The sequence below is a fragment of the Amia ocellicauda genome, chromosome 8, assembly GCF_036373705.1.
Source record: "Amia ocellicauda isolate fAmiCal2 chromosome 8, fAmiCal2.hap1, whole genome shotgun sequence".
Classification (NCBI taxonomy): domain Eukaryota; kingdom Metazoa; phylum Chordata; class Actinopteri; order Amiiformes; family Amiidae; genus Amia; species Amia ocellicauda.
In genome coordinates this window covers 37,416,421-37,560,599 of record NC_089857.1, presented here as the reverse complement: position 1 = coordinate 37,560,599, position 144,179 = coordinate 37,416,421, and the positions used below count along the sequence as shown (strand labels likewise).

General features: G+C 37.0%; 4 protein-coding genes and 1 long non-coding RNA gene across 7 annotated transcripts in view; 1 reads left to right on the top strand and 4 right to left on the bottom strand.

Annotated features, from left to right (window-relative positions):
* Positions 1-48,983, top strand: part of sema6a (sema domain, transmembrane domain (TM), and cytoplasmic domain, (semaphorin) 6A) — a 71,785-nt gene extending 22,802 nt beyond the window's left edge. Inside the window, exons 2-20 of one of the 3 annotated variants that reach the window (XM_066711303.1) lie at positions 9,205-9,348; positions 10,166-10,283; positions 16,459-16,519; positions 17,077-17,139; positions 17,947-18,048; positions 20,612-20,702; positions 22,983-23,102; positions 23,842-23,930; positions 25,376-25,593; positions 27,164-27,295; positions 28,164-28,319; positions 28,794-28,967; positions 29,798-29,938; positions 30,148-30,225; positions 31,807-31,865; positions 32,385-32,405; positions 32,568-32,618; positions 35,756-35,914; positions 45,359-48,983. In XM_066711303.1, coding sequence (XP_066567400.1) covers positions 9,249-9,348; positions 10,166-10,283; positions 16,459-16,519; positions 17,077-17,139; positions 17,947-18,048; positions 20,612-20,702; positions 22,983-23,102; positions 23,842-23,930; positions 25,376-25,593; positions 27,164-27,295; positions 28,164-28,319; positions 28,794-28,967; positions 29,798-29,938; positions 30,148-30,225; positions 31,807-31,865; positions 32,385-32,405; positions 32,568-32,618; positions 35,756-35,914; positions 45,359-46,530 — 3,105 coding nt within the window. In that variant the 5' untranslated portion in view covers positions 9,205-9,248 and the 3' untranslated portion in view covers positions 46,531-48,983. The remainder of the gene's footprint in view (positions 1-9,204; positions 9,349-10,165; positions 10,284-16,458; positions 16,520-17,076; positions 17,140-17,946; positions 18,049-20,611; positions 20,703-22,982; positions 23,103-23,841; positions 23,931-25,375; positions 25,594-27,163; positions 27,296-28,163; positions 28,320-28,793; positions 28,968-29,797; positions 29,939-30,147; positions 30,226-31,806; positions 31,866-32,384; positions 32,406-32,567; positions 32,619-35,755; positions 35,915-45,358) is intronic. The other 2 variants (XM_066711304.1, XM_066711305.1) reach the window with 2 other exon arrangements.
* Positions 48,984-61,485: 12,502 nt separating this feature from the next.
* Positions 61,486-110,493, bottom strand: commd10 (COMM domain containing 10). Its single transcript, XM_066711302.1, has 7 exons — positions 110,369-110,493; positions 109,674-109,764; positions 108,778-108,888; positions 108,199-108,354; positions 105,979-106,089; positions 61,688-61,747; positions 61,486-61,552 (listed from the first exon to the last, which is right to left on the bottom strand). The coding sequence occupies exons 1-7, from the start codon at positions 110,395-110,397 to the stop codon at positions 61,514-61,516; spliced, it is 597 nt and encodes a 198-aa protein (XP_066567399.1). The 5' UTR covers positions 110,398-110,493; the 3' UTR covers positions 61,486-61,513.
* A 10,349-nt stretch (positions 110,494-120,842) lies between these two features.
* LOC136754976 (aminopeptidase N-like) lies at positions 120,843-125,928 on the bottom strand. Its single transcript, XM_066711300.1, has 4 exons — positions 125,776-125,928; positions 123,930-124,067; positions 123,481-123,562; positions 120,843-123,003 (listed from the first exon to the last, which is right to left on the bottom strand). The coding sequence occupies exons 1-4, from the start codon at positions 125,853-125,855 to the stop codon at positions 122,842-122,844; spliced, it is 462 nt and encodes a 153-aa protein (XP_066567397.1). The 5' UTR covers positions 125,856-125,928; the 3' UTR covers positions 120,843-122,841.
* A 617-nt stretch (positions 125,929-126,545) lies between these two features.
* Positions 126,546-129,564, bottom strand: LOC136755285 (aminopeptidase Q). Its single transcript, XM_066711754.1, has 5 exons — positions 129,494-129,564; positions 129,212-129,348; positions 128,930-128,985; positions 126,840-126,987; positions 126,546-126,641 (listed from the first exon to the last, which is right to left on the bottom strand). The coding sequence occupies exons 1-5, from the start codon at positions 129,540-129,542 to the stop codon at positions 126,546-126,548; spliced, it is 486 nt and encodes a 161-aa protein (XP_066567851.1). The 5' UTR covers positions 129,543-129,564.
* A 309-nt stretch (positions 129,565-129,873) lies between these two features.
* On the bottom strand, positions 129,874-131,287 carry LOC136754977 (uncharacterized). Its single transcript, XR_010817611.1, has 4 exons — positions 131,156-131,287; positions 130,734-130,799; positions 130,200-130,265; positions 129,874-130,037 (listed from the first exon to the last, which is right to left on the bottom strand). It is a non-coding gene; the product is annotated as an uncharacterized LOC136754977 (long non-coding RNA).
* Between the last annotated feature and the right edge of the window lie 12,892 nt (positions 131,288-144,179).

Below are 144,179 nucleotides of genomic sequence, written 5' to 3'. Positions count from 1 at the left end.
TTTCATTTTCACCATTGGTCTTGTATATGATAGTGGAAATGTTCCTAAAGGACCTTTTCCAGATCTATATACATCTGAGGAAAATTGACTGAAGGTCCTGCAACAAAAGATGAATGTACCCACAAAATGAAGAGGTTTATGCAAATATCAGCAAATCCCTTTGCTGTCATCTGATATCACTGCCTAACTGTAGGAAGTCTGAGCTTGTCAGCTCACTTACAATACCCAGTTTTCCAAAGATGTATTTTTCTTACTGTTTAAACAGATAGGAAGAATATTTATGGAAAGTTGGCTTCTGCCCATTGACTCCAGCTTAGCGTTAAGGTTATGTCAGTGCACCCACTGTAGAACCACATCCATGAAGATGAGTGATTCTCTGGATGCTCTTTAGCTGCCTCACCAGTCTGTTGATTGTGGGGGGATTCAAGCTGTGTGCATATTTTGATGCTAATTTTCTGCTGATCTGTATGTATACACATTCTGCCCCATAGCTGCTGCTGCCCAATGAATATTGTGCATGCTGGTTCTTTTGAGATCAATGATCAAGGACTTTTGTAAAATCACTAAATATATCTGATATATGTATGTATGTATGTATGTATGTATGTATGTATGTATGTATGTGTGTGTATATATATATATATATATATATATATATATATAATAAACCTATTTAACCGTTTTATTTATTTATTTTTGGAATAACTTGTTTTCCATCAAAACCGTTCAGAAACTAGTTTAATGTTTATTCATATGTATTTATGCATGTATTTTAAATGGGATAATCCAACTGAATATAAAGTTTGGTATGTCAGATATATGTGTTGTTTGATCACAAACATTCAACAGTGTGCAATAAAAAATAAATGCAAAACTATATAAGAAAATGTGGTAGAAGGTATTGAGACGTGTCACGTATATGATCTATACTAGGAATATGCACGGAGAGGTGAAAAAGAGGGGCAACAGCTTACATCTGCTTTATAATGCTATAAAACATCTAAAATAGCACTGGCTGAAGTGTAATAGTTAGGAGCTATTGCTGCTTAGAGGATTGTTCTTCTCTGTAAGATGAGTAGACTTGTACCTTGATAAAACTGATATATTGTTTAAACATATAATTACTAAAAACATATAATTACTAAAATAATTAAATATGCCACTTCCTTAAGACATATATGGAGATTTAATGTTAAAGTTGCATTTTAAATGTCAAAATTGGTTATTCAGAGATTATGGTATCAGTTCACCATCAGAACATGCCTGTGCGGTAGTCTGGGGTCACAAGGTTAATGCTGACCCTTCAAATCCAATCCCCTTTGTGTCTGTCTGTTTGTGTGTTTTTGAGTATTGCCCATTATTGTCAGCTGCAGCAGACATACTTCTCAAAGGAACCTTAAACCATTATGGCTCATTTGCAATCTTTGACTGGTCACAGCTAGTCAGACTGATTTATATCTGTGTGTGTCTGAGCATGTGTGTGTGTATGTTTGTTAATTACTACATCTTTGGACGTTACGGAAAAATAAAAAAATGTATAGCTTTTTTATGGCATAATTACATGCAAGATGGAAAAAAGCTTTAATTTAAACCGGAAATGTATATTTTGTAATACTGTGGATGCGAAAATTTGACTTAAAAGTGCATGACCAACACAACAGTATCGAAAGGAATTTCAAGCTGAAATTAAATTGTAAACCTACTCAACTAAACAGTTTTTTGTATGCATTTATTATGAAGATTGTCATCCAGCTTTCCAATAGGCCTACTGCTCTGTGCCAAGCTAGGGCAGTGTAAACACTACAGTCAGACCATAGCCCTGTGAACTGTGCGTCACTGCAGGCAGCTCATCAAAGAAGTAAACAAAATTTGCAAATCTATGACATTTTCGAAAAAAAAAATCTTAAATCATCAACTGTTGTTATTATTTTTCTTTTCACATGTAATATAGCATATAGCAAACGCCTTGTGTAAATATATTTTTTTATGTTGTCTAACCACCTTGTTAACAATGCTTTCGAGTTAATTTGATCAATTTTGTATTAAATATGTATTTTATGTATTGGTTTTAAGGGACTGCAATCCTAGTAATGAATGTAAATTGGTCGATTAGTTTTGAAACACATTTGCGATTTATAAACAAGGAAAGTAATTTTATTTGTGTCCACATGTTATGTTCTCGGCGTGTATTGATTATAATCCTTAGTTTTCATTGTGTACAAGAAATGTACTGTCATCTTAACAAGCCAAGTTTATGCCACAGTGCCGACCTGAGTTGGTTTTGGTCTCACTCTCTCTTTTCTTGATGCTTTTGGTGGTTGATGGTGTTTACAATCACTGAATACAAAATAACCTCTACAGAACAGCTGTGAACTACCAAGGTGTTTGTTGTTTTCTGGTCTACTTCTGTCATTGGTGGAGGAGAAAACCTGTTTTTCATTAGTGGTGATTCTGGCAGAATCCAGCACGTATTGTAATGAGGAGGTATACGCGCAGGTCGGACCTATGACGGCCTAGGTCTGTCTACAGGTTAAACACGGCACAGAATGTTGATGAGAATCATGCTGGCAGTCGGATTCAACCACTGTAGGTCTGTCCTTGCAGTGTAAACGCAGTACAAGATAGAGTCAGTGTGTCAATCAGAAATATAAAGCTGAATGAATAACACAGGAAGCTATTCGAGATCATCTCCCTATTATATCATTTATTTTAATGAAATCATCTGATTTATATGAAATACAAAGGCAGCCCCAAGTGGTGATGTAATGGACTAACCAGCATTTAATACATGGCACGAAGCAATATATGTGAGTCTGTCTCTTTTACTGTCACATTCAATGTCTTCAATGCAAGATTTCTTAAAAGGTGCTCCCATCAACAGGGAAACAGATCCCTATTAGTTGAATGGTGTAGTTTCTGTCTCATTTTTCTAAATATTCTCATGTTCACCAGCCAATACATTTAACCTCCCCTTTTACACAATAAAGGAGAGAGAGGGAAATAAATTGCATTTTGTTCAGTCAGTAAAGCCCTTTTTAAATTTAAATTTAAATTATAAGAAGAAGGACAGGGATAGAGATTGACAAGTGAGAGAGAGAAACTTAAATGCAAGGAGAAAAAAGATTCTGATTTTCCAAATGGAAACTTGCGTAGATGGTCCTGGAACGTACAGGGATCAGACAGATTCATCTCAAACCACGTTCACTGCTGTCAGTATAAAGATAAGAGTGGTAAAGCACCAATCCACAGTTATCCTCCCCAAATGCTCAGGGAAAATCATATTTCTTGCATATATATTTTCTGAATACAGGCCAGTGTTGACTGAAAGTAAGTTAATAAAGAGAAATTCAACAGGTTTAATTAGATTGACCATACTCAATTTATACAAAGATGTTGACTGCTAAGAGAAGACAGAGCTGTGCCTGGTTTCAGTATCTTAGCAGCTAATTACTAATTAGTAGCTATGGGCTTGGATAAGAGGATATTGAAAATAATTGATTGGAAGAATAAAATAAAGATATGAATAGACTTCACGGGACTATGATCTGTATTCAGTCGACCAAATTACATTAGTAGGATTAAATTTGAAATTTAAAAACATGAAGTATGAAAATAAAAAAGACAGGTACAAAGTATTGCATGCCACATAATAGTAAGGTCAGTTGACTTTTTTAAATTTGTCTCTTCATGAGGTGAAGTGCTGGACAGGTGGTCCCTGGCCTCCCTGCTGACTGTTTACAGGAAAGGTTGTGCACAAAATTGATTGGCCTTCAGAGGCATGGATATTAAGGGATAGTTCCTCAGCAATCTAGCTTCCTGGACCATAAGGGACAATATCCTATTAAAGGGATAGTTATTAAATGCACGTTGTAGGTCAGCAGAGGGTTTCTTCAATTTAAGGCGTTCATTTATTCTGTAAGGTTCCGGAAGCCCCCGGGGGAAGTGCTAGCCACTCTCCACTTTCAGAGATATGAGATGGTGTGGCACTGTTGAATCTCATGTATATTCTCGTTTAGATTTGACATTCGCCTCTACCCGCTCGTCATTTCTTGTGAGGAGCTGTCTGCGTCTTTTGGTCTTGTATCTGTCTCAACCAGGCTGCATGATTACCAAAGATCACCTTTGACATTTGTGTTTTCCTTGATTTATGGCTTGCATTATACTCCCAATGAACAGGAATGGCTGTTTTAAGCACCTTCTTTTTTTGTTTACCCTCTTAAACCCATTAAAAGCTTAGCATACTTGTTCCTCCGTCATGTTGAGCAGATTGTTTATGCCTTCGCCTGCCCCTACCATTTATCAATGTTTGTGTATTTACATTCTGAGGCAGATTAGTCTGGAAACAAAAGTCTTTTCTGTTTTTCCCTCTGAGATACACAGCCAGAAAATCCCTTACCTTATTAATCAGGTGTGAGATTGTGGATTGTTCTGTATTTGTTATATTGTTTTATATTTGTATCTTTGGAGGGGAAAAGACCACATACTGTAAATTATTATTTACAACAAAGCTACTTTGTGCCTCTGAAAACTGAAGACAGTAGAGGTTACCAAACCCTGGTAATAAAATGAAGCTTGTTAATATGAAGGTTAAGAAGAGATGCCTAAAGATCTTGCAATTTGCTTCCAAACTCTATAATGAGTCACTGTCTGATCTCTGGGACCCCTTATGCCACTTGCTTGCATCACCCCAGCTGTACAGCTCCAGTCTAAAAAAGACTCCACTGTGTATTAAATGTGGCCTCCCAGCTGTGTGATGTAAAAGCTTTATTTTTTTTCTTTTGCTTGCGTCAGTTGAAGTCTCAAACAATTTTAGTTCCACACAAACCATAGAGATTTGCATGTAAGTCTCCAATCAAGCATATCATTACCAAAAAGTATGAACATAACTAAATAAGAGAATGTCTCAGATCCTCTGTACCTACAGTAGATTTCTTTCATTCATTACACCTTAATGTAAGGCTTTCAGAACTGCTGAATAAACACATATATTCAATAATATTTTACCCAAGTGTAGAGGAAGTAAAATGTCATGTCATATCTGATATTGTGGATTAAGTCTTTTTTAAGAGAAGTTCAAGGTTGTGCAATACCTGAAAACACACGACTTCATAAACAGTACAGAACATTGTTCTCTTTGCAACCAAAGTCTAAAGTCACGTGGGCAGTAAAAACCTTGCTGTTAAAATGCTTTTTTACCCTTTACGATTGACAATGGTGTTGAGGATTTCTAATTTGAGTTAGATACCTCATTTTCCAAGGGGTAAGTGCACGGCAAGATAGCTGTTGGGGGCTTTCATAAGGAGATTTTGATTGACAAGCTTATAAGAAAGCCCAAATAATAGTTGGAGGGAAAAAAAAAATAATAATAAGATTTCGAATTGTACAGAGGCTAGTGTTACAGTAATTGTCTTTGTAGTTTTCTATATCGTGCTTCTGTTTACATTGTTCCCGGGTTTGATTGATGGTCTACAGGGAATAGTTTTGAGCTTTACATTAATGTAATACTTAGCATCCTGCAGCACAGGGTGAAATCCTAGTAAAATCACAGCTTTGAACGCTGGTCATTGTTTAATAAACACCTTGTTCGCCACAGCTCCTGTGTCGTTAAATCTGCAGTAATTGAACTCTCTCCAGGATACTTCATCCAAATCCTTTCCGAACCAGAAATTTGTAAATCACAGGTTCACTCTAAGCTTCAGATAATTAAACACGTTAAAGGAAGGAGAAATCCCTAGTTCTATGGGTCCCTTATAAGTTAGGTACTGGAGAGGCGATTATTGAAGAATGGAGGTTTTGTGCTGGAACATGCCATTCGTGGTCGCATATTTTCACACCACTTTGAGAGGTTCATATTCCTCACTGCAGTTTTGAAGTGAAGTAATTCTACAGTTGCCTGGACAGATAGTCAGTGCTAATTGCTTGACTGTCACCCATCACGTACCTAGTGTATGTTTAGCTCAAAAGCCCCTAATCAGGGCAAAGTTACTATGTGGTTAATTCTATAAGGTACAGGCATCTATCATACTGCCATGATGTAGATGGATGGGATGGAATGTAAAAGGAAATGCATTAAATAAATAAACCCGTCAGTTTTGATGATAAAGAGTAATACATTAGTAAAATACTCTCTGTATTATGGATTGCTTCTCCTAGTAATCATTTCTAAAGCCTGCTGCAATGTAACCTCAAATAACATTTTTCAATACATTTAGTTTACCTAAAAAACCTTAAAATATATTCTTACATGAATGCTTTGTATTCAGCCAACACTTTATTATCTGCAGTTCGGCTGTTGCTTAGCATTAAGAAGTGTTGCATTTGCACTTTTTTTATTCAGCATCGATTAAGTTCTTTCACTGCTATATTTCTTCCCCATATTACTTATTGATGGAATAGAAGTGTGCTTTATATTAATTGGAACAAAATTACGTATATTGCATTTGAGGAAACACTTCCAAGAAATATGCTCATTCGCCATGTTCTTTCTCTTTTGAATTTCCTATACAAAGTGTTCGGAAAATGTCACTTTTGTTTATTCCTCAAAGGGTATTGCTAAGCTGCTTCAATTTTCACTCCCAACACAAAAAACACTTACGGTAGTGTTTAGTAATTGCTTAAATTACTGTTTTACCTGAGAAATTTCAAGGAAAGCTTGAAATTGAAATGGTTACATACTGTCACTCCACTTGTTACTTGTTACTCCACAATGTAACGTAATGTTTATTGTATGTAATTATCTCGACAGGAATACTAAAGACGGAAGAGGGAGAAACGTGACACATTCTATCACAATTAGAATATTTTATTTGCACATGTAATGTAAGGCCTTTCTGTTGATTTATTATCTTTCATTCTGCATTTTCGTATTTTGCATTCACGTATTCTGTGACTGAGTAGCATTTTACAATAAAAATGTTTTGCTCCTTCTAGTTCTGCATAACTATAAGGTCATAATTCCACATCATCTACAAATTGCAAAATAGGAGTATTTATCCATGTATACACAATTATTTTCAGTGGTAAAAGCTGTTTTCACAAACAGTATCATGATCTGACTTTTAGGACATTACACTGATGTTTACATTGTTACCAATTACCCAAAAGAGCATTCCAGTTCGCTGCCATAAATTTGTCAATAAGTCTATGTAGTATTCTCTGTTGCACTCAATTAAAAGCAACTGCCGCAATAAAAGAGACCTTTATGTGTCTTCAATTCTTGCAGATTTGCTCATTTGTGTGGTGGATTATTGATAACATTCGCCCTGGCTGAATTTTCAGCTGAGAGATTTATTTGTTTTCCTCTGCTGAGCATATTATACTGAAAGCACTTGCATCTTCTGTATAAACCTCAGATGGTATAGACATGTGTAAAAGGCAAATATGTTTTTGGTATATAGTGTGATGTTATTCTCCGTGAGCTGATGGGTTCCACTAAACCAGCCTATTTAATATCTGGTGTCTGTTTTTCTCACTGCAGGGTCCTCTGATGTAACATTTGTTATGATCATCTTTTATGTTCCTGTATTGATTTATTTTTTATTTTTAAGTAGTGAAACATAACATCCAGTTTTTTTTTGTATTCAACTTGTAAAATTATATTTATATTGATTAATGTGGGCATTTACAGTGAAAATGAACCCAAATTCCCTCTTTGCTGTTTTAAGTTTTGATTTGATTACATTTCAAAGTCATTTCTTAAGTCATTATTGGAATAACATTCTCATTAATAAACCCATTTACTGGAGTTTTGTTGTTATTTGTTTCTTTTATAATGCTGATACATTCGTTTTATAGTACTTTCACTGAAGAAAACTAACAGTTCGGGAATAGTAAATAAGATGCCAACAAAATGAAAAATATTTTTTATACATACTATTTTCTCTGTTTCTAATATGGTTGGTTATATACTAGTGATCTGGAGTTCGTTTTTGTCGGTCGCAGTTAAGTATAAGAGCCTGTATGTAGCATGTTTAATGTTTAACTGCGCTAAACTTAAGCACAAATTTAAAGATCAGAAGGTTGATTATGGGTGTTGTTATGGTCTTAGTAACAATATAGTAGCTTGGTGATAACATTGTTGCTATTTTATTCTCATTTATTCTTATTTATTCATTTATTATGAACTCAGATCTTACAGCAGTGTTGATTCGTTACTGCACTTGATTTTTAACCCGGAGTGACCTAATCCAAACTCCTACAAGAAGCACGTCTGGGGACTTCACAATAATAGACATCTTAATCTTGCCTTTATCAATGGGTTATGATGGCAAACCTTTGCTTTAGGGTAAAGAAACATCAAGGCTTAAGTTAATAATTTCCTGTTATTTGGAATTCAATATCATTCATGTAAGCTGACATTCTTCACTGCCTGAAGATAGTTTTCTAACCCTGCAGTTTAATAGAGCAGGGCTTCTGTATTAGACATGTAGCCTTATCCGTAGCAGCATATCTCAATTAAAATAATTTGAAGACTGTATTGCCTATTACACACCTTTAATGGTACAAATAAACAATCATAATGAGGCTGATTAATGTAAAATGAGCCTAATATGAACGTTTAAGTTAATTTGCTGTATTTATTAATTTACTTAGAATTCAGTGTACTGGGTTGAAATGTATTTCAATTTGTATAAAGTCGTCTTCCAACAGTCCTGTTTCTGCACAGCATCAGGCTATTCCTATTATCCTATAAGCATTTGTTTTTTAAAGCAATATTTTCACATTTCAATTTTCAAACCACAGAAATTGACTACCACTGTGGCTTTGCAATATTTGATTTAATTAAAAAAAAGAATCATGAAATAACTATTTGTATCTGATTAAATGACAAATCAAACAATCACCTTGAGTGAGGAATTGAGGGTTTTGTTGCCCTCTCGAATATACGTTTGTGGAAACATTGATGTGATTGCATATTGTAATGTAAATATTCTGACATTAGTAGTAGTATAGTATTAGCAGTAGTAGAAATAATAGTAGTATTTTAATGTATATACACATACTTTATAGTTTAACTTCCAGTTTACAATTCAAAGTCTGTAAATTGAGTTCCAAAAGCATATTGTCATGCTATTCCATTTACTTGTTCTTGACTTCCATGCAATATGCATTTTACATCACAGAAGGAACATTCTGATAAGTGGGCTTGATATTGAAACAGAGAATTCTCTATTAATGTTGTTTGTTTGTTTGTTTGTTTTTCAGGCTAAAGTAAAGAAGTAATCAAGTAAGGAACTAGCTGCGCTACTATGAGGTCTGAGGCCTTGCTGCTATATTTCACACTACTACATATTGCTGGGGCTGGATTCCCAGAAGACTCTGAGCCAATCAGTATTGCACATGGCAACTGTAAGTATAGCAGGCAGTTCAAAGCATGTGCCTGTATGTGTGTCTGTACAGGGTTGTGTGAGCTTGAAATGCATTATATTAAACCTTATTTGTGTTTTTTTTTTCCACCAGTAAGCATGTTTTGCTCAAGGTGTATGATTTAAAATACAGTGTTACTTTATTTTTAATACATAAAATAAATTGTATTCAAAACATTGTGTAGATGGATGCCTTATTTCCATGCACGTTAAATGTATTGCAGATTACACAATTATCTCAAAGCTGAAGGGATATGCAAATGTATACAGTGAAATTTGTGTAATTGAGGCACATTGAGTACCACACAGAAAGTGTCCTAGATTATAGGGATTGTATACGACATACATGCACACAATATACCTGGTTAATTGCAGAGTCTGTGTTTTTATGTTATCATATGAAGTAAGAAATCAAAATCAATGGTAGGGAACCTATAACTTTTGATGAAATGAATATGTGCATCGGTTTATGTTTAGATAAATTTGCTGATGGTTGAATAGAAATAAACTTCTACTAAATGTATTACTGCCCCATGTTTATTGTATAAAAATTGTGTGCATATTGTAACACCGATGCACGATACATATACCTCTTTAAAATGGTAATTGTATCATAAACCAAAAGCTAATAAACATTAATGGATCGTGTTTGCAAATAGATTTGACTGCAACCCCAGCCACTCTCCGTGCCTCAGTGCTGAATAGTGGCATACAATGTGAAGCTATTTCTCTCTCTTACATGGACCAGATGATGCTGTGAAATAGATGATAACATGTTAACCTTTGTCTTTCCTTCACAGATACAAAACAATATCCAGCTTTTGTTGGTCACAAACCGGGGAGAAACAACACACAAAGGCATAAACTGGATATCCAGCTGATTCTGATCATGAACAGGACGCTCTACATCGCTGCTAGGTCAGTCCTGTTGCACTAACATCCTCCCAGATGGAGGGGATTGTCTGAAAGGGCTGGGGGGGAGTCTTAACTGTGGTCTCAATACCGATAGGCTTAACCTTCTTGCACGACAAGGTGAGAGCGGAAGGGGAAGGCGACCGCATGTGTGCATTTGAACCTTTGCTCGCTTCGCTAAATTCCAGTTACAAATTGCATTTCTTTCCCCTGTGTCTGCCTAGTCATCAATTTTAACCCTAGCATTGTATGTGGGTGATTTAAGTGTTTAATTTCCTTCTACCTCTAAAATGTCACTGCCATTACAGCCCTAATGGCTTTATGTCTGAAATTGCTTTGAGGCAGGAGTATGAGATGCAACTTTTCATGTTTATTGTTTCTAGTTTGTGCGAAATCCACACAGCACTTCTCCCGTCTTTCCAACGTCAAGCAGGGATAAAGTCGTCATGAGGTTTGAACGTGAGGGCAGGAGATTTTTATGACTATATGACCTTCGAGAGGTCATCTCACGCGCTCACTAGTCATGCCCATCCAACTGCAAGTTTATGTAGAGCCGACACATTGGAAGGAGTGCTTTAAATGAAATGTTTTAATTTACAGCTAAACATATTTATTGACAGCAACATTACCCAAATGACTTTGTGTATCCAGCAACAAGAATGAAGGAAGCCGATACCCCAGTTTTTAAAGAATGCCTTGAAACATGCATAGTGCTGGCAATATATTAGGGAGGATTAATACTTTGTGGCACAGCTGTTTGCCTCATGCAATGTAGGAGTGTGCATACCCAGTATATTGGATGAGTTCAGCTGTGCTTTGCTGTGGGATTGTAGCCTGTTGCTGGCACCAATCTGAACGAGGGACTCCTGAGAAGTGGGTTTACTGGGATGCTTTCCCAGTGGTTGTTCAAGTATAACCCACAATTCATTTCTACTCATTAGGTGCACTACAGCAGAGTTGTCATGACCCTACAAACCAGAATTGCAGATTTGGTTCACATGGTTCATCTGATTTGCATAAGGTCAAAGGCAGCATCGACAAGTATCTGCCCCATCATTCAGTGAAATGTATGGTTTCATAGTAAACAGGTTTCCAATCATTATAATTCAGCTGCCTATGCCTTATTTTCCATAAATGTGAATTTTGTTGTGTTGAATAGAAATAATTATTTGTCTCCTGTATTCAACAATTTACTAGTGTAAAGTTGTGTTATGCAAATTACTATATAATGTCTGCCCTGGAATTTTAAACCTGTTGAATTGTAAATGTAGTATTTTTACCTAGTGTGAAAATGACAACATTAGTAAGACCAGTCATTTTGCTCCTGTATGAGCTGATTCCCTTACCATATTTCTGATTTTACCCCCCAGGGCATAACAGTATTGTACTGTCCATCTGTGTGTAGTTAATATGCAATTTCTAGGTTGTGATTTGATTAAGAAGGGCTTTGAAAATATATAGTTTTGAGAAGAAAAAAATTCTAAACTAAAACAATCTAACTGGGCCTTCTTTTGTTAGTGGTTTCTGGAAAATTATTAGCCAGGCTTTATGTACTATTGGATTCACAAAATCCCTAGATGACCTGGGGTTGCCAGCCTTGAAATTAAACAAATAAGCTTTCTTTTTTTCCCTCGGTAATCCTAATCAGGGACAAATGTGAAAGCTCAACAGATCCCAAAAATGAACAATGTGGGAACGTAAAATTTCCAAGAAACGTTGTACTGTTAATATGCTTATAATCTTTTGGCACTTGCAGTGGCTGTTACCCTGGTACTAAAAAAGAAAATTGCTACTACATATAAGTACATATAAAAACACAAAGCCTTCCAGACCCTGATTATTGGCAGATTTGGCTGACTCATGTCTGTGTCGAGTATTTCTGTCTTTTATTTTATCTGTAGCATCTGCTCTTTACTGATCCTGTTGTGAGGCAGCCTCACCAATGAAAATCAAATACGAGCAAAGCCATTTTACTTTACTGACAGCATTGATCCGTGTTTTTATCTCGCTTTGTTTTCTTTAAATGCCAGTGTCTTGATTTATTTGATTTTTAAAACCATTTTTTATCAGAATTTAATTAGCCTGTGTGTGTTAAAATAATAATATACATTCAGATTTCTCTGTCAACATTGAGTTTCTTACCAATCTTAAGCACTGGATTGAAGTTCTGCCTATGGACTGGGATACAAGCAAGTGTAGATAGGGGTGAAAACTCATATCACATTGAGCCTGTAAAAGCTTAAAAGGCTTCAACAAGTCTTTTCATGTACTCTGTTCAAATGTTTCTTAGTTTTATTTTCAAAATTGAGATTGAATATAAAATGTATTGCTCACATAAAATATACTGTGCTTTATCAGAACATGAAAAGGGATTATTGTAAGATGGCATTTTCAATCTGTTCCAGAAGGCAACACGACGTTCACTCAAATGGCTTTTTAAGAGTAACTTTTAGAAAAACAGTTATTAAAAGAAGCAGCTGAATTTGCTGGACTATCTAGCTGTATATCCTCGAGGTCTTCCTCTCTGAAGCATTGCATTGCATCTACACCTTTTGAAATGGGTTAGCCATTGCATGGTTGTCACAGTCAACGTATCTGTGCACATTTAAGCATCGACAAAAGTGACTGCCAGATTAAATATATCCCTACTATTATTTTACTTCCTGTGCAATTTAATGAATAATTAGGCTATTTGTTTAACGTAATCGAACATGAATGTGAATTTAGACTATTTTGTTTTTCACCACAGATCAGTCTTCCAGGATCAGCATTTGGTAAAATAGATAACATGTGCAATTCTGTTCTGTAGTACCAATGGCAAAATTAGATCTCTGAAGAACAATTTAAACATGCTATTTAACATTCCTTTCTTGCAGCTTATTAACACTGAGAAGTAATACATTCTCATTTTCTTTTTACAATAGAATTGAAATAAAGCAATAACGTAGACGCCGGGGAGGTATGGTACAAGCTCTTCTTTCCTAGAATTAGCAGTTTCTCTCAATGGCGTGTTGTGCACAAAACCAGCGTTTAAGCTAATTAAACTTATGCTCAGCCTGTCCCTATTCTGAGGTTCAGCTGTCACCTGCCAGCACACCAGCAGGATTCGAAAGGATGATTTTGTACCAGCACATTGTCAGACTTCTTCTCCTGCATAATGTTACACCAAGGCAACCAAAGCCCGGGCTTCCCAAAAGAAGAAGAGAAACGGAAACGCTGGGATTAAGAGAGCAGCCCCGGATTTCACTGTGTAAAAACTGGACTGTGTAAGGCTGTGCTGGAAGCTCATCAGTGTAAACGATTGTGTCAAAATAAAAATCCAGTTAAAGCCCAATAATGAAAAGGATTACACTTTCTCAGGCTCTCTGTGCCAGATGTCAGTGTTGGCAGTCTCATAATTGCAGTGATTTGAAAAATGCACACAAAATTAGACAATACAAAAGGGGCAGCCAAAACAAATTAAATATATTTTATTAATGCGTCCTTTATAAAGTTTATCATGTAGTGTTCCCCTTTTTCTGCAGTCTACCAGCGGAAAACACAGGATTTAAATGACATCCACTAGCATCAGGCAATGCATATCAGAATCAGCTTTGTTTTTCTTTCTCTTTATTAGAATGCACAGTGCTTCCCTGCCATACATTCTCAATACATGCACAGTGAAGAAAGTAGTGGGGGTGGAGTAGTCCTGTTGCAAGTTAATAGGTGCTCAGTGCATACTGATTAGAGTTCCCTGCTTTAGATCCACAGAGCAGTACACTGCTTTGCAGAAAGCTGTGAGATAGACTGCCTAGGCCATTAGTAGCACTTAAGAATTCAGGTGCTTTAAAAATAGAATAGTTCACACGGTTTACACTATAGCAACACCTTATTATTTTAGTTTATACCTCTGGGACTAATACTCAGAACTCTACATGGATACTGCAGAAATTGTGCACTGTTGATGCTAGGGGAAAAAAAAACTATTTTAATTCTCAAAATTTCATTATTATTTTTTTAAGATGTAAAATATACTTCTGCTGCATGACAGAATCTTGTGTGCAGCATCCATTTTTCCTTTTTTGGATGGCTTAATAGTTTATCCTTTTTACAAGCATTTTACTTCATAGCTTTTTTCACTAGAGCTCTCTACTTTCTTTGTGGAAAGAGTCAGGATTGTAAACTGTTTTAATCTGAGACCAAACTTAACTAACTCACAGGCTACATTCCCAGAGGAACCCTATTTCAAATGATCCATGTAACAGTTTGTCTTTTTCGATGATTTATGAAGTCTGAAAACAGTGGCAGTCAGGATCATTTAGAAATCCCTAGCCCCTTTAAACTGTGGACTATATAACAAATGTCTACTTTATATATATATATATATGTGTGTGTGTGTGTGTATATAATATATATATATATATATATATATATATATATATATATATGTGTGCGTATACTTAACAATGGGGACACCAGTAATTGTACATTGTCAAAATATAAATATATTGTTGTTGCATATACAGCTCTGGAAAACATTAAGAGACTTAACATTGATTTCTGAACTTGGAGTGGTCCAAGAGCTGTAAATGATTTTCAACGTGATAGAAAAATTGAAATGTTACCTCTGTCCAAAAATATATCGATTGATCATAACAATAGTTGTTATAGCCTTTTTGTTATAGTATGTGTGGCAGATGGGAATGAAAACTGAATAGCAGGAAGCAGTATCAACATGCATGGACATGACTGAAGGTGCAGACATTGTTGGTCTTACCTTGTTTATATACTGACAGATTTACTATTGCTTTCCCAGGCTGCTTCTAACAATGACATTATTGTATCTGTAACTTATGTTCTTATAATTTCTGTAGAGACAGTCTTAGGGGCCAAAGACTAATCATCTACAGATATAAGTTGTGTTTGGGGTTACAACTGCAACAAGTGTTGAATCATCTACTTTTCACGTATGATAGTCTTAATCAAAACATGCTTAAATCTACATTTTTAGAATACATTTTAAGATATATGTTATATGTATAGTTTCCTATATTTTTAGTTTTTCGATGGGGGATGAATTACATTTACATTCTAAATTATTTTGCTACACTTATTGAACAAAATGGGCAGTAAAATAGATTACAGACTATATCTGAGCAGTTACACAGGATCTCTTAAAATAACCTGACAACATACAACAGTAAACATTAAACATTACTCTAATAATACACATTACACAGGGCAGATGTCGGCTGCATGTATCCATTAATTCCGACCTTTTGCACCAAAATAGCCAATCCTGCAATATTGAGAATCCTCAGCCTTTTATTTTATTTTTTACAAGAAGACATCTTATAGTAAAGTTATCAGATTGTCTGAGGACAGACATCACTGTCAACATAATTTTTCTCCTATATATACCATTGTAGTCTTTTAACCTCATCAAGATACATTTTATGATTTCCGGAGCCTCTGGAGCCTCAGAAAATCAGAGGTTGAAATAGGAAATTAATGTTTCTCTAAGTCTTTATTAATTTTGGTTAATGAGAACTAAAGCCTCTGTGCAGGTTGTAAGGCATAATTAAACCAAGCCTCACAAAGCATAAGGAAAATGGTGTCCGATTAAAAACACATTTGCAAATAATTATAAACCAATGCAACCATTTAGACGTTTTGGCTCAAAGCCGTTTTTTCTTCTCCAGAAGAGAGGTTTCCATTTTCACCTTTCAGCTCATGTTCAGAAATGCGTCTGGTCAGCGAGAGTGAAAAAAAAGTAATGCTTTACTTTTACCTTCTTCTTCCTGTGGCTTTGTTTCCTTTATGATAAGAAACTGGAATATCAGCAAAACCTTAAAGCATGGTGTTTAAGGACTAGTAATGCAAACTTCCTGGGGGTGAAGACCATGCTTAATTGACCAGAACAGCATACAGTGAGAACTTAACAGTAAATTGCTCTTTTTGCTCCACCTGTGTATCAGGAAACAGGAAACAAAGAAGCCTTTATTCCAAATTGCAGTGCTGTGAACCACAGTTTGTGCTCCTGCCTGTGGGAGTCTATTACAGATTGCTGCATTTTTAAATGTGCATAAGGAATAAACGATACCAGTTAAAAACATGTTTTTCTTCCAGGACTATACTAAAATGCATCATGGTTTTTTCATGCAAGTTATCTTACCATATTATTTTTTCATTATCATTGCAGGGATCATATTTATACAGTTGACATGGACACATCACACACAGAAGAAATATATTTTAACAAAGTAAGTATATGGATATTTTCTCACTTCTACTAACAGCCTCACAGACCTGGGATGCCTTGTCTTCTGATCACCTGAATGCACTGAAATATGAGAAGGATCAGATTGCTTCAGACAGGGGGCGAAAAAAAAAGAAAAACGAGGTTGGCAGGTTAAGCACATGATCCTATCAGGAGTCAAATGGCATATTCAGTATGCATCATCTTAGAAGAGAAGTAAATAACACATTTATATATCTGGATGAACCTCAGTCATTTGTTTTAGCATTTATTCTATTTAATAGAGAGGCTTTGTCTGTCAAATGTCTTTAAGTTGTTTGTTTTAGTCTCCATTTGTCAGAAAACATACTGTAAAATCATTATACAGAATGCGTCCATAAATAGTGTGGCTCAGAAATTGCTTTGAGCTAACAGGCGAATTGACTGTGCAGCAGGGATTGCTATAATCTTGTAAAAGTATTGTGTTCATTATGCTGTCATCTCCAGAGGGTACTTACCTTGAAAATCAACTGCTGCAACATTTTTGTCTCAATCGATTTGCCTTTTCTTTGCTCTTTACAGAAATTGACGTGGAAATCAAAACAAGCTGACGTTGACACTTGTAGAATGAAGGGAAAGCATAAGGTATGGTGAATCATTTTGGGCCTTTCAATGCAGTATTAAAACTTCCCATATAGTAGGTAGTATTGCCATGTGTTTACTGTTTACATACACTGAAAGACAAATGCACATGTTCTCAAAAGAGCACATTTTTCTATCCCCTGAACTGTACTGTACTGTGCTGGGAAGTATTTAAATAACAGATATGGAACCTATTGCTCATATAATTCAATATAATATCACTTATTGTCTCATAAAACTGTGGTGTGGAATTATAACCCTTGGAAACTAACATTACAGACAACAGTAGATGTCTTTTTAGAAGCAAATCCGGTCCTAAACTAAACCTGTTAAATTGTTTGGATGGAGAAGTGCTCTCCATACTTCAAAGTTGTCAATAATTAGACCATGACCTTTAAACTCCGCTGGTTGCCCTTGTTCTGCTTCAGCTGAAATGTCAGCACTCAAGTAAATATAATTAGTCATTGCAGTGGTAGTAAGGAAAAGAAACAAAATGGAATGCCAGCATTAAAATAAAATATTTAAAAGTTACTGACATTAAAAGCTTTCTATAAAAATAATGTTATATAAAAATGCATTAAGTATATTATTTGGCAGCCATAGATCTTAACCCAATAATAAATGCTTCTGATATTGATTAGAATTAGTATACATAGTAAAGTATATCATCAAAATATTGCCTGCAAATCCAGTGATTTAAAAATGATGTCTATGAATTCTAACATTGGTTAAAAAAGTGAAAAAGATCCCTTTCACTGTACCATTGATGCATCTTATTGCTAATTACATTTCTCCTTTGTTCTCTCCCAGGATGAATGTCACAATTTCATAAAGGTCCTCCTCCAACAAAATAATGATTCCTTGTTTGTGTGTGGAACGAACGCCTTCAACCCATCCTGCAAAACATACAAGGTGTGTTCTTGTCTTTGTTTTTCCATTTGTTTTGGTCTGTGTGTGTGTGTGTGTCTGTCAAGATAATATTTAAACCTGATAAGAAACTGTGGTGTTTATAATAACGGCAACAAATATCAGGGTTTGATATTAATGGAAATATTCATGGAACAGACTCATGACACAAATTGGTGTGTAATAAACACTGAACGAAAATCCCTTTCCACCACATATTCATTTGAGCATTCAGATTTTATTTATCCTTTGCAGAATGAGTGTATATATTGATATGTGCCTACATATACATTAAAATGTAGACTTTTAAAAGTGGGTATAGCATTACTGTGCTACTACACTACAGTTGTTATCCATATTAGTAATTGAAAACCTCACTGTGGATCAGACACCATTGTTAAGGACTGAGGTTACATTTGTCCTGTGGCTCATTATTTCCATGTAACCCAAGAGTCCTCTCTGGCTGTCTTCAAATTCGAACATATGGAATTTTAGTTATTGACCGTATTGTGCTATTTCCAGCTGCTATAAAGATATTTTCTTTGTGGAATGTACATTTTACTTTAGTACACAAAGCTGCAAAAAAAGAAACTTTAAGCAAGTACAAATAAGATAGGTAAAAAGAATGTCAAATGCATTTCTGGGATATAGACACCTTAATTTTGTTTCATTACCTGATATCACTGTTGGCTCCACACACTGCACTGCAGTCATACTGCACTGCTTTTTCTGTTGCTTGTTTAACTACCTGGATGTTAGACTGGTAATGTTTGATCAATAAGGACACACTTTGTTTGTGCGTATTTGTTTGTTTGTTTGTCCTAAGGCTATTGAGGTTCTAGCATTTAAATAGATTCAATTAATGACATACAAAAATCTTTAAAGGCAGGCTGGACTGTAATGAGGCGAGGCTCACGGCCATTGACAGTTTTGTTGGCAGCAGCCTCTTCAGCAGAAGATAACCCTTTTAAGCTCATTGGCTTACCAGCTGCTTAGCTCTAGCGTCTGAGAGGAGGTGCCGCACGTGTGCTCATCCACCTTGGCCGCAATTTTATTTTCCATCTCCCCTGTGTTATTGGCCTGAATGGAGCTTCTGTTTCAGAGAGAGGCTCATTTCCCATTAATCAGAGGTACTTGATAGGGGAAGCAAAAATCAGTACAAATGTTCTTGTCAGCAGCACGCATCCACCCTTCATCCCCAGTCGCATCTGCAGCCGACTCCTCCAGTTTCAGCCCAAACATTTGCCTTCCCCTCTCTGCTTGGCATAGACTCACATGCTTATAACCGTGAATGTGCCTAACAAAAACACCTTTCCAGTATCCTGCTTCAAATAGTCTTTCCTTCCCATCCACACCCACGCATTTCCCCTTTATTTCATTCCTCATATTATAAGAAGATGAGGTAACGACAACGTGATGTTAATGGCTACCGCAGCTGTGTTGCTGCCTTGATATATTGCCGGTATTGATTACATCACCTGTTGCCACATTATGCTAAAAAAATGTGCTGAGCTTTACAGGTCCCACGCATACCTGCAATGACTTTAGATGCCTTTTTTCCCTTCACCCTGAATGGCTGGGAGATCAGACTCCCACAAGCTAGACCCCTTGGGTAGTGATATGATGTCATACCTGATTCAATGCAAAAGCTCTTAACATTCAGTTTTGGGGAATTTAATGCTTAATCTTGTATATGTACTATGAAATCAGGCAGTACTTTAAAGCAGTGAACCTGGTAGAGATGTGCTTCATTTATTTCTTTAGTTTTTTTTTTTATCTTGTTCCATTATTGAATACAATCGGTTTACCATTCGTTTTTTCCCCCTGCTACATGATCTGTGGACCTCGCACATCTCCCAGTTGTCTGTGTGCCTGTGCTTCCCATTTCACTTGACAAAGACAGATTAATGAATGCCTGCCAAAAACCACAAGCCACAAAGTTTCTTGCTCTGGTCTAACTGGAGATGGCCAGGTTTTAGTGAAACACATTTTAACCCTAGGAACTGATGCTGGGGAAATTGTTAAGAAGTGGAGATGTATTGCTGTCTGAGGTTGTGCTGCATGCTAAAATATTTGAACAAATCAGGAGGGTGTGAAAATAACATAAGTATTTCAGTTGCCTAGTCATGTCTTTTTTGACTTAATTGTAAATTCACTTCTCACAAATGTTATTTTTGACTATTGTACTCCTCCTACTGGAAAAGGCATTCCTTGGCTTGATTCGTATCCAAATATTTAAAAAATTGATTAAAAAGGGCTGAGGAGGTAGCACACACATTTTTAATTCTTGGCATGTTTGCTTTTAATCCAGAAAAGTCTTGGAAAATACCCTGTACCCCTACAATGAAACGCCAGTGTGATTTAGGGAGTCATGCAGAGAATCTATACAAAGACCACTACCAACTTGGCAGTGGAAACCCTGCAGATTTACTTGTGTTGTGGCCAGTTTTCAAAGTCATCTTTTTAGATGTTTATATTAAAATATGTTTAACAGGAAAATAAGCAAAAAAAATGAATAGAAGTTACCCCTCCCGAGGTGGTTTAAAATGCCTGTCGCTCTTATTTCCAGATGGATTCCTTGGAACCAATTGGAGAGGAGATCAGTGGAATGGCCCGTTGCCCCTATGATGCAAAACATGCAAATGTCGCCCTGTTTGCAGGTATTTTCATAGGCCTGAATATATATATATATATATATATATATTATTTCCAAGTACAATTTTAGCTATAATTTATTTGCAGTTGTTATTTTTTAAATTGTTTGTGGTGTGTTGTAACAAGTATGTGGTTTACAAATAGGAAATATGCAGTGTGTTAAAAATACGTGGTATCGGTAGAGCTGTACTTCTCACATATATGCGTATATTTAGAATTATCTAGACAATGGGGAGTTGTACAGAAAAGAGGGGAGTTTTTAAAATCATAGACTGTATGTTTTTCACTTACCCTCTGCATGGAATTCAGCCGAGCTCTCGAGGACTTTTCGTCTTGCTCCACTGGCCATACAATTAACACAGCTTATATCGCACAACCACTGATGTGCACCTACCTCCTTAAGGCTTTCTTCTGCCTGTCAAATCAGATCATGAGATCAAAGTTCTGAGATGTATCTCATGTTTATTCTTCACCATGCTTATTTATGTTGTCTGTTTTTGGAGAAGTGCAGCCTTTAGTGACCTCTGCCCTCCCTCACACCCTGACCTATCCTCACTTATGTCCTTAAGTGATCTCGTAGATCGCCAGTGTCACTTAAGACACCTCATCTATCATTTTATAAAACAAGGCACACTTTCATAGACCATCCTCCTGTAAGATCATAGAGGAAGGAATGGGACTTTTGGTATTCACAGTGCAGCAAAGACAAGAGTAACTAAAGTCACTTGTGCCTGGAAGTCACATGTGAAGTCAGTGTGTGATCTGTAGTTGTAAGTGAAAATCAGCGGATTCATTAGTTACATGTTCCACTAATGGCTTGACTGTTGGATTCTAAATCATTGTCTGCCATAGAAATAACAAACAAAGGAACTGATAGCTGCAGGGATCACTTGTATCTTCCATTCTGCTGAGCACAGGATTGACTTTGTGACATTTGTTTCTAAAGCAGCTGTGTCCTGCTAAGGTAGTTTACATAAAAAAAGAAAAGAAAAGTTCAGATGACATGATAACGGCGCATCCTGAATTTTACAGCCTATTGCAAAATAATACTTTTGCCCTTGGTGTTACATCAGCACTCTTGTAGATCAAGTCTTTGGCTAACTAATAATTATTTATTATGAGACTGAGGTTATTAATATTATCTTTTTATCTATATGGAAAATGGTCACGTTTATCTCCGGTTCTAGGCAGTATAATTAAGCAAGGAATGTGGAGAATGTAGTGCAACAATAGGAGCTCAGTTTTGCTTCTCATCTGAAGCATGAAGAAAAGGTGGTTAAGTAATTACTCAGGCTAACACACAATGGGGTTGGTGGACCACCTCCTCTACTTTCAAATCTACCACCTGCAGAAAATGGGGACTATTAAATAGTTTTCATTTTCATAATTAGCTGCAATAATTTGACTTGACCACAGAACTGCTCTAGCAACACGAGATCACTGAATGCTTAACAATTACAGCAAGCAGTATCAGCCATGTGTAACATTACATACAATACACACTTTCCATTTTGTTTATATGATAAAAGCATGATATCCTTACCAATAATCTTAAAAGACACATGCACATTTCATTCCACATACAGGGATTACCTGGATGGTAATAGGAGTTTTAATAAAATGTATAACAAATTACACCAGTAAATAATGTAAGTTATTATTGAAGGTCTGTAAATTAATTTGGAAATTATCCCTTGAAAGTCATGCTGTACCTTTTATTCCAGGCATAGTGAAGAATCAATGAACAGTGCTAGATCTCCACAATATTCAAACAATTACTGCGTGCCACAGTTATGTCAATGAGCGGCCTATATATAAGCAGTTACTCTTCCACTACTCCTACTTTTATATAAGGACGTTTTAGCACATCAAAATTAAAATAAATACAATTAAAACTCCCAGGGAGAATTAGCCTTGCGTGGATGGTGTGAAGCGATTAATTTGAGAGCTGCAACATCTTGTGATTCATCCCCATTGATCTGTATTGCTAACTTAATTATGAACTGATTTTTTTTCTTTTAGCAAGGGAGGATATACATTCCAGGTCTACTCCCTTCATTTCTGACAGAGTTGTAAATCTCTGTGTAATTTACTAATCAAAACCATTTATTCTTTCACTGCCCCTCCAATTATGCATTTAAATTTTCCAGTCCAGTGTTCCAGCATACATTGAAGTGAATCCATTCATCCAGCTTAGTTTTTTCTGTCCATGTGTGTGTGTGAGTCTGTGTCTGTTTGACTGATGTGGGGAAAATTCAGTGTTGGTCTCTTTTGTTTCTCGCCAGATGGGAAGCTTTATTCCGCCACGGTAACAGATTTCCTAGCGATCGATGCTGTCATTTATCGAAGCCTTGGAGACAGTCCAACCCTTCGGACAGTCAAGCATGACTCAAAATGGCTGAAAGGTGAGTAAATGTGGAATGCTTGAAGGAGATACAATTAGTTGATTCAGGTCAGGTCACAGCGAGAGTTGTGAAGGCAGGTGTCTGCTTCTGGGGACTTGTGTGAGTTCCACATGGGAACACTGTTGTGTTGGTGGGCACATCAGTTAGGAGCTCCCTAATCCTTTCGTAGCCACAGATTTTCCATGTAACACTCAAGACATCTCAGCTCTTGCTGCGCCTGAGTCAGCTCTTCAAACAGCCAGCTGTTAAGCACTGAGCAAATTTTCAGGAAACTCTTGAGTGTTAAGATCTAAATCAGATGTGTTTACAACGTTGACTGCTGGGCTTTAGACTTCTGCCTTCATCATCTGGAAAGAGGGTCAAATTCCTGATGTTTTGACAGCTCATGCGATACATTTTTTTGGTGTATTGTTTAAGAAATGTACTCAAAGTATGTAATTTTGCATCTTTTTTTCTGTGCCAAACCATGCGTTTGGCATTTAAATTTATTTGGAATACTGCTGCCAATATTTTAAAGCCAAATATAATTTATTTCACTTACATTTAAATCAAAGCTTCTTTAATTAAAAAAATATGCTAGCTGCCCTAGTATATATTCAGTAATTTAAAAGGCTCTCACCAATACCAATAAACAGCAAATAGATTTTGAGCTATTAATTTCTTAAAATTCATTTTACTTCTTAGTTTTGCAGCAGCTGCTCTGTAGTAATATTTTTTAAATCTACTTGTTTTTTTCCAGAGCCATACTTTGTACAGGCTGTTAATTATGATGACTACATCTACTTTTTCTTTCGTGAGATTGCTGTGGAGTACAACAGTATGGGAAAGGTAAGGGTGAGCTGGAGACAACATAAGGTTTCTCACACTGGTGTTGAGTATTAGCGTATTACAGTTCCTGAAAACAGTCTGGCTTCCTTGATAAGACCAGAAGCCGGATAAAATGTTGGCTGAGCCACAGAAATGGAGTGGTTGTGTTGCGTGCTTAGTAGGACTCTCAGGAAGAAGGAAAGTGTCAGCCCATTGAAGGCTCTATGGTAAACAGTGTAGTAATGATACAGTTTCTAAAACAGCTGAAAGGCTGGCTGTAATTATATATACTTCCTCACATGCAGCCGTGCATTTCAGGAGCACCTCTTAGTGTCTCTTGTATTTGATAGGTCGTAGTTGTGTGTTTGAAAGTTTAAATCCATGTTAGAAGATGTAGTTTTGTTTACTAGCAATTTTATCTTCAACCCAAATGAAAGAACTTCAAATATTAAAAAAAATCTGATTTTCTATGTAGAATGTAAAGGTCCAGTAACCCAAACACACGAGCTGTACCCTGTTCTAATTGTAAGACCTGTACATATTGTATTACCTCCAGGTTAGTTGGACGATAATGATTATTGTATCTAAATGAATAAGATAATCAGTAAGGTCAGGACAGGAAGGGGGAAAGGCAAAGCTAAGTAATTTTTTATGGAAATGAGTTTCTGAATGCTTACTGTCATAAAAACTCCAAAAGGATTTATGACTTTATTATAAATGTCAGAACCAAAAGGTCTGAGAATCATCTGCTTTTGAATGCTGCACACAAAAGATAAGAAAAGTCCCTTCCAGCTACTCAATTCTTTATGTTTTCAAACACCTTGGGATGTCCTTTTGGTAAACTGACTGATATTGGTCCTGGCAATGCCATATTTTACACTCCAAACATTTGATATGAATACTCATTTCAGCAGCTTTTGAATTGTAAGATAATCACATTTCACTGGGGAAGAAATTGACAATGTGGAGGTGAAATGACTGGATATCAGCTGGATAAATTATATATTGTTGGAAAAAAACAACATACCAGCAGTGTTAAATTAGGCTGGATGTGTTCGATTTTTAGTCACAGAATCATTCAAGTGCACGAGAATGTTGTGAAGCTGTAGATATGTCTCAGTGTGTGACTTTAAGGAAGTCGTTCTCTGTACAGTGCTGCTCTGAAACACTCAGACGTTTTGGTTTAAGTTACATTAGCTACACATAATATCTTTCTCATATGGTCCAGTTTCCCAAGGTGATGTGGTAGGGTGTTCTGTTTACATGTGAATAATCTTAGCATCAAAGAAAGGTGGTGACAGTGTAGTCAACATAAAAGAGACGTTGACTAAAATACAACACATGTTGTCAAAATTAACAGATGCTTACTGAAGAACTGAAAGTTTTCCACAACCAAGACATGTCACAGGGTCAGATAAAAAGGCACACAAAAGACAACCTCCCTGACAGAGATACGTTTTCCTCAGGTTGTTTTCCCCAGAGTGGCCAGGGTGTGTAAGAATGACAGGGGAGGGTCTCAGAGAGTCCTGGAGAAACAATGGACTTCCTTCCTCAAAGCGCGTCTCAACTGCTCGGTCCCGGGGGATTCCCATTTCTACTTTAACATCCTCCAGGCTGTGACCGACGTTATCCAGATTAACGGCCGCGATGTCGTCATGGCAACATTCTCAACACCTTATAACAGGTATTCACATGCATTTTGTTTGCTATCTCTTAGTTTTCGTTTTGCAATCAGAGTCATACTTATTCCCACTCCTGTGTTAAAATGTGGAATGGGCAGGGCAATAAAGTTCAAAATCACCTTCTGATATTAAAATGGAAAGAATGCAATGCTCTATATACAATAGTACTTGAGATAGTACTAAGTGTGTCCTTTTCTGGCTCCTGTCATAATGTTCAAATACTATCTGTAGCTCTGAATACATTTGCAGCATCCGCTCTGTTCAATTTTCTCCCACTCTTTGATGCTGGGCTCTTTGAATCCATTCAAATTGGTGGGTTCTCCAACACCTACCACTTCCTTCGGTGGCCACCATAGCATTTCAATATGGTTTTAGTCTCGAGACGTCAATGGCCACTCTAGTATGTTTCCTCTTTAGTGGAGGACAAGGCTCTTGTTCTCTTTGTTGTTGATGTGGCTGTTTGCTTTGGAGCGGCACTGAGCTGAAACATGAAGCTCAATCTAATAAGCCTTGACCACTGGGTATCATTTCAGTCAGTAGCTTGTCTCAGGACACTGCTGCACTGAAGCTAATTTGACTTGTCCTTGAAGAGCCAAAGCTGTTCTGCTTTGTTTGAACCCTTCAATTTATTTGTATTGCTTTCTATCTAGGAATATCTGGAAATATGGAAGAATTCTGCTATTTCTTTTTAATATATATATATGTGTGTAATACTGTAATACGTATTATGCTTTATAATTGCTTTTAAAGTCTTTATGTACATGAAATGTGATTTTAAACGTTTATTGTCCTGCGTATTCTTTATTAAGCCTTTTTACACTGGTGAATCATTTCACGTTGGTATGTTTATTTGTGTATTAAAACTGTCAAATTTAACGTTATGTATTGGTCATTGAGCTGCAGTAAATCACAGACAGAAAGACATCATGTTTCTGTCACCTAGTGGAGTGAATTCTGTCCTTCTTTGTTCTGTGTTGAATTGCTGTAGCAGTCGGATCATGGCATGAGCATAGTTTCCTATAAGAAACTCTTGGGCAATGAAGAGCCTAGCAAACACAATGAGTCTCTGTTTTGCAAATTAAAAACTTTAACCATTTCCATGGTAAATTAAGACATAAAACCATAAGCATAACATCTGCCTAACAACTTAGTCAGTCCTTGGACATAAACCTTTGATTAGGTAATGTTTAAATTAGTGATAGGAAATAAAAAGAGCTGGCCTTCAGTTTGCTTTATGTTTGTTGTCAAGAACAGCCATAAAATTGGAGGAAAACAGTTCTCAACTTGACAACAGTGCCTATACATTTAATGCCTTGTTTTTTGTTCACGACATATCTAATACTTCTTGATTTGTGTTATTTACAACTTGTATTATGAGGTTAATAGAATAAGCTCTCTGTAGCTGCAACAATTCTGTCCTTTGTCTGGGATACCACTTACTGTCTAGAATTCAGTGTTGCTTAAATAAGTAACCTTTAAAAAAAGACTTGAATTTAGAAAATGATTCAGAGAAATGTTATGCATAACTCTCATCTGAGTAAGAAATGTGAATTGTGAAATGTGGCTTTGCAGCATCCCCGGCTCTGCAGTCTGTGCCTATGATATGGCAGATGTTGCCAATGCTTTTACTGGAAGATTCAAAGAACAGAAGTCCCCCGATTCCACTTGGACACCCGTCCCTGATGAGAGAGTGCCCAAACCAAGGTAAACACGGCATTTATCAGGATCTGTGCTCAGACTGCATATCAAAGGAGGCGGGAGAAAACAACCAAAGAAACAAATCTGAACAAATGAAGTATGAAATCTAAAAACTCATAATTTCCCAGATGGCTTACTAATTCTCTCACTGCATTAAGCAGATATACCTTTGTTCTAGCGTCTGCCTAATTAACTCACATTCAGAGACCTTTTTGTCTTAGAAAGGGCTTCAACAAGAATCTTTACAGGATAATTACAATTACACGCATTCCATATGGCTTAAACTGTTTTCCGGAGAGCAATGGGATATAATATAGATGATTAACATAAGACTATATTTTGTTTCTTTTAATGTTAAAAACATAATATATTGGCTGCTGTATTTTATTTGATCAATGTACTATGTAAGACGAGGCAATTCAAAGAATGTCTCCCTGAAATTCACTCTCAGATCTGACCGTGGAAATGGCTGCTGTTGGAATTTCATTCCATGGCCAGAGAAACAATCTCTTTGTCACAAGCATTGTATTCAAGTAATTCGATGTAACGTAAGCAAGGTCCTGAATTGTTCATTCACAGCTTCAGACTTTCTCTAATGCTGACAAGTGTTGTGGATAACTGGTGAATGTCCAAGTAGATTTCCCACTCACATGGAAATGTATTTCTTCCCGAAAAGATAAAAAAAAAAAAACTGCAATCAAAGGATTTCCTGTTAATGTTTCTTTCGCAAGCATTTTCTACTGATTTGCTTTTGTTGTAAAGCCTGTTGACACATGTGTTCATGACCTGCAGTGTTTACCAAGGAAAGCATTTAAAGTGCTGCTTGTATTTGTTTTTGTCTCTCTCACATTCTCTTCCTGTCATCCTTAAACAGGCCTGGATGCTGTGCAGGCTCACCATCACTGGAAAGATACAAAACATCCAACGAATTCCCTGATGACACCTTAAATTTCATTAAAATGCACCCCCTAATGGATGAGGCAGTGTCTTCCATCGCTAACAGACCGTGGTTCCTGAAGACAATGGTTCGGTGAGTAGTAGTCGGGCTGAGGTTGGTAACACCTTAACACCATAATAATTACAATACCACTATCCAGCCAGTTATTATTAGTACAGCTTTTATAATGCTGACCAAGAGTGCTTATTTACTTTGTCAAATACTAGAGGCCTGCTTCTAACAGGCATTGTTGGTCATTTAATTTGCACCTTGTCAGTGTTTGTTGCCTCACATTTACTTTTTACAGTAAGTTTCTTCCCCACTGCTGAAATTTGTTCTCTATATGGAGTCACTGGAGGAAGTTATTAGATTTTACACACCAGAGTGAAAATCTAAGGTTTAGTTATCCAACAGGAAGCAGTACAGATTACACCACTGGTTCTTGTACTAATAGACATATTACAAAGCAGTGATCAGGAGGCCAAAGCCTTACCAGTGTAGTATCCTATTGGACGATCGACAATAAAAGGCATCTGAAATAATAAAACCTCTCTTGTCTTTTGATAGATACCGACTCACCCGCATCGCAGTGGACAGTGCAGCAGGACCTTATCAAAATCACACGGTTGTTTTCCTTGGATCGGAGAAGGGAATCATATTAAAATTCCTGGCCAAGATGAGCAGCGGGTTTTTAAATGACAGCCTTTTCCTGGAAGAGTTGAACGTCTACAACCCAGAGAAGTGTGTATCTCATTAGGCCCCTGGTAAAGGCCATCCACGCAGATGACTTCTCTGTCATTTAAATAGTTTGCTCAAGTTTCATTGCAATATTGTGGTTTTCAAATTAAAGAGCTATTCAGGAACTTTATCTGGCACTAATAATGCTAATAGTTAATGGAGGATTAGAGAGAGAAATCTGTTGGTCTTTCAAGGCAACTTAAGAATTCTCTTTAATGTAATAGTCAAGCTAGATATCCTTTACAAATGAAGAACAGACTTTATTAACATAAAAAAGCAGAAGCTGCCTAAGTAAGCCTTACATTTACAAGCTTTGTAAGGCACCGAAGGAATCTTTCAATTTGGAAAGATCAAGAAGAGTTAAAAGAATAATTTTCTTGTACAGCGAGGGGCTTTTAGTAATAGTACAGCATATCGAAGAGCAAGCCAACTGCTCTTATCTTACAAGAGGGAAAAAAAATGGCTTGGCTGTTAGCCATATGGCTTAGTGGTTAGCATAAGTAACTTTGCACGGGAGGGATCGTTGGATTGAGAGCTGTGTATTACGCACCAGAGATGTAAGCCTTAATTGAGTAGCCTGATGCAGGGTGGCTGCCCCACGTGGAACCTAGATAAATCCCTCTTGCCAAGATAAATAAATTGCCCTGAGATCAAAGTTAGTCTCTCAGCCTTTCAGCTCCTGTGTCCGAGTGTTTACTCTGTGTCCTGACAAAAAAAACAGAATGAATGCTTCCAGCTGCAACATAAGGGCATAATGTTTGTAAGGCCCTGTAACCAAGATCATTCTTCATTGGTGTTGCTTACCATGTGCATGTCTCTCATCTTTCTGTCAGATGCAGCATCGATGGTGTGGAGGACAAGAGGATTGTTGGTATGCAGTTAGACAAAAAGGGCAATTCAATTTATGTGGCTTTCACATCTTGTGTCGTGAAAGTGCCACTGTCCAGATGTGACCGTCATGGCAAATGCAAGAAGTGAGTTATCGTTTCCTCCCACTCGTGACTACAGACATAAGTACATACAAGTCTAACAACACTTTAAAATGAACAGAATTGTGAAGCAGTGCGTCTTTTACATTCAGTAAATGTAATGTTTATATATAAGAATGGTGTTATAGAGAAAAGTTAAGATTAAAATGTAAAGCTCTCAAGCATAGATTACTAAAAGTTCGTATCCCCTCAAGGGCATGTATTGCATCACGTGACCCCTATTGTGGATGGGTGAAGGAAGGAGCGTGCACAGAGGTTTTACCTGACACCAAGTAAGTGATGATATAAAGTACATTTTCTCTTTCTAAGTATAATACTCATTGTTTGTTAGTGCTGCTTTGTCTGGTATATGTCTAAGTAATACTAAAGATCACAATAGTAATAATTATGTACAGTTATTTTCATCACCTTAGTGGAAAAAGTACGCTTCCGGTTCATATTTCGTACAACAAAAGAATAGTTGCCTTACAGCACTGCACACGGCAAAATATTATTTTATATGTAGAATCAATCTTATTAAATAGATTAAACTATCATAGCAAAATATATTTGAGTTTATCAGAATGATCTGGTATGTGTGCACTTTCTATTTCCATTCCCAGTGAATCTCTGATTGTTGTGATTAGGTTTTCATTTGGGCAATTTGTTGGACTATGGCATTTAGAGGTAACATGACCTTAAAGTTACAGTATATCTAAGTGACTGAGTTGGGATTAAATCATTATGATCATGTAGTCCGTGACTGGAAGCATTTGGCCATAAGTACTCCGATGTTTAAAAAAATAAAAAGGAATGGTCCTAATTCAAACAAGCTGTGGAAATGCCACCTTGCCAATATTTTCATTAAGCTTCTTTCAAAATTCTCAATGGAATTGCAGTACCATCTGGAAGTTGCTGATAATTGGCCTATTGCCCTTTTGAAATCCCAGTTAAAATTTCACTAACAGGTTGGCTTCTCATCACCAGAGCAACGCCCACAGCAAACCTTTTTAATAACTTCATGACTGTATACTTCATCTTAGTCATAATGACTAACGTTACAGAGATGTCTTTGGGGCCCCATTAACTACCACTTCCTTTGCCCAAAGACTAGGCTTGTAAAATGATATGTAGCTAAAGATGCTCTTGATTAAAACTGCATAAGGTTTGGTTAGCTTTTTTTTCAGGTGTTGGGTGTCTGCGGTTTGTGTAATCTATTATCCAGTGGCTATAATGGAGTAACCAGATTACTTAATAAGCAGAGTTCTTGGGAGTTTGCTGTGTAATAGGGTAGTAGATTAAAAAAAATCAGTCATGAAAATCACATGTAACAAGAACAGAAGCATAATAAATTCAACAATTACTTGCATTAATGTATGGCACAGTATTCATTTTTTTCTCCCTGTTTCAAGGGCTAATCTAATTGACAGAAAGTGTGTTGTTTATGTTATGCCCATGATGAAATACCAGTTGTAAGGAAAGCAGACTGTAATATCTACTGCTGTCCTCAGTTCTGCTTCGTTTCCCAACTTCTGGTCCTGAGAGGAAATACATTTCCCAGGGACCGCCAATCGATCATCTGAGTTAGCGATGCTAATGCAGGCTGTTCGCATTCTGCGTTATGTAGTGTTTAAACATACTCTGGCCGACTGATGCATAACCTGTTTTGTCAAAAATCATTTCAGGGCCTTCTTCTTATTGGAGGCAACGTGTGATTATTAAAGCAGGCTTGTTGTCTAAACAGTGGATTGTAGGCTTTGGCGCTGTGCAAGAGTAAAGCGTATCCTTTCGGGTCTTGCCATCTTTATCCTATTAGGTATTCCTTTCTGCTGAAAGTTGAGATGCTCACCATGCTGTCTCTATTCATTATGCAGATTGGCATTTGAGCAGGACATCGAGCACGGCAACACAGATGGGCTGGGCGACTGCCAAAGTAAGCAAGTCTCCTTCCCTCTGTTTGTCTTGGGTCAAGGAGTATTTTTTGTGCATTGCAGGAACAATATTACTTTAACAGCTTTGTTGAGAGAAAGGACATAACTAACAATAATAGAAAGCAGAACAGAAATATCTGGACAAGCAATGGGTCTATTTTAAATAGCCCATAATTATATTTTATTTTGTATTTCTTGCCATGGCTATTTTTCTTCCCGGTTCCTTGCCTGCTTGTTTTTAACTGCTAAAGATGGTTTGGGAAAATATGTTCTATATTTGTGAAAAACTGTGGTCTAGTTTTGATATGATTTTTTTATATTAAAGGAAAACCCATGGTATCTGTCTATATGTACACGTACACACACACACACACGTGTATATATATATAGAAACATAACTAAAAAGTTAGCTGTATAAAGCAATGCTTATATGTGTTTATTATGTAAATGCTCGTGAAACCGAAATAGCACAGTATCTACATGACCTGCTACAAATTGACACTGTTTTTTTTAACTTTCAGATTCTTTTGTGGCCCTGAATGGTAAGCTAGCATACTGGTTTTCCTACAAGATAATCCAAACACTATCCTTTACTATCCCTTTTTCACCAGCTGGTTTCCAAATTTGCCTATAAAATAACCCCCTCCCCCCTATCTTTTATTTCAAAAGACACTCTGTTAAATTCCGCCTTGTTTTCTTCTTAGACATTCCAACCAGTCCTCAAGGTCGCGAAAAGTCTCGAAACTCTCTGCATGGTCAGTTTTTTTTTCTCCTCTTTATTCAGTTCTCTTGCCTTTCTAGCTATGAGAAACTACCCCTTAGTGACCCCAGAGTTAGCCCCCTGTACAAGTTCAGATATTGTGTGTTTTCCCAGCTGCTTCTGCCTTTCTCTGTCCTTTTTTTAACATTCTTGTTGGTCTCTGTAGCATTGATTCTGTCTTGGCCTTTAATTGTCTAATTAGGTTGCTATAGTTGTTAATAGGATAGAGCTTGGTGCTGCAGGGCCTCTAGGGTCTTTCTGACTTGTGCATATTAGAGCAACAATCAAGGCTAATTTAAGTGGCTGCCCTTGTAGAAAGCTAAACATAGCCTTGTTTTCTCAGCAGCTTAGAAATAACTGTTCAAAACACAATATATTAATCAAGAAACAAAACAAGAAACCTTGCTTGGCACATTTTTCTCCTTTATACTAATCAAGTGTGTTTATTATGTTATCTTGTGACGGTTGCATGATGTCATTCTCCACTTGGGAAATGATGTTGAAACTCAACACCTCTCATTAGTGTGGTCAAGTTTAATCTGCTCAGAGTGACTGGAATGAAAGATGCGGTGTAGCTTAAGAAAATAAAAATGTATATGTATGTATATATGTATAAATATATATATTTAGTCTTTGTTACATTTTTGGTCTTTATATCAAATATCAAAGAATGTCACGGTGAGCTTACATGTTACAATAATAATAATTACAATATTTGTCATTTAGCAGACGCTCTTATCCAGGGCGACTTACATTTGTACCAATTTATACAGCTGGGCATTTTACTAGAGCAATCTAAGTGAAGCACTGCCCCACCCGGGATTTGAACCCATAACCTTCCTAACCACTACTCCACAGTGCTGCCCTTACACATATTTACACCTAAATGTCATTGTTAGACTATGTAAAAAACAAATAACAAAAAAACAGCCCTACTCCTCAAAATATTCCACCAATTAAAAATAATAAATAATAATGTATGCCCTTTTTAATAATAATCACAGTACTTTCTATTTTCACCCCAGGTTGGCATAGTGATTGATTCCATGTAACCTATAATTCGATCTCAAACTTCCTGCAAATGTGCTAGCATTGTTGGTCAAAGCTGAAACGTGCAATAGAATATGTGGGCTACAGTATTCTTCTCCTTATTATCTAACATTTCCTGCTGTCCTTTGTTTTGTTTAAATCAAGAACACACACCAGACTGGAAGTTATTTAGAACTGTTGTCATTTCCTGGCCCAGAATGCAATGTTTCTTAATCAGTTCTGAAATCTACAAGGACCATTTTGTCACACTCAGAATACAGTGTTGCTGACACAACAGGCAGCCCAACAATCTTCCCCGTTGTGTCTCTTTAATGTCATATATATTCATCCTGTTTTTCAAACATAAAGGTAAAGAGCTTGAGGTTTTTTTTTTGACACGCCCATACAATAAGATGTGTTGTGTTGATGTCTGATGTCATTTTCAACACAATTGTACAAATTAAATTTGGCAGCATTTCTTAGGTAAACACAGAGTTGCAAAATATGTTATGAACACATAATATGACAAGAATTCACAGGAACTCCCCACCATGCTTAAAAGAGCATTGTATACATTTATATATATATATATATATATATATATATATATATATATATATATATTGAACTGCACAATAATACCAAGTAAATCCTTTAATAAAATGTGATTTGCTTAGTAATGAAGCATTTCTTAGGTACACTTTAGAATTGATAATTCTTCATTGAAAAATAATTCTTTCAGGTCTTGTACAATATTTATTACCATGGCTTCACAATTGTTTTATTTATGGTTTACAGTTGATTTTATTTAACCTACATATAAAAATGCCACCCTTATGAATTAATCTTTTTTTTCATTTACCAAAACGCTCTAGAAGCAAATAGTTTGTTCATTGAAATTAGACATCCATTTTTGGTATGACTGTCATGTGCTTGAAATCTGACTTCCTCTCAGGGCAGATAATGAATTATAAAATAGCCCTGTCACACTAATCTTTTAGCCTGCGGTGAATTGTTAAATAAATCATTTTAATGATTACAATTTGCAGTCTGGACAACTGTCGTGCTTGGTGGAACCAATGCTAACAATGCTGGCTTCAAAGAAGCTTTTTTCACATGGATTGGCTTGTTAGAATTGGTTTATTGTGAAAACCTTAAAGTACAAAACGTTGATCAGTTTGTTTGTTCGGAGCTCTGTGTCCTTTTTCCATCAAAGGATTCACTTTATAGCTTTAGATTCTGGTAGAATACGTGTTGGGAGGGGGTAGTGTTTCCTGGTGTCTTCATTTCTATTATAAAGAATAAAATATATTTTTCAGATATGGAAGCATGTTAGAAAATAGGGACATTGAAGTGGGTTATATTAGAAATAAATACTTATAGATTATTAAATCGTAATCATCAGAAGAAAAACATAAATGATCACCACAATTACAAAAATGTTACTTGAGTCAACGAACAGTTAATATCAGTCAGTTATTTTATTTTCATTTATTATTTTTTATTTGCTCTAATATATTTGGAGAGCAAGCAAGCCTTTCTGCTTTGATATTGATTTTCTGAATTTTCTTTCATCTACAGTGTGGATGTTTTTTTATTATTTCATTATGTTCCAGCCACTGACTCTCTGTCACAGCTGCAGCGTCTGTTGCTTTCCATGTTTTCGTCATATTATCAGATACACTTTTCAAATGCTGGACATAGTCCTTATCGTGGATCACTGTACATCAAGATGATACATCATGAATCGAGTGGGAAGAGAGCTGATAAGGAAAAATGCTATCAAATAGTTATGGTCTGCAGGTGGTCACATTGTGCAGGAGCAAGGTTTGAAAACTGATGACCGAAGATTCTAGATTTCCATGTATGGGCGTATTTTCCAGAAATGCAAGGCCAAGGTTATTAGTATTAGATAATTTATGACTGTCAAGTATGTAGGAAAACTGTTTAGAAATAAAAGGCTTCTCTTAAAAGGCAATGGTGAAGATGAAATCCAAGAGGGAGAGATTAATTAGAACGGGAGGACGGGGGAATCTTACTGTTTATGTTCTGTGATCTAGTTTAAACCAACTGTCACCCCTGTTGTGTTTCTGGTGCTAACAGGCCACACAGGCTATCCTTTTCTCACCACTTCCCGTTCTCCAGCCAGAGAGGGACCTGAGGGCCGGGGCCGCATGCTCGATCAGAAAGACACCATGGTCTCCTCTGATAAGAAGGACCCGTACATGGCAGGGCCCTCGCATACCCTCCAGGACACTGATGGTAAGGCCTTGGAAAAAAGAGGATGATATTCCTGTGGTGGGGAAGAGAATAGGATAAACGTGTAACTGCTTCCAGCTGGACCAGGATGGGCTCGTATAGGAACATCTAGCTCAACTTTACACTCACTGTGGTGAAATTGACCAAACAAGGAATTTTACGTCCACGAGGGATTGTAAAACTCCAGTCTAGGTCTGCTTGATTAGAAGGCCTGAAATCATTTTTTATTTATCTAGTAAGGATGGTGCCATTTTGATAGCATTCTTTTTACGTGGCATTGTATGAACCATCAGGCTAGACCCTCATTCGGGCCAGACATTGCGATCATAAATGTTTAAGCCCCTGAAGGTCATACTCAGTGAAGCAGCTGTTCTACGGAGAATAAGGTTACGGTGAAATAGGTTGTTCAATGTCACATAATGGAATGGTTTCACCATGAATAAATCCCATTAGACAAAGCCCAATGTGTCTTTTAGACAGCTGGTAAATGAAAATTCCTAGGAAAGCTGACGTTATTTAGAAGTAAAATTGAAGCCATAAAGGGTATATAATCAATAATAATAACAATAATATTAATTGAAGGGGAAGGCATTATTCTCTTTCTCTCTACAATAATCATTTCCTTGATCTACAATGCAATTAACCCGACTTCCATGGATGAGATCATCATAATTGTTGTCCTGTGTGACCTGAGCGTCATCAGTTTCACTTCAGTAATGTGTTGGGCATCACGAGTGTCTGTTGCAATCTCTCCTGATATAAAGAACCACACAGCGCTCTTATTATCATTTAACGGGGTCAGTTTAATCTCCCGAGCACCACAGGCACAATTATTATTATTGACCAGGCTGGAAGCAGTACACCTACATACAGGAGGCAATGGTGGCAGAAGTGAATGCATGGTTGTACGGCATAAATGTGTGTTGTTGCTCTCCCCTTTGCCATTACCAATTCAAATTCATTACTCAGACCTGATTAAGGTAAAGGGAAGGGGGTGTCATATTTTTATACAGAGCTTATTCTTATTTTATTTTCTTCTGATGTGACTTTTGGTTTCTATTTTTACTCTTGTGTTTGATTTACACGGCTTTCAGCTGCTTTTATAAATATACTTTTGCTGGTTTGCAATTGTGTTGCATGGCTGTGTTTAATTCTGCTGCTTTGAGGTGTCTTCCTTATTATTTAGCTGATTTCAGCTCTTTTTGTATTCATCAGCACAGTATTTTGACTAATCCTGCTTTCTGTGTGAACACTACTGCCCTAGTGATGTCACATCCATGTCTTTAACACAACTACAAGCTCATTCACTGGGAATGATACTTAAGGGTGTTTTTTCTTTTGTTTTTCCAATGGGTTCATGCATGTGGAGGTGACATTTTTTTCACTGCTTCCTTTGAATGCTAAATCTACTCTGAAAACCAACAAACCATGGCAACCTTGGAGTTAAAATGAACTTTATCTAGAGAAAAATAACACCTGATGTGTCAGCTCTGTCGTATCCAACAGAAGGTGTTCTCTGTTCTTTGGCTTGACCAGGTTCTAGTGACCTTGTCCTCATGAGCACAAGAGTTATTTACAGCAATGACTGGCATTGCCTCAGAAATGGAAATGATAAGTTTGCAAACGTTTCATTCACAGCACTGCTAATCAAATGCAGTGGGATTACATATTGGGGCGTGCTATCAGTCTGGTAACAATTATAAATCCAGTCTTATTCTCATATACAATATGGTACAGTTTCGATATGTGGAATTTATTTTATTGTGCTGAAAAATTTGTATTATTCATTTTCAGACACTAGAAAGAATGGTTTATTACAAAGGTGTACATATCTCCAAAGCTGTTCAACTGGTAAAAGCTGTTCAGAGCTCAGATTGAGCCCTATAGTCCTAACATCACTAGGTCAAATCTGGACTATGTTATAGCTAACTATGTCTGACATTCCTCTCAAGGGTGGGCGTGAAGTCAGCCTTGCTAAACAACAGCACCCCCTGTGGCTTACTGGCCACTGCACGCCCTTAGGGTTATCGGTGAGAACTGCGTTAGTCCTACCTATCTGAAAAAAGCAGACTTGCAACATAAATTAAATAGTCATGTGTATGTCTCCTGTTTTTTATGCAAGGGTTGTAGCAAAGAGCCGAGTTAAAAAATTAAGAATAGTGATTGGCAAGTCCAAACAATAGTAATACAAAAATACGTTACTTAATACTAATCATAATAATAACAATAATAATGGTGATAAAAAAAAGCTAAATATTTTTAAATCAATCATTGAGCATCAGCATGGTAATGTTTTCAAAGTACATTTGAGCTGTATGGTGTGCGAGCAAATCTAAATGTGCTTGTGTTGTGCTTCTGTGCAGTGATTTCCAACCACCTTCTGCACCTAAGCTAACCCCCCTCCCATCTGCTGCCATTGTACTTAGTCTCCCTTCCACAGGACATTTCATCTGCCCAGATGGAATGTTCCAAGGCTTTACCTGACGTACTGCCAGTGTATTACTAACCATAGAGCTAGAGTATCCGTCCTGACTTAACCAAGTCGTATCTCTTCCTTGTTCAGGGAATTAAATCTGTCCTCCTCCTCTTCTCCTTTCCCCTGTCCTGTGCTCATCCTTGTGTATCTTTCTAATTTATGGAGTCATTAGAAAACCAGCGGCAGACTTCCTTTTCTTTATCTCCCCGATAGCTGTCTGGAGTCTTTGCAGTCTTGGGTTTAATCATAGCTTGGCCATTTTCAAAACATTGATAGAAACCTTGATTGGCAGGTTTGCCATATGTTTTGGATTTCTAAATAATGTTTTAAGTACCAATGCATTTAGGTTTGTTGTGAGTCATTAGAAGCTGACCACATATGTATAGATTATTTTTTTCTTCAAATTAATGACATAGCGAAAGAGAATCCTATATTATTGGAAAATCAAAAGAAAATGAAACAGCCGGCAGATGATCATAGTTGATTGCACCACTTTTAAGATTGAATCAGATGGAACAGTTATCAATTCATATAATTCATGCAATCTATATTTGCAGAGGTTTGCAGCTCATATTAAAAATAATTATCTGGTCTGCGAGAAATGGGAAGTAATTGCTTTCTGATGTATACTTATATTGCAGATTTCTGCCACTTCTCCTAGTAACAGTGTAAATAAAACATGGTTGGATAAAATCCAAGAATGAATTTAGCCCAAGCTATGTTTTTCATTGCTGGTCAGAGTAATATAATTCTGTTACAATCTTTGTACCGGCTTTCTCCTGCTCAAATGAAACTATAAATTAGCTCTCCTTAGTCAGAAACAGAAGTGTCTACCCCCTCTGTTTATTGCCCCATATCTTAGGAGCAATAAAGGTCTTCAGAATTGTACATTATATTTCTTGATAGATTCTTATGTTCGGCCATTACCAGTTCAAAATGAGAAATACTGTCAACAGGATCAGACATTCAGGTGATTTATAACTGTGGGAGAGAAAGTGTGAAATAAACCTACCATTCCAGGACTCTGAATCCCAGCGGATGAGGCCCTGATCAGGGAAGTCAAAGGATGACAGAGAGAATTTCAGCCAACTGAACGGATTAGACAGTCTTAAGAAAACTGGGCTGAGAAAAATTGTGATGCCGATTGATCAGGGAACAAGAAACTCCTGAACTATCCTGAAATATTTCTAAAGATAAGGAGAATTCCTAGAAAGTGATATTGAAGACCAGGGTGCTTTCACAGGACAAATCTCACTGAGTAAAACAAAACTCAACAATCTTGGAATTTGAAACCGTTTAATGAAGCAACTCACTGTTTTAATCTCTAATAACTTGCAAAAAAATTTTCTTGTCGTTGGTCAATTTTACAAATATAGTATTGAGCAAGGCTGTTTCACAGGAACTGGCCCAGTTATATAAACCCCATGAAATCAGGTACTCATAGCAACATATCAGTCCCAAGTCCAAGGGACAAATGTAATATCTCATGAAAATGTAATCTCTAGCAGGGGAAAATAAGGGAAAGTGGATACTGATGAGGCCAAAGTTCTTATTTAATAATATTTATGTAATCACAAATGACATTTGATGATGTGGAAAATGCTCAAGGTACATTTTCATAAATTATAGAGACTTGATATGATTTGTATTATTGTTATTGATGTCATTCATAGCTTTGAAACTAAAAGCTAGTGCTCCCTTTGTGCATCTTCGTCTTCCAATGAAAAAGGCTCAAACGTTATAAAATGCATGCAAATGGAATATTGTGAATATAGAGATTTAAATCCTCTTTATTTCAATTTAGTACCCCCTTAGTGTAACAGTTTTTCTCAACTATATTTCATATATGAATTCCCGATTAATATGCATATTTAATATAATATATAAAATCATAATCATTATCAACCTATACCAATCGACTGCTGGATGAAGTGACGGCCTCCCCAAGGAATAGAATATATTTTTAAAATCAAATAAAAATATCCAGATATCTTTTGTGTAGATATGTTAATAATGTATTTGAGTGTCTTGTCTATTTCACATCGTATGATGTCACTAATAAGCAAAGAAGCGTTCTAAAAGTAAGATCCACTATTTACAAAGAAAAAGCTCCACAGGACAGATTAATCAGATTGGGTGTTATTTTGGAGAATCTAATGCTATTTCAACTTCTTCAGTCAATATGGATATAAAGGTAATCCGATTATAACCAACAAAATCTGCTCTGTGTGACACACCTGGTCTGATCTCCGCAGGACTGTAAGTACTGGGCCGGACAGAACTGTAAACCTACAACCAATCTGAATGAAATTACAGACATATACAGACAAATAACAAGTGCCTTCTAGGTTCATATTTTGATATAGCTTATAGCATTTATCAAATATATATAATCTATATATCCTTTATATATATATATATATATATATATATATATTTATGAAACTGTAGTTCCAGGCAAAAGTATATTTCCTGGCAAACACAATTAATTACTGAAAAATACACTTAATTTGTAGACTTCTGACTATAAACTTTAACTTAGCACGTGCTAGATTGGGCCAAATGTGCTACAAATCACACCAGCGTGAGTCCTTGGGTTGGTAAACAGCTCTGAACTTTCTTGGGGATGTGAGGCCTTAGTGCTTCAATGACTTTTCTCATTAAACGGCTTTATAGAAGCAGTTTATTTTACAATATTGTCTCTGTCTCGGGATTCAAACGAATGGTCAGAAAAGGCTGTTAGGTGGGTCTTCAGGAAATCTTAAATGAACCCTTTAAGTTCTGTTTTATGTTTTTCTCCTTTAGCGCTGAATCATTGCTGTATCTATCCATTGATCTTTTATCTGGCCATGGTGACGCATGGCACACAAAATGCGTTTGTTGCGATCACAAGATTATATTGGAGCACTGATTTCTTTCTTTTCTTCTCAAACAATGCCTTCCAATTCAGTGGTTTTAAAGTGGCAGATCAAAGTTAGCAGCCCTTGATGAAACCTTTGCCATTATATAATGTCTGCTTTGAAGTTCCCACAGACAAAGTGAACAGTATTTTGCGGAGATGTGTAAGGGGCTAAATCAAGAGACTTGAGAATATAGAAAGGTCTCTGTATGTTCTGTACTTCTGCATGAAGGATTGACCAAGCAGTTCATGTAGTGGTAAGCGTGGGTGCCCATGTCTTGAAGGGAGCTGGGTATGGTCTTCTGTAAGATGTTTGGTCAAAGCTGACTCAGGTCAAGTGTGAAGAATTGGTTTCTTCTATATGAGGGGAGAAAAAAAGTTTCACAGTGAGTGGAAAATGCCTTTGAGGCGTTATTTGATCAAAACTAATGTACCAGGAGAACTAATGTTGTCAGAATGCGAAGATGGGTCTGTAGGAATGCTAAATATACATTAGGATATATTCAGAAAGCCATTTTCTTCTGCTTAGAATTCAGATAGATTTTTATGTGAGATCAGATGGAACTAACATGGAGGTCACAAAACTATGGTTCCATGAACAGCAGTTTTAAATTCCACTGTAGTGTTTGCTTTTAACAAGAAAACTGAAACTTTTTATATACAGTATATATTGTTGTTAAACAAAGGACCAACAATATGCTGTTGCTGTGCTCAGTGTTTACGTGTTATGTTCTCTCTGATATAAACCATTCTTTTCAGCTTTCGTATGTCTATTTAACAGAACACTGTTTGTCTTCACCCCGTGAAAGCTACCCGTCTGTGTTCTGATTTTTTATTTTTCTATGAAACGCTTTATGGAACTCAGGTTTTTAATTGTTGATTGCTATGTGCCAGGTATGTTGAAGTTATCATCTGTGATTATGCATGCTCACGCGTGCCAAAAACAGAAGAGACAGAATTTCCGCAACATTTTAAAACTCTGTGAGAGCTCTTATGTTTTTGTAGAACAGCTGTTAGGAGGATAGCAAATTAATATTTTAAATGAAGTATTTGAAAACTAGTGAATACATTCACTGCATAGTAAAAGAAAACCTGCAGAGAATTAAAGTAGGACATGATGTACATATACTCACTTTAATTTAATTATAAGTAACCTGGTTATTTCTTATAGATTATAATTATATTAACTGGATCTTAAATTAAAATTAGAAAGCCAGTTAATTTCACAAATGGAAGACATCTGCTTTTCTTGAACATTTAGGGTTTCGCAGGATATTAGTTTAATCATCTCAGCAGCATGGCCTCATCCCATACCCGACAACTTGGACTGAATAGAACCTGAATGAATCACAAGTCAAATTAACATCGTATTTAAATAAGCAACACCTTTGTAGAACTTTAAAGACTCGTACCCTGGAAAAGTTAATTGCAGCTTTAAGTTCGGCTATAGGAGTGGATGGCTTATTAAATCTGACTGCTGTATCTTCATTTACAGTCCAGATCAGAAATAATTTACTTAGAAGATGAAAGATTTAAATTCTTCAAGGATCTTCGACGTCCTTCTAGGTGTACTTCATGTATCTTTCCCTTTTTCATAATGAGAACTTTGTTTGACCTTACCCCCAAGCACTGATCTTTAACGCACTGTTTTGCTCATTCTTCCCGGCAAGGATGAGTGTTGCTGTGAGCACCAGAGGACTCTTATTTCTTCAGTATAAACTTTGGCCTTGACTGGCTTAAAACTTTATCTTCATATTAAGTGGTATATCTTGTCAAAATCTGTAAGTTCACCCTTAAAGATAATCGGGACAGAAGTTATAAATTAGTCGATGCTGTGGCTTACAAGATAAAGCTGGTATGTAATTTGAATGTTACCGTGTTTACATTTCACATTATGAAGTCCTGAATAAGAAATCCATCTTTCCTCAGGAAATAAAACACACAAAGATTAAACAGATCCACAGCATTCACTAATTTCACATTTAAACTATAAATCTCTAACATAGAGACTGTGTCCGTATATTATTCAGAAGCAGTATCACTGTGTGTACATTACAGGCATTTCAACAATAGGAGCAAATATGCATGAAATGTAAATATTTCCAGTATATAAAAGAAAGATTCATGACCAGCAGGATTTTAAATGCATACACAACATTGATAAATTAGCAGTGATATGATTAATCATTTGATTAATCACATAAGATCACATAGTCATACAACACAGTTAAACACACTTTAGAACACTGTATTTCACTAATATACACATACACCAAGGCAAAAATATGTGCAGCCACTTAACATGAACTTATATTAGTTTAGCTGATAGAAAGATGGACACATGGACTTTTACTATCAATGGCCAAGAACCACAGAAAGATGTGACTGCTTTTGTGATGTGTCCATTCAGTGACAGTGACATTCTGATGCAAAATATGTTTAATTTCCCTTCCACATGTTCAGTTTATGTCAGGGTCTAAATTACTGAAACAGAAGTACAACAAGCCAGTCATTGATTACTATGCTTACATTAGTGGAATCACTTAGGTTAAAGAAGCACAATGAGGAGAGCATCAGTTAACTCCTGGTGTAAGTATATATGTCCATATATTGCAGCCAGATAGTGTTACATCCTCACCTTACAGTACATGTCAGGAACATTTTGTATCTTGCTTTGAACTAAACACAAGAAACAGCTGCTCTCTCTCCATAGGAGTCATTTTCATCACTTGAGGGTCCTGAAAGAAAAAAATAGCAAAGATGTAGACCATTAGTTAGTTGCAATTTCTAGATGTTCATGCTGTAAAATTAAAGGGTCTTTAAATGGACTCCTGCTTTGTGCCAGACAAACCATAGCCCCTATCAACATTACATTGCATAAGCATGTCATATTTCATGTTAAGACAACTTCTTATCTCACTGAAAACTGCAAGAAAGAAAGCTTTCCAAAATTCCATGTTTGAGGTAGATTAGGCTGGAAGAAATCGCTTTACCTAAAAGGTTAAAACATTCTTAAACATGTTTTTTCTTCCCCCGACTTAAATAAAATAAAAAATCCCAGTATCCCTTTTTTAAATGGAAATATATATATATATATATATATATATATATATATATATATATATATAAATATATCAGAAAATATTTAACAGAAACAGAGTTAAACATATCAAACTGGAATACTCTGCACTACTTGCTTCTTATAAATGAAATGCCAACATTATCTTTGTCTTTTACTCTGTACTGCACAATAGGTCAGGCTATAATGTGCCTTTTTGTTTCCTTCAAATATCAAGATGCTGTAAAAGAACGTGTGGGGAACAAAAGGCAGGCAACCTCTATTTGCCACAAATAAATGTATTTCTTTCCTATATTTGAAAGGAAAACAAACTTGTGCAGCGATTGTTGAACTGTTGAACTATGAATGGTTCTAGAGATTTTATAACAGCCCAGTTAATCAGAAAGAGCACACCTTGAAATAGATGATTAAATCCCACCAATATTCCTGGAAATAAACTGATGCTATTTATCAAGGGGTCTTCTTGTACTTGGGTTTGATTTAACGAACATTGAAAACAAGATGTTATTCACAGTGAACTCCCCAGCTCGACTTATTCCTCCCTAGTACAGGATACCAGCTGCTACGCCTAACCTCCTCCTCAGTTAACCTTGATGCCCATCAAATTCAGAGCAGCAAAAGGAGACCACCCTTTGAATTCACAGCTGCTTAAAGCCCATAGCATTAATGAGAAGTTCTTTGTTAACTTTTTTTAGAATCATTATGTAGGAATCAAGGCATGTAGGTAGATTCTCAAGTCTTAATTATAGCTCACTGTAAAGGTAAAACTGCAATAATGGTTCTACATACTTGTGTAAGCTAACACTTATTACTGCTGTGTGGAATATGCCTTTTAACACAGTATTAAGGTCTTCCGTGAGGAATAATGTGATTTTCACAGTCTGTGATGCTATGTGTTCAATATATTCTAATGATCAGTCTGGCTTTTCTCTTTGACTAACAAGAAAGTTGTTCATTTAAAAAGCGTCATTAAAGATATGAACTGTCTTTCAGGCGTGATACGGGAGAGTTACCAGAAGGGACGCGATCAGCTCGTTCCCGTCACCCTGTTGGCAATAGCCGTCATCCTGGCCTTTGTGATGGGAGCCATATTCTCTGGCATCATCGTCTACTGTGTGTGCGACCACCGGAGGAGGGATGTGGAGATGGTCCGGCGCAAGGACAAGGACACGGTGCATTCCAGGAGAGGCTCGATGAACAGTGTCACCAAACTAACTGGCCTGTTCGAGACCCAGTCAAAGGAGCCCAAGCCCGAGGCCATCCTCACCCCGCTGATGCATAACGGCAAGATGGGCACGCCCAACGGCACGGCAAAGATGCTCATTAAGGCCGATCAACACCACCTGGACCTTACTGCCCTGCCGACTCCCGAGTCCACGCCCACCTTGCAGCAGAAGCGCAAGCCAAGCCGTGGCAGCCGCGAGTGGGAGAGGAACCAGAACTTGATTAACGCCTGCACGAAAGACCTGCCACCGATGGCTTCTCCAGTGATCCCAACCGATCTCCCTCTCCGGGCATCTCCAGGCCACATTCCCAGTGTTGTGGTCCTCCCCATCACCCAGCAGTCCTATCAGCATGAGTATGTGGACCAGCCCCACCGGGTTGAGATGAACCAGCTTGCAATGGAAGACCAGGGCGCCACATTGGAATATAAGGCTATTAAAGAACACCTAGGCAGTAAGAGTCCCTGCCACGGCCTCAACCTAGTGGAAAACGAATCCATCCCTCCCAGAGTCCCCCAGAGGGAGGCTTCACTGGGGCCCCCCACTGGAGTCCCTCAGATGGGCAAGCGGTTAGAAGTGCACTCCTCGGCATATGGCCATGATTACAAGAGGGGTTACCCCCTGAGCTCTCAGCAGAAAAGCCATCAAGGATCTGCTCTGAAAAAGCACAACACTAACTCCTCAAATTCTTCACACTTGTCAAGAAACCACAGTTTTAACAGGGTGGAAAACCCACCCCCTGCACCTCAGAGAGTTGACTCCATACATATGAATGCTCAAGCGCAGGCCGTGACTGTGTCCAGACAGCCAAGCATGAGCTCCTACAGCTCTCTGCCCAGGACGGGGGTGAAGCGCACAGCTTCCTTAAAGCCTGATGTACCGCCCAAACCCTCGTTAGTTCCCCTCTCCGCAAACATCAAGCCAAATGATGCATGTACATAATTATCATGCGGGAGACAGGGAACACAACTGCATTGACTTTACTGTCTCTTGTCAGTGTACAGCAAATGCAACACAATATTTGTTTTTTTTATGAGGAAAAAAAAGTTGTTGAGCTCAGGATGTTTGCTCTCATTCCCTGGGAAAAGTGGAATATTTTCTGTTGAAACACACAAGCTACAACTGAACAACATGACACCACCACAATAAAGATACACAGCATGTCATCCTTTAATGTTCTAAGAGGTGGCGGCAAAGAATAATACAGCAACCCAATGGATATTTTGTAACAACAGGCCAAAAGCACAATGTTGCATTGAATGTGTAATCACTCTTGTACTGTACAGCGCACTCTCCGCTCAGAGAGACGAGGGGAGGACAGTGCATTGACAAAGCTGGCTCAGGCTAAACAATGGCTGGAGTTGACTGTGTGCAGATAACTGTGAAATGCCTCTCAGTGTTACACCAATTGGTCATCGCAATTTAGTGCTGCTTTGGTCAAGGCTTTGGCCTGAAAACCTGCTACTGGTTACCGAATAACATATGACTGTTAATACTAATAGCTCCTTGTATTTATTATTTAAGTGCTTTTGAAAAGAAGAAAAGACTGACTTTTAAGGCTATGAAAAACTCTTGAGACAATTAATCAAGTGTGAAATTATTTAAAGTCAATTAACTGGAGCCAGTCAATGTTTATTTTTTAGCACATGGGTCCACTAACCGTGTGGAGCTGGGGTCTTGAACTTTGTTTGGACTTTCCGATACACATGAATTTTCAGAAAAGGGGGAATATTTATTTAACTGTGCCAGGTGGCTGCTGACTGGATCTGGGATCTACAGCATGCAGAAACTCCAAGGTTGAAACTTAAGGAACTACAAAAGGAACTCCTAACCTGCACATCGGTCACACCATTGCTTTCCAACATTCAGTAATATGGCTTTTGTCCGTAGTTGATACTTTCTTAAAAGGCATTGGCTTGTGACGTGCCATCTCATTTCACTTTGCATGTAAAAATGCAAAAAAAAAGAACAGAATACCACAAAAAAAACAAATAAAGGTGTGATAATCATTTATATGATCCAGCTATGGAAATGCATAATTTATAGTCTTATCACACAGGTTCTTAGTTGGAATACATCTGTGAATAGCCTGTTTTCTTCCACATGTAAATTTGTGCCTTACACCCTGAGTTGTGCATAGTTCTCTAGCTGTTTAATAGGTTTCCTTTTTAGTTTGGTTTTATTCGATTTTATTTATTTTTAATTTCCCTTGTCTGATTAAAGCAAATAAAGAATGTAGATATTATTGTTGTAACTCTGGTCCCTAGACATATTTGGGGGTAGCACCACATCCCCCCTGTTGTGGTTCATTTTTAATTGTGCCAACTATGCGCTTGAACCAACCCCTTGTTGTGCTGGCATTGTAGACAGTGCTGTGGGTGGCATTGTTTTTTTTTTAATCATGAAGTCCTTTTTTTCATCCTCTTCTTCTTCCTCACTGTTTGATAACGACTGACAGATGCGAGTTCTTGCTACGGCCTCTGTCGTGTCTGCGTGATGCACTGCTAAATGAAACACTATCTGATTGGCTGCGCTGAAGATAAAAGGCACCGTGACATTTATCATGTAAATTATGAAAATCCCTACCTAGGCAGCAGAGTCAGGCTGGTTCCTGCATTTATGAAAAGCTGCAAAAATAAGGGCAATTTTATTGGTTTCTTTTATGGTTTGTTTGTTTTGTTTAAAAAAAAAAAGAAAAAAAGAAAAAAAAAGTGGGGCGACCTATTTTAATATTTGGTAATTTCTTTTTTATTCCAACAGATTAGTATGTTTTTAATCTATTAAATATCTATATCAACATGCTGTAATAATGAGGTTTTTATCTACTGATCTCTCTAAAAAAAAAAACACCCTAAATTACTTTTTCCCATCCCCCAAAAACGGACTGAAAGACTGCTCATCAGGTAGTGTTTAGTATTTAGATAGAGAAGTATAGATTGACTAGATTAAAGTGTGTAACAAGGGTGCATGCATCTACTTGATCTTCCCCGATACGATTCTCAAAATACAACCGGTTTCCAATGGCAGATGGAGGGGGGGTGCCTCATTTTCATCATATGACCTGGGTGAAGTAAATCAATAAGCAGACTTACTGAAGGTCTATTTCTTCACCTTCACTGACTATGTTCTGAACCGTGTTATCACCTGGGTTGGGTTGTTTGGGTGGTGTTCGTAGACAGCCTTAAAACAGCAGTCGACAGATGGTACAGGGACACTCATTTTAACCCTTCGAAAGCTTACATCTTAACATATTTCCCACAGATTAGCACAGATACTGCTGCCCACAATGGTGCTGGCATCTCTACAGGCCCTGAGTCCCTTAGTGTGCCTTTGTCTCTCACCCTTGCTATACACTGCTAGATGCAAATTCAGACTTTCTTTTTTTTTTTTTTTTTTGTAACCTTGTAAAATATTGTGATGTCACAAAGTTTTCCCCTTCTCCACATTCTTAACATCTGATTCACGGCTAAATGTATGTTGTAAAAAAAAAAAAAAAATCTCTTTAATAATTGCAAAATGTAATAAAAACAAAAGGAAAAAAAAATCCCTCTTGTCCAGCTTCTTTGGATTCAATTATAATAGAAACATATACATACATATGCGCAGGCATGCGTGCACACAACTCTCAAAGCAGGTATATCAGAAATACATTAAATGTGACTGCTATCAGAGCTTATTTCAAAATTATATTAAAACAGATTTGATTTGAGAATTTTCACTTCACAGATGGTTGTATGTTCCCAAATTGCAGTATTATATAAAAGGTTGCATATGGATATATTATCTTGCTCAAACTATGAATAAGTGCAGGTACGGTGAAATAAAACAGACGCTGCTGATCTGAAGTCATTGTGCAATCCCCTTATTGTTCAGTCTTTCTAACTATATATATCTGATAAGAATCAGTCTGGAGCCTGTCTTGTCAGTTTATGCTTGGAGCTTTATTTACCATCATTTTGATAAAGAGGTGATATGGAGGAGAGTCATACGCATACAAGATTAGTCCACTGCTTAAGAACCTGGTTTTTATTTACAACTGAATGTACCGGGATTTCCTTTACACCTGAATGCTTTAAGTGGCACCACACACTGATGCCATGTGTTATTTGAGCTTGTTTTTTCTCAGTCTACCTTCCATTCTAGTATAGCATTCGGAGGGGGCAAGGTAGCAGTGTTGCACGATGTGGATTTTTAAATATTTTGAATGCAACACTGTTTTGGAAGCCTGTGCAGAATGGGAATAGATTTGAGATTCCACCTCATCGCAATACCTCCTCACATTAAGGCTGTAGATCTTGCAGAAGAGGCTTTAGGCAATAGGAGTGTTTGAGCAGAAATCTGATAATATAATCACAGGCTTCAGAGACAGTACTGAGTCTCTTTTTCCTGCTAATTTATTTATTGTAATTTGAAAGCAAAATTTCATACACAAATGGTTAATGTCTCGTATAACTTAATCATATTCTAAATGCTTAATTAAAAGATACTTATGGGTAACAGTTTCGGTAGGTATTTTTTGTTCTATTTCCTAAGATCGGTTTGGAAATTAAATGATTGTCACTCAGATTTCAGGCTCAGAATCAAGGCTCCAATAATCAAGGCTCAAATGTCATTTCTAGTCATTATTCTGCAATACATATTATATGTAGGATATTCCGAAGATGCAGTCTAATTAAGGCAAAATGTTAATCCTATTTTCTTCAGACAGAAAAAAGCACATGCAAACAGATAAACCATCTGACGATATTTACTGTGACATTTTAGCTTCATAATAAAGGTCAAAAGTTTAACTCCATGTAAATGCCCTTTGTGAAGCATGCTCATAGCATTCGTTTAGTTCAGTCATACAATTCATGCATAGTTTGAAAATGCATTGCAAATTCTAATTTATCCACAAGGAAATGTATTGAACAAGTAGAATAAGTTGCATATAAAATAGCCTTAAATATGTGTTACAATTATCTGAGACATACGGTTCAAAAACAATCTTAATTTTTAAATAATTCCTTCTAATTCACTTGCACTAAATCATTAAAAATAACAGATTGTGTATTGTCAGTTTAAAAGAGAAACCCAAGATCACATTTCCTGATCAAATATCTACAAGTCACATACAAAGTTAACAGACTTCAACCTAGTATTGAGTCTTGGGGCGGACCAGGATATAAAGTACCAAATGTATTCATTATTGAGACATCGATGGAGTTCAGATATTCACCCAAGAGTGTTCTTTGACATCAAAGTTATTAGCAGCACAACTTAATTCTTCTGCATGTGCAAGAAGAGGCAACAGATTGCTGAGGACGTGTGAAGACAGAAGGAACGCTAATGAAAGCGATGCACCCAGGACCCGGAGGTCTTGAGAAACTGTGAGATACCAGCACCTGCATCGTGATCTGGCTCAGCGTTAACGTAATCCTTCATTTCAAGCAATTTTGAGTCGGTAGGTTGACAGTGATTTGTCATGGTCTTTGATTACAAGGCAGGGGTTATTATTACAGTGTAGATATGTGGGCTGCATTACCTTTAAAGACAATTTGAGTGGTTCATGTTTAAACACCAAAGTTTATTAAAATCTGCTTCTAAAGTTGGATAAAGTTTCAGTGGTACTATTAATAAAGGGGCAGAATGAATGGACGTGTCCAATAAATTGTTAAACCACACATGCTGACTCTACGTTGACACATTTCTTGAAAGTTTCGCTTTGAAGTGAAAAAATGTTTATGAATGTTTTTTTGTAGTTTTTTTTTCCCAAGAATGAAATCAATCACATAATTATTAATTATTATGTATTTTATGAGATTTTTTTAAATCATTAAGAAACTGAACAGGAGAAAAGTTGGGGCAGACAGTTGCCAGAAACACAGAGGAAGTTAAATCAGTGGTTGGATTCCCTTCAGCCCATTAAAGCCTCTGGTTACAGGAGTTGATGGTCATGAGGGCAACATTATGGGCTTTGCTTCTGGTGCCTTAATTTGTGTCCTAATCAGTGCCGTCTCCCCTTGTTTAAAAATAGTCCGGCTACATTACAGATTGCTAAAGGTTAAAACCCCACTTCTGGTAAATGACAATTCCCCGAGATTTAGAAGGTCATACACACAAACCCTGCCACAATTATGTAGCGCAGGTGCCCCCAAGGGGAACTATTTAATTGAGTTTCTGTCAGAAGAACTGAGAATTAATGGAGGAGATCAAATGATTTTTAAACTGAGAAATGATTTTCGTGTAGTAAGGTTACCCACTGATGTATCAATTATGCTTTTGAATAATGTGAGCTTACATTATCAAGCAGCGAAGGTATAAGAGAACGGACTGCTTAGCAATGGGAAAGCTCACTGTCCTCAAGGTTTCAGTAGCCGTTCAGTCTAATTAAATACACAGCTTGTTCTTTATATATTTGAATACTACTGAGTTAGATTTTAAAACCACTCCAAAGCTCCTGAAAGAAGTGTGAATTCATCGAATTAAAAAACAAAAGAAGATAGATTGTTGGGAAAAATCCTCAGTAAATATATTTTTTTAAATTAAACGTAAAAAAAATATGGTTTTATTCACCCGATTAACAATTTTCATGAATCTCTAATATAACTCTTAAGGAACGTTTAAAAAATGAAATAGAAAAGGTAAATAATTCAGTTAAGGATAACCTATGACATGTAACAAATTTGATGATATTAACCTTAATTGGTCTAAACATAGTCAAAAGTGGCTGCATTTCCTTACTCTTGTAAATATAATATGCAGTGCATGCTGTTGCTGGGAAAGTCGGTTTTTCAGATCATTGTACATTGTTAATGTAATTGCATGCTTGGATGAATCACTCAAATTAAATATAAAATAAATAAATATGCAAACGTTAACAATAAATAAATAAATTGTATCCAAATTTATTGCAAAATGAAACTGACTGTAGTCCTGTTCAGGTCACCATAGGCCTATCTAAGGAAGTAAGTCTATTATAATCATGTTAACTGCCTTTATTTTATTTTAAATGATTGAAGGGTCTGTCCAGCATCCACAAATCATTGTCAACACAGAATGCAGTTTTCTAACTGAGCTGGACTGCTGAAGGTACCCAGGACGGCACTGGAGACGGTACGCGACGACACAAGAAAAAGCTGCGGGATGGCAAAGACTGACCTGAAACGCTTTGGGATTCCCAGCATTGCAATTCTTATTTTCATCTGCCAGCCGATTTGATTTATTCATTTCTTTATTACTGTCAAGCAATTCTTTTAAAAATGCTACTCTGTGAAGAAGCTTATTCAAATCATGAGCCTTTAAGGCACAACAAGGTAAATCGAATTCCCCTGTAGCGCAATTTCCACCTCCTTTAAATGTTCCTCATATTTTCTGGATTTTTAATATTGTTTAATACGTCTGCTGTTATCAGAAATAACGTCTGAATGCAACTAACTCTACCTATTTAGCATCACAGCTGAATTGCTCTGAGGCCCTGGTAGTTTTTCCATGATAGATGAGGCTAAGTAAGGAGTCCCAGAAGGTTTTCTCCCATGTTCCCATCTGTTAAAGTCCTATATTTCATTTGCATGCCTGCTCCAGACGTTCATTTGTTACGCTGACGACACAGTGTTGCGGTTCTTCGGGCCCCCCTCCCCAGTAATGCCTTTGAACAGCTGATCTAACATCTTACCAGTTTACATCACACAAAGCATGGATTGAGCCGAGCCCGGTAACTGAGTCAGCTCCCAGGCCTCGCACTCGGGGGAATAGAGTTGCTGCACCATCATATGAAGATTGTTTTCACGACTGTCTTTTTGTGTGCAAATGCTTAATGAATATAGTGCCAGGAGAAGGAGCAGAAGAAAATAATCAAAAATAACAACAACAACAAACAGAACTGACAGCATTCATAGACATATATACTGTATATATGTATGCATCTCTTGCCAGCACTGTCCGTAATTCTAACTTCGAGAGATATGTGTCTATCTCGTTGAGAAATGTGGTAAACCACAAATAAAAACTCTTCAACCTTAGACTGACCGTGATAATCCCTGTTTCCATTAGAGCAGCGGCATTGCTTGTCTCGGATCAGTGGCACACAATGCGGCGTCTGGAGAAACCTTCAAGGAGTACTGCTCACTGGAACAGATCAATGTTCCCCAGAGGATATCTCCTCTTCTGCAGATGGAGACACAAGGAAGCTGGGCTGCAAATAAATGAATAAATAAAACAAGTGTGAGACGTTTAAAAGAAGATGCAATCAGTCGACTTTTATTTGACTCAACATGAAGAGAGAACAACGACAACAAAGTTTTTTTCGGCGGGTTCCTTGTGCTTCTCAAATGATGTAACAGTAGCTTGGAAAATCAATATTGTGCTGCCGATGTCAAAGTCATTCAGGGGTTTGTGCTTCAAAGGAATTGTTACTAGATGTTTCAGCATCTGAGAATTGTTTTACCGTATTACAAAAAAAATCATAATACAAAAATACAGAATTTGTCTCATAAAAAAACACCCTGGAGGCTGATAAAATGAAAGTTTGCCCTGTAGCTGTACACAGTTTAGTTCTGCTGCTATACCTTTTGATTTTAGTTTTTTACTTACATCGAACACTTACATTTAAAAGGAAACACTTAAATACCAAATTTCATTCATTTTATTTGTACATATCTGATGAATTAGGAACAAAAAGTTAAAAATAACAGTAGTATTTTTTTCCTAACACACCAACATCAAACTCCCCTCCTAAGATATATTACTTCAGTCACATGCTGTCTGCTGTTTTCCTATTAAAGTGAGAGCCTGATGCTAGCCTACAAACATATCCTTTAACAACTTACAGTGGAAAGGAGTTTATGACTTCCCTTCAGTTAATAAACTGCATAATAATGAAAGCCCCTAATCAACCCAGCAGTACTTTTATAATTGCATGGTAAGGAACACCACAGTTTAACAACATTACAATGGGTAAACCTTTATATGTAGCATAAGAATAACCCATGCTTTAAAAAAAGCATAAACCGGGTAAAGAGCACAAACACTGGAAGATTGGGATGATAATGATAATAATAATAATAATAATAGGTAAAAATTATAACAAAATAATACTTAACCCTGAAGTAGAGGTTACAAAATAACAGAATGAGATATAATTAGCATTGCTTGAAGCAGAATGATCCTCAACAAACCCAGGTATGGCAGCCAGTGATGATAATGAGATGCAACTCTAAGAAATTTGAGATTCACAAGCGTTCAAAATCCTGTTCTCTGATCTTTTTTTTTAGGACAAAAGAATAAATAATTCCAACTGGGTTTTCAGCTCCAAACAGATGGAGCCGAGATGGTGGCGGTGGCATTTTCTCCTGGGAAACCAAGGTGGGGAGATTTGTAAAACAGGATTAACTAATGCTTATGCAGGGGTTGCAGAGATGATTTAAATCATCTAAAAAGGCTAATATGCACTCAATGTTTTTTTTTAATCCAATGCATGTCTGGGCAGAAATAACAAGGGATACAAATGAGAGGATGGGACTCCTAAAAAGTGTGAACGTATCATTAGAAGTGCATTATAACTGCTCAGGTTTGTGGAGTATCTATTTGACAAGTGGAAAGCAGGTCAAGGACTGGATAAACGCTGTGCTTTTGCTCTTTAGGTGTCCAATGCTCTCATTTCGTCCCTAGTGCAGAAATAAATCACAGGTGGGGGGCGGTGGCTGTTATTAATAACTGTATGTCTTCACGTCAGATTTATGAGCTAAAACGTTATAGTAAACTGTTTAACATAATGCAATCTTGCTTCCAACCTATATCAAAAATTTACAAAAGCAAATGAATGCATGAGTTTATCATTAATTCTCTGCAAATGTAATTAACTGCTTATTACATTGCACTAAAATAAAAAAAGTAGCCCAATAAACTGGTTACCTGTTGACATGCTCACTTACTGTTAGAAGACTGCGACAGTGCGGAAGGAAATGCTACGAAATACTCTTGAAGAAATGGAAATCTGTTCACATGTCTAGGTTTTTTTTGCTGCTACATATTTCTGTAATGGGAGAAAACTAAAAAAAAAAAGGACAGCAATACAGGTATATAAATAGGGATTCAAGGTCACCCTGTAGCACTGTGTATTGTGACATTTTGTTTTGATGTTCAAGTCCCAGACACATTGACTTGCAGACCTCCGCTGGGAAAGGAAAGAGTGCAATAAATTGCCCTTGTTATGCCACGGGATCAGCAGGGGCTGTTTCTTTTCACCACAACAAGCCCTACTGGGGCAGGTGAGGCTAAGAGGAGACCGTCCCACAGAGTGCTGTCCTCCTGAGCCACGCCGGTAGTGTCTGCAACTCAGGATCACCAGGTACAAAGCATCTGGATGGACAATAAAATGACACACATTGAGCTCTGGTCCTATCATGGCATGTTGTTTTCAATATCGTAGAGAGAGAAAAACACAGACTAGAAACTGAAGAATTTCAGGGGTATGATACATCCCCAATATCCCTTTAAATTAAATTATGTTGGGGCATTGTAAAGTCCCATTGACTACATCAAGTTTGTTTATCCTATGTTATTGTTCAGTTCTTTAATTGAGCATTACTGTAAACTGGAATATCTCTATGAGGTTCTGCAGATGCTTAAAAGAGTACTACAGTGCTTACACAACATTTAGGTAATATACAAAACACATTTTTAAACATTCTTGGTTTAAATATTTGTATTCATTTTTGGGAATAGTGGAGTGTGGAGGCTGCCATTTCACAGTCATACGGTCTGGGATAATCAATAGGAGACATTGTTATTAACCCAGTTTCTAGAAAGTGATTCTCCAGCTACACTGTGTTCACCATAGAGGCGTGTCGGGGTAATTTTAAGCCTTTATCGCATGATTGATACCCACAGCTGTGTATCTGTTGAAAGACATTTGTTTTTCCGGGTATTTTATTCTGTTTTCAAATACTTAGCCTTATTTTTTTAAAGAGTGTTGTCTGTCCACTTCATTGTGCTCGATTGAAAGAAAAGTAGAGAATCCAGCTTTGATGATTGAAATAATAAACTATGTTCTGTAGACGAGCTCAAAGACAACACTTCTCATCCATCCTCACACTTATGCCCCTGTGACACAGGCATGACACACAGCAGACACCTTGGGGAAACCCAATCACTAGATCCACAATAAGAGTTCCACAAAATCTGAACACTCACCTTTGACTTAAGATATAGTTTGGGCCTTTGGTTTAGGTGACTAGATCTTCACTCTGTGGCAACTCATCACCCATGGAGGAATTTCACCAGCAGATACTCAGATTTTGTAAGTCACGAACACAAACTCACACACTTGGGTTCGCACACGACTGGAAACAGTTCAGTGTCTGTTGCTGTTGCTGTTAATCACTGGTCTGAGCCAGCAGCAGTTGTGAAACTGCGTTACACAGTGTTGAGTCAGGATTGTTTTATAACGCAATGTGATCGTGTACCACACTCGCAGGAGACTTGGCAGCATTAGGGAAGAATAAATCTTTTGGCACACTTAACATTATGCGCCAGGGCATTCATTATTTACCAACTTTACATTTTTCAAAGGGTCCAGTGTTTTATTTGTCTGCAGTGCGCCTGCATTGCTTATCAGACTGACTTGTAATTTACTTATTTTGTGTGGCAAGCAAATCAGGGGTTGTTGGGTCGGATTAGATATGGGCCGCACATCAAAGAATTAAATGCATTGCACTCACCGGGGTCAAAGGGGAACAATCCAGAGAGGTAAATAATGTTTTCCGATTCTTTGATGCATTGTGGCATACTGGGGTGTGAAGCGCTGGATTACACTCAAACATCCAAGGAAAGCTTTTAGAGTTGTCTGGGCTATGAGCCTGAAGTATATATTTCTGCCATTCTGGGAATTTATATTGCCATAGTAACACCATTTTAGTTTCCCTTCTAAAGGATCTGTTCTGTATAAGCTGCACAAAGGGGGGAAAACCTTGACATGACAATATGACTTCACTGCTAAAATGTGATGACAATTTCCACATTCATATCCCGCTATTCAGAAGGTGTCTGTTGCTTAACTGGTGAACCCTTTCTTCGGAGACATTTAAAATATAGCAGGTAAACGCAAGCTGTGCGTGTGTGTGCGTGTGTGTGTGTGTTTGTTGTTTCCACGAAGTTAAAAAATATGAATAGGTTTAATCATTTTTAACAAGAATCATTATCTCAAGTATTGAATGTGAATTGATAGATTTGATTACAAATACACACAAAGTAACAAAATAAAAATACTAAGAACAGTAAATCCCAAATACTGCCTTGTACTGTATGTTGCCTTGTTGTCTGGCGTTTTTTTTTTTTTTTTTTCAGTACCATTAGGTAAAATCTAATTAAATGGAAATGGGGGAAAAAAACTAACAGATTTAAATGCAATTCCATCTCTCTGTGGCTTTCTTATGTAGGTATATACATGTATTTGATGCATTTTGACAGCTAGATTTCCCCCAATGTATACTTTTCCTTTAAAAGGTGTTCAGATACCAGCTCCACATTAATTTAAAGTAGCACCTGAAATTAAAGGATGCGAGGTATATTCATTATAAATAAATCGTAATCCTTGCATGAGATTAGACTGAAACGTATTGCACAGGCTGAAAAGTACGCTAGCAGCTCAAGGCTGGTGATCTCAGACTACGCTGTATGGATCGTTAGAGAAGGAGGACTTCCTGTGAACTCTAAAGATGACTCCCACAGACGACCATCTGTGTTATCAGCTGTGTTCCCTCTGAGCTGAAGGAACACAGACATTACAAGGATGTCAATACAGACAAACTTTCATTCCAGCAGAGAAAGAAAAAAAAAACTATGGGAAAGTGGGACACACATACAAAAAAAAAAATCTTTTGATGAAGTTTGTTGACATGACAGAAGGCTAGCTGACGTTTTCCTACAGAACAGTCTTTTCTCAATACTAGTCCCTGGTGGCCCTCTTCCATTTAAAAAGAAAACTGAAGCAGAAGGTCTGAAACTTTTGTGGAATATGTAATGCCTAGTGTATCTCAACCTAGATGGAATAACTACAGCAGAAAACGGCAGAATAATTGACACATTTTAGTCAAAACTGTACCCAAGAATCGCTGTTCTTCTGGCGATTATGGATATTAAAGAATTCCAATAAATGTGCACCTAAAACAGTAGACATTTAAACAGGATCCGAGGAATGGAAAGCTGATCCATTCTACTTTTTCCATTACAAAATCCAACTTTTACTTAAAAGGTAATTGTGGATATTATTAATGTCCTTCAGGAAACATTCTTGATAAGCATTCAACTGCATCATATTGTAGACCTGCAGAATATCAGAAATTGGCTTAATAGCACTGAGAGGAACAGCACTGTAGATAAAGTACACAGCCGACACTGCTAGGACACTTAACAGTTACGGCATTCGATAGACTGATACAGACATGGAGTGTCTCTATTCACAACAACTACAATATCCAGATATTTAAAAAATGATGTGAACTATTTTGGGCAGTTCAGCCATGAGTACACATTTGAACCCAGGAAACTCAGCTATACAGAGGCATTGTCTACATTGCTCGGGGCTAAACTGGAAACCCAAACCAAATGTAGGTTGATGGAACGGGACCTATCAAAGTCCATGTGGCCTAAAGCGACAGTATTGTCCATATCACGGCTGGCTGATTTAGACTGTACTGTGTCACTATATCACATGACCATCAGCAGTAGGCTTACTAAGGGCAAATAGATTTCAGCAGCTCAACCCACTTGTGTGGTGAAAGAAAACGACAACAAAAAACTCATACAAAGCAGAAACTCCGAAAGCTAAGCAACTGTCATCCTTGAAATACTTATATTGTGGTATATAAAATAAGAACAACTTAGTTCCCAACTCGAACACAGTAGTTTTTAAGTACCAATCATGATACCCCTGGGAGGTGATTGTGGAATTGGAGGGATGAAAAGAAATCCCCATGGCCATGGAGAGACTGTACTCCATGTCTATTCATGGGTCTGGACCACTGACCAGGTGTTAACCGTTTCCAAGAAGAAATGGCGTGTCCAATATCTCAGTAAAAGCTGCGTCAAAACAAGCAAAACAAAAACAGTAGCTCTTACAGTTACAGCATTGCTTGTGGTTCATCCTGCTCTCAAGTGTAAAAAGAAAACAAAGCAGAAAAACATAAAAGCCAAGATCAAATGTACCGATTTCTTCTCTTCTTCTTAAGAAGTTGTCTAAACTGGGTGTAAACTGCATGCCACTCTCAGACTTTCCCAAGTCAGTAAAAAGTCGTTTAAATTATAATTTCCAACCATGTTAGATGAAATTGGCACATTATAACGAGATTCATATAGTTCAGAATGAATAAATGATGACTGAATGAATGATGTTATTTTTTATATATCTGAATTCAATCCCACTGACAGGTCTTTTGTGATATGACTCCTTTGCTTCCGTGTACTGATTTTTTCCCCTCTCCGAGCTTGTTTGCTGACACTCCTCTGTAATAACCAAGATTAATTTTCCACAAACAAGAATGTTGCTTTTTATAGATAAACTGTTACCTTGACCTCTTTTATTTCCCTGACACATTTGTCTCATTGTTATTTCGTGTGTGTCGTTGATGCTCTGCAGGAAGCTATCAGCATAACACCTTTTCTGTTCTGCAGTTTTACAAACTACCATCTGTTTGGCATGATGCTTAACAGCGCATTTTCTACATGTTATGACTTCTGAGATTCCTCACACGACGCAAAGTCAGGTATACTAATTATAAGAGACAGTCATAGACATGCACATTATGCTGAAACCATTATATTGGCAATTAACCTCTCATTGTCCTACCAAAATTCATTCCATCTCCAAGATTTATTATTTCAAAGGAAAGGTTATAGAAAAAAATAAGTATATACAGATATGATTTTGAATTAACACTGATAACTTTGTATTACAATGAAACATGAACATATTGAATATTTCATGCCTGTCTGCCTAAAATAATCTTGGTAGTTTCCCAGTTTCATTTTAATGAAAAATTATAAAACACGAAGAAGAATCATTCAAGTAAAAAATGTTTCTACTTCTGAATTATTAGGAGTTGCTTTGATCTCAATCTGCGAAGATTGTAACTCTCCTTACATTGCCCATATAGCAATCTATGACAGAATAGTTTAAAAATACCACGGTACAGCTGAACACGCTAATTCATCAACTGACACGTACTGTGGGATTTTGGATCTGTGAGTGATTAGTGATTAATTTACGGATCCTAAAGTTCTCCTCTTCCTAAGTGAGAAATATCTGTACTAAAACTAATGTGAAATAAGGAAAGGAGATAAATATAAACTGTAAAGAGCTGAAAATAGATGCTGCTTGTTTTTTTTCAGCTTTTGGAATCAAATGATCAGTAATATTTCCTTAAATAAAACTGGCTTCACAGCTAACATCAGAGGTTTTCTAACAACTTAACAATAAATGAAAAGCAAAACTGAATCCATACCAATCCATTCATCCATACACACTATAATTCTACATTTGTGTTTTGGTAATACATTACTGTAATTGTGTATAGTGTTTTCTATACTTAACTGTTCATTTTTGTAATTATTAATTATTTATTATATATATTTATTACATTTATAATCAGATGTGATAATGTCCACACATGACATGGAAAATACTCAAAACAAAAATAAAAAACAACAGTTAATTGATCGATTATAATGAGTTATTTGTTTGCCCATTAACTTAAATATGAACACTCTGTATGACAAGGACAGATTTAGTATAAAAACATGATGAAATATTTTAACATCTTATGACAACAGTTATTGCAGTTAACTAAGATAAAGAGTTATACTCCAGGTATGTGTTATTTCTAAGTCTACAATCTTCAGCTAATAACAACACACAGACAGTTATGTAGAAAGGTCATCTTTAATGGCATCATGTGAGGGAATCCAGTTGAGCTTGAATGATTTCCAGCTGCAAGATTAGAAAAACAAAAAATACAATAAACTGTAATCATATAATAATACTGTAATTATAACCAAATCAGACAGAAAAAAATGTAAGCAAGAATTATCATAAAGTAATTGCAGAATGGACCTCTTTACTAACCTTATTGTAAAACTCCAGAAGTTCCTCGTGACTGAACTCCACAAATACTTTCTCTGTATTCTGTAAGAAAAAGTACACAGTGAAAATCTACGTGGACATTTCACATAAAACTGTAATTTGTTTACATTTTTGGATGACAAAAATACATTACTGAATGTTACAAGGAATGAACTTTAACACCCACATCCATTTGTCTGTTTTCAGTTTCCATTTGTAAATTTTTGAGTCAACTCACTGCAACCCATTATAATAATATATTCTGAAGCAGATTACTGAAAAAATATCAGGAAAATATTATACTGGAAAGTGATATCCTATCAAGGTAATTTTTGTTGATATGCTGGTAAATAATTTCCCTGTAAAATTTTAATTATTTCACGTTTTATTGTAGCATAGAAATGACTTACTAAATCTCCTCCAGTTTTTAAATCAGTTATTATACCCTTTAAAATATATTAATTTGACACCATTAAGGCTTCACGTTGTTAACAGAAACAATTCTCATTAAAACAAATGCTTGACCCTTTGGGGCTGAAAAAGAAATGTGAGTGGGATGAGGATGTGTCAGACAACATTAATTAAAGAGATATTAATGGTGCATTAAACTATTATTATTAATTACGGGTTTAGAGGGAAGAATATTATCCCAGACAAAGGACTTTAGCAGCAACTCTATCTAGTTTTCATTAGGTTGACATCTATAAACCTTAAAATGTGGGCAGATAGTCACTTGACTTTGAACTAGGCAAAGAAACATATCCTTGCAATCGTAATTCACAGTCAACTTCTGAGATGAGTCCTGTGTCATGGTGGAACATTTTAAAAAGATGACAATTTAAATGATTTCCTGAATATTTCAATATTTACAGTAGTTTTAAAAGCTTCAAGAATTACAATATTCACATGGGCAGCACAGACAGAATTAGACTGCTTAAAAATATATATATGTATAAACTAAAAAGCACACATTTTTCAGATGGTATATTTCTTAATATATTATCATCATCATTTCCCTTCTGATTGATTCATTTCTGGAATTGAAATGTTTACCGTTACAGAAAGGAAGACTCCCCTCGGAGCACTGGTGGACTTCCTGTTTCCTGTTAGCAGTCTGTCAAACCATTTCTGCCATTAAGCATGCATAAATGAGTGCTCATGACATGTAGTTTATATTATATTCAGTTTTATATATAAAACTGAATATAATATAAACTACAAGTAGATATATATCTACATTATATTTCTGCAGCACCTGTTTGTTCTTGAACCTCCTCCCTGCTAGCCACAACCCACTGGGATTAGACTCTAAAACCCATGAAGACAGGACTCCAAGGAGTAATGGCATAATGGTTTCCTCATATGTGCAACCTGTAATCCCCACATGAAGGAACGGGAGGGAGTCAGGAAGGAGGCAGAAACATAGCTAGCTTTATTCTAGTTCTGGTAATAAAAGAAAGTATATTTTAAAATCTTGCTCAGTGCTCAATTGAATGATTGCTAAATAACTTGGATGCATTCATACTTGTAGCTCTAAGCACTGATTAAGCAAAAACAACACCAATCTTATTTTGAATCATCTAATCCAAAACCTTTACATTCTTAACATTATTCAAATAAACAATCAGATCTTATAATGCAAAGTCTCAGCAGGCCCCATGCAAGTTATAATTGCTGTTTAAGATGGGGTGGAATTAGCTTTTTTTAATCATGTTAGGATTTCCTGCTATAAAGGATCTCAACGAAAGCAAAAGCCAAAAATAAGAGCCTGGAAAAGATCTAAAGCATTCCAGGCTTTAATCAGAACAATTGGCGAACAATTACTAAACACAGAGGAGTGTCTCCATTATAATTAATATCTAACAGCACGCAGCGACATAAGGTAAAAAAAAAAATTGCTTCTGGTAAAGTTATTTCAGCAATAATTAATGCGATGTATCAGTTCAAATGTACGTATGCGGTTAATACACACTACAAAGATATCTGTATGAGGTTCATCATTAATTTGTAATGCACCGACTTTAAAAATAAATACATTTTCACAGACAATGCCTACATTAGCATTTTTGTCAGCAGGAAGGCATAAAATTAAGAAAGAAAGAAAAAACTCTTTAATATAAAGACAACCATAGTCGTGACAGGGGCTGACATTTCTGGGGTAAACATGATGGGCCTACTGTAAAGCCTACCAAAGAATTTAAAAGATAAGAGGCAGCATACACATTCATACCATTCTATTGCTTTCTAAGAGACCTGAAGACACTAACCAGTTAGGATGCCATACTGCATTCATATACCAGGGAATAACAGTGCACATAATTTAGGACACTAAGCCTTGTAACTAGACACCCTTGAACAGCAACTGAGCTCAGAGAGAAGTTTATTTATGTATTTTAGATTAATACCCCAGAAATTCATGTCAGTGTATCAGGAGACATTCCTGCACAGAAGGCTTTTTGTTTCTTCTCCTTAAAACTTACCCAAGGTGCTGGCATAAAAATGCACTTCTCATGAATTATTTGTTATTGTGTGGCAATATTTATAGCTTGCCTTGGTTAAAAAGAAAGAAATAAAATCAAATGCTTGTTGTTGGGTTTTTCATGGAAGAGCAGGCCCTCATTACTGATTTAGAGCAGCAGCACTGAGGGCTGGTGAGTGCTGGATCATTTACAGTGCGAGGAACCAGGATCTATAAAGGATAAAGCTACAGCACACCACTTATTCAACAAATGGATCATTACGGAAAATTAAGGACTTGCCATTACGTAAATAAAAGCCTTGGCTGAGCAAACCAAAAACAAGGAAGGTTTCAAAGCAGGTTTTCAAATCACTCATACAGGATGAATAATGTGTGGGCTGGCAATTCAGCCGTTGTGGTCTGTAAACAGATATCTGAATTATTGCTTACATTCCCATATAAAGAAAACAGTCATTTGTTTGTTTATTTGTTTTTTTTATATTCTGTTTATTTATATAGAGAATATACCACTACAGCTAAACCAATGTTTTGTTTTGTTTTGTTTGTCTAAGTTCTGGACTGTTCAGTTTACAATATGCATTTTTTAAACAATTGTTCAATTCATATTTTACCTTTATTTACTTTATTAAACATACTGAGACAGAGAAAGGGGGGAAGGAAGGAGAAAGGAAGTGAGAGAGAAAAGAAAGCGAACAGGAGGGAGGGAGAGAGAGGGAAGCAGGGAGCAAGAGAGTGTGAGCAGGAGAGGGAGAGAGACAGTGTGAAACCGAGAGATTCTTGATGCGGGAGAAGCATATTAATTTGGATTGCGTCCAGGTGATTTGTGGACAGGTACCAACTTCACGAAAGTGCCAGCAAACCTGGCACTGCTTTCTAGTTAGTTTGGCAGTCTGAGACTGCACCACAGGACTCAGTGAATCACAGAATCAACCTCTGGGGAGCTGACGTCTGGTGGGACAGTGCTGGGCCTGTGTGTCTGTTTACCTATGCTATCCTTTACGTATGTGCAAAGCCATCTACAGTGTTGCCAATTAAAGCCATTCAAAATGTTATACATGTTAAAAAAAGTGCACCAAAGTGCCAAGCTAAACTTATTCAGCCAATGGGTGAGAAGTTGACCGAACAGGGATATCATGTATTGCATGGTAAGAGGCAATTATATAACATAGCTGGGTACCTGAAAACCATAAATGTTAGTACATAAAATGGCCTAATAAAATAATTAATAATATGTTAGCAGTTAATGTGGCTATAAAAGCTTCTCGGAAATGCTTGAGGACAGCACCACTGCTTGCAACATTGTAGATAATTGTACTGCTAGATTCCCTTCAGACTGAAAACATAATGCAAAACATCTGATTAACACATTATGCTGAGCACACATTACAGGGAAGGAACTTGAAGAATCTTGGACTGCAGATTTATGACATGATTTTCTTCCATATTAAGTGACACACTGTTGGACAATTAGGCTTCGGGGCAACAGAGGATTTTCAGTTTCACAAAGAAAGGGGTCCTTACTTTTCATCAGCCACACTACACACACGTGTAGGCCATTCTAAGAGCAAATTGGAGACATACAAATGTTGAATACTTTTACACATAATGTTTAAATTAAGGGAGCAATGTTTTGGTGGAATGGATCTTGTAATCTGGAAGGGAAAATGTACTCCACAAAAGCATTCAGTTACAGGTAATGACAGTTAATGACTACCTTACTTTCTTAAACCACAACTGAAAATGATGATACTCGTCAATCAGGGCTGTCTTTTTTCTTTTTCTCTTTGATTGGTGGCTGTCTAGTCAGTACAGAACCGCTTCAATTCACCACCCTTGTTTCAACTGAGGTTAAAGAAAACATGACCGGTGGTAATAACTATAATCACCAAAGTGAACATTTGCTCAAAAGTGTACTTTCCCCCTGTCCTTGTGCACTGTTTCAAGTGGAACACAAGTTCCCTATTATTATCTTACCTCAATAACTGCTTTAATGTCAAAACAGGAATTTATTTGCTCAGTATATGGACCACCTACAGAGGCTATGACAAAGGCTGAAGATATGAATATACAGCTTCACTGATAACAGAGAACTTTATACTAAACTACCAAAACAATGCCCATGTTCATACTTATGTCAGGGGCTTTTTCTTTCGTCTCACACTCTGTCTGCCCACATGTTAAGCAGTTTTCCTATACAAATCAGTAAAACACTGTCTGGTTAACAGCAAAATGCAAAAATGAAGTAAACGTTGAGAGAAGAAAAGAAATACATCACGTTATCAGGTACATAAGTATTTGCCCCATCTCCCACCCACTATCACCTTGGGCACCATAGCTGTCCGTGCAAACTAGATACCTTGTCGTGTAATTGTACACTTATTCGAGGATACTATCTAATGCAGTCAAGCGTTTATTGCGGTTTGTCCTTTAACAATAATTTATCATGAAATTTACACCCTGCTTTTACGGCCACTGTCAACTTACTGCTGAAGCAAAATAGTCTTTATAGTTCAAGATAATACGGTTTAATTTCATACATGTGTGAGCAATTCCCTCCCCGTTAATCAAAACAGACGGGCAGGAAGAAAGCTTTAGCCATTTCTTCTTGACAATGCTAGCCGTGAAAAGAGCTAATTGGGGCTTAGTAAACAGCGGATCATAAGCAGGCTCGGGTAAGTGACAAGAGAAAAGTGTTTTGATATTCCCCGGCATAAAATCATACGACATGTGTAGTATTTATCCGGTGCGGTGTACAATAGTACCGATCGTCCTCGTATGTAGCGCATTGACAGTTTTTCGGAGAAGACCACCTGGGGGGGGACAATGGCCCTCCATCTCAGCCCTGCTCTGTTTACACATAACAATCAGGCTTTATGAGCATCTCAGTGCCGTGCCTTTCTCTCTCTCCATCTTTTCTCCCTTTATTCTCATGTCACTGTCATTCAAGTGTCAAGCTCAAACATCTCGGACATATTTACCCTGACCCAACCGAAGACCCGAATTCTGGGGCTTAGAGCCGTCGTGTGAAAAGTCTTCGCCAGCACCGTAGTGAAAGAAACGGCATGGCGGTGGGAGACGAAAACAGAGAGAAAGAAAACAGGCGTGTGGAGATTAAGTTTTATTCTACCCAGCAACATGCACACCAATCCAACTGAAAGAAATCCTTTCTTCTTATTTTTGTATGTCTAACTATGTAGTTGAAACAATAGATAGTATCAGAAAGGCTGAAAATGTAACCTGGCACAGAGACAGCATGGCAGTTCAGTGGGGGGGATTTTTTAAAGAGATGGGTGGTCTTGGAAACCAGATTACCATGGAGTGTTTTTGTTTTGATTTTAAATTTACAGGTCTTATTCCCTCATTACACATATTCTTGGAAAAAGAGAAAAAATAGTGCCAAAGCACAACAACTCTGTCTCCCAGATAGACATTAGGCGCACCTTAAACAATAACAGTCGGCATACTGGGGAAATATAAAATACGGTTTACCATTAAAAGTAAGAGAGTAACTTAAGTTCCTGTATTGAAATGCCAACAGGAAGAATGGAAGAAAAAATAACTAAAGTATAGTGTAATGTTGAAAACAGCATCTGCACTGAAAGCACACACAGTCATGCTTCACACTACTGGGATGGTTCACCTTACTTTAATGTCACCAACACACTTCACTCACAAATATACTAGAAGCCTAAAGCTATGTGTTGTTTAGCATTGTTCAGTTTCCATGGTGACTGCTCAAATCGGGTTACGCATGGCACTGGATAAATATTTAGAATCCAAATATCATATTAGAATATTTTTAAAAAGTGCTGCAAGTCTCCCCGTAACTTAAGCATTCAATCACATCCTTCTAAGCAATAAACAATTTATGTTAAACATAAACCAGAGTGCTTTTCATCTTGCAGAAGAGCCTGCTGCCAGTGCGGAGAGACAGACATGTCAGACTAAATGAATGTCACAGCCCTGCAGAATAATGTTCAGATTGGTTGTTTTTTTTCCCCCTTCCAGATTAATATGGTAAAAGACATTAGCCAAAGGCAGTTCCCTTGCTAAAGATTATAATTAATCTTAAACTACAATATTTTACAGTTTCAAAAGAAAAAAGAAAAAAAAAACATGACAAAAACCCTGATCTTTTCCAGAACTTTAGAAAGACTACTGTTTGAAAGCACTAATGAAGCACTGGAAGCACTTTTCCCAGGACTACCAGTAAAAACAAACAAGTAAACTCTCCATCATAACTGCAAAAATCAAAAAAGTTAAACGCAATACCCATGCACAAGCTGTATTTATAGGCATAGTGCAGAGGAGGCTTCGGGCAAAAAAAGGATGTTTGGATTAAAAATGATCTGAAAATAAATCCTCACCCAATAAGCCTTTGCCAGGGGCCAGTGTGTCACTGTGGAGGCGGGATATTGTTTTATTGAAACTACTAGAGGCATTTTAATTAACCCACTTAAGTGTGGGATTTTAATGTCCAGTGATTTCATTACACAACAACAACCTTTCAAAAACCCATTAAAGAATATCAAATTTGGAGCACAGATCCCCAAAGTAACCATGCAGAGATCTGTGGCTTTCGCAAATTCAATATCATATGAAAGTCTGAGCAAATGTAGAACAATAGGGCCTGGAAATAGTATAATGTAAACTAAGAAGAATAATTTTATTTGGCCAGATGTAGGGAATGCAGGTGTTACTTTTCTTTTATCATCTCAGACATTTGGATTACTGCTTAGGGCTCGTGAAACTAGGCCATTACATTACAATCCATAATTGATTTTCAGTTCTGCCTGCATTTGAAAACCACAAAAACATAAGTTATCTTGGAAGTGTGCATCCATCACAGCAAAGCATTGACATTTGCTGAAAGCTTGGCTGCTTCACCTCATTGACTCAATCCCCAGATGTAAACAGAGATCCAATTAGTGAGTATGAGGGCAGCAAAGAACAACACGGCCAACAACGTCACCAGGTCGACTGGACGTCAAAACTGTAGCGAGAGAAAAACTTCAATAAACAAAAAACTCCAAAGGATGTGTTCGCAGCACTTAAGAAAACTAGCATCGTAAGTCAACCATCAAAGCAAACCATTAATCTTACAGCGGACTAATTTTAGAAACAGTATAATCAATGTAATACTTTGTGAGCCTTAAATAAAACAAACTCATAATCATTAAGACAAACCCACTAGGCAATGCATAAACACCATTAATATGTAAGAAGTCTGAACAAAGGAAACCTCTGTAATTTAAGCACAAGCAACCCAATTAAGCCAGAAAACAATGAATGAGTACCTTGTAATTTGAGCAAACAACCCACCAAAGAGAAGGTTTAATTTCACATAAACAACCTCCCCTCTCTCCCCCATCCTTTGCTACAATAACCCACATTCTCTGTTATGGCTTGACAAACATAAAGAAGGCACTCGACTCGGCAGACAACATGCAGCCCACACAACTGACTCCTGACCAGCACAATCTGTTACAGATTAGAACAACAAAACACAGAGTATATTTCAAAAGGTTAATATTGGTCTGGGCCTCAAACCTTGAAGGCATTCGTCTGGTCACTTTGCCCTCAATTTGGACAAAGGCGTACCTCAAAGTCTGTATACTGTACTCTAGTGTAAGATGTTGGCCCCAAGCTGCTTCAGTACTTTATTCCTGGGGGGTATTGTTTCACTACTATCAAACCACCATTCAGTACAGTATACTCGACGAAGTGCAGTGATTGGGAGACAAAGACCCTAATTGTCAGGCAAAGCACTGTATACTCAAAAACACATCCATGACAGGCACAATGTGACAGAACTTGCATTCACTACATTCGGGATAGCTTGAGGGGCCGTCCATTCTTTAAAGGGTTATGAGGACATGAGGGGTCTGAGAACTGTACATGCCAACACCGACCCTAATAGAGGGATTACAAATAAACACATACTTTGTTGTTTTGTTCTGAATGTATTAGTTGAGATAGTGTTAGTATTTTAGTAGCAGAGTCTTTAAAAACACAAAGGACTCTAGTGGGAAGGACACTGTCAAAGCAAACTGCCTTCAGTGTAATTAAATATTAACAACTGTTTTCTAAAACTTACAACAATACATGCAGGGCAAGCCACCAGGGGCTATGCATGAAGGACACTGAGGTGAATTGGTTTATGCAGGTTCACAAATCAGTGTAGAAACCTGGTACATACGTAGAAAAATTCCAAACATATAAATTCCACAGGCATCTTTGTATGCCACCAAATTTTATATTTCACACGTTGAATATTTCATACAGCTGCAAGTTTGTTACATATGCACTGATGTAGTTTAGGTTGTATTATTATTCATATTATTTCAGAAAAAGGGATGTTTAGGTGGCTAACCCAGTGCCGGGGTTATTATTGAAGGGGCCCCCATCTGAGGAGGTTCTCGGTAGCTAATTTATTTTAAGTAATACCACAAGCAGTAATAGACCGTGACACCAGAGAACAGTTCAGGATTTCAATTCTGTCAAGGAGGAAAAGGCAAATCAGTGATTTCTGGTTTAATCATGGCCATATTTACAAAAATACTAACCAGAATGAAAAACAAAAGAATTGTGGTGCATCTACTATATTTTTCCATTGCTAGGCTTTCTTTAAGTCCTGTTTTTTTCTCTTCCCTTGCTCTGTGATGACTTCCTGCTGATGGAATCAGCTAAAATTAATAAGTGGGTGCTCCAGCACTGAGAACCACTCCAACCACATTTGAAAGATGACTGGCTCAATTTTAATGGGCCATACTAGCTGGTTCTCTGCAAGGGATATGCTTTTCATTTGGCTGGAACAGTATCTTTTGTGCTTGCCATGTGTTGTGGCTTGTTTAAAGTGCGAGTCCTTTCTTGTGGTTCAAAGCCAAGGAGGCCTGAAAGGACAATCCACATGACAGTTGTGGAGTGCGTCTAGAGTTCTAGCTTCCAAGATTAGTTTCTTGATCTATGTATGTAAGCATGTATGTATATATTTGTATTTTTGTCATCTGCATGTTAGAGAATGGATTTACAGTTTTTTTAGTTCTATAGATATATTCCATAGATTAAGCATTAACACTCAAAGTACACCTGTGTTTTCTATGGTAAATCAGCTGTGGAGGCCTTAGTCATTTTTGCACTTAGCAATGAAATAATGAATACACTTTACAGACAAGTGCCTTTATCTGTCAAAATATAGCTCAGTTAAAATGAGAAGTACAATGGATCAACCAAATTCAAAATAGATTATAGTCTTCAAAATTTCACAGTGAAGAAGGAAAAAAAAAAAAAAAAAAAAAAACAGCTGTCAAGTTGTCGGTTTTACTATTGACTTCCCCCTCCCTGAATGAAATAGATCTACACTTAATGTGATTCACAACATTCAGCATTCAACTAGATGTGTCCAGAAATCCAAACTGTTCTGAAATCAGATAAGAACAGAGTTTGACACTAGCTTTCTGTTTCACTCAATATATGCAAATTTTCCAGCTGTAGGAAAGATTGATGAGTGAGGGCCCCAAGATTGCTTTTTTCATAGAAACAATGTTTGGATTCTTACTAGTAAAAACAGGCAGAAATTGGGCTTCAAACAACATGTACCACGTACTCCAGGGATACTTTGTGTCAAGTGGCTAGCTCGTTATTTGTATTGTAAACATAGTTTTGCGTCATTAGCAGTTGTGATTAAGATAGAAGCAGTTTGAATATAAATAATTCTGCCTCTAACCAACTCTATATAATGGATACATATTGTCATCTTACAGGGGAAATGTGCCAAGATGGCACTGCATTGAGAAGTTTTTATGTGAAAATTCAACAAACTGGTTAGCATCATAATTAGATTGAAAATGACCATATATGAATATATATATTTTTTAAATGAAATTCAGAAGATTGCACTGAGGTAGTACATGATTGCAAGTTAATACCGAGATTAATTTGCAATCATATAGTAGAAGTGCAATCATCTGAATATGGCAGTATTCTGATTACTCATTATCTGCACAGCGTTTGGCAAAAAACATTTTGAGGCGCTACCTAGTGGTGATCAAAGGAAATTCAGATACGACATCTTGTTCTCTGATCATTTTTTGAAAGATATCATCCATTGCTGCTCAAAAGCAGTTTTGAGACCCTCCACAGTATTCAATCTAATAGAAACAAGAGCATTCTATATATTTCCCCTTGAAATGAAATAACAAATGCAGTATTTCTCTGGATGAGATAAGTCAGCCTGTTTGACAAAGAGCTATTTCATTTCACTTCATCAGCCAATTCAATATCACCTCCAATACTCGTGAACTCTGAAACATAACTGTATTAAAGTTAAATTGTGAGATATAATATATGATATGCATGTGTCCTTCTTCTTAATAGCATAGCAGTTCTTTTCATTGGGGTATCACACATTTAGATCACACAATCTATTATATAGCATTACATTTCACTGGAGATATTTTTTTATAGGATAACTATAACATAAGTTTCATTTGAATGGGCTGATGCCAGCACTTCAGGCAATGATAATCAATATGCTTGCCAAGGTTAATATATCTACTAACTAGGAGATCTGAAGATACACCTTTGAGCCTGACATTCATTGGTTAGAGACATTAAAAGGTGAACATGTGGTTGTATCACTGGATGAATGGAAGCAATGGAAGAACATTCTGATTATCTATTTATTTATTAAATTTATCATAATACAGAAAGGAACAATGAACAAAGAACAATGAGAGAAATTATGTTGAAGCCAAACAAAGCACGAATCCAGAAAAGGCATAGATTGTTATTGTTTGAAAAGAAAAAACACACAGCCAGACACTATAAGGTAAGAAACTGATAACAATCGGGTGTGTTTTTTTTCATGTTCAAAATATTAGAGAAACAGCACGATAGCAACCACCATATTTAAAAACCATTCAATTGGAGATAGCTGTCCTTAGCCTGATAAGACTGAAGTCCTTTGTGACTATTTTGAATGTATGACTTCCACTGTAAACATTTTGAGACCACACAAAGCATTACTTTGACATATTTTATTGTTGTTCCTGAATTCAGCTCATTTAAGAACTAAAAAAAAAAAAAAAATGAAGGTGATAACGGAACTATTTTTAATTGCTAAGTGGCAAACTAAGTCTGACTCATTCTATCAGTAAGCCTAAATTGGAGAAGGTGTGAACATGAATGTTGCATTTTTGATTTTAAAGTGAGTAAATCCCTGACGTTCATCAACTCACGGTTTAGTTCCTCCATTTTGAAGCCGAACTGCCTGAAAAGATGAGTGAAAATGCTATACCGGTGACTCTTTCTCCGAACAGCCATGGCTAAAGAGATTCCACCGGCTGCAAGGTAATGAAGAGAATATGGGCTTGGATGAGTAAGCGCCTGAAGCACAGCTTTGTTTTATCTGCATTTCATCTTTCTCATTCTTTTACACTTGAGTGGCTTCTTCAGGGTTCAAAGATTTGGCCTTATCAAGGATTCACAGAACTCACTCTGCCAACACACCTTTAGTGTGCTCTATCAGAACTGTCACCCCTCATTTCATTTACCAGGACAGTGAGGCTGAGAAGTACACTTTCACTTTAAAAAAAAAAAAAAAAAAAAAAAAATTATAAGCTACCCTCACAATGATTAACTTGACGCTGCATGTACATTTTAAATGAACAGGTGATAGATGTGGCATCTCCGAATAGGTTCTAACAAACTGTAAACGAATGAGTCAAACTCTGATGCTTTTTCAGAGCAGTATTAGGAAAGATTCCATTAACTGAGTCATGACCAGTTTTCCATGTCTTGTGTGTATAGTTTTTCTATAATTTTACATCACATTTAACAAATGAACTGCCCCAGCTCTGTTGCATTCTCTTAACGGCAAGTTCAATCAGTTTGTTTTTCCTTGAAAACTTTGAGATATTTACATACACACACAAACATATATATATATATATATATATATATATATATATATATATATATACACTCACCTAAAGGATTATTAGGAACACCATACTAATACTGTGTTTGACCCCCTTTCGCCTTCAGAACTGCCTTAATTCTACGTGGCATTGATTCAACAAGGTGCTGAAAGCATTCTTTAGAAATGTTGGCCCATATTGATAGGATAGCATCTTGCAGTTGATGGAGATTTGTGGGATGCACATCCAGGGCACGAAGCTCCCGTTCCACCACATCCCAAAGATGCTCTATTGGGTTGAGATCTGGTGACTGTGGGGGCCAGTTTAGTACAGTGAACTCATTGTCATGTTCAAGAAACCAATTTGAAATTATTCGACCTTTGTGACATGGTGCATTATCCTGCTGGAAGTAGCCATCAGAGGATGGGTACATGGTGGTCATAAAGGGATGGACATGGTCAGAAACGATGCTCAGGTAGGCCGTGGCATTTAAACGATGCCCAATTGGCACTAAGGGGCCTAAAGTGTGCCAAGAAAACATCCCCCACACCATTACACCACCACCACCACCAGCCTGCACAGTGGTAACAAGGCATGATGGATCCATGTTCTCATTCTGTTTACGCCAAATTCTGACTCTACCATCTGAATGTCTCAACAGAAATCGAGACTCATCAGACCAGGCAACATTTTTCCAGTCTTCAACTGTCCAATTTTGGTGAGCTTGTGCAAATTGTAGCCTCTTTTTCCTATTTGTAGTGGAGATGAGTGGTACCCGGTGGGGTCTTCTGCTGTTGTAGCCCATCCGCCTCAAGGTTGTACGTGTTGTGGCTTCACAAATGCTTTGCTGCATACCTCGGTTGTAACGAGTGGTTATTTCAGTCAAAGTTGCTCTTCTATCAGCTTGAATCAGTCGGCCCATTCTCCTCTGACCTCTAGCATCAACAAGGCATTTTCGCCCACAGGACTGCCATATACTGGATGTTTTTCCCTTTTCACACCATTCTTTGTAAACCCTAGAAATGGTTGTGCGTGAAAATCCCAGTAACTGAGCAGATTGTGAAATACTCAGACCGGCCCATCTGGCACCAACAACCATGCCACGCTCAAAATTGCTTAAAATCACCTTTCTTTCCCATTCAGACATTCAGTTTGGAGTTCAGGAGATTGTCTTGACCAGGACCACACCCCTAAATGCGTTGAAGCAACTGCCATGTGATTGGTTGGTTAGATAATTGCATTAATGCGAAATTGAACAGGTGTTCCTAATAATCCTTTAGGTGAGTGTGTATATATATATATATATATACGCCATAACATTATGACCACTGACAGGTGAAGTGAATAACACTGATAATCTCGTTATCATGGCACCTGTCAGTGGGTGGGATATATTAGGCAGCAAGTGAACATTTTGTCCTCAAAGTTGATGTGTTAGAAGCAGGAAAAATGGGCAAGCGTAAGGATCTGAGTGACTTTGACAAGGGCCAAATTGTGATGGCTAGACGACTGGGTCAGAGCATCTCCAAAACTGCAGCTCTTGTGGGGTGTTCCCGGTCTGCAGTGGTCAGTACCTATCAAAAGTGGTCCAAGGAAGGAAAAGCGGTGAACTGGCGACAGGGTCATGGGCGGCCAAGGCTCATTGATGCACGTGGGGAGCGAAGGCTGGCCTGTGTGGTCTGATCCAACAGACGAGCTACTGTAGCTCAAACTGCTGAAAAAGTTAATGCTGGTTCTGATAGAAAGGTGTCAGAACACACAGTGCATCGCAGTTTGTTGCATACGAGGCTGACCCCTGTCCACTGCCGAAAGCGCCTACAATGGGCACATGAGCATCAGAACTGGACCACAGAGCAATGGAAGAAAGGTGGCCTGGTCTGATGAATCACAAGTTCAAGGTGTTGACTTGGCCTCCAAATTCCCCAGATCTCAATCCAATCGAGCATCTGTGGGATGTGCTGGACAAACAAGTCCGATCCATGGAGGCCCCACCTCGCAACTTACAGGACTTAAAGGATCTGCTGCTAACGTCTTGGTGCCAGATACCACAGCACACCTTCAGAGGTCAATGGAGTTCATGCCTCGACGGGTCAGGGCTGTTTTGGTGGCAAAAGGGGGACCTACACAATATTAGGCAGGTGGTCATAACTTTATGGCTGATCAGTGTATATATCAATGTATGCTGTATAAATATATATATATAGAGAGAGAGAATAAGCACTGGAATAAATAAAAAGTGTGAGCTGCCCCTTTGATTAAGGAGGGGGTATATTATCTAGGATGCTGTAAATGTGGAGGTATATATCTAGATTCTTGAGAGCATAGTAAAGCTGACAATCTGAGATCACTCTGAAAGTGTCGACAGGTGAAACTTACAAAATAACTCTTAGGATACTGCAGCATAAGGAGAACACCTAAGAACAATTAAAACAAAAGCAACACTGAAGCAGCATCTTTTACACATAAGGAATAGGTTGGACACGTCAGAGAGAGTTCCCAGACTGCACCTGACATAAACCATCACTCTCCATTTAAATACATTAAGAAAAGAATAACTGTTATAAACCGTCCTCTTTCTGCGCATGATGATAACAATGCAACCATACTGTCAGAATTAAAAACTCCAATCAAATACAATGAATACTGGAACTTAAACAAATCAAAGGGTGTCTTTGTCTTGCTAGATACTGTGGTTAGTGTATGAACTTTATCCTTGTATGCCTGACTTGCAGGTTATTCAGATAGTATTACCCATTTTCTTCAAAAATGCCTTAATTTGTCAAAGAAAGTCTCCAAGTCTGAGCAAGGTTAGACAGGCTTGGCTCTGAAATGTAAACCTTTACCAAGTTGATGGATGGACACCTTTATTTTGCATTGCTTGTGGGACAGGAAACATGGATTCTGATCACAGCATTGCCTGGCTGAGTAATAGTCCTCTGCAGGTATATTTGCAAAGCCACAAGCAAATGTGAATCTGTTGGGGGGCTGAGACAGAAGATACCATATAAACCACATCATTCCTGGAAACGGCTCAGTACAAAAACACCTGCAGGATGCATCATCCTTGAACTTCCTGCCCCAGGGCACAGTCATGGAAATAACTTGCACAAGTCCAAAGAGTCCTCATAAATACTGTCACTCGCCCTTTTCCTCTGGTACACATAAGCAATGATGAACAATAGAAATCAATAAAGTATATCCTGCGTTGTGTTCCCGCCTAATAAACAAGAGTATTTTAACATCTGTAGCAATAACACCCTCAGCACAATTCTTGAAACAGACCAGAGAGATCAGTCCATAGAAGGTTATTATATCACTGATGTTATAAAACAGCCATTTCAAATTGGAATACTTTCCAAGAGAAGTTAGAAGAGAAATATAAACTTTTAACGTCCTAGTGTTAGCATCGGTAGCTTAAGACATCTAAAATATATTCCAGTATGCAGTTTTGGAAATAAACATACATTACTGCTGTGTAAGGTTTGAGATTTAGAAATGTAAAACTTATATTTATGTATATTTATGTTCATATTAAATTATGCTCATTTTTATTTCTAGTTGGTGAAAAAATATATATTAGAAATTCGTGCAGGAGACAGAATATCTTATACTCTGAACTGAAGTTGTGTCACTTCCTCAATCACAACTCTTATTTTTTTCCTGGTCAATTCTGTTTCCAGTTGAAATGTTGCAAAATATCAGAACCAAAGGCTAAGCTTGAGGGCTATGCAGGCAGATAGGTGAACATGATGTAATGCCATCACACAAGGGATGCTGGGCTGAATTCATGAAAAGCTGAAGGTGGAATAAACAGAAATTAACTCTTCAGGTATGCACACCTGCATTGCTGCTTTAAAGTCACCATAAATAATTCAAGAGCAACATGTGCCTCTATGATTAGGCCAGCCCATTTCAGAGGAACTCAGCAAGTAAACATGCAAGGCCACCATTTCCAGAATGCCCTGTCTCTTGTTGTGATTTAATTGTAAAATGTTCTGTTGATCATGAGGCCTATGTAACAGATAAATGCTTATCAGGTAATGTTTTCAGTATCAAATCCCACCTCAAAATATTCAGGTGATAGTCCACAAAACTGCATTTGTTTAATTTAAAAACTGGAAACAACATTGCTTGTTATTTTCTCTCTCTGCACACAAATATACAAAATTTAGACATACTTCACCTTTTACTTGAGTAACTTTTTCCCCAGTCGTGTGTAATATACATTTCATAAAATATATTTTTGCTTAAAAGAAAAATGATAAAGCATGCATACAAACATAACTGAAAGCTCCAGGGAACCTGCAAATACCAACTAGGCCTTGGGAGCTAATTATGTATCTCATTATATTGGATTTTGAATGGATTGTTCGTCCTCTGTACATTCAACATAAAAATTGTGCTCGAGTTTACACTTTCTCAGAAGTAAAGAGAGCTATAGTATACTTATGCTATGGAGCAAATAGACTGGAAACAGCTTATAAAAAGTGGAGTTTAGTTTAAAATTGATTTAATATCGGCAAGTAATGGGGTGAAACTCACCTTTAGCCATTAAAGAAGAATTAAAATGAGATCACGAACATTAACAAAAAATATATCCATATTACAGCATTGAATTTCTTTCACGTAAGCTGAATTTACCAATAAAAAATAAATAAATAAATCTATGCTGCAAATAATTTGTTTTGTTTATTTGTTTGGAAAAACTCCAATAAATGATAGATTCGTTTTAATCAATCTGCCTTCTACTGTATTGTTATTTGAAAAACACAACCCACGATTATATTAGATGAGTCGTGACAGATCCAACATTGGTCATTACATGGAATTACACAGATGCCTTAGCAAAAAATATTTATTTGGCTTAGCATTGTAATTTCCAAACAGAATGTATGAAATAAATAATACAGCTCCACAGGACTGGCAGAAACCTTAAATACAGCTATCTCGCTCATAATTACAATGCAGGCACCCAATTTAAATTCATTTGCAATTGGCTGCAGTGGTACCATTAAAATAAAATGAATTACACAGCATACAAACTGGCAAATAAATGCACAATAAGGACCTTGGGTGGCTTTGCCTACTGTCCCAGCATAACAAGTAGAGTTCTTTGTAAATTACTGTATTTATATTTTCAAAATAGTCTGCTTCCCCTGAACAAACTGATAACACACACTCTGTGTATGACTATGTGTGTGTATATATTTATATATATATATATATATATATATATATATATATATATATATATATGCATACAGTACTGTGCAAAAGTTTTAGACAGGTGTGAAAAAATGCTGTAAAGTAAGAATGCTTTCAAAAATAGACATGTTAACAGATTATATTTATCAATTAACAAAATGCAAGTGAGTGAACAGAAGAAAAATCTACATCAAATCCATATTTGGTGTGACCACCCTTTGCCTTCGAAACAGCATCAATTCTTCTAGGTTCACTTGCACAGAGTTTTTGAAGGAACTCGGCAGGTAGGTTGGCCCATACATCTTGGAGAACCACAGTTTTTCTGTGGATTTAGGCAGCCTCAGTTGCTTCTCTCTCCTCATGTAATCCCAGACAGACTTGATGATGTTGAGATCAGGGCTCTGTGGGGGCCATACCATCACTTCCAGGACTCCTTGTTCTTCTTTACGCTGAAGATAGTTCTTAATGACTTTCGCTGTATGTTTGGGGTTGTTGTCATGCTGCAGAATAAATTTGGGGCCAATCAGATGCCTCCCTGATGGTATTGCATGATGGATAAGTATCTGCCTGTACTTCTAAGCATTGAGGAGACCATTCATTCTGACCAAATCCCCAACTCCATTTGCAGAAACCTCCACCATGCTTCACTGTTGCCTGCAGACACTCATTCGTGTACCGCTCTCCAGCCCTTCGGCGAACAGCCAAATATTTTAAAATTTGACTAATTAGTCCAGAGCACCTGCTGCCATTTTTCTGCACCCCAGTGCCTGTGTTTTCATGCATAGTTGAGTTGCTTGGCCTTGTTGCCACGTTGGAAGTATGGCTTTTTGGCCGCAAGTCTCCCATGAAAGCCACTTCTGACCAGACTCCTCCAGACAGTAGATGGGTGTACCAGGGTCCCACTGTTTTCTGCCAATTCTGAGCTGATGGCACTGCTGGACATCTTCCGATTGCGAAGGGAAGCAAGCATGATGTGTCTTTCATCTGCTGCAGTGAGATTCCTTGGCCGACCACTGTGTCTACGGTCCTCAACGTTGCCCGTTTCTTTGTGCTTCTTCAAAAGAGCTTGGACAGCACATCTGGAAACCCCTGTCTGCCTTGAAATGTCTGCCTGGGAGAGACCTTGCTGATGCAGTAGAACTACCTTGTGTCTTGTTGCTGTGCTCAGTCTTGCCATGGTGTATGACTTTTTACAGTAAACTGTCTTCAGCAACAACACATTGTTAGTTGAGTTTGACTGTTCCTCACCAATTTGTATTCCTCCTACACAGCTGTTTCTGTTTCAGTTAATGATTGTGTTTCAACCTACATATTGAATTGATGATCATTAGCACCTGTTTGGTATACTTGTTTAATCAGACATCCAACTATATGCCTACAAAATCCCTGACTTTGTGCAAGTGTACCTAGAATAATTGATGCTGTGTTGAAGGCAAAGGGTGGTCACACCAAATATGGATTTTATTTAGATTTTTCTTATGTTCACTCACTTTGCATTTAGTTAATTGATAAATATAATCTATTAACATGTATATTTTTAAAGCATTCTAACTTTACGGCATTTTTTCACACCTGCCTAAAACTTTTGCACAGTACTGTGTGTGTGTGTATGTATATATATGCACACACACATACACATTGCTATAGAAAGTCTACACCCCCTTTTGAAATGTTAATCATTTGTTGCCTTATAGCCTGGAATTAAAATGCAATATTGCATTTACTGTAATCTGTACATCCTACCCCACAACTTCCAATTAAAAAAAAATATTCTAGCAATGGTGTAAGTAATCCCCTTCAAAATCACATACCAAGTGAAGTGGCCTCAACCATGAGCACCAAGGAGTTGTAGTAAGAATGCAGGACAATATTTACAGTACTATAAGCAAGCATGTCATCACCTGTGAGTATTTTGTGCTCAAGCACAGTGTCAAGGGATAGTGTGAATGTGAATGTAATCATTAAGTGAACATTTGTTAATCTCTAAATATGAAATAGTTGATAACCAAGTTATGAATAAATTCCCCATCAAAATTACATTACTAAACTACTGTAGTGTTTTATTTCTCTCTCAATTGTAGGAACATGTTGGTGTGAATCGTAGTTACTTTTGTATTTTTGGAAATCTTCCTGTATTTTAAAGTTTCATAAATCCAAAACTGTTGCATCCCCTAGTTACAATTATTAATAAAAAGGTTGTCAATCAAGGCTGTGAGTTTTTGTGTGAATAAAAGGTTTGTTTATTTCTTGATTCATTTTATGGGGGGGCAGGGGAGTATTTCAATAAGTCTCTTTTATTTCTCCTCTTTCATTTCATTGAGGTTCATAATGAGTAGTCTCAATAAACCACTGCTCCCTCCCTCGATATTATGTGTAGTTACCCTAATGGAATAAAATGAAAGAATTCCATGACAGATGATGCCATGGATAATTTATAAAGCCGACTACATAAGACTGGAAGGGAGCTCTGGCTGCTGCTAAGGGCTTACAAGAATAACTGGGTTGCTAATTCTGTGTACTTCATGGTGGGTTGTAGTGTTTTATTGTTCCACATTTTCACCCACAACTGGCAAAGGTTTCTCCAACTTATGAGCATCCCAATCACTGTTTCATGCTGACTGTCCGGCTAACAAGTCATTACTTATTCAGTGCACCACATTCATGTGGGTCACCGCCAGAGCTAAAGGGGTACTTTACTGTTGTTCTGTGTTGCTTGATTTCGTACTGGTTTCAAAACATTTTTGATGTATTATTAATCTGAAATGGTTTTACCTGCAACTACTCCAGTGGCTTTTCTGAAATGTCTGAGATGTACAAAAAGGAGTATGTAAGTCTTTCATAGCACTAGGTTCCTGTGCTGTACCAATACTAGAAAATGTTCATTTGCACACCTGTCACATAGTTTACATTTTTCCCTAGAAGCTTGCATAGAAGTCATTTTGGTTATGCAGCTAGTTATCATAGCATGACAAATACTTAAAACAGAAATACAATTATAAACTGAAGCAAAAGTTCAATTAATATAATAACTGTGGCTTAAGCTTTCACACCAACTACAGTTGAAGTTACAATTCGCACACTTCAGCTAAAAATAAATAAAAATGTGGAAAAATACAGCAGTCTCATGACCACACAGCCATTGTTTGAAACTTTTTTTTTAAATAGTCTAAAATCTTATTTGTTAAGGATAATGTTAAAATAGCCAGAGGAGCAGTAGAAATCCCATGCCTTTTTAATAAATTCAATTCATAAGGTTTTTTACCACTTGTTTCCTTCAGAGTCTGAGAAACACAGCCAATCTTCAGATATTTCTTGAACAATTGATTTTATCACAGTTGTAGGAAGATAAACAGTGCCTGTGATACAATGGGGAAAGGCGATCTACATTTCTCTCCCCTACAGGCTTATCACTGCAGATGATCTCACACATTACTTTCCGTGTTGCCTTAAGTTAGACTGAGACTGTATCATGTGTATTAAGGCATCTTTTGCCTTTCATGACCCCCGAGAAGCATGTGTGATATATCTGTTTAATATTTTCTTCACCTGAATGTTCTAACTGTGCATACTCATGCAAACTTAAATAAGGTCTACAGCAGAAGCCTCTTTCATTTTAAAATAATGAATAAACGAGTCATTAGATGGTTTGCCATAGACGTCTGCAATACATTTCATCAGCACAATTCTCTAGACAACAAACAAAAACAAAATTTTCGATCTATGTCATTCCAAATGAATGGAATCTTTATAGAAGTAAATTCAGTGACGTACATGGTGCCCAAGGCATGACCCGAGGCACTCTTAGTAAATGTGTCAACCTTGTAACCTATTTCCAAAGGTGGAATATGATCAGCCAGTATGAAGCCTGCTTAAAAGCCCCTTAATGTTCAAATCTAATCTAAACAGTGACGCAGTGAGGCAGTTCTCAATATGTATAATTCATCTTATTTTACTCTGAAAAGGTCTCTCTGGAAGGCTTCAGCAGACACATGATTAAAGTGGGTTTCGGCATTTGTGCGAGCAAGTATAAAGCAGCAGTGCTGGGAGTGTCTGTCACCATTATCATCCTCGTACAACGAGAGTAATCTGCTCGGAGATTGTGGCCCTTTAAAATAATAATTGTGTGCACGTTATAAAATGCTTTCATGCTTTAGTTTTTGCCCACTTCAAGCCTTTGCTGCTTAATGAAGTAGAATCCCCAGCCATTAAGAAAGTCTTAAGAACTGACATATGGCATCATGAAACTCCAAAGCAAGCATATGTTAGTGTTCTCTTTTAAAAGTGATTCATAAGACACTTTATTTTCTATTTATATAAATTGAGTCATTTCTTGGTTTAAGAGAAGATGCTTCATAAAGGATTTCTAACCCATCTGGAGTTTTTTGGGAGGGTCTCAAAGTTACTGAAAATTTCACTCAGCAGAGTCAGACCTCGTTCCGGCTTCTGAAGTTTCCACTGCTTAAAGTGGGACAACTGCTAACTGTTAGCCTTTGTGCCAAAAAGAGGAAAGGAGAATTAAGGCTGGTTAAGACCACAATACCAATTACATTTCCGTTTGGAAAAAACAGATTGAAGAAAAAACACAGAACAAGTTATTAAAGTATTAATATAATACATCAAAATATAAACAATGGAAAACATGGCAAAGCAAAACTTTTCAGATCAAGCCATTAATAACTGAGCAATGTCTTTCAGATAAAGGGGCTTTTAGAGTAGGGAGCCATTTGCATGTTAACACTAATGTTCTACTAATGTCCTGAGGAAGCAGCCGTGATGAGCATCATTAAATTGATTCCATATGGAATATGGGGTCATGTACAGTATTCATTGTGACCAATTACCATAAATATGAGAAGAGAGTCCCTCACAGGAAAAACCTACAAAAATTAATAATAATAAAAAAGGTATTACCTTTAATTATATAACTGCACAAAACCTTGGTAAAGTAAATTACAATTCTTTCTTGTTGAAAGTGCCTACAAAACTGGAATAGCAATGGTACAAATTAGGTTTTGTAATGCTATTCATTTACATGAGATGCACATCTGCAGAGATCTGCAACTGGTCCTATGGTTGGTTTAAGCTAATTATTTTTACATTTTGGCTCTGAGACAATAGACATTTTCAAATAGCAGCTCAACTGGTTCATGTCTAAGGGTAAGTAGTTTGTAAGCCTTCCTTGTTCTTTCATCTAGGTCATTTGCATGACACAATGTTTGGCTTGCTTGCACCAAATCAAACCACAACTGAGACTTGATGAACACAAGTGGTAATACTGTCTCGTAAAAATGCCCCATTCAAATCTGTATGCAATATTTACGTTTTGTTTTGGTGAAATTAATTTTTTGTTAAGTAAATCTGCCTGGAACAAAACGGAATGTCACAAACTTTCAAAAACTGCCCATAGCAAGGAAGGATGAGGCCAACATGCAATCCAGTAGGATATTTTCATTTAAACAAGCAAAAACGATAAGTGGGTGAACTAAAGACATGATCTCTATAATTTCTAATTGTTTTATTTGTATTATGAGTAATTTCAGTGTATTCACATCTATAACATTGTTCATAATCATTAATAAAGCAAATTCTAAGCTCTTCGGATTCATTTTCTTTTACTTGCTTTTATTTACATTAATGTAACACAGTGGGCTTCATGTTTACTTTGTCTTTTTTAATCAATGGTCTCGCATGAATGTGCAATCTCAGTCAATATCTCAATGTGATTAACCTTTTTAGCCTGTTGAACAAAGCAGCACAAAGCTCACTTTGAAGTTACAGGATTCTCACGAACATTCACAGAATTATCTTGGATTGTCAGGTTTAATCTTTAGGACTTGCTGTATTTGACAACGATGACACCCTTAATAAAGAATAGGCCACCCACACTTTACAGACCTTTACATACATGCAAACATACATTCATGATAAACATCACTTTTTTTAATCAGGATGCTTTTTCAGACTCCCTGCACTACGAGTCAGCTGAGCAGAAAAACAGTATGATCTGGACAAAACCAAAAATATCTGAAATAATAGCTTTTTAAAGCTTTGAAAAAAAGTTTAATTCAAGGATTTCCCAACTTCCCCAGACCTTGCGGTCCTGTCATTGAATGCTCTGTAAACTTTATAAACTTGGTCGTGATAAAACACATGGCTTTTGGAGATGATTGTATTTAACTTATTCCCTATGATTCTTAATGCCTTTTTAAATATAGCAGATAGAACTTCGTGATGGTTCCTTGAAAAGCAAATATATTCTTGGTATATGATATTATAACGCCAACTACTGTTAAACAGCAAATTATATGAAGACCACACTTCCACAGCTAGTTTTATTGCAAAATTGAAACGCCATTTTAATTTAAATCTCAAAGACTTTAAAATCACCATATGAGGTTTAGACAATCTAGTAATATCAAATAGTAAGATCAAAGAAAATATTTCATAGTAAATTGATTATAGAACTACTTTAAAAGAGAAAGCCAGAAGTAATTATAGGATTTTTAAAATAATGTATTTAACAATTCATGTTTCTTAGCTACTGGATTCTATGCTGTCAACATTGTCATAGTGTATTACATTTAATGAAGATAGATACAAAATATCAAACACTGCCATTAGATTTCATTGATTTCTCTTTATTTTGCTGGACTACATTTTCTTTTACTTGCTTTAAATTATTAAAAGAAAGAAATATATAATTTAAGTTATATTTAATTGCTAATAGCACAAAATGGCAAGCATTACACAGAACACAGTTTATCAAAGCAACAATGAAACTAAATGTATATATTAAAAGTATTGAAGATTAAAGTCCATCCTCTCTCTCTGATGATATAATGCTTGTTACTGTAAAAGTATTTTAAAAGCGACACGAATAAAATTTGATATACCTTAACTATTTTAACAACATAAATAAAATGGTGATATTTATAAAGGTGCTGTGAAGGCAAAACGCCCCAAGAACAAGCAGGAACTAAAGACAGCTGCAGTACAGGCCTGGCAGAGCATCACCAGGGAAGAAACCCAGCATCTGGTGATGTCTATGGGTTCCAGACTTCAGGCAGTCATTGACTGCAAAGGATTTGCAACCAAGTATTGAAACTCACAATTTAATTAATGATTATGTTAGTTTATCCAAATACTTTTGAGACCCTAAAATTGGGGGACCACATATAAAAATTGGTGTAATTCCTACACCGTTCACCCAATTTGGATGTAACTACCCTCAAAATAAAGATGAAAGTCTACAATTAAAGTGCATTGTGATTGTTTCCTTTCAAATCCATTGTGGTGGCATACAGAGTCAAAATGATGACAATTGTGTCACTGTCCAAATATGTATGGACCTAACTGTACATACAAAATACAGAAGACTAAACAGTAACTATTAAGAACTAGGACCACAAGAGAAGTATGAACCTGCTAAAGAAGAATAAATACTGAATATTTTAAACTGCCGGCATTGCATTTTCCAAGTTTCCAACATGTAATGTGTAGAAGTTGTTAAGGAAACCATTTTCAAAGTATTCAAAAGACCTATCATTTCACTTTCACTTCAGCAAGATTGAAACTTTTTCCCAGAGGGCTGTGCTCCATTGGCCTTCAGTTCAATTGGAGCTTAGTGTACATAAACGGCATCACTTCCAAAAGGGTTAAGGTGTATCTTAGTGCTCATCAGGGCATGTGACATGTGGAAAATGCCTCCTGGGGTTCAGCTTCCTAGTTTCACTGGAGTAAAGACAGATCGAGTACTGTATTGTTTGTTTCTTTTGGTGACTGTAATGAAATATTTATGACAGTGAATTGCATATAGAAACATCCTGTGTTCATATTTGCCCCCTTTTGAAAAGCATAGTGTAACGTTACTCTAGGGCTGGATAACATTTACTTTATTATCCCCCTTAAACACTTCATTGAGAAGAAAATTTCTTGCAAAAGAAAATCGCTTCAAAAAAGCAATCACAGGCCACGGGGAAATGAAATGAGGAGGATCAAGTCTCCCAACAGAGAATGTGTTCATTTTGAAAATGGATGTGTGTGTTCTCCAGCCATCACAACAGAAGAATGGCTTCCCTATATGAGATGATATGATAAACAACCACATGGGCAGAAAAACACTTGAACTGCAGAACCCTGTTCCTTACGGTCCAATGCATACTTTATCACTTATTTAATGCACTTTCAAAAGAACAATGAAAAGTTACGAAGTCAGCGGTGTCCATTGCGTAAGACATTAAACTCAGTCTGCATTGAGTCGCAGTTTAAAATTAATGGAAACTCCTTGAGTGCTTTTAAAGAGGGAAGTTTCAGTAAATCAGGGCACTGCGGTGATTTAGGTTTTTATAGTTGTTTCTGGAAATTGGATCAGCTGCTTCCAGTTGTGGAACCAGTAAAAGGATGCAATGTCTATTCTCACAGCAGATAAAGCACTATTATCTTAGATTAGCTTCTTGCCTTCAACTCATCCCTATCAGCTTATTAACACTCCACACACTCTGACTGTTTGCTGATTTCTACAAGACCGCAAACATCCATGGTCTGGCAAACCTAAAGGGATTATCTGCATTATTAATACTCACCAGCAGTGCTGGTTTTAGCAGGGCTGGTGTTATCTAACTTAAAAGTGAATCCATTAATCAATCCACTTCACCATTCAACAGAAGTGTGGGAATCTTAAAACTTGTAACAGTTTTAAACCAGTCTAAAGAAGAGTTTTCCACTTCGTCTGACACACCTGAGGGGATCATTGCACAGAGTTCTAGGACTTCACTAACATATGGGCTCAAATTAGCACCATAAGTAACAAATTCAAAATAAAAAATATTGTAAGCAAAAAAATAAAGTTGAGATAAAAAATAAAACAATCAAAATCAAAATGTATAAACAAAAATAATTATCTCAAAAGCAAAAAAAAACATTGAAAGGAAATAATGTTAAAGCGAAAGCACTGGAGTCCCTGTCTTTGGTTGCAATGCTGCGAGTCTCGCTTTCGCAACCAGTTTCTTTGCCTTTTTTCGTTTTCAGAGTCTTGGCACTGTTTTGTCATGAGGGTGGGGCTTAGAGGGAGGCGTAGGTCATGGTTCTTCATTGGTCCACTACGTTTGAGTGACAGTTCTTCCTATATATATATATCTGTGTTTCTTACCTAAACATAAACTGGGACGTCACATGCTCTTAATGAATACAATGCCCCTACATTTTCCTTTTGCTAAATAATGTGAGGTCCATCAGTCGGCACTGTGTTATCTGAGGAGCTGAATTAAAGTATTCATGCAGGTTAAATTAATATGAACATGATATTAAACATTTTTCTCTGCACATAGCAGGTGAATCCTGTGTTTTGTTTCAGTGCTGTATTGGGGGAGGATATTTTGTAGAAGGTGGTGCGATCCATTGTGGGGATTTTCCAGCTTTTGACTGCAGGTTTATGAACACACACAGGATGTTTTTAATAAGTTGCTAGAATCGGCGGTGCTGTTGAAACCATGACAATTGATTACCATCCCACAGAGATCACCCGAGACCTGTCAAATGCAACGCAGACCAGCCCACCCTGCTCAATGATTGGGTTAGGAAGAACCGTCACTCAAACATAGTGGACCAATGGAGAGCCATGACCTACGCCTCTCTCTAAGCCCCACCCTCATGACAAAACAGTGCCAAAACTCATAACGAGGACAAAAAAAAACGAAAGCTAAGAAACTGGCGGCGAAAGCAAAGACTGCAGCATAGTAACCAAAGACATCAACTCAAGTGCTCTCGCTTTAACATTATTTCCTTTCAATTATTATTTTTTCACTTTTGATATAATTATTTTTGTTTGCAATTCTATACATTTGCTATCAATTGTTTTATTTAACATCAACATTCGTTACTTATGGCGCACATTTGAGCCCATACTAACTGCCCCTTTCTAGATAAATGTTGACATAACGGTTTTATTTTAAAATTTGTCATTAACAATTGTATCCGCCGAGTAACTAGAGCAGCTAAATATTTTCTCTCTCATCCGTCAGACCTGCAGTAAAATAAAGTTAAATATTTTATGCTACATCGTCTTGTCCTTACGTGCTTGTAGGCCCCAATACATGCGCACAGTGGAATAGATGGCACTTCAGAGCATGAAAGAATTTAGAAGCCATACTAGTAAACATTCACATTCAAGTACCTTTTGAAGCTGCACTATGGATGTTCAGAGTGGCAGTTCAATATGGACTGTCTTTATGTGTGTTTGCTTTCAAGGCTGACCAAGGAAATAAAGGGCAGTTATCTATTTAAAAAAATATATATACCAGTGTGTGTTTAAATATAGTTCAATTTACTACAGGGAAAAAAAACCTACAACTATAAACTATTCACACTGAATGCTTGCATTCAATATGTACTGAAAGCTTGGCTGACAGCTTATTGCTCATCCTCCTGAGGAAACAACCTGTAATTTCTCTCCCAATTCAACCAGATGTGTGTTAGACAGACAAATACTGAGGAGGAGAGAATAATTTGCATGTATTTATTTTAATTATTTATTTTTATCAAAACTTAGAAATAACAGCTGGGTGCATCCTGACTTGTGAATTAATCCCTAATTGCGATTTACAGACATGTATTTGCATCTTTGGAACTCAACTAGTTTCCCAGTAACTGTTTCAAAGTTCTATTTACAAAAATGATGTGTCAATTAATTACCGCTACTTATCACAACGGGTTCCTTTCAATTTCACAGATCTGCTAATATATGAACATTTATTGGTATGGAATGCTTCAGCTGCATATTTTTACATGATCTCTAAAACATCTGCTCCCGAGACCCTTACCTCTAAAACTATTTCTATTTTCTCAAATTGCATTTAAATATATGAAGGATAAATGCCACTAAATGAGTAGCATTAAATCAGTGCTAAGACAGTATATTACTTTCCTGTCCATTGCTATTTTATTATAAAAGTAAAAAGTGAAGCCATTTAAGAAATTACCAGGAATTTCAACTGTAAGACAAAGTATTTTATTTCAATGAGCAACAACTTATCAGAGCATATCAACGCCCAAGGCCGTTGCTGGTCTCATTTTGCTGAACAAATGGAATTTTTTTGTCTTCACATAGAAAAATAAGGACACTACATTCATCATACGCTGAACACCATTAACAGTGAAATCACCATCTCTCTTAACATCACAGTTTTTTTCAAATTTAATAAGAATACCTGCCTATCAAAAAGGCAGACCTTTTGGTTTCCCTTTAACATGTTTGGCCTATTATTATTATTATTACTTCTACTACTACTATTAATATCACTATATGGTTTGGTTTTCGTTAAAAAATATTCATGGGACACATTATTGCAACGTCAGTTATTATGTTTGAATATGTGTTGAAGATTCACACAGTTAATTGTAAAATGCAGTGCAACAAAGTGGTTTCAGTTCCACAGTGTTTGCCTACCTGTCTCGAATCCTGCTTTGCTAACTTGGATCCGGGTGATTCCCTGGGCTCTGGGACAATGGGACTGAAGGACTGGGCCGTGCAGCCTGGCTGAATGACTGGACACCAAAACTTTGTCGTTAGTTCAGATTACATTGAGCCAGTGCCTCATTCTGCAAACTAACTTGGTCTATTTGTAAAATGCATGATGTCAGTGTGTCTATAAATCTAGGGCACAGATCGATCTGATAGCTGTAGCCCAAGAATTTCACAGAAAGAGCACTCCTATTGCCTTCAGCTACCAAAGCCGATTTTCTTTAAATAAAGCTTTGTTTTGCTTTGAAACTTGGCTTATGTGCTCCTGTTTCTGAATCTCAATAAGATATGATTCATAAAGATCTACTGTATCTTTAAATAAGCTATTGAGTTGTTATTATGACTAATATGCATGTGTGGTTTCTTTAAAAAATAAAACACTGTGCACTATAAATCAGAAGATTATGTTTTCTTTGCATTAGGAAAGCAGTTAGTCTAATTTTGAGGCAGGCTCCAAAAGTGTGGAAAATGTTTCTTCCCCCCTTTTTTCCACCTCAATTTTATCACCCATTGCTAACCCTGGATCACCGACCACCGACCTCAGCACTTCTGCTGGAGGGATGAGAAACCACGCGTCCTCAAAACCAGACGCTGTCATAGCCATCAGCTTCTTTGCACACCGCAAGCCCCTGAACGTCTACGTCCTATCTATTACACCAATCAAAGTGTCCAATGCAGATGGAAACAGGCTACACCCTGAAACTGCAGGTGCCGAAGAAGACAGAGGGGTGCTCATATACATAGAACCGAGTTATCTGGTGACAGCTTTCACCCACCCTCCCTCAGTGGCACTGGGTCTGGTGTGCGCCTCTGGGATCTCCCAGACTAAGCCAGGAATGGCAGAGGTGGAAATAGACACTAGCTCCCTCTTGCCAGGCCTAAACACAATGTTTACGTTCCCCCACTTAAACATCTTAAGAAATAACAATGTTTCTTTGAGTCCTAATTAAAAATCTGTTAAACATTAAGAACGTCATAATATTAGTATCTGTTAAACTCTGTAAGGCCATTGTCCTGCAGGCTTTGTAAATCTCTTACAGCTGCCAAGAGCTTGCAACCTGTAACTGAAAAGTGTCATTGTTTCAGCTTTGCAAATAAATGGTTTGACTGAGTGCTTGAGAGTGTAGGTGGAACAGAAAGCAGATAACCCTCGAGAGGCAGGGTTGTCCAATAACCAGTCAAAAAGTTTCCGTTTAAAGATCACAGGGAATGATTGTTGGGTTAATCTGTTGTTTCTGTGCCCATGCCATTTTGGCATGTATTATGCTGAAATTATTCAATACCAAGACATATTATTATTTTACTTAACCTGTGGCATGTTATTAGTTTGTGGCTGACTAAAAGAACCATTTTGTAATTTGCTGGTTAAATGAATGCCTTTTTCATCTTTGATGCAATTTTCTCCTTCTTTCTCTGTGCTTTTACAAAAAAGAAAAAAAAAGGTAATCCCCATTGCAAAAATTCTGTTCTCTCATTTTTAATCTTTCTTAGATATTGTTGACAAACATATGCAGCTCAATTATAATTGTCCAACTGTATAGTTAAAAAAATATATACTACATTAACATAATGGCTTTGATTGATTATGGACATCGATTCAGAAAGCTGTGGAGTAGCACACTTATCAGGCAGTTTCTAAACGTATTGTGTTTGTATACATATGTATATATGATTACATGTTTCATGCATACATGGAAAGCATTAACTTAAACACTGAATCAAAAGGAAAGAAAAGACTTTCCTGTTTAAACATACTTCGGAATGGCTTGGTTTGATATGGAATAACCATTTATACATTGGTTAACCACACAGGATCTGTCCTAAACAGAGCAGAACTTGCTGAGCAGTGGAACTGAAAACAAGGATAAGCTTCTGCTGTCACATGGTAAAGTTTCCACTGTGCCTCACGCTCATATTGTACAAATACAGCTCCTAAAATGCTGCCAGTTTTAAAACACAATCCTTCCCCTAAGAGCTATTTAAATATGGGGGCGACCACACGCTGAATACTGGAGTCCAGTGGAATGGACCTGTCTGAACTTAAACAGAATTGAGAAAGGCAGCCAAAAAACCACAGTGGCTTATGCAGAAAAACATATAAAAAACAAACTGAGGATATTTTCACCCTCTACTTAATCGATATAGGATATAAGAATCACACATTGCACCATTTGTTGCAGTTTAAACTCAATACAAATCTAAGAGGAGTTCAACCATTTCACCATTTCATTTCTCTAAGACAGATTTCTCAGTTTCAAATCGATTGATTGTGGCAGAGGGCTTAGAATGAATTATAAGTAGTGTTGCTTGAAAAAATAAAATAAATAAATATATATTTCAATCAACTCTGAGATCATGATAAATACAGCAAACCTTTTGGACAATCTAACCTTAGATAAGGTGTGTGTGTGTTTGGTACGTACCACGCATGTGCATCCTTAACCCCCTCCTCCAGACCACTGCTCCTGATATACTCCCCTTGATCTCCTCTCTGCTCTCTGGCTGTTTCCCCTCTGCTTACAATTAAGCGATTCCACTCCTCATAAAACTCACATTTAACTCTCATCAGAACTACTGTACTGCCTCCCTTTTACCCCTTCCTCTCTAAACTGTTATCCATCTATCTCACCAATCACTACTTGACCCTCTGCAATCTAGCTATCACACTGCTCACGTTACTGAAACTGCTCGTCTAGCTGTCACTGACTCGATCAACTCTGCTTGTGCGGCATCCTCTCCTCCGGCCTGATCCTCCTTAATCTCCCTGCAGCCTCCGACGCCGTCAATCACTCCATTCTCCTCTCCTCCTATGCTGATTTTGGAATCTCTGACACTGCTCTTGCCTGGTTCTCCTGCTACCTCACCAGCCACACCTAACAGGTGACATGGCACAATTCTTCATCCACACTGCAACCTCTCTCCACAGGTGTGCCCCAAGGCTCTGTCCTGGAGCCCCTCCTTTTCTCTCTTTACACCCACTCTCTGGCCCCCCTCATCATATCCTTGAACACGCTCTGTCCCACTCCCAGCACATCTCCACTCTGACGCAAACCTGCCGATTCTTAGTGCGCAATATATGCAGAATCTGTGCCTTCTTCACCAAACTTCTGCTGCTTGTCCAGACCCTGGTTCTCTCTCACCTGGAATACTGCAAATCCCTCCTGACTGGCCTGCCTTCATCTGCTATCCACTTGCTCCAGCTCATCTATAACTTGGCTGCTTGTCTGTCTCTCTGCCTCAGTTTGCACATGCTACTCCACTACCCCAATTCCTTCACTTGCTCCCAGTCTCTGCTGGCATCCAGTCCAAGACTGAGTCTTACCTATTGTGATCTCACCCAGACTGCACCTAGCTACCTGCAGATGCTCATCTCTCCTTACACTCCCACCATACTCTATGGTCCCCATGTGCCAGAAGACTCACTTTACCCACTCTCCGCTCCACTTCCTGCTCCTATTCAACCCTTGCCTCCAAGTGGTGGAACAACTTCCCCACCAAGTTTGAGACTGCAGTCACTGACCACCTTCCAGAAATTATTCAAGACATACAACACATGCAACCAATTCTTAAAAATGTTGCTCAACAAACAGCCTGAAAAAGATAGCACCATTAATTTTAATAGATACAAAACATACATGTCCAACATGAAGTCTACATTTTAATTTATTGAGTGCAGTCATGTTTAGAAGGGGTGTACTATGTACAGAATGTAGCACTGAATATTCTCACGAAGACAAATTCTTAGTCACAGGAAATACAAGTCAAAAGAAGAATAAAAAAACTACATTGATGGTACGATGGTTCTTTCTTTTTCTTTTCTTTTCTTTTGCATAGGTGGGAGGGATAAACAATAGATCCTTTCAAAAGGAAGGAAAAGGAACAAATTAAACAATTTTAGCAATTTAAGTACTTCCTTCTGTTTAAACAGCTAAGAATATAAAGGGCATTTTGTAAGTCTAACAAATGCAGCAGAAAGCATAGAAAATGGTTTAGGAATTAATTTTGTAAAAAACGAAACTGCAATATGCACACAATCAGTATGGTAGGTCACAGTCAAAATATCAGGATCTCTACTCTAAGCATTTCTGTATGTTCAGCTCATACTATTAACAGCTTAGTCCTTTCAAATACAAGAATTAATAAGGACAACGATTTCACCAAAACCAATACATAAATAATAGACTCAAATTCCTGGATGAATGCAAAACCAAGTTATTGATTTTTAAACACTATACATTATTTGCATTTATAGCTAGACCCAGTGAATGCCTCATGGTTTCCGTTCATATCTGCAGAAAATGGCTCTTGTGTGGTAACTTTAATTATTGCCTAGACACCCTACTTGATCTTTCTGGTATGCAGACACTGTGGCCTTTCAGAGAGAAAGCCCTTTCCGTTTTACAGTACGATTGTGGGAAACGGGCACCCAGCAGGCCAGATATTCACAGCTGAACTTCTGAATTCAATGCAGTCATCTAATTCACTGCCGTCAATCTACATAAATACTCAAAGACTTTGCTGAATGAACAAAATGCCTCACCAAGAACAGCACGAAGTTAAACATGAAGATTTTCTCTGAGCACCTTATAAAAACATTATTCCACAAGGTTCTGTGTGTGTGTGTGTGTGTGTGTGTGTGTGTGTGTGTGTGTGTAATATCACAAGGAAATGAACCACACAGAAAGAGTTTTTCCACAATTTCACCATTTTTTTTAAATCCAGCATTTCATAGTGAGGTCGAAGACTAATGAAAGCATATAGCCTGTAGCACCTCTTCACTAAAATCTCAGACAGCCGGTTCAGAAGCACCTTAAATGCAAAATAAATAGTGTTTCCATTTCTGATGGTTAATCCAACAAAATCTTAGTAAAAGAATACTGGTGGTCAAACTACTTTGAAAGTACAGAACAGGGCCAAGGAATGCTACATCCCTTCACAGTTGTCAGAGCAAAGTGCAATGATTAATACATCTGAAAATCATCTCCAACATCTGACTTCACTCAAGGCATTCTGGACCATGGGTTGCGTTAGCTATATCCTTTAATTGAACACTCGTATACTGGTACAGATCCGTATGTTTACCCACCCACACTGCTGTTTGTCAGGTATAAGACCGCAGGCACAACACAGGGTGTAGAACAGTGCTGATAGGAAAATGGTGGAGATGTGGAATATATTAGGCTACATGCTGGTGAATCAGTAACACCCACTGTTTATTTATCAGTTACAGCTACAATCAGTTTTTTCTTTCCATTTGGTTAAACTTTTAAGTTGGTTTCAAATATAATTTTACAATATCTTTTTGTATAGGGACTGTCCTACAGTAAAACTGTAAACCGTTTTAAATGCTACAATGCAGTCCTCTACTGAAGTGGTTTCTGTGGGATCTTTGGCTCAAAAGAAATATCCATTCGCACGAAGTCCTAATAGGTTGTATTGATCTTTCAGTAATTTCAGTGGTAGCATGCTAACAGATTAGGCCTACAGTAACAGTTTCAGTATACTAATGAGCCCTGTTGTCTCAGCAAAGTATTTAAAGCCTGCAGCCGTCAGATTCTCAGTCTACTGAGCTTTACAGTGGATTCAAACCTATGAAGCACCCGGGAACTTTGTTCACCTAGTTAATTAAACAAGCCCATCACATTAAAACTTAAAAGAAGTAAAGTTATTGATCTCTGTGTAACATGCAATGTGGTACAAGAAGTACATCCCCATGAAGGGCCATTAACAGGGGGTTTCAGTAACAAATAACTGTATTGATACACATGTTATATAATTAAGCTTACCATTAAAAGATAAAAATCAAAGATACTGCTGAAGTACTTAAATCATACAGAATCCTATGGTTTGTAATAGGTAATCTAATTTGCATGTTGTTGCTCTGCAGTAGAGTAAAAAGTGATTTGTCATAAACATTTTAATATATCTAAAGTATGGGTAAAACTAATGCTGATTACACATCAACAGGTAATGCTTCAGGTCCTGTTCATTTGCATATATTTGAATACTTTTAAGTACTTGAGCTGGACATACGGCAAAATAAATGCCTGTAATTCTGGAAATCCCAATGAGTTTTAGGCATATAAATCTACAAATTAAAATCTTAAGTAGGATTCTACCGAATCGCATACCGAAAAGGCACACTTGCCCAAAAACTAATATAAGCTTACAACAGGATTACAAAATGTCCTGTACAATTTTAAACATTGTTTGGAATATGTTTACTAAGAACTGACCTTGGGGAAGAAACAAAGCATATTGAATTATAAAATCAATGCTGGAGATTAATTGCACTGGTGAGTGGGGAGAGAGTGGTTTGGAGAAGGCTTGGAATTTAACAAACTTATGCGTCAAACACAAAGTGAACTACCTGTTGAGGTGCCTTAGGAATTACATTAGGAGGGTCCCACGATTTCTGACAATATTGTCCCATTAGATTAAACTTTCGGCAACTACAGTGTTTCTGGCCCCAGGACATGATGTGTTAATTTCATATTCAGATAGGCCTAATTAATTTACTTCCAACATGATAAAAATACCAAAACACTACATTAAGCAGTAGGCTATTTAATTACAAAATAAATATACAAATTGATTTAAAGCAGATACATGATTTTATTAACTTATTCAGCAGAAACATGTTCTAATTATAATTGGCACTCCACTAAACAACAGTAACCAAGGTTTCCTGCAAGATTTACCAACACATAAATAAATAAATAAATAAATAAATAAATATGGGAAATGCCATATTATGGGATTTCATAAGCAACATAAAATGCATGGGCGCATATTATGACATACATTGACACATTGAGAAGGCTTTTTAATATATATTTAAATAGAAGGAAAACAAATAATTTGTAATCATCTCGGATAAGCCTATAAATTATGGAGTGTAAGTGACTGATAAAGATTCACAGTTCAGAACAGGGATAAAGCTGTTCATTTAAGTCGCTTAATTACATTTATCTATACTGGATAAAGGGGTGAAATTACATCATTACCTCTATCTCCTGTCATCACTGTGAAATTTGACAGTGCTAGGTTATGATTTCATCCTTAATCAGAAATGATCATATACTAAAATAAATGCTGTTAGCTTCAGTTAATATTACTCATATCTTTTGGATTTATTTTAACTCCTTAAAGACACTTAAGAATATTCTGCATTTGTTGCTTCAGGAAATTGTACCAGATTTTCTGTCATTTTAAAGCTAAACTCACAATTGAGGGGGCAAACTCAATATACTGGCAGTAATCATTTATCATTTTAAGTCCTTTGAGTACAATTTTCTATATGGTTACACTGTAGTTGGCACTATTTGACATGATATATTTTAACATACATTACACTCCATGGCAATTTATAAGAAAAGGACCTTGGTGTACTATATAAGTGATGGATTTTGACAATTGCAGCTCACAAAAACATTTTGTTCAATACAATCTGCCTTGTTTAAATAGAAAGAAAGAAAGACAGATAAAACAACTGAACATACAAGGTCAAAAATAGGGAGAATCGAGTTGGGTTTAAGTATGGGGTTGTCTGATGTCTCAGCAGGGGAAAATTTACAGGCACTATATCTTTAGTAGTTTTGCTATATTTATGGGATTTAATATGTGCCAACAGCTAATCAATAATAATACATTATTTTGGAACGTGACATTTCTTCTACGATAAGCAATAACACAAGTTCTAAATAAGGCTGGTGGCATCTAGGCAATCAACACTAAACTATGATACATCATCTCTTACATTATTTGATCACTGGTCATAACCACAGTACATTCACTGAGAAAATCTGAGATCCAGATTGAAGTTGGAGATGGGCTAAACTTAAAAGTTAAATAGTTAGAAGCAGGTATAATAGAGCCTGCAGTTGGGTAGAAATTTTCACTTATTTTGGTGCATTTGTCTTTACTTTTACTTTACGTTTTAGGATACTTCTGCTAATCAATTCAAAGATTCAATTGGTTCAGCAAAAGGGCAATATAATCAGACTTATCATTATTTCACTAAATTCAGATCAGAGAAGTTGTCTCACTTCGGACCAATTCATTATCTGAAACATTGCTTGAAGGTTGCTAACATAAAAGTTACTTTTCTGACCCATTTTGGTGCTACATCAAGTTGAGTTCCTGTTTCCTTAGTTGCAAACTGATGAAAGCTTCGAGGAATCAGTCAAGAAGTCATGGAAGACTTATTCGCAGCCAAGAAACAGAACAAACTCGACCCGACAAACTACAATCCTCAGAGAGCCCAAGTCTGCCCTCAAAAGTTAAACTCCCTCAAGACAAAGAATACATGTTTGAAAGATCAAACCTTGCTTTTTCATTTGTTCTACCTGCCGAGTTTTCTCTTCCTCAAGTGCATGCCAACTGAAAGACTGCCTTGGAGAGAGACTGTACTGAACAGTGTAGGACTTTATACACCCTTTCCCATTCACTTTCAAAGTAGAAAGCGTTTAAAAAAATGTATTTCCATTCCAATACTACATTTGCAAAGAGGTATTGCCTGTGTACAGTATGCATAATCCATTTAACTGATGTGTAGTTTTGTTTAATACATTTAAAAATGATTTTGAATGTGAAAAACTTTTTTAAAAGATTGTGAAACGTCTTAATATTTGATAATGGTGACTTAAAAACAAAACATCACTCTGTATGGCATCCAGTTGTTAAGCTTGTTTAAAAAACCTAATTATTCTCATTTCAAAATCTCTTTGATCATCTGACTTACTTATAACTGTAATTAATATTCATAATTACATTCTGGCCTTAAATCTCTGTGTAAACACTGTAAACATCTCTATGAAGTACGCAGTAAACATATTGCATTGCTGAGAGATCTGGGACTGCCTTTCACACTTGCAGATGTTAATCACAGCACCTCTTCGAAAGTCAAAGGGGAAATTTAATTGTGTTTTGTATCTCTAGGTGATAATAAATGAGGTCATAGTCTTCACTGTGTGCATCTCAAAAAAGATTTCCCACTTCTGAACAGCAGAAAATGCATTACAAGTCAGGGTTTTGCTTAATTTTAAGGGGGGGGAATCCCTCATTAACCTGTCATTAAAGCAATAAATTCAGTACATTTTAACACTTTACAATTAACTAATTTTGTTTCAGAAAGTACAGTCGGAATGCCCTTGAAGTTATCTAACTTAAAAGAATAACTGTAAATCAGCGTTATGAAGCTTCACTTCCTATTGGTGTAATTCATTCTGAAGGGACACCTAACATAACAGGTCTATTTGCTCACTATTTAAACAGACACAAATATAATTAAAGCATACATAGTAGGCTATGAAACAGGACAAAAAATAGATCAGTTTAGGAAAAAATAATGGTTCCCCAGACCTGAATGACTAAACACTATTCTGTTTTTGTTTTTTTTTAATAAAGAAGGACCTTGAATTGCACCCATTACAGAATACAACTACAAAGACTTGATGCATCCGGATTTGTACATTGAAATTGTTAATGTTCTGTTCTTTAGAAAAATCCTCAAAGCACATAAACATTCCGAGCAAATACAGCGGTTCTAGAGATGAATACTTGTTTTCTTGTTTGTTTATTTTCACGCACTGACTGGCACTTTTACCACAGGGACGCAGGGGGATTATTCCTGCATAAACAGCAGAAAAAGAGGTACAGATATTTAAATTAAAATATTATGTTATGCAAAACTTTAGTTTGTTTAGGCTTCACATTGTTAGTAGTAAATAAGGAATAATACTGTGCAGGGCACGGCAGTGAAGGGGGAGCGAGAGAGACGGAGAGATAGCATTTAAATCACGGTAACGAACTTGGGATTACAGACTTTGATTGCTGGCAGATTGCTTGTCATGTGTATGTAATATTATTAGTTATGTGTGTAATGAGGGATCTGTTTATGCGTAGTTTAGGTTTGCGAAGGGCTAGGGTTTTGTCTTTTGCACCGTAACCCTGCCTACAGTTTCCTGAGCCCTAGACGCCGTGTCCAACCCCACACAGTGTCACAATACAAACAAAAGTATTCTATATTTTAAAATGAGTCAGTGGAAAATAGTGACGCTCTAAAAAAACATGATGTTATTATATTGATGGGGTGTAATTATGGAATGAATGCACTGTACTCAAATCATTGTGATTGCTTTAAATGTCAAATGACAAACTTAGCTAAAACAAAATAGTTAGAGTAGAACATTTTCACAATGTGTTTTTTGCACTGGCAAAATAAGTTGATTTAAAGGCATTTAGGTTGACTGTTGCACACAAGCAAGCATGGTTAGAATGGTGAAGGCAACATCAGCAATGAACTGTAGGCCACTGAACAAATACATCAAATGTTCTCAGATGAGACAAGGTTCTTGCTAGATGCTAGAGACGGACGGCATTTGGTATTGTGTACAAGAATGTCTTTAGTCTCCAGCCATTTCCTCATGAGCGACATGGTTTGGCATTGTCACGACTGGTCAAACAGATCTCAACATTGGTTGGGCCCTGTCAAATTATGCCAAGCCTTTGAATGCCATTGAAGAGTGGCAGAATATTGTGAGCCACAAAGTGAGCCATGAGACATCACTGCCATAGCTGCCTTGCTGGTAATTGTGTAGCATCGAATTAGTGAGTTACATCAGAAATAACTTGTTGTCCCCCTTTAACAGTCTGAACTAGTGTGCAACACTGAAACACTTAATCTTTAGGAAAGTGTAATGTTTCTCAATGAGGGTAAACTCAATTCACAGGTTTTTCCGGGGTTTGCAATATTTGCTGAATATTGCTTGTGTTTATGAGCTATACAATGTGTGTAACTCTATTAAAGCTCAGGGTGCCAAGCAGCTGTAAAATGTGCAGATTCCTGTGCTGGCAAAACTCAGATAAACCGAGGTCTTACATTACATAAACAGATTTTTAATTTTTTATCGCATTTCATGGAAGAACTCTTTACAAGCATGATGAATGCATAGCAGTTACTGACTGATCTCATAATAAGTCATTGTTCTTGACATATTTGAAATGCACAAGACAAGGCCTGCCTGTGAATTCCACGATACCAATATGATATCCGAGAGGCTGGGTGTATTTGTCCAATCTTGAGAAAACATATTTACTTAACAACTTCTTCCCGTCTACCTCTCTTAATATCTAACCTATTGTGTACTTACAGGCGCTCCCTCTGGTAATACATATAAGGGGTGTCAAAATCAATACCTGGAGGCCTTCATTGTCTTCTGGCTTTCATTCTAGCACAGCTCTCAATTAAATGTACCTCCGTATTTCATTAACAGAATGAAATTAGCATTTCTCTTCAGAATGTTTTATAGGTACCCTACCTTGAATCAAGCGAACCTTTTAAACTGTCAAACATAAAAGATCGTGAAAATGTTCGTCCAGTTGATCAAATAATTAGATTAAGTAACTGAAAATGAGAACAAGGACCCTACAAGCTTCAAAAGAAGAAATGTGTCCAACACATTATTGACACATAATTTTAAAGTAACTAAGGCACAACAATTATTTCAGACTGTTCCACAGATACATACATCTACTTAAAAAATAAGGGATTTTACAAATAGACCAAATCAGAACTTTGGCAAATCACAAATTGCAAACCTGCTTTACCCTATGAAGTTTTAATGAAGAAGTAGAATTTGGCTTCTGACAATAAATTAAACTGAATCTCATAAGGAACTCTTCCATTGCTTCATTTATTTACAGTAGATTCACAATGAACAAAAAAGACAAATACATACAGCAGCAGCTGATGCAATAAGTGCATTTCTTTGTCATTTTCATAACAGATAACAAGTGTTACCCAGTAAAATCTTAATCTAATTTTACTGAATCTTTTAAATTCTAAAATCCTGGGCTTAAAAGATGCACACATCATTTAAATGGTTTTGCAAAATTGTTGTTCGTGATGAAATACCTTGAGACTGATTCAAGCCAAAATCTCATCAAATTTCTGAGTTTAGGATCAGGCATTGTAGAATTCAGTGGAAGTAATTAAAATGAAGCCACCATGCAGAATAAAGAGGTGTAAACATGCTTTTTGTAGAGAAGGGTAAAGTAGAAGCTTTTACATTTAGAACAGTGCACAATGGGGTAACATGATGCTGAGGGATACAGAAACCGAATACAGAAAGGCAGAACGAGACGCACATACGCTGTTCCCGGATCTGGCTGTCAGGATGTGCTGTGCATTGTTCTCTGATGAGCTGCTGTTTCTGTAAGGCTTCTTTGCAAAGATGGGTTTAAAGTTCTGTTTTGAGCTGTCTTAAAATAAACATCTGTTTGATAGCAGTCAGCCAGTGTGCGCAGTCTAACACCTCGCGGGCAGTGTCTGCTGCTGTGCGAAGCTCTCGGGAGATCAGACCTACAATCTTTCATGGACTAGTTGCAGCCCAAATCAATAACATACAGCAGCTCCTCTGCAGCTGTGTTTCTTTCCCCGGCTCTTCAAATAAAATGGGACTACTATGTTCGAAAATAGTATGAAACCCGCCATTCACATTTGATATTAGTCATCAACGAAATGAAGGATTATTGGTGTGTCTATGCATGCAATGTACATTTTTTATTACAGCCTACTCTGTAAGATTTTATAAATGAAAAACAACCTGAACCTCTCAGTTTATGAAAAATAGAGCACCTCCAGACTTCACTGGTCTGATGAGGGACTCTGTCATAGCCAGCTATCACTGGGATTCACAAGGGGGTGGTGTGTAATTGGCCAAATGCTGCCGGGGCTGGGTGGGCTGGACTGGGCCAGATTTTCCTTGGCAACAGCAGCTCCTGTGACTTGCTGTGACTGCGAGCCCAGCGTTATCAGCGAGAGCTGCGCTGGTCCTCCCTACGGTGAAAGCCGCGCTGTTTGCATTGTGCGCTCGTAGTGTGAAACTATGTGAACAGCTTGTTAGAGTAAGTTGCATAGTGTTAGCTGCCTACATGTCTCCTGTGTTAGTACAGGATTGTATGTTTGGTAAGCCTTTTTAACTGCTTGTATATGTTTTGTGACTGTTTTTCCTAGTCACTTATGCATGATGCATTTTCTAAACCTGAAATGTATGAATTTGATAGAGCAGAAAAAAGGCCATGCATTTCATTTGTTAAATATATTTTCAGCATCTTGAACATAAACTGGATGTTGTGCCTCACACAAAATTAAATAAGCAAATGCAAAAGACTGGGGAACATAGCAGCAGCACTTCTATTCCACTACTGAACATCGGGACTGCAATACATATTTTGTTTTCTATTCAACTCAATCCCTTTACTAAATAAAGTGGTCTATATACTGTAGAGAACGTTATTTAAGGAAGCTTGTTTTCTTAAAAGCTAGGCTAAAAATATTCTGACAGGGTTGATTTCATCATAGTTTGGTCCTAACAAGAAATATCAAATTATATATATTAATTTTGTTACAATAACTTCAGCAAGATAATAAGAACTAAACTCAATGTTTGCATCTGATCTTTATTTTTTAAATCTGTGTCTGTCTGTAAATCTGAGTGAAGATTACTATATAAATATCCATCTTTATTTACAAAAAGGATGAACTGGGATGTAAAGTGATCTGTAAAGATTGGTTTATATAATCATCAAAATAATTTATATTTTAACATGTGCAGATAGTGGATCCATTACAGATTTGATTTATTAACATTTCAAAGGAATTGAAGTGAGCTGAATGAATTTATATTATTTTCTTTGTTAAAAAGCTGTTATCTCTTCCATTTTAAAAACTCACGCTGTTTATATCGAATGTAACTAAAAGTATGGAGCACTTTGCTTTTAGAACTGAAAAACAAATACACTGCCTGGCCAACCTAGTTATGCTGCTAACAGACTCGTTAATATATAAAATATATATTTATTTCTGGTCCGTGTGGTAACAGTGCCCCCTAGTGCACAACCAAGACATTACACTAGTCAGTAATGACCCAGTGCTTCTCTTCACACGCAGCCTGATGCTACACAACTGCCAGTTTGCTCAAGGCCCTGTTCAACTCCCAGCGGGGAACATGTCAGCAAATGTAAATTACTTAATTTTTTATCTTGAGAAGCTGCATTTTGTGTGGAAAATATCGAAGGGTAAAGTATTTATGAGAAGATTACCCAGTCCAAGAGACAGCACCAGTTTTCTGTACTAACCATGCATAAACACAGTAGGAACATAAAAATAGAAATGTTGCAATCAAATTAGTAATTAGCAAAAATCATTATAAACTGCAGTATAAGAGAACTGCAGGATAAGAAAGTTAGCTCGGGGTGGATATTTGTATTATTTTATTTGCATAGCTATATTGCAACTCCAAATCTTTATTTTCTAAAGATACTTTTAAAATACTTCCAAATTCCATCACTTAACTAATCTGTACACTAACAAATGTGTAACCAAATATAGTTACATTCATCAAAATAATACTCCAAGAACAACTTAAAACCTTATTTGAACAAACTTTAATATCAAAATCCGAGTTGTCATATCAGCATAGCTGTCACAAATCCCCAGTGAAAAAATGTAAATATAACATTATTCTAAAATACTGCTTTGTTTGCTATAACAAGTGGTGTTAAAGAAAAAGGTGAGGAACTGGGAAAAAATTATGAATCTGAACTATTTTCCAATATAAATGTGTTTGTTTTTTAATGTTGCGAAAAAAGCAGATCAGTACGAGTTGTGGCGGCATTAAAAAACAAGTCTCCAATATTGCAAATTTGGAAGAGGGGGCTGAACAGCTGTCTTCTAAAATAAAATGCTGGTTTCTGAGTCGGGTTCAATGAGAACGCCTCCGAAAGTAAATGACCTGATTTATTTATTTTCTCTTTAATTTGTAAATGGAACCCCCCCCTCAATGAGTGCTGTCAGAAAGAGGGCAGGCTGTGGATAATGTAGGATGCCCCCCAGGAAATACAAACAGCCAGGCCCTCCAAGGGATTATTAATGAGCTCTATTTCTTCCTACACTTCTAACTCAGTCAGGAGGGATCGAGACAGGATTTACATCTTTTATGAAAGCTGATGGTCCCTCGAGTGAGTCTAGGGAATGAGCCTTTCATTTTTGTAAACCTACATGGCTTACGGTTCACCATTTTATGGATGAAACCACAACACTTATGTTTGATGACAAGACTTCCTTTTTTTCTTCAGGAAAGCTGATTTAATAACAGTGTACGTTTACCTCCGAATCCTCATTTTTGACTCCAAGCTCCAGAACAGCATGTGGCGATTTCATTTTCGCTTGTGTGGACTGTGCCATTTGTAGATTAAGCTGCCATCCAACGGTCTCCAGCTAAAATCAATATGGACATCAATTTGTCACAGCCAGAAAATAGCCGCAAAACAGAAATAAACAAAATTACCATTTTTAATATGATACTCTGCTGTATTAACACCTTGTATTGAGGACTGAGTGTTTTTGATGAGAGAGAAAAAAGCCCAGTGACAAACAAAATAAATACAATGACAGAGAAAATGATTCAATTTCATTTCCCCTAATTAACAAATATATGTGTCAAATATGATGATTACATTGGGTGGTATGACTGGATCATTACCAAACACAACTTACTGTTGTAGTGTGCTGCTTTATTTCACTTTCAGGAAAAAAGTCAACCTTTGCAGTCCATATAAGAGTGACTTGTTTAATTGGCAATAAAGTTAGGAGTTCTAATAAACAGATTTGTTTATGCCTACTAACAGCTTTGTCTGCATTCAATATGTCAAAGGTAATTAAGTACTTTTAGGCGGATATAGTTTATATTTAAAACTTACAATATAAGTATAGTGACCATAAATAGGCTTGCTGTAATTGTTTTTTTAAACCAAAACATAAACCAAAAGTTACACTCTCTAGTAATATCAATTATGTCATGCAAATAAGTAAGCCTACATCAAAGTATGTAATACACTTTTTCTGCTTTAATATTACAGTGAGTGAAATTGAATTTATTCTAAAAGGAAGCCTATACAATGCAGCAACATTTTTTTTTTTTTTTGCAGGAATACATTTTGTTAATTACATACAGTGGGGGAAAAATGTACTTGATCCCCTGCTGATTTTGATCAGTCTATAATTGTAATGGTAGGTGTATTTTAACAGTGAGAGACAGAATAACAACAAAAAAATCCAGAAAAACGCATTTCAAAAAAAGTTATAAATTGATTTGCATGTTAATGAGGGAAATCAGTATTTGATCCCCTATCAATCAGCAAGATTTCTGGCTACCAGGTGTCTTTTATACAGGTAATTTTTATACAGGATTATACTTTTATACAGGATTTTTTTGTTGTTATTCTGTCTCTCACTGTTAAAATACACCCACCATTAAAATTATAGACTGATCATTTCTTTGTCAGTGAGCAAACATACAAAATCAGCAGGGGATCAAATACTTTTTTCCCTCACTGTATATATTCAGTATAAAAGCAGAAAGTTGTTAGTGTTGTGAAAGAAAGAAGAAAATGCTCTCTGCTCTTTACACCAGTTCTTTGTACTGTAAAGTAAAAGGCAATTGCTTCTGTAGGAGATCATTAATGGTGTCCTGATGAGAAAGGACTTTTCAATTAGAACTGTAATGGCCCATGGGGACATTTTGATGACTGATTGATTGTAAAAGAATACATTCTTCTTGATTTATAGTGCCATAGATTGACTTAGCATTAAACAAGTAGTGTCCTCTCAAGGGGCTTTCCAATAGCTGTACTATATTGTACATTCTTCTCTATGAACAAGAACACAATATTCTTTTATCAAACTTAAATCATTATCCTCAGTCACATAGAAGAAACAATACTATGCTCGGCTGTCCTCAACTTCCTTAATAAACTGTTGCTTTAAAATCTGTCTGCACAACCACCAATCAATGATGCACGGATATAGATTTAAATAATATTGTATCAACATCTCTCATAACAAGCAGTGTTAAATCTGGAGGGGTTAACTGCTTAAATCCCACAGATGTGGGTCATTGAAAGAGCACACTAAATGAGGCTAAATAAATCATGATACCAATCACTGGGTACATTGTACGTTCTTAGTTTTCTAAAGCAGAATTATTAATAGGTGGAATTGTTTTGTTTTATGTCAAAAACAATGGGTTTGATTAGCCTTCGTGCTCAAGAGCTCAAGTGAAATGAAAATCAATAGACACAGTGGGTCCAGAAGACTAGCATTAGGAAACACTATCTTAAATTACCTGAATTGTATTTGAAAAATCAGATTAATGAAACCACTGAATACTTCTCAATGTTTAAAGCTTCCTGAAAATAGCATTTCTACACGTATTTGATGCAGCGCATAACTGACTTTAGATGTATCAGTTATCGCCGATGACCCTTGTATTTCTTTGTTGCATCAAAGGTTTCCTTTCCTTACAAAACACCCAGAACTTATAATCACCTTTTTAGGAGCAAACATCCTCTGTCTGAATTTTTCGACGGTGTCTTGGCCCGCAGTCGCCCATGCTTGATAGAAGGCCTCGGCCTTATCGGAGTGTAAATTGATATTTGCAAGGTGCTGCTTTAGAGATGCTGGTTTCACGTTGTGATATACAGCCTGGAGAGACAGAAGTACATAAATCTCATAATACAACTCACTCCGCAGTACCCCGAAGGTGTCATTCATAATATGTTTAGGAAGGAAATCAAATCAATTGTAACACAGTGAGTTCAGCTCTTTTGTTTTTAAGCATAAAATATGTCACAACCAAGTTTGCATCACCAAACTTATAACTGTATAAATGGTGACATTGATAACTGACTCAATTTGTTCTTAAGATTTGTGCTTCCACTAGAAGTCCCTGATATGATTACAAGCTTAACAAACACTCTTTATATTATATAAACTTACAATGTTGGAGTAAATATATAATTATAGATGTCTGTATTTGAATTAAATGATCGGGCACAAATTAGCTTTACTCCCTTTATAAAGAGCATACAAGAAAGACACCAAGCTGTGTTTCTGAACAACACAAACCTGCTCTAGAATGAAAGAGATGGTCTCCAGCACTAGATGAAGGGCTGGCTTCTCCAGTGACAGAGCACTCTGTAGTTTCTCTTCCTCCTCAACGCTGAAGGACCGTTCAGCCTGTAACACGAATCGGCACAAGTCACAGAAACCGCACTTTGCAGGGATGCACAGATGAGACCTCCATGCTTTTTATAGTAAGATCAGGAGACAGACATCTTTTCAATAGTGTTTAAATAGTTTTAAACACTAATAGTTTAATAGTTTAAAGAAATTGGTTGCCAGGAGTAAAATCAATCACTGATCATAATTATGTTTTTTGTTTTTGTAATCACCAGCAATTGACTGGTATTTCACATGTAGGACCATTCATAAGCATGTGGCTATGATCCAAACACAGAGAGGAGGATATAGGGAAACTCAACCCAAACTCTTCTGCTCCTGGAAAAGTGAGTTTGTTTTTCTCAACCTCCTTCAGCCAATATAAGACCCGCCTCAATTCCAGAAGCTTCACTGTACACCTATCTATACATTAATCAAACTTAAAAGGATTGCCCTGACCTCCCAGTCTCTCTCTCCATCCTGGCACTCACTTCATACCTCAAATGTAAGGTCATATCCTGACCACAAAAAACATTACCATTAACAGCCTTTCACTGTAGGCCCTTCAAACATTAAGGCAATACAAATTAAAAACTGCAGACTCTCATTTTGACCATGAGAGGGCAAAATGTGTTGGGTTACTTATTAGAAAAGTGGCCACATTTGGGACAGATTGGGGGTTTGTTCAAACTGCTTAGATGTAATTGTGTAACCAGTTAAGGTCCTGATTTATTATTATTATTATTATTATTATTATTATTATTATTATAGACATTTGGAAATTAACAATAGAAATAAAATACCTTGAGGTGCAGCTTCTGAAGAATCCGAGACAGCAATCTGGGGAATTTGCTGGGGTCAATTTCGTTGATATAGATGACTGCTTCCTTAATACTAGGAAAGTTATAAAATAAATATATAAATAAAAGATGACTAAATCAAAGTAACAAGGGAAGTGAGCTGCATGATTGTACTGAAATGACAACAGTTATAAAGCGAGTAATATAATTGCAGCAACTAGGGAAGAAATGTGTTTAATTAACTGCATAGGTCTATGTGTATCCAGCAATATAATTACGCGGTTTCATTGTTTAAATGTTCAAAAGTACAGATTGTGTGTTTTGATACCATAAACTAGAATGATAACGAGACTGCGTGTTGTGTTGGGGTGTAAGATCGAGTCGAAAAGCATGAGGATAGGTAAAGCAATATAGCACAACAATAATAATAATATTACTGATGTTAATGCTAAAGTTAAATTATTACTTGTGCAACTGTTCGTAGTCAATACGTTAGTACAAAATAGTTGCATTATAAGATACCAATGTAATAAGTGCTCATGTCTAGTAGTCTTGATCTGCAGTTGACTTTGCACAGATGTTCAATTCACGTTCCGTTCCCTTTATAGAAGAGATTCAATATTTAGGCGATAATATATATATATATATACTAGATACCTTTTAATTAATTATGGATGCATTAATAAGCAATCTTTTACCTTTGAGTTTCCTTGATAATTGCAGCCATGGTGAGCCCCTAATTATGTCTTAAATGTTCAACTTCGGTATTGTATTTTGATGTCTCTTCCTTGTCACATGTTCCCAATCAGCTGTTACGACGGATAGCCTGTAGGGACAAACTGTACAAAGACTAAAAACGCCAAAGATTTTCCCAAATTACATACAATGACGTTAAAATGCGAGAAAACTTTTTTGCTTCAATTTGATACATTTATTAATAAACGTTTTATAACAACATAACATAGATTAATTGAAAATAGAAGCATCTGGTTCCTAAAATGAATTATGTTTCTCATCTTATATAAAATGTAGCACATAATAATTATGTATTTGTTATTGTTTATTTGGGCTAATATATATTTCTGTATGTTTGTCCTTTTATATATACTTAGCCCTTTCACTAAGAAGCTCTGATGAATTTAAAGGGCAGCTACTGGACATCAACATAAAATCACCTTTTCATCTCATTGTCAAGTCTGACCACAGAGACATCGCCAATACATGTTACCACCACCTCACAGATTTGATACATATTGTAAAAGTGTTCATGCGGAGGATTCACTGAGATCCCCAAATGAATTGTCTCTCTTGTGCAGATCAATATACTAAACTTATTAAGAAAAAAAAATCACCCAGACCTTGTTTCTGTGGAGACCTGTGGTACAGCATAAGAAACAAAGGGTCTCTCCAGGGGTGGGGGTGCTTCAGTGGTGGGCATGGTTCAGTACTGGTGGTTGTTAATATTTCTGGAATGTATTATGCACTACATATATAAGCAATCAAGACAAGTGCTATGTACAAAACAGGGGCCTCTGTACCACATGGAAACAAGTCTGTTTCCAGAAGGATTATGTTTCAGTCCTGGAGAACTTGAAAACCCCAGAGAAAACCCAGAGGACTGGCAAGTGGGGTCCTGTTGTGTTTATATGGACTCAAAAGATCTTGGCTAAACTTAGAACAGGTCTATTCATGCTGTAGTCTGTTACTTTCTTTAATACCTGATGTGACCCTACTGTGGTTTTACTCTCCCCCTAGGGCAGTGGACATGACATCACAGCATGTATTCCAATGTAGGGGCAGCAAACACAGCTCAGACACAGCCAACACAAGGCTAAGACTGCGTAAACACACAAGAGAAATTATAAAGCTATTTGTTGCCATTGGCATCTAATGTCAGGGCACCTGCTGTACGTGCTGTGTGACTGAGTGGGGACCTGAACTTATATAATCTTTTAGAACCATTGAACAGAAATACATATAGACATTTTTCATTCAATATATATTCAATTCTCAGCCACAGGAAAAAAAGCTTCAGTTATTAGACTGCCATTTTTCTGGATTGATTAAATTTTAGTTTACAATATATTTGCAGAAAACAGTGTGGGCCTGTAACAGTATACCCATAGATGTCAGCATAAAGTGTTATGTGTTATCATTTATAGATAGACATCAAAATATAACTAATTTAGAAAATCAAGACAGGATAACAACAGCCTTAAAGTTTTTTACTGCACATTTGCTGTTAAAATGACAGAAATACAAGATTATGGCAGGAGGGAAAGTGTTTGTTAAATCTCTTCAAACTAATGATGCAACTATGGCCATGCATTTCAAGAATGCCTCCTTTTGTGCATTTTTTCCATCATATTCTTAATCTGCTATTCAGATTCACAGATTCAATTTAAGGATATCAATTTTAACTTTTCTTAAGATTTGCAAACTTGTACATTTCACATCTTTTATATATACTATACAAATACTATACAAATAGTTATTGTGAAAGAAAAACAGCCTATCAAGCATATTAAAGAATACAAAATATATAAGCACCATTCAAATAAATACATATTTAGATACATATTTTCATCTGTCTGATACAGCATACAGTTTTTCCAGTTTACTACAGTATATATTTTCTTCACACATCAGTAATTTACATTGTACGGTAATGTAGTAATGATTTCACCGCTGTCCGTAGTGAAGCTGTCATAAACCCAGTGTCTATTGCAGCAGCACTCCGGACCACATTTCCTCGACTGGCATTTCGAACAGGGATAGAAGCAGCCGGGACAGGCTCTGTCTAGACAGTCACATAAGTCTTCGCCATTGCAAATGAGTCGCCCCTTGTGATCATATTTCAACCTAGAGGGATTAAATGAATGCTATAAAAATCATAAGCACTTATAGTTTTTTTGAATTTGTAATTTGTTTTATGACTTAAACTGAGCTTAACCTTTCTGCATTAAGTACTCATTCTTCATGCATGCATTGTAAGCCAGGTCTAAGATACATTTAGACATAATAGTGGTACCATGGAATAAAATGAATCAGGATACCAAACATTCATGTGTAGATAAACAGCAATTCAGAACTTGAACAGTCGTGAATGAGGTGAAGAGACCTTTTACATTTGCCTGGCCCACTCCCTCTTAGCTCCATTCTGCAGTAACTCAGAATCCTTATGGTAATTCTACTGAATACCATCCTTGACAAGTTTGTGTTGTAGATATTACCGTTACAAGAAACCAAATAAAATGCTATTGGGGTCATTTTAATTCCAAACAAATGTAATCATTTGCAGGACATACATTAACCGTAACTACTGTTTAGACCTTTGTGCACAATGCCTATAATCCATGTCATTGCATAGTAATGTACATCAAACACAAATTAAAATGTTCCTAGTTAAAATGGGCTCACAACCTCCCCAGTGTCTCACACCACATGGCCCTCCTTTCTGAGCATAGGGTGGTGCACAAAATCCAAAGTCACTGGCTTTAATGCAAGCTAAATGATTGGCCCTCTGGGAGCAGGCTTTGCTCGGGGATAGTGCAGGATTGGGTGAATTCCACCATGGATGGGAGAGACAAAAGTAAATGAGAAAGTCCTTAGCTTGCCATCTAAGAGTGAGCGCTTGTCACCTTTTCAGTTGTCCTCCTTAGACCCCTGACCACCCAATGGAAGTACAAAGCATTTGAAGTAGAATAGTAGTACATTCGTGTGGCACTTTTAAGTATTTCAGGGGTAGATGTAATTCAAGCAACTGTTGTCCTTATTCTTGAAACTTTCAATACAAATATGCCTATCATGGGGTGTTTAAAACACACACACAAATCATTACCATAATATTCAGCCATTTTTGATAGACTGGTGCACCTACCTACAAAAAAATACCTACACCAGACTTATGCAACTGGTCAAAATTGTGTATTCTTACATGTTGCTTATTTTTGATAAAGAAGCTTGTTTTGATAACATCCTTTTTTCTGGTCGGAACTCAGCCAGCTGTGGTCCAGGATTTCGGAATTCTAGACATTTTAGTTGGCGCTGTACTCGAGTTAGTCGCTGCAAAGAGTGAACAAACAAAGCAAAAAAGCATAATTAATTGTTTGTGTTTATTTTAGCAATAGTGTTGCTTATTTGTAAAGGTTACATAAATGTTTGCACTGGTCACACTTACTCTAGCTTGTCTTGGTTGTAACATTTCTCTGTCTTGATTCTCAGATTGGAGTGGCGAATGCCATTTCTCATTTCTCTCGCACAATTCGGCCATGGAATGGAATTAACCTGTTATTCCAGCATCGTATATAAACTTTAAAACTTTAACTTGTCAACAAGGAGTGGGGTGAAAATATCCAGTGTTCCTTCTTTTGCAGATGAGTTTAAGATTTTTTGGAGACATGTTTTCTAGGAATATTAAATACTGACAAATCAACATATTTTCCAATGGAATTCACAATGGGCTAAAATCATTTGAAATGCCCTCTGATCTGTGGTTCCATAAATATTGTTTACTGAGACTAAACAGGCCATCTCCCAGATAAACTGTTAGCAAAGAAAACCTTGAACACCTGTTAGGGTGTGGGCTGGAGTAACGAATGTTTAATCAATATGTAACCATGCTGCATTTTGCTATGATGTACCTTTTAATTAACAGCTGATTAACACCTGGAATAAACAGGTGATTTGACTTCTAATCCTAATAATGAATTAAATTAAGACCTGAGCTGGAATGAAAACTAGAAACTCTTCAGAGCAGGATGATGTTTATTTCTGGTCTTATTTATAGTTTGTTTATTACATTGCATTTATTTTGTTATGGGCTATACTAAATATAGTATTCAGAGGTGCACAATACTCTTCCAGTAAAATTAATTGAGTATATCAATATCACACCTGCAGATTGCCTGCTTAATACATTATAGGCAAATTACAAATTAAATCGTTTAAATGACAATATCTGAAAAAGCATATTTCTGCCTACTCACCTTGCATTCTGAAAACTTAAAACATTTTGTAACTTAAGGGCTTACCTTACTTTTGACGAAACAATGTCAACCTCATTGACTACAAAGGGCAGTAATAAAAGTTCAGCAACAACTCAGGACATTTCCTTTGCAACCTCTGCTGGCTGGAGGTCTTAATGTCTCTTTTTTTAAATCCTCAGCAGAGTTATCCTAACAGGAAAAACTCAGGATATCTTTGTGTATATATGCATCTACTAAACTAAACAACAATAAATACAAATGTAAATCCTTTACTGTTCTGAAGTAAGATAAACAGTTTGTGAAAACTACAAAATATATTTAAAAAACCACAAAAACTAACAAGCATTGTATTCATACATCTGCTCTGCTGTAACAGACGTTACTTTGTAATATTAGTATAAAATCTGAAATTAAATTAAATATAGTTTAGCTGAATTTCAAAGAACGTTATACATAACTTTTCACAAATTAGTTTCTATGCAATTTCATCCATGAATGCAGGAAACGGTATTGATTTGTTCTTAATATGTTTATACTGTGCTGTATATAGTATTTTTATTTTATGAGGTGAAAGTGTGTTGCTTTAAAACCTATGAATTATTATCCCCGGGAAAGCGCTAGTATACACTCTTCACCAAGGAAGTTGCTTTTGTAATGTATAGGTTTTAATGCTCTAATTCCATGTAAACTAAATTCATACACACCCTTTTACTTTTGCTCCACCTCAATAACTTAATGACTTTGTATCGTATTCCATATTTTGGAGACCTTTTGTCATTTTTCTCTTAAATGGGTTTCAAAGACAAACAAAGACTTCACAATATGATCAAAGGAAAATAACAATTCTTTATTTTTTAAAATATATACATCAAAAATACATCATAAAATCTAAATTTGACCCACCTGCTAATAGCAAACTACAAACCTGTACATCATCGCAGTTACATTTAAAAAAGTGTCTTCTTATTAAAAATGAAGCCGCAACTGAGTACAGTTCTGTAGTTTTTGATTAGTGGGTGGGTCAAAGTTGTGATTTAATCCCAGCCATAGTTACATTATAATACAAATAACATTAGCTGTATTTGGTTATTTTTATAATTTATGCACATATATAATTACATATACTTTGAAGATAAAATACAACAACATGGTGTAAAACAATTAGACAAAACTGTATAGTGGCACCAAAATAATGTTCTTCACTAACACTACTTCCTTCAATAACCCCAGTGGTGGTTCTAGAGCATTTCAGATGGGGGGGCCTGTCTGGGGCCAGTTGTAAGATTAGGGGGGCCATTAATTTTTCCGCAATACTGGAGTAGGGGGGGTGTTTTGTCCGTGACGTTAGCAGAGGGGGGGTGTGCTGACAGTGTTTTGTCCATGTTGTTGTGAGGGGGGGGGCAGCGACTGTATCAGGGTGGCCGCGCCCCCCCGGCGACCCCTTGGCAGTGCCACTGTGTACGACCTCTCAAATACTGCTCAGCTTTGAACAGCCACACTTCCAAGTGTCTGATAGACACAGAGCCCAAGGAGCTACAAATTGACTACAATAGAAAAAGACTCCATGATCCCCTGATCAGACTTCCCGATGTGAAAGGTCACATCAATATACACAATGAGGATTTTGCTATATATTTTAAACAGCTGATTTTAGAATAAAACATCTATGTAGATATATTACAGAACCTTTAATTTCATATGTAGAGCTAATAGTATCGAGATCTAAAAACCCACAAGATCTTAATTGTCTTACAAAAGAAGTACCTGATATTTTACTCTGCTCTATTCTCAGTTTGAGGTACAAAAGTATTTTGCTCAATTAATAAAGTGTGCATTATTGTTCTTTGGAAGTTAAAAAGGTTGAACATATCAATTAAGACGAAAACAACTCCCAAATAGGGCAAAGGTTACATGGAGGGAAAGATAGATTGTATTGAGGTTATAAGCATTTATTGTACCATTTCATCAGTCAGACCAGAACCGCCATATCATGCTTCATCACCTGCAGGATCATCTGAGACCGGCCACCCAGACAGCTGATGAAACTTCTGCACAAACTGCCAGGAATCGTCTCAGGGAAGCTCATCTGCAACTCGTCTTCCTCACCAGGGTCTTGACCTGACTGTGGCTCCAGTGGACAGTCCAGCAGGCAGCAGGCCAATTGCACACCACCTTCAATCCATAGATTAGGGCCTAATGAATGAATTTCAATTGACTGATTTCCTTATATGTGACTCAGTTTATTTACTGTAACTCAGTAAATTTTTTTAAATTGTTTCATGTGGCATTTATATTCGTGTTCAGTATATGACTATCATATAATTTAGTTTTCTGGAGAAATTAAATGAAGGATTTTAAGCTTTGATTTTCAGGATTATGTTTGTATTGCTTTCTTTTTTACATATGATGATTTTTTAATATCACTAGCACGAGTCTGTTGTAGCGTTATGTTGGGTGTATTTTGATAAGAGCATTTTAGCCGGCATTTCCAAAAGATGGCATGGATTGACATCAGTCATAAATCAAGCCCCCCTCCAATAGGACACTTGGGGCTGAAACCGAAATCCAATCTCAAGAACTCAGGAACCAATCACCTATTGATCTGACAGACTATAAGGAACAGCGGACAGTCAGTCTCTCTCTCTCTCTCACCTGAACCAGAAACTCGCTGCCACAGCTCAACCTGTAGCTCTGTTGCCAGAACCGGAACCAGAAACCAACCAAGTCTTTGCCGGCAACAGAAGAGTTAAACTGGGAGAAGGAGATTGAGCCGTACGAAGAATTCTTTTAAAGGACTTTATTAAATAAAGAACTTTACAGACTGCGCATGCCCGCCTGTGCCCACCTGATCAGTGGAGTTTTACAGCTGTTGACTGTATACGAAAGTGTCAGTCATTTAAATAGCTATTTGAGTCTTAAGAAACTTGACCCTTGGAAACGAACAGGGCCCTGCTTTCCTCAAAGACTTTGTCTTCAAGTAACTACGGTGGAAACCCTGCTTACAAAGAAGATTTTGTGCACAACCTTGGAGCCTTCAAACCAGTGGAAAATCTGTTTGGAAAAGACTCTACATTCGCGAAACCCCAACTTCCAGGTGCATCGACTGAGTGGAAGTTCTTGGACAAAGCCGAACCGGACTGCCTTTGTTCCAAACCACACGGACCTCGTGCCGTGTGCTGTTATCTGAGCCCGAAGCCAGAGAGGCCTCTCTGCGACGAAGTTCAGATAAGTTTAACAGTTTGGAGTTCATGATTCATGACATTTGAGAAATCAATTAGAAATGTTAATCTGTGATTCATAACTCTAGAATGTGTAATATCATTTAGTTTTCTTAAATATAAATGTGTGTTGCATTAAACTGTTTTGTTGATAATTTTAGAAATAAAATCTGTCAATGCCGAGAAATATCTTCTCATTCCTGTGTAACTGTTTAGTCTGAAATTGACACAAGTTAATAGACATTAGATTATTGGTGGCCCTGCCTATCCTTAATCATTGAATAATAATTAGTTAAGGGAAATTGTGGTAACAAGTAATGATAGGATCTTTCTCGGCACCTAAACGTAAATGAGACTGATATATATATATATATATAACGAGAAGTTACCAGACATAAATACTAACCTGCGTAGTTATTTAATGTCTGACTAATAATACTAACGAGAGACTCACCTTCGTCTTACTAACCGGTATTGTAGTCAATGTGTTTATAATCTTTTTTGTTTAAAAATTTGTGTGTTATCATATGCGATCCCATGGTCTTTGATTTGGTCACGGAAGTGATTGGTCTTTGATTTGTTGATCTAGAGTTGAATTATAATTAGTTTTTCCCTTTTGTATAACTAGTGTAGTGCTACATTTAGTCTTTGTTTTTGAATAAATTTGACAATTTATATCTTTGGAATTGGTGTCTGCGTCCAATTATTACAGAAATTGAGTTCTACAAGATTCCAGGATTCGTGATAAGGTGATACTATAAATTCACTTCTTTAATTGAAATGTATAAGTGTACCTTACGCTACACTGTGCTCCCCCATATGTACCTTGCATGATGCCCAAATTTGGCTTGGATAGTGCTAGGTTAACAGAAAAGTTTCAAAGGTTTAAAACAAATAATCAATATATAGTAAAAGCCATCACATTTGTATGTCTGTTTTATGCCCAATTTCCATTTCTGTCCCCAGGTGTGTGTGTCCCTGCTGATCTGGAAAAGCTCCTCTGGTTTGATGTGGTCGATGCCTTTCATGAGTTTGAAGACTTGGATCAAGTCCCCACGTAGTCTCCTCTGTTCCAGGGTGAAAAGGTTCAGTTCCTCAGTCTCTCAGTAGGACATTCCCTTCAGACCTGGAATAAGTCTGGTTGCTCTCCTCTGAACTGCCTCTAGAGCAGCGATATCTTTCTTGAAGTGTGGAGCCCAGAACTGTCCACAGTATCCAGATGAGCTCTAACTAGTGCATTGTACAGTCTGAACATTACTGCCCTTGTTTTAAATTCTACACTTTTGTCAATATACCCTAACATTGTGTTTGCCTTATTTTATTGCTTCCCCACATTGTTTGGATGGAGAAAGTGAGGAGTCCACGTAGACTCCGAGGTCTCTCATGCGTTACTTCATCTAGTTCTATTCCTCCCATTGTGTAATTATAGTGGACATCTGGATCTGCCAGGTGTCGGCCCACAATTTAATATTATCTAAGTCCCTTTGAATAGCCTGTGCTGCCAAGATTGTATCTGCTGAGCCACCTATTTCAGTATCATCTGCAAAGTTTGCTAACTATCACAAAGCCCAGATAATTAATATAGATTAGAAAAAGCAAAGGCCCTAGTACTGATCCCTGTGGAACTCCACTAACAACCTCACTCCAGTTAGAAGTGACTCCTCTAATCGACATCCTGTTTCCTATACATCAACCAGTTCATAATCCATCTACTTACATTACCCTGAATGCCTACAGCTTCCAATTTGAGGATCAGTCTTTGGTGTGGAACCTTATCAAAAGCTGTTTGAAAATCTAAGTATATCATACCATATCCTTTCACGTGATCTATAGCTGCAGTTGCATGTTCAAAAAACTCTAATAAATTAGTAAGACATGATCTGCCTCGTCTAAACCCATGTTGACTATCTCCAAGAATATGGTTTTCATTAAGATGCTCCTCTATTTTCTGTCTAATCATTTTCTCCAACATTTTACAGGTGATGCAGGTGAGACTGATTGGTCTGTAATTTCCTGGCTCAGTTTTGTCCTCTTTCTTGTGGATTGGTATGACATTTGCTGTCTTCCAGTCAGTTGGCACATCCCCTGTTCTAAGTGTCATTTGGAATATTTGAGTTAGCGGCCTATAAATAATTTCCCTCATTTCTTTAAGTACTGTTGGAAATATCCCATCTGGCCCAGGTGATTTGTTTGTTTTTAATTCTGCTAGTCCCTTTAGTACCTCCTCCTCATGGATCCTGATCTCTCTTAGGATTTGACTGGACTGGTTGTTAACCTGTGGCATGTTATCCGTTTTTTATTTTGTAAAAACCTCTGTGAAATACTCATTTAGAACATTTGCCACATCTTGTTCATTTTCCAAGATACTTCCATTGTTGCCCTTTAGCTGTTTCACTTCCACCTTTATTGACCTCTTGCTGTTGTAGTATTGAAATAAAGCTCTTTGCATTGGTTTCTTTGAAGCTATGTTTCTTTATAGTTCCCTCTTTGCTTTCCTGATCCCTTTCTTAACATCTCTTTGCATGTCATGTATCTCTGTCAGTGGCGGTTCTAGAGCATTTCAGCTGGGAGGGCTTGGCTGGGGCCAGTTGTAATATTAGCATACATTTCTCTGTGGTGCTGGAGTAGGGGGGGGGTTTGTTCACAACGCTAGTGGGGCGGGGGCTGACGGTGCTCCCGTGGCCCCCCTGGCCACACCTTGGCTGCGCCACTGACTAACACTACTTCCTTAAGAACTGTTGTACTACGTTTTAACCTAAAACTGATAATCAGTGTTTAATATTCAAATACAATGTATATTAAAACTCTATGAAAGAAAGTGCAGATGACAGCATTTTAAAATCAATCAGATTAACAGATAGCATTTTATGTAGATTAAAACTAAAAAAATGTTTTGTTCTATACCAAAACAAGGATTTACATTAATAATCATCTATCGTTGATATAAACCAGAGGTACAAAATTAATCTAAAACATTCAATTGTATTTTATGAGTGTATATTGCTTTTCACTTACAATACATCTAAAATGTATAGTCAACCAAAAAAATAATACATACAAAAGTGTATATACAGTTAGCAGGTGTACATATACAGACGGGTGACAAATTAAAGGAATTGTTGACCTCGATTTTGAATCAAGATGGCAAGTGGAAAGGATCTATGTGACTTTGAAAGAGGGGTCATTAGTGGGGCACGAATGGCAGGAGCTTCAGTCACTGCTCAACTGGCTAGTGTTTCAATAGGAACATCTGTATTTAGATCTATGGTAAAGACAACAGTAAATAGGGTTGGAAATTGTGGTCAAAAGCGCACATTCAAAAACCGTGATGCTCGTGCATTACTGCGATATGTAAGTAAAAACAGAAGAGCAACTCTTTCCCAGGTGACTGACGTGATCAAACTGTCAGGAAGAACAGTCCTTCAAAAACTACACAGAGAAGGATATTATAGTAGGGTTGCAGTGCATAAGCCCCTCATTACAAAGACAAATGCACATTTGAGAGTTCAGTGCTGCAAAAACCATAGGCACTGGTCTACATCAAAACACCAAATGACGGAATATCTTTTGGAAGAATGGTGTTCCATCCCTCCAGTAGAGTTCAGAGACTTGTAGAATCTATGCCATTGAAGCTGTTCTGGTGACTCGTATTGGCCCAACACCTTACTGAGACACTTTATGTTGGTTTTTCCTTTAATTTGTCACCCGTCTGTATATTTGTTTAGTCACACTTTACTATGATGGGCACCAACTCTTAATTAATTGATGAATGAATACCACAGGAATAACACATGAATACCTAATGCCCTTCATCTGAGTTCTGCTGTTAATTACATGTATAACAAGGTTAGGGTTGGGGTTAGAGACAAGGTGACAGACTAGGTTTGTGGTCAGGGCTTATACATGTGATCAACATGAGAACTCAGTGGAAGTACAGGAGGCTGTCATGTGTTATTCTGGTGGGATTCATATAATCATTCATTAATAATTGGTGCTCATTATTGTTAAGTGTTACTGTATAATAAAATAAAATGTATAAAAGTGTCAGGTGTGACTATAACTATCATTTAAACTGAACACATTATCTGTCCAACAAGTTACATCTTCTTCTAAACAGAGTCTTCAAATGTATTCACATCAGTATCTTATGGCTTTGATTTGATGTTTCAATGATGACCACATCACTGGATGTGTACCTTGGATCATTATCCAGCCAGAAAGGATATTCACAACCAAATAATGTATAACTTGAAATATGATTATTTCTGATACAGCCATATTTGTTCTGACTGTACTTTGTTTGGTACACTTTGGTAACACTTTATCAAGGGTGAAAATCCATTACGGAGGAATCAGCACGTCTATCAATAAAGTGTGACGATTGATGATTGTTCTTTTTGCTGTCAATGATGACAGCCTTTGAGTCATCACTGGCAGTTTTGGTTGTGGGTTTCCATTGGGTGGTAAAGGCAAATTTGAACAATGACATTTTCCCTAAGCAGAGAAGGGATACTGCATCCTGGTTTGACCTGAGGGTGCTTCTTTCACTGATTTCCATTCACCTAGATGTACACAATTTACTGTGCCATCATATATTATCTTTAGACACTAATTTCCAGAGTCAAAGTCTCTTCTTCCAATGTGTCTGGTTTTACTTTTATTTGTAGGCAATCCTTATACCATTTGAACTGACAAACTACAAGAGCACTTACTAAGTTTGTATATGTCATCAAGGACCGAAACCTATTCTTTCAAGAATGTGTAAATCCCCTGTAACTGGGCCCTCTCATATTTTTCACTATTACTAAATCCTTGTCAGACATCCTATTTCTTCTGAGGTCATAAAGAGCATCATTTATACACATACACAGTTTTCTTCAATGGTTCAGTCTATGCTTTGGCTTTATACAGAGAATTATAATGGTGGAAACCCCATTGTTTACATGAAAGGGTTACCACCACGACCTATATAAAATAATCCCTGTCTACATTTTCTTTAAGCCACTTGCAAACACTATCAAGGCTTTTGTCTTTAAATTTTAAAATCCTTTTCCTAACATCTTTTAACTCAGCAATGGTCTTGAATTCCTCTGCTTGATTCGCGTTGCTTTTTAAAAAGTTAATCATCTGAAAATGAACAATAGAGAACATTGAATAAGGTTACAAAACATTAGAACACTATTACCATACTATGACCTTTAAAATGCCAAATATTTATAGCAATAACTGTGACTGAACCTGAAAAACTGAGCTGAGGGTTTTCTTATAGTTTATGAACCTTGTATGCTTGATTTTCTCTTTTAGGGGGCTGCAGTATGTTTGCTATTTATTTGCATTTCTATCTTTGTTCTCTTGGCATTTTTCATGTTTTTGTACTTTACAAATGTCTGATGCTAAATCCTACAACAACCACAGGATATTTTTTAGTTTGTGGACCAAACAGATAAGCTTCTTTTACAGGTATTTATTTTCAGTGCAATTTCCTGTAAAAGATCCTCTTTAGATGCTGATATTACTTGTGCTCATAAAGTCATGGCAGTCATCTGTCATTAATTTTGACAGCAGCTTTTAATCAGATTTTATAATTAGATTGGGGTGTCTCACCTGGTCAAACTGGAAATTGCTTGAAAGGTCATAGGTCAAACGTAGAAATACAATTGACAACTCTAACATAATCTCTTCATTTCTGCAAGTTAAAAAGTAATTGTCAGATAGGAACTGAAATCAAAAGTACGTACAGGGTCATATAACTCATTCTTCCCAATGTAATTCTAAAATACTCTGGGCTGGTTTCACAGATCCAAATTAGCACTAGTCATGGGTTATTTTTGGTACAGAAGTCCCAGACTAACCTAAGTACTAAGTGCTAATCAAGGTCTGTGAAACCAGCCTTATATGTCTTTAAGATATTACAATTGCTTAAGGTTCTACTCAACAGATAATTTTGGAAATATGTTTTAAACATGCATTGTGCAATAAAATGACAATTGACTTAACTGAATATAACTGTAATAGGAGAAGGTAAATAAACTCAAAAGTTAAAAACGACTTACCGTGCTTTTAAAAACGCCCAGTTTTCTTGAATGAAATTCCAGACTAAGGGTTTGCCAATTTCATGTTTCACTATATTAGACAAACCAAGACGAAAGAGCCATTGTGGGTAATTGTCTTTCAAAAAGTGATCTAAGAACCTGCAAAAAAAGTTAAGTTGAATATCATTAATTTGAATAAATCGTATGTGGTAATAATTATTGATAAACAATATTTTATTTTCTTAGCTGATGGTATGGTAACTCTCCTACAATGTGAAAACACCATGATTAAAAGAACCAGCATCAGTTAATTGGCCAGGATATACACTGCCGGCTTATCCCAGATTCACTGCTCTTATTTGTATTAGTTCGTAGAGCAGTTTTTAACCTTCTGCCTCACTTACAAGGGGTAATAGTCTTATTTCAGAAACTTCAAAACCCTTTATGATGTAGTGTATACAGTGATGAAATCTTAATGAAAATGACAGTTTAATGAATCAATGTAGTACTTTATCTCAGGAAATTCGACAGACATCCAACATTACAATGAAACAAGAGAGAAAGCTGCTCTTACTCAATACTCTCATACAAAGATGCAAACAAAGACACTGACAGGGTTGTTACTATCGTCTGTTGGGGAAAAGAAACCTTCAGGCAGCAGTGCAAATTGTATACATGATCCACACAGTTCAACCTTGCTGACCAGTAGATTGAATACATAGATTTAATTAATAGATTTTCATTTCAAAACAGGTTTCATTTGAGACTAGCAGTCAAAGGACAATAATAATAATAATAATAATAATAATAATAATAATAATAATAATAATAATAATAATAATAATAAATCATCATGCGTTTATGACAAAGCATTACTATACATTATTTATATTGTAGCGATCCTGGCAGGTGTCTGTGTGTATGTGCCAGTAGGGCAGCCCAAAGGTGGGGGGGTGGGTGTAAAAGTGTGTATGCAGGGTGGGTGAGTCAGTTTGGGGACTCTGTCTGTCTATCTGTGTGTGTGTGTGTGAGTGTGAATGTGTGTTACATGTGGGGTGTTAGTGTGTTGGGCTAGGGAGTGATGTTGTGGGTAATTGTGTCTGTGTGGCTCCCCTGTCTCGGGGTGGTACAGCCGGAGAGTGGTGATTGGGCGGGAGGGAGTCACCAGACAGGGAGTGTATATAAGGGCGGGGTGACGCGCCAGGAGTTTGAGGTGAGTGGGAGTTAATTTGGAAGAAACATCTGTGAGTTTTGGAGAGTATCTGAAGGAAGAGATGTTGCCAGATTGGGGAAAAGCCATGGGTGGACAAAATGGGTTGGAAGGATTCATGGGGGATTGTATGGGGGAAACAATTCAAATTTGTGAATTTTATGTTGTCTGTAATTAGGTTAGATATTTTATTCAAACTTATTCTACTTTCGAAGAGTGATGTTTTTCCAGGATGTCCAGGATGCGTGGGAACCCTGTCTGATTCACAGTCTGTGGCCAACTTTTTAACAAAATAAAAATCCTATTTTGTCCAACTTTGCACTTTATTCTGTGTGCTAAAACAGTACAATTCCTTATTTTGTTAAGAAGAATTTTTTTTTTTTAACACTTTCTAAAACATTTCAAATGCTTCCATTCTTGACATCATTATGTGAAAGAGGATCACTGACTTTTAACAGGTCAAAACAAATATCAACAGCAATGTCAAAATGTAACACTGTCTCAAACTTACTTACTAATTTACTTACTTACACACACATATGTATTCATATACTATAATATTCCCTTTATATGTTATTAAATATGTGAACATGCAAACAGAAATGTACATTTTTTATATTATATATATATATATTATTATATTTTTATATGTTTTACCTCTTCAAAAGCCATGGTTCTTTGGTGCAGCCCAAGGCTTGGATTACGTTGGTTTCATTGTGGTCCTGAAGTCTCTTCATGGCAAACTCCCACTCTTGTTCTCCTCCACTCGCTATTCCATAACAATAAATATAGTTTTCTATATAGAGCGGGAACCTGAAACAAAATAACGTATGTGTTATCATAAAATACCGCTAGACAGACCAAACTGAAGACTTCTACCAAATCACTGGTACCACCTCTGCATGAGAAATAAGAAACAAGAAGATCTGAGCAAAATCTTCAAAAGTGGTCAATTATTTATGAATGTAGTATTGTTATTTCACTCAAACATTTGCATTATGAAAAATTGTGTTTTATGTGGTTCATAACACAGCACCACAAAGACTTTCAAGACTCTTCTCCTCCAGAAGTAGGGCATATATTTGAATTTCTATACTGAGTACTCACCTGTGTTCAGAAGCATTTTTCATCCATTGTGCATATAAGCTAGATGCCTTCTGTAGACAACTTTTAAGTCCAAATCTGCATACAAATTGTAATGACTTTTGCAATGACAACCTTCAAGAGAGTAGAGGCAAATGGGTTCAACCAAGTAGAAAAGATACAATGTATAAACATTGGATCACATTGAATCAAAACTAATAACAAACAACAAACCTGTACTTCATAGCAGCCATGTCAGTAGAAGAAATGCATCTGACAAAACTAAAGCCACCATGGTGTACAGGTTTATAGTTTTTTTTTACATGGTTACATTTTTATATTACTTACTGCAAAATTTCACTATGTACAGTCAACAGATCTCCTCCTATTAAATCCATTTGGTAGTTAAAGATAGGAGTGAATGTTTTTAAAATATATTGCTAAAAAAAGGGAGGGAAAAAAAGAATGGTTATTGGAAATTTGCTTCCCTATTGAATGAATTCAATAAAAAGTAGGCCTACACCAAGACAATCTCTGATGATAAAATAAACCACGACTGGGTACAGGTTTGTAATTTGCAAAAGGTCAAAGTATTGATTTGGTCCAGGCCTATGAATTACTGTCGCGCTTTTAAATACCTTATATAACCCATACATATCGGAGGGTAAAATTGGCTCCACATAGTCATTCAGGACTTCTATTGCCTTTGACCACACAACAAACTCTTTCTCCCCTGACAGATATGCAGTTGTGCTTAAAGCAGTTCCAGCATCTAGCAACCCAGTCCTGTGAATTGATGAAAAAGGAAAGGAAAAGTTAAAACTTGTTGAATCCAATCAGGAAACATAAGTAATGTCTGTCTATAACTATACACAGAAATAGGCATAATCCATGTGTAGATAAACATTGAGCTCATATGTAAAAGTGTTAAAATGTATTGATTGTGGACCCTTAATAAAAGTAGTTTAAATAAAATTCATACTCCACTCCTGCACCCACAAATATAATTGGAAACATCTGAAATAAAATGGACATCAAGACCTTAATAAGAACATCAGAACATAAGAACATAAGAAAGTTTACAAACGAGAGGAGGCCATTCGACCCATCGTGCTCGTTTGGTGTCCATTAATAACTAAGTGATCCAAGGATCCTATCCAGTCTATTTTTAAATGTTTCCAAACTTTCAGCTTCTACCACATCGCTGGGTAGTTTATTCCAGATTGTGACTACTCTCTGTGTAAAGAAGTGTCTCCTGTTTTCCGTTTTGAATGCCTTGTAGCCCAATTTCCATTTGTGTCCCCGGGTGCGTGTGTCCCTGCTGATCTGGAAAAGCTCCTCTGGTTTGATGTGGTCAATGCCTTTCATGATTTTGAAGACTTGGATCAAGTCCCCACGTAGTCTCCTCTGTTCCAGGGTGAAAAGGTTCAGTTCCCTCAGTCTCTCAGTAGGACTTTCCCTTCAGACCTGGAATAAGTCTGGTTGCTCTCCTCTGAACTGCCTCTAAAGCAGCGATATCTTTCTTAAATTACTGCCCTTGTTCTCAATTCTACACTTTTGACAATATACCCTAGCATTCTGTTTGCCTTTTTTATTGCTTCCCCACATTGCTTAGAAAGTGAGGAGTCCACATAGACTCCTAGGTCTTTCTCATGCGTTACTTCATCTAGATCTGTACCTCCCATAGTGTAATTATAGTGGACATTTTTGTTACCTGCATGTATTACCTTGCACTTGTCCACATTGAATTTCATTTGCCAGGTGTCGGTCCACAACTGAATATTATCTAAGTCCCTCTGAATAGCCTGTGCTGCCAAGATTGTATCTGCTGAGCCACCTATTTCAGTATCATCTGCAAATTTGACAAGTTTGCTAACTATCCCAGAGTCCAGATCATTAATATAGATTAGAAAAAGCAAGGCCCTAGTACTGATCCCTGTGGAACTCCACTAACAACCTCACTCCAGTTAGAAGCAACTCCTCTAATCAACACCTTCTGCTTCCTATACATCAACCAGTTCATAATCCATCTACTTACATTACCCTGAATGCCTACGGCTTCCAATTTGAGGATCAGTCTTTGGTGTGGAACCTTATCAAAAGCTTTTTGGAAATCTAAGTATACCATATCATATGCTTTCACGTGATCTACAAACAATTCTAATAAATTAGTAAAACTTGATCTGCCTCGTCTAAACCCATGTTGACTATCTCCAAGAATATGGTTTTCATTAAGATGCTCCTCTATTTTCTCTCTAATCATTTTTTCCAACATTTTACAAGTGATGCAGGTGAGACTGATTGGTCTGTAATTTCCTGGCTCAGTTTTGTCCTCTTTCTTGTGGATTTTCAACTGACTCTGTATCTAATGGGCTCACCAGTCTACCTCTTCTAAGTGCCGTCTCATACCTTCAAGGTTTGCTTTTCTAAAATTGTAGACCATTGTTTTAGATTTGGACCTTGTTTTTTGAAAGAATGCCTCAAAGCTAAGCATATTGTGATCACAATTTGCCATTGGTTCTCTAACTACTGTCCCCCTGACTCTATCTTGGATATGTATTTATTTATTCATAACTAAATATCAAATAAAGTATTATATTAAAGTATAACAGACAATTTAAATTAACTGATTCAGTGCGAGAAAACTACCATCCATGACCATCTTTTAGTGGTATTTTTCTGAGGGACAAAATAAAGATTTCAAAATCAAACCCCATTCAATACTTACACCATTAATTGAAAGGCATCACCAATGATCTGTGCCCTGTTACACACTGGTATTTTCTGCAAGAAAACAAGGAAAAACATTATATTTCACAACATAAATCACAGGATTTTTTGTAATCTGATCTTTTTGAATACATGGGCCTAGACCAAATCAAAAGCGTAATTTAAACACAAATCTCAAATTAAAGACTCCGATTATGATTTTTAAAGCAGTAGAAAGTGAGAGAAATGCAAGTCATAGAGAACAATGTAGATGCAGACAGATAGTAAAACATGGACTTACATTTGGATCTTTCATCAACTGACGCTGCAATCTTTCAATGTTTGCTTGGTCGTATATAACTCTAAAATATCCAGATGCATTCACATTCAGTATTATCCAATCATTATCTGAGGTAATGATCATCTCAGAGAATACAGCTATAATAACATTATGAAAACAATTAGTTAGTCTATAAAACAGCAGATTCTGAAAACATGAATAATTATAAAAATAAAATTAGACAAATAATAAAAATAGAAGCACCAGCAACTTATCTACAGTAGGGAATGTAATTCAACTTACATGTTTTCGTATTAAGCCATGTCAAATTCTGCAAAGTTCCATTCCTCATCCATTGAATTGGAACAAACCAAGTGACACTAAAGAAAAGCAATGTTTGAAGCAATGTATATATTGAAAAAAAACATACATTCAGAAAATGTTATACCTTAATATTTACGTTTGTAAAGTAATCTTTCTTCATGTTTAAGTACGATAAGCTCCAATGGCATCCAAGAGGATATTGCAACAACAAAAAATACTGTTACCCAACATGTCTAGGAGATCAAACTTCAAATTAATTAAAAACATTACTTTCCATTATCCACAAGTATACCCTAAAGTGGAATAGGTATGTTGAAAACAATAAGGAAAGCTTTATAGCACAAAACACATACTTTTCCAGGGTGGTATTGTTTTCTTCTGTTAAGTGGACAAACGGCTCCTGAGTGACAATGCCTGTCGTTGTGTTCAGTGAAATAACTGGATATCCTGGCTGCAGCGTCCAAGAGTCCATAATGTCTTTTATTGATGCTGGCAGTTGTAGTTCTGGTTGACTGGTTGCAGCCTTAATAAAACACATACATATACATACTATATATTTGATTTAAATAGTGGGTGAAGAAAATGATATATGATATATTAATTAAAGCAGTTTCATCAAAGATTTAAATTTCACTGTATTTTTAATTCAATTCATAGACAGAATAATACAATGAATGAAGTCTACCATTTGTAAGTGAATCCAGAGGTCATCCTGCTCAACATTCATGTAGGAGAAGGCCTGAAGGTAGGACTGTAAAGGAATAAAGTTAATTTTGCATACCTGACTATGTAATTAACCCCACCAGAGGAATATCTGTGAGGAAATATCCTTTTTGCAAAGTCCTTTTGTCAGGGGGAATGTTTTACGCAGTGCGCAATACTACGGAAAGTATGTGGGGATAGAAATGTGTTGTAGCATGTGCAATTATATTCCCCTACCAAAGAATCCTGGCAAGATGCTCAGGACCTTGAATCAGGGTGGATTTGTCAGATCACTGACCATATGTTTCTGTTACGTGAGCTCCCACTGTCTTTTAAAACAGGTTCTGTATCTTATAGTCTTTATGCTAATACACATTATTTATTAAAGCTTTCAAATGGCAACCTAACATTTTCATTTCACCTTGAAATATGTTACCCTGCATGTATCTAAAGTCAAGTATTATTTTTTAATAAAAAACTGCAGTAAAAAATAAAAAATAAAAAGTTTTTAACTTACCCCAAGCCCTTTATGGAATACCTTTGTTGTCAGAAAAGTGCCCATCATTTTTGAAATAGAACCACCCTAAGGATTACAAAGTTACAACGTTTGAATTACTGCTGAGAAGATGGCCTATAGACGTCACCAAGGCCGTGGATAGAGTCAAAGGGCATATTGGACTACAACAAATATTGGCTGTGTTTAGTCAAAACCCAATGTATGTCAAAGTCAGATTGTAATTGCTTTTGTATTTACTATCACACTGCATGCTAACCATATTTTATCATTCGGTTTCTCATTTAATAACGTTTAACAAGGATGTGCAAATAATTTCTTTAGAAACAAGTTAGACTCGTTGACATTATTATTTTTCTTGTTTGGCTTCTGTAGTTTAAAGGCATTTAACCTATTAAAACAGTGTTTTTCTGCATCCACCTTACCTTTGTATAAGTCAACCGAGAAAATAATCTCTGTATCTGAGTGTTACTTTCAACCTTGTTCTCCTTTACAGTTAGTGAATGGGGAAAATAAAATGAATCTCTGTCAAGCATCATTTGGATGTCCTGGACATAATCCTTTTCTATCTGAAAAAGGAGATGAAAATAAGCATATTACAAATCCCATTTGTTTTATAATTTAGCTATAAACAATTTATGATTTTACTTTAAAGAGGTCCACTCAGAATTGACATAGAAGAGAGACACGGACAGAAACTGGGCCAGAACAAAGCGGACTCTAGGTAACAGCGCCATTAACAATGGAACTGCATAACGGCTATAACAAAAGCTTAGATCTCATTGCAACTCTAGGTCCTAATGGATCCAAGCAAGTGGAAGAAGAAGGTTATAATTAAATCCACGGGATGCTGTCTAATATGCTGCCAGTTATCTACTTATGGAGTGATGTCTAGATTGCTATTGATATATTGTGGCACAGAATATTGCAAATGGTGGGCATACAATGATTAAAGGCATGTAACGAGAAAAGTACGTTACACAATTATTCTCTGTGCACTGGTTTGAAACATATGCAATGCATGCATCTCAATGCAGCGAGGATGTCCTTGTTATGACATGAAACTGACAGCAGATGGGGAGACTGAGTTCCAGTTTAATTACAAGGAATGTATTTGAGTAATGTCCTTTCATCCTCAAACTCGTTCCAGAGAGGAAGAATAAATACAATACTTTCTTGTTCCTTCTTCCTTATCTCTGCACCAATATGTAACCCATATGAATAGTGATGTTCCCATGTCTGTGGCAACTTTGTATTGTGTGCCTGAATATATGCTAGGTGTTATCACAAGGAATATAATGTGCCCTCTTTCTCTGGCTCTTGGGTTTTGTAAAAAGCAGAAACACAAAATCCCCTACACACGGTGTGGGGACGGGTTAGAAAACAAACTCACCTCTTGCAGCAGAGGTTCCACATCGTAAGGAATCATGTACTCAACATATGTTGACAGTCCCTCATTGAGCCATATTTGATTCCACCAGTTCATGGTAACTAGATTTCCAAACCACTAGAAAGTAAATGCAGGACACACGTTTTAACATCCAGATCTTCACTTGTGACGTGTGGTCTTTAGGTAACAGTCTGATAGCAATTATTGGAAAACAATTAGGGGACAGCAAACAATATCTGTGAACCAACAAATGACACTGCAGTCTTTTGGAATGCATTATAGTTCACTGTTAAGGCCCATTATGAAAATAATGTTAGTGATTATAATGGCTAAGGAAGATATGGAATTAATTCCTTGTTTAATTAAGGAAGTGCTTCCACTTGCCTGATGTCCCAGTTCATGGGCCACGATACTGCAAATGTATTCTTTATTCTGATAATGGCTGCTAGAATTATAAAACAAAGCATCCTCCTTGAAAATAATAATCCCCCAGTTCTCCATGCCACTTGCAAAGAATTCAGGCACTGCAACCACATCTTAGGAAACAGAAAAGCACATATATTGAACAGTAAATGCAGACTTGCTATTCTTCATGGGCCTTATAGTGGGTGTGGGAATGTGGACAAGCTATGTTATTTTGGTAACACTTTACAATAATGAGCATTCATTCCTCATGAATTCCGACAGTACAACACAGGAAAAACACATGAATACATGATGTAATTCTTGTGAACTCAAATTAAATTAATTTGTAATTCAAGTATGTGAATTCATTATGAATAAAGGCTCTTATTCATATGGAATTGATTGCTAATAAATGAAGTTGATTATATATATATATATATATATATATATATATCATGACTTCACACATTAATTCAATGTTTATTCACAACCCCCTGGCGAGCGATGTTTCATCACAGTTTTCAATTTTAAAATATATTTCTTCATGCAATAATTGGCGTTATGCTTATTTACAAGCTAATCACATGCACTTTGTTTACAGCCAATTATTTTAAAGTCATGACTTATTCATGGTATTTCCTAATGAACACTGCATGATTAAACAATTACAATAAAGTCCTTAGTCTAGGGGCAAGAATTTATACTGAAATATGTGGGTATAGGGGTTTCATGCTGTTTGGGATGCACTACAAACTAATAATAATAATAATAATAATAATACCTATAATATTTATTCAGTGCTTTTTTGCTGGTGCTCAAAGAGCTTTACAGACATTATAAAGTAATTGCAAGAAAACCATGAAAAATGTAACTGTTAATAAGATCACAATAAAATACCGAGCAATAATACAAGGATTTAAAAAAATGTTTGCGCATATATTTATCGGGATATCTCAAAACATTAAATGTTTTCTGTACACCTACAAACAGTGCCAGTATTAATTCTACGCAAAATGTAAACATATCAAACGGTATATTTTACTGATATTTCACCATGAAGCTCCTGCAGCCGACCTGCCTGCACAACGTTTCCAGTTTCCTGTATCACTTCCTCCCGGGCTTTTCTTTTCAATCATTCTAACCAATCAAGAGCTCTCAGTGCTTAGTCCCGCCTTACATAGGTCAATTACCCAATCAGTGAAGAGATGTTTATGAAAGCAACTCTGCTCATAGGTCAGAACTGTTCTGGCGGCAGAATGTTATGATTCCTATGATTGGTTACTTGGCTTTAGGAGGCGGGACCTTAGTTTTGAAAGCATCCTGTTCTTTTTAAGGGAATGTAACTGGAGTTTATGCAGCAGGCGGGGGGCTGCAAGGTCTTCATTCAGAAATATCAGTAAAATGTACCGTTTAATATAGCTGGGACTGTGGATGCCTGGGGCTGATTATGTCTGTGTGTGTAAAGCCTGTTGCAGGAAACCCGACTATTATTTATTGTTATGATGGCGAACACACATATAGCATACAGCAGATATATAATATACACTCACCTAAAGGATTATTAGGAACACCTGTTCAATTTCTCATTAATGCAATTATCTAACCAACCAATCACATGACAGTTGCTTCAATGCATTTAGGGGTGTGGTCCTGGTCAAGACAATCTCCTGAACTCCAAACTGAATGTCTGAATGGGAAAGAAAGGTGATTTAAGCAATTTTGAGCGTGGCATGGTTGTTGGTGCCAGACGGGCCGGTCTGAGTATTTCACAATCTGCTCAGTTACTGGGATTTTCACGCACAACCATTTCTAGGGTTTACAAAGAATGGTGTGAAAAGGGAAAAACATCCAGTATGCGGCAGTCCTGTGGGGGCGAAAATGCCTTGTTGATGCTAGAGGTCAGAGGAGAATGGGCCGACTGATTCAAGCTGATGGAAGAGCAACTTTGACTGAAATAACCACTCGTTACAACCGAGGTATGCAGCAAAGCATTTGTGAAGCCACAACACGTACAACCTTGAGGTGGATGGGCTACAACAGCAGAAGACCCCACCGGGTACCACTCATCTCCACTACAAATAGGAAAAAGAGGCTACAATTTGCACAAGCTCACCAAAATTGGACAGTTGAAGACTGGAAAAATGTTGCCTGGTCTGATGAGTCTCGATTTCTGTTGAGACATTCAGATGGTAGAGTCAGAATTTGGTGTAAACAGAATGAGAACATGGATCCATCATGCCTTGTTACCACTGTGCAGGCTGCTGGTGGTGGTGTAATGGTGTGGGGGATGTTTTCTTGGCACACTTTAGGCCCCTTAGTGCCAATTGGGCATCGTTTAAATGCCACGGCCTACCTGAGCATTGTTTCTGACCATGTCCATCCCTTTATGACCACCATGTACCCATCCTCTGATGGCTACTTCCAGCAGGATAATGCACCATGTCACAAAGGTCGAATCATTTCAAATTGGTTTCTTGAACACGACAATGAGTTCACTGTACTAAACTGGCCCCCACAGTCACCAGATCTCAACCCAATACAGCATCTTTGGGATGTGGTGGAACGGGAGCTTCGTGCCCTGGATGTGCACCCCACAAATCTCCATCAACTGCAAGATGCTATCCTATCAATATGGGCCAACATTTCTAAAGAATGCTTTCAGCACCTTGTTGAATCAATGCCACGTAGAATTAAGGCAGTTCTGAAGGAGAAAGGGGGTCAAACACAGTATTAGTATGGTGTTCCTAATAATCCTTTAGGTGAGTGTATATATATATATATATTTATATATAATCAACTTCATTATTTACTGTTTATTAACAATGAATTCCATGTGAATAAGAGCCTTTAATTCAATATGAATTCACATACTTGAATTACAAATTAATTTAATTTGAGTTCACAAGAATTACATCATGTATTCATGTGTTTTTCCTGTGTTGTACTATCGGAATTCATGAGGAATTAATGCCCATTATTGTAAAGTGTTACCATCATTTTTAAATAATGCAGAGATAATACACAGAAACATGTAATATTTACATTGAAATTGTATTCCAATCCCAAGGAAAAAACATTCCTTAAAGGTAATGTTACCAATTCAGGAATCACCAGGGCAGAACAGGATATAGAGCCGTACAGGTTTTAGCAGAAAGAATCAGTAATGTACAAATCAATATTAAGTACACTTTCAAGGTGAATTTTAGAGTAGCCATTGTTATTCACAGGTTTTAGTGAATGGCACCATGCCTGGCAATACATATACAGTGAGGGAAAAAAGTATTTGATCCCCTGCTGATTTTGTACATTTGCCCACTGACAAATAAATGATCAGGCTATAATTTTAATGGTAGGAGTATTTTAACAGTGAGAGACAGAATAACAACAAAAAAATCCAGAAAAACGCATTTCAAAAAAGTTATAAATTGATTTGCATGTTAATGAAGGAAATAAGTATTTGACCCCTTCGACTTAGTACTTGGTGGCAAAACCCTTGTTGGCAATCACAGAGGTCAGACGTTTCTTGTAGTTGGCCACCAGGTTTGCACACATCTCAGGAGGGATTTTGTCCCACTCCTCTTTGCAGATCCTCCAAGTCATTAAGGTTTCGAGGCTGACGTTTGGCAACTCGAACCTTCAGCTCCCTCCACAGATTTTCTATGGGATTAAGGAGACTGGAGACTGGCTAGGCCACTCCAGGACCTTAATGTGCTTCTTCTTGAGCCACTCCTTTGTTGCCTTGGCTGTGTGTTTTGGGTCATTGTCATGCTGGAATACCCATCCACGACCCATTTTCAATGCCCTGGCTGAGGGAAGGAGGTTCTCACCCAAGATTTGACGGTACATGGCCCCGTCCATCGTCCCTTTGATGCGGTGCAGTTGTCCTGTCCCCTTAGCAGAAGAACACCCCCAAAGCATAATGTTTCCACCTCCATGTTTGACGGTGGGGATGGTGTTCTTGGGGTCATTCCTCCTCCTCCAAACACGGCGAGTTGAGTTGATGCCAAAGAGTTCGATTTTGGTCTCATCTGACCACAACACTTTCACCCAGTTCTCCTCTGAATCATTCAGATGTTCATTGGAAAACTTCAGACGGGCCTGTACATGTGCTTTCTTGAGCAGGGGGACCTTGCGGGCGCTGCAGGATTTCAGTCCTTCACGGCGTAGTGTGTTACCAATTGTTTTCTTGGTGACTATGGTCCCAGCTGCCTTGAGATCATTAACAAGATCCTCCCGTGTAGTTCTGGGCTGATTCCTCACCGTTCTCATGATCATTGAAACTCCACGAGGTGAGATCTTGCATGGAGCCCCAGACCGAGGGAGACTGACAGTTATTTTGTGTTTCTTCCATTTGCGAATAATCGCACCAACTGTTGTCACCTTCTCACCCAGCTGCTTGGCGATGGTCTTGTAGCCCATTCCAGCCTTGTGTAGGTCTACAATCTTGTCCCTGACATCCTTGGACAGCTCTTTGGTCTTGGCCATGGTGGAGAGTTTGGAATCTGATTGATTGCTTCTGTGGACAGGTGTCTTTTATACAGGTAATCTCAGCTCATTACCTGTATAAAAGACACGTGGGAGCCAGAAATCTTGCTGATTGATAGGGGATCAAATACTTATTTCCCTCATTAACATGCAAATCAATTTATAACTTTTTTGAAATGCGTTTTTCTGGATTTTTTTGTTGTTATTCTGTCTCTCACTGTTAAAATACACCTACCATTAAAATTATAGACTGATCATTTCTTTGTCAGTGGGCAAACGTACAAAATCAGCAGGGGATCAAATACTTTTTTCCCTCACTGTATTAGTGTATTGCCAACATTACATTTTAATGATATGGTGAACTACTAACATGCTAATGTACCAAGTCACAAAGCTGAGAGGTGTTTAAGCTTTGGCAATAATATATAATAAGTGGTGACAATGTTAGTAAATGGTAGCCAACTTCACAAAAAAATCATTGATGCATTAAAGTTATTTTAATAAAAATCCCTACCCAGTAGAATCTGGTCATAAATGGCAGCTATTTTTAAATTCAAGAGAGTGGCTATAATTGGGTATATTCAGCTTGGCTCCCTCACATGAAATGTTTACTATACATCAATCCTGCCAAAATCCATGCTCTTTCAAATTACCTTCACATTTTCTGACATATCTTCCTCCCTCAAATTATTTAATCAGATAAGATGATGAATTTACCACATGTTGTAAATGTCGAAAAAACAGATTTGTAGAACTCGATAAAATAACACTACAGTCCTGTAAATTATAATAACTGTGTATTTCATGTCAATGTGAAGGCAAGGAGGAAAATCCTTAAAATGATCTTCACTTTGTTTGTACTGAGATTATCCTTGAAAATAAGTATATTATTCCAGTATTGTGGAATAGAAATATAATTAATAGATTGATACTTAATTAAGAAGTTAGAATGACACAATTAGAAAACAGAAACTGCCTTCCTTCAAAATACAAAACCAATACTTCTTATAACAATTAAGAGGTTAAAGTTTTGACTGCAGACTGTGTATAATACATAATTGAGATTGAATTGAAATACTCACCTAGTTTGGAAAGAGGGTAACTCACATTTAGTGTCTCTTCCAGATAATTTAAGATTGGTGGTATAATTTGTAAAGCGTAATCAACTTCACCATCTTTCACAGCACTTGTGCGTGCCCAAACACGCAGCTTTTTTGGAGGGGAACCAAAATAAAAAAGCATCTTAATAAACAATTTAATATTTATTTTGCCTGTTTCCCTTTTTCAAATATTTTTCTATTCTCAATTGTTGTTTGAAATACCTGTAATAGCCCAGTACAATAGCACATTCAAAACTTGCCTTGGTATTACGCTTGAGTGAAATTATTGGTAAAATCACTTTCTATAATATTTTTTTTTCATTCACAATAACCAACATTATTTTCAAGATACAATGCAAGCCATACTAACAAGGTGCTGTGATGTACCACCCTTTTTTTCCAAACCAATGCAGAAAACTGGAACAAATACTTTCCACACTATTCCTTCAAATCACAGTAAACTGGCATATGGGGTAATTACTATAATAAATAACTATTCAAAATCAGAATTATTTACTGACATACCTCTCTTCCATTTTCTGATTTTATGACATAATCAAATTGACAGATCACTAAAGCTATTAAATAAGTTGACATCCTTGGTGTTGTATCAAATGTTGTGACATTCCAAAAGCTTCCTTTGCTGTCCCGTATTTGAAACACACCTGCAAAATATCGAACACATGCAAAATATTGATTTCTCAAAGTTCAGGATCGAGGGAAAGATGAATGCAGCAATGTTTTGTTTTTATTTTTAATACATTTGCAAAGATTTCAAACAAACTTCTTTCACGTTGTCATTATGGGGTATTGTCTGTAGAATTTTGAGGAAAATAATGACTTGAATCCATGTTGGAATAAGGCTGTAACATAACAAAATGTGGAAAAAGTGAAGCGCTGTGAATACTTTCCGGATGCACTGTACCTACCAGAATTACACAACTCTGTTGACGAGGACAAGCTCGGGATTCTCACTGAACTCAAGCTTTGTTTTAAAGTTTAATTTAACAGAAAATGAGACCAATGATTGGTTCTATGTGAACATGTTGTTGGTGGTTGATTTATAATTAACTTAATAAGTACGATAAAAGATACATTAGGAATGAATAACTATTATGTCTGGTTTACTGTGTGAGTCTGTTGATTGACACAGTATTAGCAGGTGGATTTCTCTGATATAAAGAGACACAGTTATTGTAAAGAGGTGTGCTCCTGAGTGTGGAGTTGGTTCCCATTACAACAAATAGAACAAATGTATAATCCGATGTGGATAATGGAAAAGAGTTTTAGTAAACCATAGCCTGATTACACCCTTAACATGGACATAAATATATATTTGTACTTATTGGAAGCTAACTTGAGAGCACTTGAGAAAACATACTGATCTATTATCCTGTCTCTATTGCTATATTTCCTATAAAATTTGGTGAAATTAACACAAAACCATTCATCTGTGTTTTCTACCAGAAAAGGAAATATGAATACTTACCAATAGGAGGCATATTTGAAAGTACAACAAATATGGGCCGATGCACAATCCTCATATCAAATGTAGCTTTCATTGCAGGCTCATCAAAGCATGGAAACACATTTCGTGCATAGGTTGGCTCATTTTGTGTTAAAGCCAATATCCTGTGGGTAAATGTTTCAGTCAAAACAATGAAATAGGTTTCCTCTTCACAGCAGTGTAACTATTTAAAAAATCATGTAAACTCAGGTTTGCAGATAAGGTTATGACGTTGGACAAAAGCGTCTTATATCAAAAGTTTGACCAACCAAAGTTCATTTTAAATTATTACCCAGTACTTGATGGCAGCCTCTGACAAAAAGGCTGCCGTTGAGTACAGGATGGTACAGGTGATTAGTGTGTAGGTCAAACTCATGATTAAATGCCAACCTAAGTTGAGGGTAATGGGAAGGATATTACTTAACTATTGAGGTGATATTTGGGTAAGGCTTAGGAATTTTCTGAGACTAGGCTAGGTTTATGGTTGGGCTAATATTAGGCTCATGTCTGGGGTTAAACTCGGAGCTACAGTGAAGATTAATATTAAAACAGGGTTATGGTTAAATGTAGGGTTATGGGTTGGAGTAATAGTTAAAGATAGGGTTAGGGTTCAAGATATGAGTGTTTTACTTTGGTTCTTACCTTGAGTTATTAATAAGAAATATGGTTAAGCAATGTTAAAATCAGATAAGGAATAGAGCTGGATAAGGGTTGAGATGGGATAAAGGGTTAGGGGACATGTTATACATATTCGAATATTACAATATTTAATGTATACATTTACTGTTTTAATAAAAGTTAGTAAACTGACACAAATAAACACACACCTAAATAAAATGTGACATTAAATGTTGCTTTACAAATTGTCCACAGTGCGTGTAGTGTAGCTGTATGGATGAGAGATTATGTAAAAACATAGACTGTAGTCATCTGGTGTGTCTTGTGGCGATTATTCCATTATTATTGTTTCACTAAGATTGACACATAAGAATAGCAGTCCAATTAAATTGAATTATCATTTCTGGTATAATAATAATAAAGTCCCACCGCTATACTGTATGTGTAAACTGGTGTCACATGTATGTTGCATCGAGTTATTTCTGTAATTGGCCCTCCCGGCTATAAAACCCATGACAGTTCAAAATAAATCAATAAAAAACAACAACAACAAAACGTAAGCACGGATATGCCTTATAAAATATGTCAAATATTCCCAAAAAGCCAATAAAATGCATATATTCAACTTTTAAAATTGCTCTATATAAAGATTGTGCATTTTAGATGTTAAAGGAAAACTATAGAGGGTCAGCTCTAAACTTTTAAACTTGTAAACATTACACTTACTTTTCTTGTCCGGATTCCAGGTAAGGAGTGACATAAAGCCCAAACATTTCTTCGGTTTCAATATATCCAGAAAACAATATGTTCAATCGGTAATCTCTGCCTTTCTTTAAAGGGCTGGACAGCCGTAGGATCAGGTAGGAATACAAGTCGGAATAGGAGGTGTCCAGGACCCGGGGGACATCTGGATCATCTCCAACTGCCTCCAGCTCCACACCTGAGTTGATGAGTTGTTGGCTGTGCAGCACGATTAGATCCGTTTCTACTTTGCAGTGAAAGGTGATGTTGACCTCGCCGGTGAAAGGGAAATGGCCGTTTTCATCAGGCTGCAGATGTGGCCACAGCTGGAGCTGATAGTGAGTGGGAGCCAGCGTCTGGGGCAGTCGGTAACTGTCCCAGATCTGCGGCTCTGCGGGATGGACTGTGGACGTGGGGATCACACTTTGACTGGTAGCTGTTGCTTCTTTCCCATCTGTGCGGTTTTCATGAGCACCCCTGGATCCGGCGTAAAGAGCTGCCAAAACTGTAAACCCAATCAACACAGCAGCGAACAGTATCATGAACAGGAGTACAGTAGTTTTACTTAGATAAACACCTTTTTTGGATCTGGGATCCATGTTTCTGGATCGTGGATGCTCTTTGAGGTACTGTCGTCACCTCTTCCCGTCACAGCTGTATTGTATCAATATGTATTTGTTTGTTTTGTTACTTTAAGTTTTCTTGCACGTCCTGGGACCAGGCAATCTTGGTTTTCACTGAAGGAGATGTAATGAAAAGTGGGCTGTGCTTAACAGTTAAACTTCAGATGCCTTCATTTGTAACTTATACATGGGATGGGACAACCCACTTCCTCAGTGAACACAAAATATCTGCACCTGAGTTTGTGCCCACGGTGCGTACAAGTGCAACACCTCTAGGGCATCCTGCTTCGTTTAATGTTGGTTTCTGTTAGACTTGAGACATCTTGATGTAATTGACTTGCTATGGTGCAACTGCAGTTCCAAAGTGTCTGCGAGCAAAAGGCATGGGGTATAATAATGTTTGCTGCTGTTGTTGTTTGTGATTGTTTCCATTTAATCACATGATTACCAGTAATTATACACACATATCCACTAAGTGCATGACACATTTTACATTTGTTGAGTTTCATTTCAATAAAACACAGGATTAAAATATGAATACAGCTTATACTCTCTGAGAAATGAGAATCAACTCATATTCTACTGCACCCCACTGCACCCAAAATGATAATTTGCTCCTCTAAATGTAGTAAACACTGATGTCTCAGATGTGTAATGGGTGGCTGTTCCATTCTGTGTTCACCTTTGTCTGTCCTTTGTACCTTTCCCCTCAGCCTGTGTCTCAGAATTCAGCCTTTATTCCTTATAAGAATGATATAAGAACAACAGGCAGTTACTTTTCATACCAGAGGGTGGTGTATTCTTTTGTTTGATAACCTCACAGCTGAAACAGTTATATTGGGGTCAAAAGCAGGAGACATAGATTGACACTGGCTGATTGGGCAGAGCAACGGAGACAAAAGTGACCAAAGCAGAGCAGCTGATGAACAACTTAGTTCGCCAGTGAGCGGATTGAACGCTGCCGCACTGCACTACCGGACTGGCCTACCGACTTTACTCTTGGTAGGCCTAGGCCCCCCTACAGGAACAATCTGCAAATAAAACACCCTGAAAAATACAATACTTGGAGCCCTTTGCCTGTGAAATAGCCACCCCCGAAAGCTGCTGCCTCCGTTTGGGTCACTACGACGGAGGGGTGCTGTGGGAGACATTCAAAGCAAAGTTCAAAATAGTTGCTTGGACTAACCACTGAACTGCAGGAAAAACAAGGACAGCTCGCTGTGCCAGATAAGTGTGGACAGTGGTGTAACCAGGAATTAGTGGAGGGGGGGCTAAAATGAGAATGAAATTGAATAAGGAATTCACAGTGGTGGGTCATTGGGGGCCTCCCCCAACATTTCTTGCAAAATTAAAGACTTGAAATGCGTGATTCTGAGTCTTTTCGAAGTCGAAAAGCTTAGCTCAAAATCTCCATGTCATCCGGCAGATTTTGACTCAAACATAACTTTGCTGCACAACCACACATCACTATGGAACACATCCGGTGAAAAATCACATATCAACCGACTATATGCAGGCAAACTTTCTGGTGCTTGTCAATCAAAGAGATCCATTTCGGTGGAGCTCTGTGATTGAAACGGGTGAGGATGCAAATTTTCCATTCGTGTGCCTGCTAGAAATATGCATCTTCATTGGAAATAAGCTGTTTCCGCCGCTGATGTAGGAGTTTCTAGGTGAATACAAGTCTCCTGTACAAATGAATCAATAACATCAGCATCAGCAGTTTGAGATCTTTATTTATGTACACATGCACTATCCCATACAGTCTTTCTTCTGTCACAGTGGAGTGCAAATATGTTCTGAGTAGTTTTAGCGCACCGAATGATCATTCCCCATAACACCACACCTGTCTGCCAGCCACTTCCACAGAACCCGCCTCCCCATGGGGTGGAAAGAAGGGGGTCTTCATGCACAATGCCTCCTAATTCTTCTTCTTCCTCCTCGCCTTCACAATCTACAAAGCCTCCTGCACCAGCTTCAGTTCCACCCCACAACCTGCCACCGCTGTCTCCTCAGCTACAGAGGGGGGGAGGGCAAGTGGTCAGAAAGCACCTCGGCCCCTGGCTGGGCGCCCAACCCGACACCCAAGGCAGAGACGTGGTCCCCTGAGTCCCCCAGGAGCCCATGGTGCATCCCGGCCATCCCTGTTAAGAAAAATAATGTCTCGTGGCAGTTCTGTATGGACTATAAAAAGCCGGTGCTTCCCTAGAAGATGAAGGAAGCCAGCCATCTCCCCTCAGAATTCAGCCTTTAGTCCTTGTAACGATTATATAAGAGTGGTTTCTGAATAAGAGACAGTTATTATTATTATTATTATTATTATTATTATTATTATTATTATTATTATTATTATTATTATTATTATTTATTTCTTAGCAGACGCTTATCCAGGGCGACTTACAAAACATAAGAGCATTATAAAAGTGCAATACAGTCTAGAATTACAGATCAAAGTATAGTACAAATTACAAGTTCCCTTTCGTACCAGAAAGTGGTGTGTTCTTTTGTCTGAGAACCCCACAGTTTGAAACTGTTACACTGGTGTCAGAAGTGGGAGTATTCAAATCTTGTCTTCTATTA

Excerpts from the sequence above, each read along its gene's own strand:
- commd10 (XM_066711302.1), bottom strand. The coding sequence starts at position 110,397 with ATGGCTGCAATTATCAAGGAAACTCAAAG. Across the intron at positions 108,355-108,777 it reads TCTCTTTCATTCTAGAGCAG|GCTGTATATCACAACGTGAA; the intron begins GTTTGTGTTGTT and ends CTGTCTCTCCAG. Across the intron at positions 61,553-61,687 it reads TTCTGGAGTTTTACAATAAG|CTGGAAATCATTCAAGCTCA; the intron begins GTTAGTAAAGAG and ends CTAATCTTGCAG.
- LOC136754976 (XM_066711300.1), bottom strand. The coding sequence starts at position 125,855 with ATGAAGAGACTTCAGGACCACAATGAAACCAACGTAATCCAAGCCTTG. Across the intron at positions 124,068-125,775 it reads GAACCATGGCTTTTGAAGAG|GTTCTTAGATCACTTTTTGA; the intron begins GTAAAACATATA and ends CTTTTTTTGCAG. Across the intron at positions 123,563-123,929 it reads TGGGCGTTTTTAAAAGCACG|AAATGAAGAGATTATGTTAG; the intron begins GTAAGTCGTTTT and ends TTTAACTTGCAG.
- LOC136755285 (XM_066711754.1), bottom strand. The coding sequence starts at position 129,542 with ATGAGGAATGGAACTTTGCAGAATTTGACATGGCTTAATACGAAAACA. Across the intron at positions 126,988-128,929 it reads GATGCCTTTCAATTAATGGT|GACTGGGTTGCTAGATGCTG; the intron begins GTAAGTATTGAA and ends ATCAATTCACAG. Across the intron at positions 126,642-126,839 it reads ATATGTATGGGTTATATAAG|CAATATATTTTAAAAACATT; the intron begins GTATTTAAAAGC and ends CCCTTTTTTTAG.